Raw genomic sequence first — 121,111 nt, 5'->3', positions numbered from 1 at the left:
TTCATATAATCTAAAAGTACTTCAAGGTCAGAAAACAAACTAAAATATCATGACAGTTCAGTCAGCCAAGTCTTTGAATGCTGCGTCCTCCGAAGATGGAGGGAATCAGTTAATGGCTTGTGCAAAGAGGTGGGTCAGACATATATGGAGATTGAGTCTATTGGTGATTTTGTAGGAGGGCATCTCCTATTCCTCTCTTGTTTCAGGCTACTCCTCAAAACATTTTCGAAAATGTTCTGGAAATGTCAACCGAGAAACAGAAAGCTAGTACTGTGTTTATTTTTTCAAAAAACACAATAGCATGCTAGCTTTAACTAGCCATGCCAAAAGGTGTTTACCTACCAGTCATTATACAAACCTGTGGCTCTAAAACTCCAGAATATGCAATACAGCTCAATGTTATTAGAAACATTTTACACCTGGAATGGCATGATTTTGACATAAGGGCATTAGTAGGCACAATCGTGCCACAAGGTGGTGCAATCTGATTACATTTATTAGTGACATGGGTAACTAAATACTGAACTTATTAATATAGATTTCAGTTACATTTCTTTAAAAAGTAAAGCCTGCAAGGATATTCAGATCTCTATTGTGTGTCATGTTATTTCAACATGACACACAATAGAGTTGCACGTGTACTGATGTTGCTTTGGTTCGTATCTGTAATACAGTAGTTTCGATGTTCATATCCAACTACACCATGCCATTCATTGGCGTTCTTTGGGAGTTATGGGAGGATTTGTTTTTGGTTTCATGTTAGTTGATGGAATGAAAACAAACAGTTCCTGATGGCTGACATTGAATTAATAAAACATGACATTTTTAGATGACATGAAGATTCTGAGAATGTTTTACTGTGTTTCACTCGTTTTCGGTTTAAGTCATTCTTGCTTAAAGGACACTTCATTCTAATGGCATTCAGTTTTATCTCAATTCCCATTCTTCCTTTCAGGATGAGGTCACATGTATTCCAGAATTTCCTTAGGGGTGGAGATCATAGAAATGGAAGTGGTCGGATTGTATTCTGACATTTACTTAATTACAACATATAAAAATACAAAGGAATTTCCAACATTGAGACAAACTCTATATTTATGAGGCAGCATATTGTTAAGCATATGTTTATCTCCAGCCAGGAGTGGAGGATTTGTCAGGATAAAAAAAGATATGAAAGGAACAAAGCCCAGCCTAAATGTAATCATTTTTGCTTCAATGGAGCAATTCCACAAATCATAATTGTAAGAAAACACAGTGGAATGGCTTTCCAAGCAAGAGGTGTTAAGAGTCCTTGAGTGGTCTCAGCACAGACATTTGCTAGGAAATTGTTTAGAGAAGGTTTCCTTTAGATTCCTTATTAAATGTAAATTTAAGGCAGTGAAATTTGAAGATTTTTCCAGAGGTGTGAAGGCCTTCAATAACAACTCTATCTAGGACTTATATTGTTTATCATTATTGGAAGACTCCAGTGAAATGTCTGACTGTGAACCAATACATAGTTTGCTTCATTGAATGCCTACTGCAGGGGTGGGAAAGCTCAATCTATGTAGAAAAGACTAAGGTTTTCCAAAAGCCAGTTTGTCCTCGAACAACCACACCTGACACACTTCATCTAGATAACATTTCTTTAGAATAAAAATATTTAAGCTAAAAAATATAGCTCTGAGGGGTTGTTAATAAATACTACTTTAAGGCAGCTACATAGACTATAATAATAATCATATTAACTTGAGAAAGAATACTGCCTTTTCTTCCTGTCTTGGGTTTGCCAAGGCCATAGAGATGGGTAGAAAACTCAACTTGCACGTAACACATTTTATGGTTGTGAAATGGGTCAGACTTCCAATGGGCTAGGTCTCTACCAATTTAGCATGTTAAACTAATCTTCATTTTCAAATCCTGGAATGAAGATGCAATGGCAATTTAAAGGCTTTGAAGACAAAGGTTGGTGATCTTCACAGAAGTGAAGTGGTCTTCAACAGGAATTAATGAATTTCTTTGTTATTTAAATGTACCAAGGACAACTATATGTAAATTATACTTTAATACAAATCTGTTTATTATTGTTTATTTCACATACTATTATTTAAAAGTATGCATTATGTGGGTCGGAGTGTGCCCAAAAAGAATGCAAACAATATTTCCCAGAATATAATTTGTAAGGTGGCTGTGCAGTGGTTTTAATACAAAACCTCCATCATCTAGGATTGGACTTAATAAAGATCAACCAATGAATTAATCTAATGAACAAAAAAGTGTCAACTTCAAGAAGATGCCAATGCCAGGCCCTGACCATGCTCTTTGTTGTTGAGGTCAGATGTGTCAAAAGAAATTCATTTTTGATTAGATCATTTAGGCATAATGTTGTGCATGTCTATTACCTAGTCCAAGCCATCCATTTTGTGCCTTTATTTGTAGTGATTTTCTTATTTTATGAATTAAATGTAAGCACTTTAAGTAGGCACATGAGGCAACTAGAGAGATATGTTGTCCATCCAAGTCCATGGTTAAGAGCGATCGTTTCACCAAACAACCGTTTGGTATTCTAGCCACTCCTCAGAAACCCCCACTCCATGACAGCTGCTGAACACTCGCTCGGGCCTCTCAGCCACGAGGTGTCCACGCGCCGTTCCCGGGCGATGATTGGTTAAAGACCGCACAAACATCCTTTCTTAACCAATGAGAGCGATGTACATGCGCTGAGCAACGCTTTGCATTCTGCATCCACATGCCGAAGTGAATAACAACGCTGGTGAATCACAGGCTAGAAGTATAAAAGGCAGGTTCCTCCTTTGTTTATATCTTATCAAGTTAGCATGAGAGTCGGTCAAGTTTAACGATCTGATACCAAAGCAAAGAGTTTACGCGGCTTCATCGTCGTAGTCTTAGCTTCTTCGCTCAATTACAGTTACATTTCCATTTACTGTAACATTATAGTTCAGACTCAACAACATACATTTATTGTTGGAATAGCTCTTCGACTTGGATACAGAATTAATAGCAAATATGGTTGCACCGAAGAGAATGAAGACCTTTGAGGTTGTTTTCAGTGATCCTAGCAAGACTTTCTACTGCAGTGGTGACAAAGTAGCTGGTACAATCGTGGTGGAAGTATCCGAAGTGACCAGGGTCTCTGCCATGCGAGTGCTTGGAATAGGATGCGCCAAGGTGGAATATGCCAAAGGAAAGCAGAAATGCAGAGAAGAGAATGAGTACTTGAGATACGAAGAGGTCGTTCATCTTGATGACCACCCAGCTGGTAAGATCAATATTGAAGGACTCCACGCGATCTTGGTGCTTAGCTTAAAAACTGTATTGTAGGTAACTTCTAGTTAAATAAATTGGTTATTTAGTGGTTAAGTGGTTATTAACCAGACACGCTGATGCCAAAATTTGTTTCAAGAAGCCTGTAAAATCATTTTGTGTATTGATACGATATTGTCACTTGGGAGTTCGAACTCAGTTAACACAGTCGGAGTCGAGGAAATTGGCAATTTGTTAGGGTCCGTTAAGGTTAGCCAGCAATATGCTGTTGAGTAATTTCATTAATCCTCATTCATGACTGTCATAAGTATTAAGTTACTGGCGCTTGTGGCTGAGCAGTCTATGGACAGGCAATGAAATCCAATGGTGAGGATTCAACATCTACGTAGTTATGTACGTTGCTTGCTGTACTTGGCAAACCTCCCAAACCAGCTTTGTCAGGAAGTCAATGTCAATATTAGCCTAAAGCGAAATTTACGTTTTCCCCCGATTTGTGGAAATCCCCAGGAATGCATCGTTTTATTTTCTCTTTCAGATCATGACGGATCAGTTATTCTGAGACCTGGCAACAAGTACGAGTACATGTTTGGATTTGAGCTTCCTCAACAAGGGTATGTCTCTTTATAATGGTCTGCATTAGGAGAGATCTTCTGTGTTTTTGTTTTGTTTTATCGTAGTCTTACCCTCTTTCATTTGTTTCCCCACAGGCAGATTGTGTCTTCTTACAAGGGGAAATTTGGCTATGTCCAGTACTATGTCAAGGCCTTGATGGAGAGGCCTGGTCAACTTGCACTAGAGTGCAAGAAGCACTTTGAGGTGGAGGAGCCCCTGGATGTGAACACCCCAGATCTTCTGGTGAGTTCATCTCCAACTTAATCACAAAGCATTAAATAGCTGAAGTTGCAGTCCAACTAACTGGAAGTCTGAAAGGACCCTCCTCTTACTCTCTGACTATTTGCATGGCTAATGCACACAGATGACACTCTGAATGCCTTACGATGGAGCAGTCTCTATCACAGACTTTGCCCTTAGGCTATAAATTCAACCAGCCTTTGTTGGGATTAAAGTCGTGTGACCTTACCCAATGTGTAGCTTCGAGTCTGGCAACTGTGTCACGTCCTGCTCAGCTGCCTACCTTTTAAAGCCCCAAGCATAGATGTGGATAGATTTATTGAGGTCATAGGCCGTAGAAGTCCTTTAGTTGACTTGGCATCTAAATATGCAGACAAAGCCCCAGATGTAGAATGGGATATCTCAAACATGGATGAATGTCTGGTTTAGTGAGACCACTTGACAATCTTCTCTCCTTCTCTTCAGTCTCCTACAGGCGGCATGAAGGAGAAAAAGGTCACCTGCATGTTCATTCCTGACGGCCAGGTTTCCCTGAATGCCAAGATTGACCGCAAGGGTTTCTGTGAGGGCGAAGACATATGCATCAGTGCCAAGTTTGAGAACACCTGCTCACGCATTGTGGTGCCCAAGGCAGCCATCATCTCCAAGCACACCTACCAGGCCAACGGCAGGACCAAGGTCTTCAGACAGAAGCTCTCCTCAGTGCGTGGCAACCACATCATCTCCGGCATGTGCGACGCCTGGCAGGGCAAGACCATCCGCGTGCCCAAAATCAAGCCCTCCATGCTGGCCTGCAACATCATCCGAGTGGAGTACGCCCTCATGGTGAGCATTCTGATGCCTTACAACGAGCATAGAAGCTTCTCGCTACTACTACCAGTGGTTTTGATTCAAATAGTTCCTCATTGCAAAGGAACTTTCTCTGTGTATTTTTAAACCTTAAAGTAACATTGCTGTAATCACAGACACTCAGGTACCCACATTACTCCAAATCCTCCGTTCGCTTTGTTAGATAAGAGGCTTAGTCAGGTGACCGCTAATTAGACTCTCAGGCCTTTGGGAATGACCGCTCACAAGTCCGGTTTTCCCCTTCCCTCTCTGTCAGATCTATGTGCACATTCCGGGCAGTGACAAGCTGATCCTGGAGCTGCCGCTGGTCATCGGGACGGCCGGCCTGGGCAGTCGCAACAACAGCGTCAGCAGCACCGAGGGCTCGTCCAGCAACGCCTCGGCCAGCTGGGTGTCCCTGCGCATGCCCTCCGCTCCCCCGAGCTACTGCGACGTCACCCGCGACTGCCGCCTCGACCAGCCCCTCACGCCTCTGCTGGATGACTACGACGGCGACGACAGCCCCATCTTCATGCACCCCGCGGCCTTCCAGTTCCCTCCCCCGCCCGCCTACACTGAGGTGAGTGTCTTGAAAAATACGAGCGTTTAGGGCGGTATCTCTGTTCTCTTGAGTGGGATCCAACTGATGAGCGTGCGATCTAACCACGCCGTCTCTCGGTTGTCTGTTTCAGGTCGACGAGGAGTATAATGGCAACGCACGCATGCTTCAGGTTTGCTGAACTGTTTCAGCACTTTCAGAGCTCTGGTCCACCCTAGGGCCGCTCTCTGCTCCAGGCACTTGGCTTGCTTTAAAAGGAGCGGACTGCTATTCGAGAAGCTTTGGTGGGACTCGGAAGTGACGTGGCGGCAGCTATTGGAGCTGGCCCTGTGCTGAGAGAAGACGGGAAGGAAAGAAGGCGAAGTCGTCTGTTTGTGCTGTCAGCCGTATTTGCTGTATCATGCTGCACCACCTAAGCTGATCTCATTTCCTCCTGGACTGATAACTGTTTAAGTTTCTGCACCGGAATGTGAATATGCAGTCTTTCTCGTTTGCAATGTTTTGTGAATAAGCTGCTCCTTCCAGTAACCTCAATATTCAGTAATCGAAGAGATTACTGATAAGAAATCAGGAGTGATCCAATAGCCTTATATAAACCATGTGGTCACTGAGTTTCCCCTCTGGGGCCAGGCACTTGTTGATTTGCCCACGGCTAATTATGAATAGGCTCTTAAGTTTTGGTTGTCTTGTGTAATCATTCCAAAGTCAATTAATCCTGTATTTCATGAACATTTGGGATTTAATCTGCAGAACCAATATTTTGTAATTGTTTTTCTAAAATGAAACAAGGCAATTTTTGTGTTTTCATTTAAAGAACTGTTTGAGAATAATTGCATCATGAATATTATCTTCTCTTGGCATCAAGGGACAATCATGCAGTTAGTATATTCTTTACCAGTGTTTATGAAAATGTGTTCTGTGTTTTTCTGTTTGATATTGCACTTTTTGTATGGATACTCATTGATCTACAACTGCCTACAGGAGATATCCTTGTTTTGTTCAGTTTTGGATAGTGTTTCTGTTAGAGTATGTCTCCAAATCTAACCCTAATATATTGTTTTCACAGTGTATTAGCATGGGCTCAAATTGATTCATTTTCTAAATGAGGGCTGAATCACTAAGTCATAATGTATTCGGGTTTAACAATATTGTCTATATTAGGATTTCTCCACAATCGCATTTCACTGTGCCTATCGGGTGCTTGTTCTTCCAAAAGTGGATGACTGTTGTAAAACTGATCCGTTGGATCCCATGTAATGCATCCTTTATACTTTTGTATATATCATAAATGTGAAGTATTTTTGTATCAGACCCTATGGGTTGGTTTTCTAAAAATAAAAGGTTTAAGTAAATAATTTTGTTTCTTGTTTGTACAAATAAGGATCAGTCAATCCAAACCTAAAATCATTACATATATTCATACATGTACATAAACTGAGAAATCTAACCAGATTTGATTTAATAACGCTGTACATTGAGAAAAACAACTGACTGGCAAGCACAACTTTCAGCACATTATTAAACACCAAATACTTTGCAAACATGATAAAGATCTACTAATCCTTATTTATCGCTTACCTCCATGTCCAGTGAACCAATATGTTTTGCAAATAGAAGCAGTAAAAAGAACACCTGGCTCCAGGTTCTCACCCTGTCACCTCTGAAATGATGTTCCAAATAAGTTGGTTTATCTGTGTTTTGTCTTCAGATTGGCAATCCTGTTATGTCATTTTACATTATTCATTTAGAAGACACAAATCCAGACTGTTTTACAGTGCATTCATCTTGCATTAATACTTTAGGTAACTGGGACAGCCAGGGGCGCTTTAATGCACATGCTTACACCATCTTCAGCACAGGGGCCCGAAGATGAAGGGGCCTCTCATTGGCAAATTGGCAAAGTTAAAGCATGTATTTAATTTAAAATGTCTATCGATGTTTTTTGGTAATGCTTTTTTGACCTTATGAACCATTCATAGTCAATGCATGACTTAAGCAGGAGTTGTCTAGAGGGCTTTTCATGTACTTTTTTCAATATTCACTGAACAAAATTATAAACACAATACTTATACTAATATTTTGCCCCCATTTATCATGAGCTGAACTCAAAGATCTAAGACTTTCTCTATGTACACAAAAGGCCTATTTCCCTCAAATATTGTTCACAAATCTGTCTGAATCTGTGTTAGTGAGCACTTCTCCTTTGCTGAGATAATCCATCCACCTCACAGGTGTGGCATATCAAGATGCAGATTAGACAGCATGATTATTGCACAGGTGTGACTTGGCCACAATAAAAGGCCACTCTAAAATGTGCAGTTTCACTGTATCTGGTGTGACCACCATTTGCCTCACGCAGTGCAGCACATCTCCTTCGCATAGAGTTGATCAGGTTGTTGATTGTGGCCTGTGGAATGTTGGTCCACTCCTCTTCAATGGTTGTGCAAAGTTGCTGGATATTGGCAGGAGCTGGAACACGCTGTCATATATGCCGATCCAGAGCATGCCAAACATGCTCAATGGGTGACATGTCCGATGAGTATGCTGGCCATGAAAGAACTGTGATGTTTTCAGCTTCCAGGAATTTTGTACAGATCCTTGCAACATAGGGCCGTGCATTATCATGCTGCAACATGAGGTGATGGTCATGGATGAATGGCACAACAAAGAGCCTCAGGATCTCGTCATGGTATCTCTGTGCATTCAAAATGCCATCAATAAAATGCGCATGTGTTCGTTGTCCATAACACACACCTGCCCATACCATAACTCCACCGCCACCATGGGCCATTCGATCCACAACGTTGACATCAGCAAACCGCTCACCCACACAACGCCATGTGTGGGCCTTTTGTGTACATAGAGAAAGTCTTAGATCTTTGAGTTCAGCTCATAATAAATGGGGGCAAAAACAAAAGTGTTGCGTTTATAATTTTGTTCAGTGTAGCAATGTAAAGTATGCATTCATGTCGTGAATCTTATTTCCTCTGCCCTAGTTAATGATTCCTGAAAAGCCCTTGGTAGACTATAAGTTAGTAGACTATAAATCCATTAGCATGATGGATGCACTGTTCCTTGTTGAAAATTTGAATATCTCTCTGTTTCCCACACCTCAAAAAAAACTATCAGACTAGAAGGCCAGTGGCGCTTCCCCAACTCTGACCCTCTTTTGGTTCTGAGACCCTGTGTGTGCGTGCAAATCCACCTGTTAACAACTTGCTTGTATGGTAAGTTGTCATTTTTTATGTTTTCACTTGCCTCAGATAAGCATTGATGTCATAGCCGGTCACATTTTCACCAAAACATATTCTAAGAGTGGAGTTATTAGAACTCCAACTCCATTATAACCCAATTTCAGCCTAAACATCGAAGCAAAATACCTTGACAAGCTTAGGTAGATTCAGTCTTGGATCAACCTACATAGGACTTCAAAAGTGCTGTAGCCTAGGGGCATTGAGGCAGGTGAAATCACCCTTGGGGACAACCAGATACGTTTGCACTAGGGCTGTCACAATATCAAATTTTCACTACACAATTATCGTGGGGAAAATAATTCAAGATAACGATGATCACGGTTATCGTCAATACTGTTATATCGCAACACCCCTAACTACAGAAAGTACATTCTACAATGGTCATCTTTAAAGCCTGTGGAGTTTGGAGCAGACAACTTTTTTGCCTGTATCTGGTCTGTGACGCACACAGTAAAGACCCAGGGCCAATCTTGAAAAGGGGAGTGTCTCCGTTGGGTCGAATGATAAGGGTTGTTGTTTATCTTTAGCCGCAGCTGAGAAGATGCAGTACAGCATGCTCCACCCATTCTCTTTGACTAAGTTCTCAGTTAAATCAAACCTGCATTGCAGTCTTCACAGAGTAGCTTTTTCCCATGGTCAAATTTACCCACAGACTTACGTATGTATAAAAATCTAAAACTATTTCCGAGGCAATCCCCGTGATAAATATACTTTCTGAAATATGCTTTTTGAATATAATTCATGGAAATTAATTTGTCTGAACACTTACTCTATTTTGGCTTGCCTGACCAGATCTTAGGCAACACCATTGTAGTACTGAAAGGGTGTAGATAAAACCTGTCTGACTCAGACTAACACTTCAGATTGATAACCTTCAGATCTTGGGAGTGGATACATGAAGGCCTTTCCTTTTTACGTGGTTTAACAGGTAGTGCTTTAAATGAAAAATACCCTAAAAATAAACAGAATTAAATAATGATTTTCTTTGCTATGGCTTCACATGACACATTTGGGGAATAAGGGAGTGTATATAGTACGATATGTACGGTCCCAGTTAGGTTTGGTCACAACTGACTGGTACTGTATATACAATTTAAGTTCAGTACTTAGATACTAGTTCATATTTCTCTAGAAATATGCCCTCTACACACAGATGACAATACCTTTGATATATCATTGCAATTCTGAACGTATAAATGTTGTTCCTAACTTTAGATCTGCCAGATCTGAATCAACACACCATAAACTATTGACACATTGATAAGACTTTCTGGATGCGTTGCTAGAGCCAGGCCACACAGACCAGATATGTTGGTATTAGTCCAGAATATTCCATTCTCATGCCTTTTTCATTTCCTTGTCTGCCTTGTGTAATTTCCAGGGACAAATCTATTTGGTTTGGCCGTATGTCATGGGTGGGTGGTTATATATTCAGCTAATGTTACTGTGGTCAACGAGTATGGATGGCACATCGCTGGTGTAGAAACCCATTGGTGTTCACCGTCTTGTGGAAACATTGACAAAGTTAATGATTGATAGAAGAAGTAGATGGTGAATTGAAATGTTGAAACCTGCCCTTGCAAATCAGTTAATGACTGTTTCCCCCCCATTGAGTCACCATTACTAGCCCATTTTGTACTGGATGAGTAGATATGTCTAATGTGGTTGCTAGGTAAGAGATATCAACATCAGATAACGGAGCTATGATTTGCAAAAGGCCCACCTGATCTGATTAGATTTAACAAACTATAGAAAACGAAAAACATCAGAATCACATATTTTCCTTATTTAAAATGTTGGATAGTGTTTCTGTTTCAGCGATGTTGAATAATGGCTGTACTGAAAATGAAAATGTTATTTAAGTTGTAGATTTGTGGGATGTAATTATGTAGATTATTAGGTTGTGGAGCCACTTACTAAAAAGAATCAAGCAATTTTATCTTGTTTTAGGACACACTGGGGCTTTTATGTGATGAAGTATAGTTGGCCTTCAGACTCCCTTATTTTTATAAATAACCCTAAATAACACACAACAAATTGAGGTATTAGGTAATCAGGTAAACAAACTTAAACTCTGATGGATTCATGTGTATGGTTTGTAGTAACTGGAACTTCACAAAAACAAAACACTATCCACGTAGATTTAAGCATCTAACTTATTTACTTTCAATGCTTTGCAGCATTTTTGAGAATGATCTTGAAATAAAGCCTCTCAAAGTTTTATATAAGATGGTTTGTGAACCTACAAGGAACTATCAATTTAGGATTTAACTCCTGCCCAGATACAAACCAGTTACGGGGTGCTCCCTCTCCAGAGCAATTAAAAATAGACCTGGGGTGTTCAACAGCTGTTGTACTGGCCTGTTGTTTATGCCAGCAGAAGTATTGCTTTCCACCTACCATGTTGACACAGAGACCCTTAACCCAATTGGAAATAGGCCCTCAGTCCCAGGAAATACAGCTCTGGAAAAAATGAAGAGACCAATTACCTTTAGAGTTCCCGGACATGTAAACAACTGTGGTTTTTGGGAGAATCTATTGGCAGTTTATGTATAGCAGTAGGCCCTTACGACAGCCTGCTTTATAGTATTTGGCATCCCTTTAATATCTATTTATATCTATCTTTGTCAGCATCCTCTGTTTACCTCACAATTGATTGGCTAACCAGTGGGCCAGGGTTAGGTAATGGGTACATGCCACCCCAGTGTATTTTAGACACATATGCCAAGGACCATTTCCTAGAAACATTACTGGATAGCTCACTATGTTCCCTTGGTATAGGATGGAAACTATTTCTCAGCTGAGTGTTAGAAAATCTCATTGGTACAGTGCGGTGGTCTTTTCACATGATCATTCCAGGTTATGAGAAGGACAAAATAATGTCCAAAGTTCACATGCTATGGCTATTGTTAACCTTCTCTTTTCAGTAATTACCTGGGAGGTTTTCAGTAATTGCCTCGGACTACAATCCGGAGAATTGTTAAATTTTTATATTAAGAGATTGGCTTTCAAGGAATGTCACTCTTAGCTTTCAAATCAGTTACAAAAAATGTATGTTCATGGATTGATAGTTTCTGGGTACCTCCAGAGGAACTACATTTCTTCCCTAATTAGCGCAGGTAGCGCAGGTGGTCGTCCCTGTATTTCATCTGCAACATAAATGGGCTCAGTAACATGGATGCATGCATGAACTTTAAAAAAGTGTCCTGATGAATGTCAGTTACATTAATTCTATATCATTTCATTCAGTCTTTTCATTATTAATTACATTGGTTAGTTTAAGCCTCTGCAACATTTCTGTTTAATAATGTTGGCTGTTATAGAAAAGGTTGTATATATCAATTTAGGCCAGGTTTAAGCAGTTTGCCGTATGAGATGGGAAATTCAGGGTTTGGTTTCCCCAAAAAAATCTCAAGGCTGAGTACATTGTTAGAATCAAAAGATACTCTCCAATATCATTCATCACTTTCCTGTCTCATACAATTCTACACAGTATAACGTCTGAAAAAATAAAACTACAATATATTGTATTTTGTTGATGAAGAATAACCATGCTAATATTTTAGGAAATGTAGTAGGCATAGCAGTTGATAGTTTCTGATTAAAATATATAGTCTTATTTCATCCTTTTTACCACGCTAATATATTGGACAGTGACTTCATGTTCACTGTGGTTGTCCATATGGTATGCTATAAAGTTGTCAGCTGGCAGTGTCAAATTGTTTTTTTAGTCATTTATTTTTAATTTTTATAATTTGCAACAATGTCAATGAGTGTCATCACTATCATTCTTCGAGGGACCTCAAACTGCCATGATTACTGGATAAACCTTTATGAGAATGTTATGTTGATGTAACTCCTGGTTCACAGTTTGTTTGGACAATGTCTTAATCTCATTTTAAAACCTACTCTGAACAGGGATTATATTGTTGTTTTAGAACAGGTTTTAACAGGATTCCTATGACATTAGCGGCACTGTTAGGTATAGTCAAATTACCTTAGCTTTGTGGATCAGGTTTTGACTGTTCTGGTTCTTTAGCCCCAGACTGCTTACCTTTCACCCATTTGGCAAGACAAAGTTCCTAAAGAACAATGTGTATAATATTTCGGAGACAGTTATGAAGTTGCAATGATATTGTTTGTTGTCAGTAAAAATGCCTGTTGACTGGGCACACTAGAGGTCGAAGCCTGTTGAAAGTAAGTTTTAAATATGCAATTACTTTTTCTAAAAGTGAAAAATGTACAACAAGTCAAATAACATTAAAAAAGATAAGTGAAAGTTAATTGATCAATTCCATTTTGTCAAGTACAAACCCGATTCCCAAAAAATTGGGACACTGTACAATTGTGAATAAAAACAGAATGCAATGATGTGGAAGTTTCAAATTTCAATATTTTATTCAGAATAAAACATAGATGACATATCAAATGTTTAAACTGAGAAAATGTATCACTGTAAGGCCATGTTTACCACTGTGTGGCATCCCCTCTTCTTTTTATAACAGACGGCAAATGTCTGGGGACTGAGGAGTCAAGTGCCTCAAGTTTATGAATAGGAATGTTGTCCCATTCTTGTCTAATAAAGGCTTCTAGTTGCTCAACTGTCTTAGGTCTTCTTTGTCGCACCTTCCTCCTTATGATGCGCCAAATGTTTGGGTGAAAGATCTGGACTGCAGGCTGGCCATTTCAGTACCCGGATCCTTCTTCTATGCAGCCATGACATTGTAATTGATGCAGTATGTGGTCTGGCATTGTCATGTTGGAAAATGCAAGGTCTTCCCTGAAAGAGACGACGTCTGGATGGGAGCATATGTTGTTCTAGAACTTGGATATAACTGTCAGCATTGATGGTGCCTTTCCAGATGTGTAGGCTGCCCATGCCACACGCACTCATGCAACCCCATACCATCAGAGATGCAGGCTTCTGAACTGAGCGCTGATAACAACTTGGGTTGTCCTTGTCCTCTTTAGTCTGGATGACAGGGCATCCCAGTTTTCCAAAATGAACTTCAAATTATGATGCGTCTGACCACAGAACACTTTTCCACTTTGCCACAGTCCATTTTGAATGATCCTTGGCCCAGAGAAAACGCCTGCGCTTTTGGATCCTGTTAAGATACGGCTTCTTTTTGACCTATAGAGTTTTAGCCCGGCAACAACAAATGGCACGGTGGATTGTGTTCACCGACAATGTTTTCTGGAAGTATTCCTGAGCCCATGTTGTGATTTCCATTACAGTATCATTCCTGTATGTGATGCAGTACTGTCTGAGGGCCCGAAGATCACAGGCTTCCAGTATGGTTTTCCGGCCTTGACCCTTACGCACAGAGATTTTTCCAGATTCTCTGAAACTTTGGATGATTTTATGCACTGTAGATGATGATAACTTCAAACTCTTTGCAATTTTTCTCTGAGAAACTCCTTTCTGATATTGCTCCACTATTTTTTGCCACAGCATTGGGGGAATTGGTGATCCTCTGCCCATCTTGACTTCTGAGAGACACTGCCACTCTGAGAGGCTCTTTTTATAACCAATCATGTTGCCAATTGACATAATAAGTTGGAAATTGGTCCTCCAGCTGTTCCTTATCTGTACATTTAACTTTTCTGGCCTCTTATTGCTACCTGTCCCAACTTTTTTGGAATGTGTAGCTCTCATGAAATCCAAAATGAGCCAATATTTGGCATGACATTACAAAATGTCTCACTTTCAACATTCGATATGTTATCTATATTTTATTGTGAATTAAAGTTTATGAGATTTGTAAATTATTCCATTCCTTTTTTACTCACAATTTGTACAGTGTCCCAACTTTTTTGGAATCGGGTTTGTAGAATAAAAACAAGATAAAAACATAGGAAGCTATAAAAGCTGTAAGGCTAAACAGTGCGGTTAAGTTTATGTGCTCAGTCACAGGTGCGTGAAAAAAGAACTGTTTTTAACCTGGATTTAAAAATGGGTATGTTTGGAGCATGTCTAATATCTTCTGGTAGTTTATTCCAGTTGTGTGCAGCATAACACAGCTTGACTATATTTAGTTTGGACTCTGGGCTGACCTGTGTTCATGGATCTAAGAGCCCTGCTCGGTTCATATTCTTCAAACATATCAGAAATGTATTCGGGGCCTAAACCATTCAGTGATTTATAAACTAAAAGCACCACTTTAAAATCTATTCTGTAACAGTGCAAAGATTTAAGAATCAGAGTGATGTGTTCTGTCCTCTTGGTCCTGGTTAACATTCTAGCAGCAGCATTCTGAATGAGCTGCAGCTGTTTTACAGTCTTTTGGGGAGTCTAGTTAAGAGGCCATTACAGTAGTCAAATCTACATGGATAAAAGCATGGATGAGCTTCTCTTGGTCTTTTTGGGACACAAAGCCCTTAATTCTGGCTTTATTTTTAAGATGATAGAATGCTGTTTTGGTGACCGCTTTCATATGACTGTTAAATGTGGGAACACCAAATCAGAACACCAACGCACTTGGCCACTGGTTTTTAGGGCCCGAAAATCCAGCTCTTTACTAATAATAGTTATTTTATTTTTGTTGCCAAACACAATAATCTATGTTTCATCTTGGTTAAATTGTAGACAATTTTGGTTCATCCAGGTATTTATGTGCTCTATACAGTGACACAGTGAGTCTGTTGAGCTGTTGTCATACGGTTCGAGAGCCATATATATTTGAGTATCATCTGCATAGCTGTGGCAGTTAATGTTGTTTTTCTGTAGAATTTGGCCCAGAGGTAGCATATAGAGATTGAACAGAAGTGGTCCGAGAGCTGATCCCTGTGGAAATCCGCATGAACTCCGCCACCCATCAGGTTCATGATTACCAATCGTGACAAAGTAACTCCAGCCATCTAGATCTGAGCCAATTAGGGACTGTCCCGGAGAGTCCTACCCAATTTTCCAGCCTATCTAGAAGTGTTAAAAATAATCTTCATACAATTTGAGAGTTAGAAATGTATTGTTAAAAATAATTGTTTAAATGTATTTATTTTTCCTATCTTTACTTTATTTTATAGTGCGTCCCTTGGAGTGTTTTGGTGTAACTGCATGGGAAATGAAATCCTTATCTCAATTAACATTTTACATGCTCTTTATCATAGCACTGATTGGTTAAGAAGAGTTTTTCATGCCTTCTCCAGTTCTTAGTCCTGACCAATTGGAGCATGTATTGAGTTTCAAAGATGTCTGGTACCCCAGGCTGAAGAGATTTAGACACCCAGTAAATACACACATTGTTCTACTGTATCAGTTTTGTCTTTGCAGATTGTATAATTTACTTTCAGGCTAGGCATTGCCTATTGAGATTAACAGAACAGTATGGTCTTTGAGAAATAAAAAATGTGTCTTGGACACCCAAACACACTTGAACAAAACAACCACATGTGCCATTATTTTGGCTCTTGGCCACAGGACAAAACAACTTCAGGTCAGCTAAGAATGAACAATCTGTAACTAACAATGTCACATTACTACTATACCTAACAGTGCCACATTACCTCCATACCTAACAGTGCCGCATTACCGCTATACCTAACAGTGCCACATTACCTCAATACCTAACAGTGCCACATTACCTCCATACCTAACAGTGCCACATTACCACTATACCTAACAGTACCACATTACCTCTATAGCTAACAGTACCACATTACCTCTATACCTAACAGTGACACATTACCTCCATACCTAACAGTGCCACATTACCACTATACCTAACAGTACCACATTACCGCTATACCTAACAGTGTCACATTACCTCTATACCTAACAGTGCCACATTACCACTGTACCTAACAGTGCCACATCACTGTTTTGTCCGTCTGGTTGGAGGCCACTCTTTCTGAGAACTATTTCTGAAAAAGGGTGGTAATTACGGGGAAGGTTTTTTCTCATTGTTTTACTTTTGGTATTTCATGTGAAAATATTTATTTTTCCATCACCACCTCTCTCAAAACCCTTTATCGTTACTGTAAGAAAAACAAAATTCTGAATGTACTATAGATTAAATTATGCCTTACAAATAACACTTTAACTCTTAGATAAAGGAAAAAGGAGAACTGAACTGGGCACCATTTTATTTGAAGATAAGGCTGTTTTGTTGAAAATGTAACCTTTTCTGTGTTTGCTCAACAATGATTCCTACATTGGTGAAATCCCGTAAATGATGCCGTGCTAGTACATGTTTATCAGTCAGTCTTTTGAATCCAGCATGAGCCAGGGCTCTGGGAGATGCTCTGTATGTTGATTGCACATGGCATATGTGTGAATAATAGCCACCACCAATAGTGCTGTGAGTGATTTTTTTCTCTGGCCAACCAGAACTGATTTAAGATCGCTGAATTATAATTACGTCGTGGTGATAAATATCAGAAATCCAGGTACTTCAGGGAACTGTTAATGTTAAGTACAAGGAAAATTTATTAATTATCCCACCATTTGCAACAGTACAGACAGTTGATGGTTTCGCAATTGAACAGTGGTTGATTTAACTTGGACTAAACTGGCTTTTTGTCAACAAATGAAGTAATCGTTACTGTATCATACTGTATCATACTGTATCATACAATTTCTTTGTTGGTTTCATTTTCAGAGAGTAAATCTAACAATAAAAAGTCATTATTTGTCTATCTTAGCTGTGGATAAATCCATTCAGACAGTTAAAAGCATTATCCCTGGAGCAGTTGAAGGGAGATTGTGGATCTAGTTAAACTACCTTATATAAAGCTGGCTGACAATGGGCCAGTTTCACAGACACAGATTAAGCCTAACCAAGGACTAAAACAACAAGCTCAATGGAGTTTTCTATAGAACAAAATTTTTTGGTCCTAGATTTGTCTTAATCCATGTGTGCAAAACCAGTCCATAATGTTTTATAAATTCTTATAAACATGCAATATATGATCCTTTATAATGTATTAGTTAATGACGTTCCTCTATGTTGGCAATTAGTCTACAGACTGTTTTTCAGTCAGGAGGTCTTGTATGGTTTTAAAAAGTCTAACAATGCATCAAAATGCGTTATTCAGTGTTGAGCATTATGTTGCTACTGAAAGCTTGGCCAGCATTGGGAAGCTAAAAAAGGAGCCTTCTGTGAAAGCAGCCATTCACTCGGACCAAACAAGGTTAGTTGGTCTTCTGCAGTGCTGTCCTCGGCTCACTACTGGTATGCCTTTACTCCAAGGGCCATGTGCTCCTTTAAGACCGCCCGACACATACACAGGTCTCTGTCTTTTAGGAGAAAAATCTTATCTCTTCCAGTTTCCACGGTTGACCAGGCTTGTGGAACCAAGGACGCTGAAGTTGCTGTAGAAATTGTTCATTTTGTAGCTTTTAGTCACCAACACTCACACAGTGTTCCCATTCGGCGGTCACCTCTTTATCTGGTTCTCTTCAGTGATCATCCTACATTCTGTCAAATGCGGGTCACATACAATGAACGGCCGAGGACATTTTGTAGGACGATACAATAGAAAGACAGCCACTTAACAAGCATTACCATGAGGATAATATGTAACCATTCCCTTTTAGAATACTTTTGAATATAAGCCTCAGTTTAACTTATTTCCAACCATGTGGGAAATAAACAATCTTACCATACCCTGGAAGATTTATTCTAAGTATTCTTTCTATAGCATGTACATCGTTGCAACACACTATGCTGCCCTTGTGTTAAATTTGAATATTGTCTCATCGCACAAAAGCCTCTGATGGTGTGAAAACATGATACACGTTTCAACTCGGCAGCTACATTCTCTGGTTTCTCTTTAGGGCATTTCATTGGCTCAGGCCCTCTATCCTCGCGTTGCAATTGGCCAAACGGGTTGTTCACGAGGTCAGCCATTCATTCAGTGCGTGTTCTCTGCACTCTGTTCCAGATATCACCCCTGCCTTACCACTTGCGAATTTCCTGTTTCTTTTCTAGGATCTTGAGTATTTTCCTCCCTCCTCCTACTCCTCCAAGTTCTGCTTTCATTACAGTCTCTTAAGATAATTCAGTCCCCAAAGTGCTTGCTAACTGCTATGGGAAACCATCAATGACATCTCAGACATGCTTTTATAAATATTAGCGTTATGCATCTTGAAAAAATCCCCATAAAAGACAGGGCACAATATGGAGTTGAATAAAAAAAGTTATACTTTACTTGCAGACTATATGGAATATGTGAATTATGTCTGTATTATAACAAATATCAAACATTTATTAACTGTACAAACGGATCGAGCACACGATGTATATAACAATACTGAGGCCTCTGAAGACTTTTGAACATTCTAAATACAGCCTTAAGACTACCCTTCAGGTTGATCAAAATGTGTAGTAATTTGTCATTAAAAATGTATAATAAAGCTCTGATATAATTTATGTTAAGTTAAATTACACTCAGGATATGCTAATAATAAAACATAACATGGTTGAAAAAAATATTTAAAATATTTTTTAATATATAAATATAAAAATATTTTAAAAGGAGCCTTGCTATATTGTACACACTTTACTCAATAAACTAAAAACTAAAATGTGTTTCTATATATCTCATGTTGAAAGAAGAAACAGTATGAGTGGAGGTAATGTCGTTTTAGTAGAATCTAATAGTGTATTGACATTTTCCTCTGCTTACCCTCAGCAGCAGGAATGCCAATTCATCCATCACACTGTGACATCTTAGTCATCACACATTTCCCTCTTTCTTACTGAACATCCTGTCTCATTAGCGTGGGCCCTCATTGGCAGACAGGCGCCATCACACACTCTCTGATTGGCTAAAAGACTTGTGCATGCAGTGGTCATGCATTCAGTGCATGTAAGCATCCCCTGTGGGCGGATCAGTTCAGGCTCTTGTTTTAGGAAGTGCCTTGTTATAGAGAACAGACTTTCTCCAGGGCTTTGTTTTCAGAGGGAGCTCACCATGCCCATGTTGTTGGCTAACTTTAAAAAGACTGGACAAGAAGAGAGAAGATGTCCTACATATGACAGCTACTTAGTGTCTCTTATTACCCCATTACAAGTCTACTTATTACATGTTTCTAAGCACTGACCAATTTATTTATGCTTGTGAAACTCTAGTCTGTATGTTTCCCATTGAATGTTGTTATGTCACAGATGGGGAACATTTGATTGTGAGGAATGGACATAGACAGGGCTTGAAGCTTTGAACATCATGATGTGAACTGAAATGTGTTTAAAGGGTTTCTGAAGCTAACGTGCATCAATTACATGTTGGTGTTTTGGGGTTTTAGCCTAAGTATCTTTATAAGCAATTTGTGACATCTGCTGATGTAAAAATGGCTTTAAAACATACACTGCTCAAAAAAACGGGGACACTCAAAATCTTTACTGTACATTGTGTAATTCGTTGAGAACAAAATGACGTAACAACAGTCAATGGAAACCAAAATCACCAACCAATTGTGGGTTGGAATCAAACTCACACCAAAAATCTAAGTAAACAATTGAAATCACAGGCTGTTCCAACTGAATTTCATCAACTCGTAATGTAACTCAGTAGTGTGTATGGCCCCCATGTGCTTGTATGGACTCCTGACAACATCTGGGCATGCTATTGATTTTATAAACAATAAAACATGAACATATGTATTTTCTATTTTATATATTTTCTATTTATAGAAAATGAATAATGGCGAATTCAGAGGTTATGTTGTGGGTCTGCTTAGGTGGATATTTGGCGTGGCAGTACTGAAAGAGATGCGCGCACGTGTGCACTGGAAACATTGTGATTATGTGTGTGTTTACGTACGTGCATGTGTACAGGAAGTGTGAGTTCAGCACAAATTGTACACTTTCAGTCACGTGAAGACGCTGTACCACGTATACAGTGCTTCCCTGGGGGGTTTGTTCTAATGCAAGCAAAAAAGGGAAGTATGAAAGATAATTTAATATGCATTTTAGTCAAAGACCAGGCTGGACTAGGCTTAATCGATATCTGGCAAACTGGAATAAACCTTTTTATGTATGGAATACAGTAATTAATGTAAACTTTTGACTGTCCTGTTAAGGAATGTACACAGTGGTTACGCCGTGTACGTGTGTGCATGAGTGTAGACACGCACAGTCCTGCAGAGCGAATAACAGCACTCCCACACTTTGCGAGGGAACGGAATGTGCTGTTTACATTAAGCCACAGTTCACCAGGCGAACAAGAAACAGTAAACCCAGGGCCATTGCAAAGAATCCCGGGCTCCCTAAAGACATGTATGTCTCCCCTCTCAAAGTCCAGCTCCATACGAGCTGTCTGATAGTTAACAGGCTGGGATTTTGTTTTTGCAATGTGCCTGCTTTTCAGTCTACCCCATTATTTTAAGATTTATAATCATGTAGTATGCCTTTTTACATCTTTGTCCACACAAGCTTCTAATAGATAGACTATGGTTCAAGGGACAATTCCTTAATGAATGTAAAAATAATTGAATCAACAAACATTGTAATTTATTTTCACAACTGCCACTGGTCTGATGCCAAAATATTGACTGCTAAAACCCTCTGGGCTATAAACTGCATTGCATGTGCCAGGGTTTTGTTACTTCTAAATTTGCACCGTAACAACCCCTTGCCGTTTACCAAGCCTTGCAGGGAGATGCCTTCTCACAATACTGTAATAAGGTCCCTGTGCCCAGGGCTAATCATAGCTTCAGCATGAATCATTACTTGCTGAGCTCTGCTGGTTGTGGCAGTCGAGTACGTTTGTGTCTCATCTCACCATGGTTGGGGTTTGAGCTGTCTCGGTGTCAACTTGTTGGCATGGGCTTGGCAAAGCGACAGAATGACATTGTATCCCTGATGTTAGAGAGAAGCTTTGATGAAGAAAATAAATATGGAGGACTTCGGCAGGACGTCATTGTAACAAGCCAGGGACTACAATGCTACAGGTTGTTGATATTAGTTGATAGTCCTGCAGATATCACTGATTTCCTTTATATCCAGCCACTTCCGTTTAAAGATGACACGTCACTTTGGATCCTATGTTCAAAATATAACATTCATAAACTGGTATCCAGTAACAAACATTTCCCAATGAGGCAGAAATATGAAATAAAGTTAAATTCAATGTCCCAATGAGTTCCATATATATTAGTTGACTATATATTACACGCAGCACTTTTATAGCTAGTTTAGCTAGTTGCTTTACCGGTCAAAGGAGCTTCAGCATTGCCTTCCTAATTCATTTGAGTTTAAGGAGAATGATCTGGTGCTTAAGTGGAGGTTCACTGCCATCAACGCAAGTGATATCGAGGCAAACACAGGTGTTGTTGACAGCTAAAGTGGTTTCAACAAAGTGGCTCTTTGTTATCTCCATCGTTCTTTTTAGAAGTTTGACAGCACAATAAAAGTCATTGGTTGCAAGGTTAACAGTCATCATTAAAACTGTGGTCAAGGGCTTCATAGCATTAGCGATTCCTCTGTAAAGAACATAAAATCCATTTAGTGAAACTAGATTTGTAAATTATAGTAATTCAATAGCAAATGAAATAGAGCTGTGAGCAGCAATTATCAATAACGATTCATTAATAACTCAGCCATATTTAATCTAAAGCTTATTTTTTCCCTTTATTTGGTATTATCGAATTCTTGATTAGGGCTAGTTTGCTCACAGCAGCTCACAGGGGAGTTGATGTTGAGATATGTGTCACTTGAATCACATCTGATTATTTTCTGGTTGTTATCATGCTGCTCGCTCAACCAGAAGGTCTATACCGGAATCCTTACATGAGGAAGAAACACCCTCTACGGCCTTCCCAAGCAGGCCACCAGAAGATGCTGAAACATAATGAGGAAAATCAAACACATTAGATGACTAACCCCTCAAACTGGGAATGTGCTAGCCAATTGCACTGCCTTCCCTTTTGTCATAAGTTCTGAGTTAAGCCATGAACCAACATCATACAGGGGTTATAAAAAGTCTACACTTTCCCTGTTCAAATGCCAGGTTCTTGTGATGTAAAAGAATGAGACAAAGATAAATCATCTCAGAACTTTTTCCACCTTTGTGACCTATAACCTGAACAATTCAATTGCAAAACAAACTGAAATCTTTGAGAAGGGAAAAAAAACTAACAATAACCTGGTTGCATAAGTGTGCACACCCTTAAACTAATACTTTGTTGAAGCCCCTTTTGATTTTATAACAGCACTCAGTCTTTTTGGGTAGGAGTCTATCAGCATCGCACATCTTGACATGGCAATATTTGCCCACTCTTCTTTGAAAAGCACTCTTCAGATCACCCCACAGATGTTCAATTAGGTTCAGGTCTGGGCTCTGGCTGGGCAATTTCAAAACATTAATCTTCTTCTGGTGAAACCATGCTTTTGTGGATTTGGATGTGTGCTTTGGGTCATTGTCGTGCTGAAAGGTGTACTTTCTCTTCATCTTCAGCTTTCTAACAGATGCCTTAAGTGCTAAAATTGCCTGGTATTTGGAACTGTTCATAATTCTTTGGGTGATGTGCAGTGTTGTTTTTGCGCCAAACATACCTTTTGGAATTATGCCCAACCTTGGTTTCATCAGACCATAGTACATTTTTCCCACGTGCTTTTTGGGGGACTTCGTGTTTGTTTTTGCAAACTACAGCTGGGCTTGGATGTTTTTCTTTGTAAGAAAAGGCTTCCGTCTTGCCACCCTACCCCATAGCCCATTCATATGAAGAATACAGGAAATTGTTGTCACAGGTAGCGCACAGCCAGTACTTGCCAGAAATTCCTGTAGTACCTTTAATGTTGCTGTAGGCCTCTTGGAAGCCTCCCTGACCAGTTATCTTCTCGTCTTTTCATCAATTTTGGATGGACATCCAGTTCTTGGTAATGTCTCTGTTGTGCCATATTTTCTCCACTTGATGATGACTGTCTTCACTGGGTTCCATGGTATATCTAATGCTTTGGAAATTCTCTTGTACCCTTCTCCTGACTGATATTTTTCAACAATGAGATCCTTCCGATGCTTTGGAAGCTCTCTGCAGACCATGGCTTTTGCTCTGAGATGCAACTAAGAAAATGTCAGGAAACCAGGTTATTGTAATGTTTTTATTTTTCCGCCTAGAAGATTTCTGTTTGTTTTTCAATTGAATTGTTCACATTATAGGTCATTATAGGTCAAAGTTCTGAAATGATTTATCTTTGTTTAATTTTTTTACATCACAAAAACCTGGCATTTTAACAGGGGTGTGTAAACTTTTTATATCCACTGTATATAATATCTAACTTTTTAATATGGTACATGAAAATACACTTTTCAATGTCCAAGATGGTAACAAACCTATTTGAGTTATTGGAACATGTAGACCATGTTGTGAACCCATAATAAATATTTTTTGTTATCAGATAACAAAAGAGAAGAGACACAAGAAACAAAAGTTAAACATTTTTTATTGACTTTACATCATATTAAAAATGTTTCTACTAGTATTAGAAATGTAAGTGTGAAATGCTGATATTTTCATTATTTGTTGAAATAATAAGACTGTTGTCTCAGGGTTGTGAGCTCATGCCAAATAATTCATTGAGAGGAAGCGATACCTGTGAAAAGGAACAAACAGAGGATGTCGAACATCAACATTTCCACATTCAGGGACCACCCACAGGAAACTAAATTGAACAACTTGTTCTGAGCTGTGGGTGAAACAGGAAGTGCTCTATAGGCATCTAGTCTTGTGGCAGTCTCGAGACTCCCAGCAAGAGAAGACTAGGCACAAACTGAATACAGGTCAAACATTATACTGTGGCTTGTTGGCTTTCCAGTGAACTTCAGAAACCTTGTTTACTTATTACTTTACTGCACAGATTGGTTTATTGCACAGCAGAAGGAGAGGCTGAAGGAAATTTAAAATGCCCGGGTGCATAAAACAGCAAGGGTCATGCTTTTCCTTTTCATTTAAAACAAGTCACAAGACTAGACTCAATTAGATTTAAAATATATTAGCCACATACCGTACACATATGAGACACTGTACTTTATTAGCTACACAGAACGTTCAGATTGAACTCTTGGAAGGGAAAAAAAAATTCACATTATAATTCATAAAATATGTCCTTCCATATGAGAAGTTCCACTGCAAAACAATCAATGGTTAGGAAAACAAAATAAGAGTGACGTTTAATTCTATCCTATTGAAAGACTGTAAAGAACACCTCCTTCCCCAAATGACCTGCTGCACACCTAAACCCTTTTTGGATTGCATTGGTGCTGAAGTCTGGTGAATTTTTGTATTTTCGGAGGTGCTTGGCCATTTGAATGGGGGATCATGTTAACGTGGTTTTCTTAAAGCCATGACACAATGAGATAAAGTAAACCCTGAAGTTGACTTTGAAATGGTGATAAGGCACTTATTGCTTCACTGACGTTTTCTGGGTCATTTAGACCTGCTGCTCTGGTGCCATACGGGGATCCACTTTCTGTTGCCAAAGTGGGGGACCTCATATTTCAAATGCTGTGCTAGACATCTGAGTCAGACAGAGGTGTAGAATGTGGAGCACATTACTAAGAGGTCAGTAGATCCCTTCTATAGGCATGGCTAGTCAAAGCTTAAGTCAAAGAGCTGGAAAAGTTGGCTAGTTCACAAGCACATAGATTAGAGCCATGTTGAAAAAGGCTCCCAGACATTTAGTCCTGCAGAAAATAGCAATTGTTTCAAGCTTTTCTCTCCATTCTTGTCACTAGATTACAGAAAGCACTTCCTCTTCTCTTTTTTGGGATAAGTACATCAGGTTATTCGCTCGTGATACCATTTCCGATTTAGCCTTCCAATGGTGGAAGGAAGCATCCATTTGGGCCACTGCCAACACTGGGCTAGTAACAAGGGCCCTGATTGGATGACCAGCGATGATAATGCTAAAAGAGGGTGGTTTTACTGGAGAGCCAAAGGATCAGCTTTCTGAGCTCTGCGTACCTGGCTCAGAAATCTTGGAAAGTACACGCACTGGGAAATATACAACACTAGTCTTAACAGTTGACTCAGTTAAGGTTAATCAAGGCAAACCTCTTGTTAATTAGTGGTGAGCTCCTTTAAATGACAGGTACATGGGAACCTAGACCATTTAGCAGCAGAATGTATAGCCTCCAACAACTAAATCTTCAGTAAAACATCCAAACAAATGCTTTTACCTTTGGCAGGGAGGCCATTTCCATTTCAAACAGTAAATGTAAAGATATTCCTACTCTGCTAATGCTTTACAATCAGCTAATTCCCCAGTAACAATGTAACATTTAAGTTAGGGTTTCTCAAAATCCAGAAGCTGCTGCACATGTATTATCTGCTTAACCTCCCTTTACTTTTACATTCCACATTTAACTCTTATGATGAACAGCAAAAATAAAAACATTTTTACAAACATTCCAAAAGCCTTGCCTGATGACTTAAATGTGATTATTTTGCTAATTTATCATATGCTAGATAATCAAGACAGATACTGACTCCATTAAGGTTGATTGACATCAAAGTGATTTGGTATTTGTACAAAAAGTAATCAGTGATTGGATTGTCCCTGACCAATCGCGGTACCTAAGCCAATGACCCATTTTCCAAAACCGGCCTGCGTTTGACCAGGGCAATGAGTTTGGCGAGCCAGGCAATCGCTAGTAATCACGGTTACTGGGCGAGTTTATTTTTTGTGTGGCCCGCTCTCTCTGCCTCCTTAGCCAATGTTTACATCAGTAATGAATAAGGAACATAGATTAAATCAAAATGGAATTATTATTAACACATGCACTGCTTTGCATGTGTTTCATATGCCGCCTGAGTAGATTGCCAGAACAGCCAGGTGGTGTCGTGCTAAATACGTTTGCAACAGCCTACTGTCATAGTGACAGCTGACATGGCTGTTATACAAAATGTACATGTGTTTTGTCTTCAGACTACCACAGACAATGAGCTCTGATCATTGTCACAGCGTCTGCCGAATGAGTGGTATCAAAGTGAGAAGCACCCAGGTGAAAATGAACCACTGCTTGGAACTGCCCATGGCTTCGGTGGTCCTTGAGGAACTTTTTGTCCTTTCTATGGCACCATGTGTTAGACTCAACACTCTGTCATGAGTCTAACCTCCTGCCTGTGGGTTTTCCAATCATTATTGGAATCAAAATCTGCACTGAAAAGACAACAACCTACCATCGTTGTGTCATCAGCATACTTGATGATTGCCCCGTTGGCGTAATCAGTTGCTCTTTTGATGTAGGACGCAATTTGGTCCTCAGTGGCAGGTACGACGGGGATAACATGCTCTTTTACCAGCCAATCACGGCACCCCATAATGGCTGATGCGAATGCAATTGGGCGTAGTCATTTAGCCTGGTCGCCTCTGCATTGTTTGGGCTCCAGAAAAATGGTGGACATTTCAAGAGATCAGCACAACCAACCGGGAAAGTGGCACAACTCCTGCGAGTTGATCTGGGCTTGCTCTGAGGATAAGTGTGACCTTGGGTGCTGTCTGGGCCAGCAGCCCTGTGAGGGCTGGAAAGTCCTACTCTCTGTTCGGGGAGGGCAAGAGCCAATGGCTCACAATAGCCGCGGGGCTCTCGCTGGTGTTGTTTTCCCCTGAACAAGCAATGGTGTTTACCTTGTCAGGGAGTGAGGCATCAGTATGCAGCGGGATGTCCCCTTGTGGTCTGTTGTGTCCCTCACACATTGTTTGAGTGTCTGACCCATTGAGTTGTGACTTTAATTAGTCCCTATACTGACCCTTTGCCTCGTATCATATTGCAAAGGTCATAGTTGTCCGGTTTGTCCTTCGCCATGCCTTTTGTTGCCTCCCAGCATTTATTCGTTAGACAAACTAGCAAGCGAACAAACACACAGAAAAGGTATTTCCAGGTGAACCAGATAGGGGAAATAGCACACCCCAGACTGCCCTTGACAGCCTCATTATCAATGTATGCGCGCACTGTTTAATTAATCACCACAAACTCCAGGAATTCCAGTTCCTCCACTTTAATGTTGTTGCTTACACACAGCGGAGAGCCCTGCTGAATGAACAGATGGGACAAACCCAATTATTGAAAAAAACTTCCTCACTGGGTGAACTCAGTGGGTGAATTCGCCATTCTGGTGATCCTAAGTTGCATGCTGTTCATTTATAAATGCCTTTTCTTTAGATTACATGCAACGGTTATTACTTCAAGCATATGCAGAGCAACATGTGTTGCATATCTCAGAGTTGTTTCTGCAGTGTGTAGCTTGAAGGGAGACCAACAAGTTCCCATCCTATAATTGGTTTTAAATGTGTTGCTCATTCTTCAGTAGAGTACATTGCCACTGTGAGGATTATAATGGAATTGCACCGACAGATACAGATTTTTGTCTCTCCCACGTGGAGTCGGGGGACTAGAGTATTGGCACCGTTGCACTTTACCGAAATGATGCAATATTTATTCTAGGAAACAGTTGAGATGTTAAAATGTTTTGGTATCCACATATATGCGTTTCATTGGTTTTACAGTTGGACAAAATCTACATATCTGAATAATTTACTAAACTTTCCACTAAGTAATCCTAAAATGGCCCAGACAATATTTTTTACAGCATCTAGAAGTGTTTAGAAATGATTAGAAATGATCGTTACAACCAGTTTGAATAGAGAAAATGACTCATTCTCCTGTTTTTGCAATGGGCCTGGAGAAAAAGAAGACCATAGAGCTGTCTGAGTAGATCAGATGCATGATTGTAGCCAAGCGTGGACAATCTCAAGGCTCCAAGTCCATCTCCACAGAGCTTGATGTTCCTATGTTCACTCTGTAACGTTATCAAAAAGGTTAAGACCCATGCCATGGTAGAAAACCTCCCTAGACGTGTCCGCAAGAGACAACTTGGTGGAGAAATGTAGCAAAGGATTGTTTAAATGGTTGAGAAATCACCTCAATTAACTGCCACACAGATTCAAGTTGACCTTCAGACAAAATGTATGACAGTTTCAACTTGCGCCATCCTTCACCAACTCAATGAAAAGGTGTTATGTGGTAAGGGACCTACTGAAGAGCGAGAGACAGAAGAAAGTCTCACATTTTTTGGAAAGCACACCATCCTTGTTTACAGAAAACTAAATTATCCAAAAAGATCTACTGTAAATCCCATTGAAAACCACAGCTGCAAGCCACCCTTCAACTCTGGGAGAACTGGAGCCATTTGCACAAGAGCGGGTCTAACCTCCAGTACAGAATTTAAAGCTCATCCATGGCTATAAGAAGCCCTTCATATTTAGTATTTTTTTAAGTGGTAAGTTTCAAATGTATAGGAAGCACTTTTTAGCAATTATTTTGTCAATGACATTTTATTTTTAATGTAATATTAAAGAGGAATGGTCCAGAATCCTGCCTCTAACACCTAGGAGACTGAATTTAAACATGGCCAGTATTAGTCTCCTTGTCTTCGCTTATCAAACGAGACCAGAATAGTATTAACTAATACAGTATTCCAGGGTGCTTGAGGGAGGGAAGGCTAGTACTGAGTGTCTGAAGTGCACATGATGACATTTCAAGTCAATAAAGTGACAGACGGCCCGGCAAGGAAGTTTAAATGGGAAATATTTCCAACACCCTGAACAATTTTGTGGAAAAATATTTGAAACATGAGCTTCAGATGTCTACTGGGTGTTTTTCCCTGTATTTGTGATAGTAGTGCAGTAAAAATGTTACATACAGCCTTTTTAATTCTGAATTGAAAAAAAAAAGGTCCTGTAATATTAACAGTGAAATAAAGAATTCCAGAGACAAAATATTTAATTAATTTCATCATTGTTTTTGAGACAATTGTGAGTTAACTGAAGGAAGGGCAAGAGTGCCAATGCTGATTATACCATGTTCTTGCTATGTTCTGGTTTAGTTTTGATGTTTATTCTCTCAGGATACATCCACCAATTGAAGGTAGAGAACACCATGTTCCGGCTATGTTCTGTTTTGATTGTAAACAAAAAGCAAGCTACAATATCACTTCCTCCCTGACCGAGGAAATTAAACACGTTTCAATGCACTGCTAACCTGCAATAACCACACATTATTTCACTAATTTCTTGCGATAGCAAACACTGACAAAAAACGAACAGCATGCTAGAGGACAATACAGGTAAAACTGATCGTGGACAAATACATGTGCGCCATCATTGTTAAAAAAAAACTAAACACTTGTTCGGTTTGTAAAAAGGACTTTCTTTAGGTTACTACTTCACAAGGCTGACATTCTTCCAGGCATTTTAAGTAGGGACTGCTTGACCGGCCCTGGCCAGAGGCAGAATGTTCTCTGGTTGTGTTCCATGGCAATAATTCAACTGGCATGGCTTGATTCCAGGAAGTGGTATACCCCTGTGGAACGTAACCGTGGGACATTTAGTGAACCTGTGCATGGTAATGTCATTGGAGAACTAAAAATGTGTTTGGTTAAATCTGCATAGTCCCTCCCTAGTTTTGAACTCTTACTAGTGTTTGGTGCAAAGTGAACACAACCTTGTTGTTGACCAACTCAGAATCAGTCGCAAGTTTGTTTTTAGAGAATGTCCTTGTCTACATAAGTCAAATTGACATTCAGCTGTAAAAAGGATACAGGAAGTTAATATTTTCTGAAATAAAATGCACAATAAAGTGATGTAATGATGACATGTAATGACATGTAATGATAGTTTCACACCGCTGATGAAAATGATTAAATTCTGAGCAGCATTTTAACCACGGTACATCAACTCAGCAGAGGTCACACTTTTCACAGACATGACAGTTTTTCCATTTCACGCGCAGAGGCCTGAGTAAATGGATGTTTTGTCCTTAGAAGTGTCCCAGTGAAAGATAATTGGGCAACACCTTCATGTTGGCGCTGCACGTAGGCCCTGTGCAGACAAAAACACATTGCGCAATAAAGAGTCATTGTGACGGTAAGGGCAGGCGAGGAATGCGGGTGGTGTAAAGAAAACTTATAGTTAGGGTTCCGACATAGGGTGACCATTAATCAGGGCACCACCAGGAATATGAGCTCCAATGACAAAGACTGCCCAACTAGCAGTGTGACATCAACTCATACACATACATAAGCACATATTGCCTTGTATTTCTGTCCTTGTGGGAAATTAATAAAAAAAAAATGTTGTACGTTTGACCTTAAACCAGATTTAGATGTTGTCCTCATGGGGCCAGGGAAAATGCCAGAATAAGGGCAAATGTTTCATGTTTTATTATCCTTGTTAGGACTTCTGGCCTTAATTCAACCTGTGAAACAAAAATATATGCACGCACAAATAGCTGTCTCAGTCATCAGATCAAATGTCCATTAAAACTTATACTCTGAAGTCATGTCTGACAGTGTTTCACACTACCTTTCAAAATATAAAATGACACTATCTATTGCAGTAGAGAAGAAAGACTTATAGGAGTAGCATCTATGCTACGGTACAATAGTATTCTGGGTTTGTTTCCTTTATTTTGGCAGTTATCTGTAGAATGCAAAGCAAACAAAGTGGAGTTGGAAGTTTAACTTAGCTAAACATACCCTAACCCTAATTTGAAGGGAAAAAGTAACGTGAATGGTTGTCTCAATAAAGAGATTTGGCACTGAAGTCACAAATCTGAAGTCACTAAAATTTTGTTTAAAACATATATGTAAAGGGTTAGTTAGGGTTAGGTTTGCGTTAAACACTAACACTGATCAAATGTCCTCTCTGCAATCAGCATGTTTGAAATGCAAGCTCTACCTTCTCTGAGTCAGTGATATAAGCATCATAACATTTAAACTTTGCAGAGTGAGCATGCACTCACATGATATCCTGTGCCGTTTGTGATGACTCCACAGTCTTGCGTTCCTAAAAAGGAACTAACCCTAAGACAAGGGGCTTAATTCAGTCAAAGCTATGCCTTTTTCAACCATGGTTAAATTACCTCACTGACTGATCAACTAGGGTGGTCTACTATTAACTTAGTAGACCACCCTGCTGGACCTACTTGCTCAGCCTGCTCTGCTACAACTCGTCTGAGTACTTTCACAAGAAGCGTGGGATACATATTGGAAATGAATACACTGTACATTATGTCAGTGTGCTGTTTTTTTTAACCCCAACCTGGTTAATAAAGTGACACCACTGCCATTGCGACATGGTGGCAGTGGTGTCACATCTCTTAGCAACCCTATGACAACATATGAACCCATTTTTAACATGCCTTTGGAAAGGAGAAGCCCCGGATTTACTGAGTGACCCCCGGTCACCCCAACAGACTGGTTTAGCTGTGCTCTAATGAGTGAACTCCAGTAGGAATGCTTAAAACGCAGATACCACCATGTCAACAAACATGTAAAGCAACGCTTTTTTTAATTCACAGGTTGCATATTCGACAATTGCTATATCTTAGACCTCCTTGATTTTTAACTCTGACCTCAATCTGCAGGTACAGGCCAGGACTTCTGAGGTCTAACAACAAATGAGATGGAGTAGAGCTGCAGTAGACCAGTCTTGATCAGGTCTAGTAAGCTGAGCGAGGAGGATTATAAATCACACAGGGTCTTAACCCACTTGTCTGTCTGCTGAGGATAAACTCAGCATCAAACAGATGGAGCCCAAAGACTTGCAGACTGAACTTGGGAATAGAACACAAACCATGCTGCAGTTCTATCCCTGGTTTAAAGATAAGGCTTGGATTTTTGTGGTAGTATTTCCTTATCGCCGTATATGGCAGGATGTTAAACCCAATTTAGTGAAAGATACTCACTCCTTGTTAGGGCTTCAGCAGTTCACTGGTGAAACCCTAGTGTTTGTTCTGGTTCATTATTATTGCAAATTCCTGTGAGATAAAATGGCGTAAAAGGTGCCCACATTTTTCTGTTATTAAAGGGCCAAGGGCCTCAACTTCTGGTGCAGTGGCATGCATGTCGGCCTCATGGTGGCGCTGCCAAGCCTACAAAGTCGCACTTTTTACAAGCTCACCACACCCACCCCTTGTGACCTAGCCTTGAAAATTGGTATATAGATGTACCTCCTCATGATGATCATTTTTGCCACAGGGACCCATAAAGTCCGCCATGATGAATTTTAACTCCTCTTGCACCAAATGTCCGATCTTCACATACTTTGATATTTGGCATCTAGGGACCAAGGTCCTCAAAATATATAGCGGGCAGTATGTTAAAAAACATGGATGCTATAGACCAATGAACATGTCCGGGGGCGTAGTTTTGCACATTTATAGACTTCTCCTACACGGATAATGGTATAATAATTATACTTGGTATGTATGTTGACAAGGACCATAAGGAAAAAAAAATTTCCAGGTTTTTCACATTAGCAAGGTCACCATACTCACCCTGTTTGAGATACTGTCTTGAAAAGAGGTAGATAAGTCTAGCTCCTCCCAAGGAACATATTTGGAATTGGGATCCATTTAGTCAGGCGTTTTTTCTGCAATTCTGAATTTGTGAAAAATGCTTCAAAAGACAGATGTTAGGCATGATTACATTTGGTGCACCTGATCAGGGTTGTGAGTTTAGTTTATATGAAAGATGTTTCCATTTGACCACATGGGGATACTAGTGAAAAGGAAAAACCATACATGTAATATTTTTACAGCTATGGACATGAGTTGGATGTGTCCTATTGGAAAAACTGCAATCTGGCTACTAATAGCTTAATGCTGAAACCCACTAAAAGCTGCTTGCAGCTTTAATTTGGAGTTACTTTTTTTTGTGATTCCAGGAGTTGAATATTTTAAATTAGAAGGAATTCAGCTAACACAAATGTCAAGATTTGTTTCACTATAATAACCTACTTCCTTTCTACCTTTTTATCAGCATAATCTACCAACTACACACAGTTGAACATACACTATTTAAATTACAAAGGAGTCGGCTAACATGCCACCTGCTGGTTGTTATAAAATGCACACCAGAATTAGATAGGATTCTTTAAAATATTTTCTTTTAAGATAATATTTTAACACTTTTAAACAGTAATTTGAATAAATGTTTTTCACATTAAAGAATTCAAATATTTAAAAAGAACAGATTGTGGCACAGACTTCAAAAAGATTTGTTACACCAATGAATTGCAAAAGCTAAAATACCTTTCTTTAAAACACTTAAAACCTTAAAAATTACAGCAATTGCACAAGATTTGTTGATTTAAACCCTTCCAATTAAGCATTAGGTTCTAAAAGGCATCTATGGCCTAAAAATCTGATACAATTACATAGCTGATGAAAGGTTCAGTCTGACTGTTTACCATCATGGGCACTGCAGACCACTAAAGGAAAAATCTCTGAGGATTTTCACACGATTGTACATTGAGCCACTGTTTTCACCAGCCATCACAGCCTTCATTGTTTTGGACCTAAGTTATCAGATAAGTTCCTGGTAAATAGCAGCAGTTCTTTGCATGTTCTAAACTAGACATGCCACGGCAGAGTAGCAACTAGACCTCAGTGTCTTTGTTTTCTTACTTAACGATTTCTCAGGAAATTACAAGACTGCTACTGCCAGAGGATAACTCCAGGGCCTTCTATTTTTTTCAGGGCTCTCACTGTCTCAGTAAGTGGCTTCATCCATGTTCTCATCACTGTCCCCTCCAAACTCCTCTCCGTTGTCAAAGTAAGACATTATGTAGTCGGTATCCTGGAAAAGAGAACCAGCATTCGTTAACACCTTTGAATAATTACATACTACAACCTTGCTTCTGTATATTACCGGAAACTATATCAAGATGCACATAGATTCATTTTGAAAGGGAAAGTTGAACCTAATAAACATCCACATACTTTTAATGAATTATGTGGGTCTATAGCAACTTATCATACACTGTCAAAAAATATCCTTATGCCCTTGTTTAGTTGTCATGTTCAGAAGTTATTATTGCTGAAACCCACAAAGGAGATTTCCCTGAAGAAATAAATGTTTCGTGAGTTACTCAACACACTGTTAGTTATTAAATGTGAGCCATTACATTTTCCCCCCATCAGCAAACAACAGCTATCTCTTACCTCTTCAAAGTCTTCCTCGTAGTCCTCTTCCTCTGCCTGTTCTTCTTCCTGGTTAGTCTTCTTTTTCTCATCATCTTCCTCTTCCTCAGAGTTTACTGCCTCTTCTTTCTTTTCAAGAGTCTAAGGTGTGGGAAAGAAAAATGTAAACCAGAGCAGAACATGTGTGATTGGACAGAATTAGGAGTATGTGAAACGCATGCACAGCAGTTACAAAAAGAAATCCTTTCACTGAAATTGAAAGTGTACTTCTAACCTCTTCTTTCAAGGGACAAAAGCAATGCTTTCAGACAAAGACGAATCAGCTCAAGTCCTTTTCAATAGTGTTAATTAATTCTGTGACTGTAAAGACAGTATATATTTACAATGCCAGACTTTGGCTCAATTTTTATGAGAATGTCCTTTTTGCTTGCTAGCAAATAGACATTTGATGGATATTGTATGCCATTCATGCGAACACCTGATGGAAGTCAATTGAACTACTACTTAGGAATGGAACCAATTAGCCACTATTACTTTCACTTGTCATTCTCACTAAAGTATAGCCTCTGTAGCAAAGACACTGATCCTGGTGAACTGTGGACAACTTCAGCTCGACAATTGTACAGCCATGTAAACTGGTTAAAAACAAGTAAAACCCAAGTTGGAGTGCATAGCAGCACAAACTTTAGAATGGACTGAGATGGAGTTGCCTTTTGCTCTCTTTTTAGGGATTCCCTCGTGTGAATATCTTCTTATGTTCACACTGGCAATTAGAATTCAACTAATGACTGACCAAAATGACCTCTATAAAATGTCTGACTAGCACAACAAGCATTATCTACTCCATCAGTATGCATTCATGACAAAACTGAGTATCTGTAACATTGCTTTATACTCAATGTTTATTCTTAGACCTTAATGTGTTGCTTGGACTCCATTATCATTAAAGCCCCTCCATCAAGCAAATCATTGCATACCGGTAATCGACTGTAAAACACAATGTATATGATTATTTTATGCTAACTAGTCTCTGACCAACTGATAGCAAACCCATTCATGTTAACAATCCCCCAAGTATTTCATATTATACACTTATGCTTATGTACCTTATGTATGCATTTGATGTAGCTAAGAGGCCTTTGGTGATCATTTTAAGTGCAGTCAAAGTCTAAAAACCAATTTACATCATAAAACCCACATTGCTTTGATTGCTAGTGCCACGCTCATACCAACTGAGATAAATGAGGATACAAAAAATTAATAAAAAAAGTTTATTAAGGTCTTGCCCACCACATTCAACTAGAGCCAAACTGGCCCGTTAACATCCAGTCCCCCAGCCTGTAGCATCGGTACACCATAAACTCTTCTTAATGATCTTACAGGCCACATCAGTATGTTTCTTATAAAGAAACCCCCAATTTATAGATTTCTGATATCCTATGCAGTAGTATCCTACCTCAAGCTTCATGAGAATTTCCTCTTTTCCCACAAGTGGTTTCTTTAGTCTTTTAACTTGGGGTATTGGTTCTACAAAAAAATTGAAAATGAAGGTTAACCCAAATAAATGGAGTATTGCAGAAAATATAGAAACATGTCTGGTTGAGTGTCTAAAAACAATAGTCAACAAAAGTTCAACTAAAAACAATACACGTCATACATAATCTGAATTCCACGCACAAATCTCCAAAACTCACTTTTACCCTGAGGCTTCCTCACTTTGATGCAGAGCTCTTTAGGCAATCGGCTCCAGTCTGAAAATGAGAAACACTTAAACAGAGAAAGATACCTACCATAAAATACACCAGAAATGCATTATTTACAGTTACAAGTCTAGTTACAACATGACACTATAGTGTAAGTATATTTGATATAATATGACCTGTATAAAACTATGGAAATTAAATGTTTTTAAATCAGACTTCAAGGAGAACATGACATAGAAATATGCAAGCAATATTAATCAGTGACTTGACTGCAAGAATGGGTCTGAAAATTAAATTATAGGCAGGTAGACTTATTTGATATTGGAAGACAAATGATTATATACAAGGTTTAATGATATTTATAACCCAGATGCAAAGCCCACAAATACAGAATATGGAAGTGATTAGATAAGACCAGTTCTAGGAGCTGACGTTACCCAGCACAAACTAACTGGAGTAGTAATGCTTAGCTCAATGAGTTTACAGTGTTGACAATAATTATTATTATGGGTAGTTTTGAATATATACAAAAAGATTTGTAACTATTTCAACACCCCAATACAGAAATGTAGTGAGTTACAACTCACTGTTACCTACACTTTAAAGAAAATGGACTGACTAACCCAGGCTAGCTATAGGGGTTGGAATGTGGTAGGAGGAACTAAATATTTAATGATCTCTGATCAGATCTGTTAACAGCTTGGTGCAGATTTGATTCTGCTCCAGCCATGCACTGTCTACCTGGGCTCCACTCAATGGTGCTGTCCTTGGGCTCTCCACTCTGGTACTTATCAGAGTAGCGATCAACATCTACAAGGGAAAGAGCAGCATGGTTATATCTAGAAATGTCATATAACAACAACCAGGGAAAATAGTAGACTACTTAGTTATAAAACCCAATAACACACAATACTCTATAACACGATTAAAAGTGGAGAAAGTTAATATTTTCCTAAAGCACTTTATGGGACAGATCCCTTGCCCGACGTTCTCTTAATCTTTTGTTGTTAGCAACGTTCATCTTTATTTTTTTATTAAGGTGAAGCACACCGTATCTGTGTGAGGACATGCCTAAATGGTTATTGTAGAAATCGTTCCAAAGCTGCAATATACTTACCTCGTTTGTTAGCGGCCCGTCTGATGTAGAAGGGCAGGTTCTTGGTGGCGGCCCGCAGCTCCTGTTTTAGAGCCAGCATGTACTCAACCTCTTCCCCTGTCTGCAAGGGTACTGGCTGCACGGACATGGCCTGGGATTTCAGAGGGGAGACAATAGGTTAACACAAAGTTAAAGGGGCAGAAAACTTTGGGTTTGGGGATTTTTTATTTAAATTTTCTAACTAACCAAGCAATTCTTCTAACCTCATTTTAACATGTTTAGCTAACATGGGCTAACTGAATGACTGTAACTTAGTGTTGATTGACAACCAAATCCAGGGTATTATATCATTTAAACTATAATACCAATCATATTGTAGATGTAGCTTAAACAGAAAATGTATAGAGAAAACAAATCCATTACATAACCATTTTTGGATTAGGAATACTTTCTATCATTCTAAAACAAATGTAGCTGGTGAAGAGCACTAATTATTAGTGGCACGCTGAGTCTAGACTGTTGAAAGCCCTTTCTTCATGTGCACTCACAGGGAAAAGGGGTGAGGGCTTGAAGGTGGTGGGGGGCAGGCTGTCCCCTCGTCCTATGCCGACATCCTCCAGGTTGAAGGTCATCTGACCCCTTCCACGACCCCTTCCTCTTCCAGCCATTGCAGCTAACTGCAGAAAATTATGAAAGAAAACAGGCAGTATGTGCAGGCTAAGGAACAAAAAACATATACAGTAGCAGCTAGCTAGCGGAGTAATGTGGATATCTAACTAGCACGTGTTCACATTGCAGAGGCAGAAATTCAATCTCAGATAATACAGAATTATATTATTGGGGGCAACACTAACAGCAAAAGGGTTATAAAATATAATCTCTTTAAGTTACTGTGGTTAAGAGTGTCTGCAAAATGTCTAAAAGGTAAATAAATGATAATGCAGTAATATTTACATTTCGCTACCACCTCAAAAGAACATACCTGGTGAGTCATCTGAGAACCAATTCTAATTTACAATGATGCCGGTGCCAAAAATTGCAGTTATACATAAATACAATCAAAACACTATGTACAAGGAAATAGAAAATGATAACCCAGAGACCCAGTAAGTAGTCTTGCCAGACCAACATTTTCAAAATATTACATGTGGACTAGGCTGCTGTATATGGCAAGATCAAACCAACAGAGCAGATGGAACTACATGTGGCCTGATTATCTTTGCAGGTTTCAATAAACATATTTTATATGGCATACACACACATTTATTTCCAAATATTTTGCAGTAGAATGTCTATATCCTTTAAAAAAGTCACCAGACTTCTAGGTCTCCAAGGCAACACATTTCTAGCGGGAAAAACTGGTTTGTTGTGGGGGAACGTGCGTAGTACTGTTGTGACATGAACTATTCCTGGATTATTTATGACTTTTATCCTAATCAGATGGGTAGAACTTGTTCATGGCTTGCTTTAATCTACTGAAGTCACAGCAAGTTTAAGGTCTGCTGACTTGAAAGTTACTATAGGTTACTATAAAAATATGATACTTCTAAACTTACCTACAGTTTTTATCAGTTGACTTTGTGATAAAGGCAACTGTAATTTAGAGTTTAAAAAGCAATCCCTAAAGAATCCTACTCAAGAACTTGAATAGGTGGCTAGCAATGATAACGACTACAGTGCCAAAGGTAAAACGAGCTAGCTAGCTCACTTAATGACTGCGATGTAACGTCGATACACGTATGCTCCTTGAAGCTAACTTAATTAGTTCACAACGCTTCCAGCAGGATGCCATAAACGACAAGCTACAATACACATGCTGCCTTTACTTACATTTTATATGCATACATATACAACCTATTCGTTTTGTTCTAGAGGAGGACTAAGGACAGTAGGAATGAGCTCAGCGTCCTGTGAGCAACATAAAAAAACTTCCGGGTCGCGAAAATGTGGAACATTTCAAAGTAAAAGAGACCAGCGAATTACTTCAATACTGACAAATTGAATGCATCAATTGCTTAAGAAAATGTGCCTCTCAAAACATTGACAAGAATGAATATACATATGCTACATCTAGCAACACAATATTTTCCACACCCTCTTTAGCCCCCTATGCGAAAATATTCTATACACCGCTGTGAATGTATGGTAGGAAATGTTCAGGAAAGTGTGTATAGTCAAAATATGCTGGAAAGTCAAGGGGCACTATGTAATTGCAATTATTGCTGGCGTTTTACTCCACCCATACCATTGGCCACATTGATGTCGTCTCTGTTGGTATACAAAGAATATAAAAATCTACACACCCCTGTTAAAATGCCAGGTTCTTGTGATGTAAAAGAATAAAGATAAATCATGTCAGAACATTTCCACCTTTAATGTGACATATAACATGAGCAATTCAATTGAAAAACAAACTGAAATCTTTGAGGGGAAAAAACTAAACAAATAAATCACAATAACCTGGTTGCATAAGTGTGCATACCCCTGAACTAATACTTTGTTGAAGCACCTTTTGATTTTATTACAGCACTCAGTCTTTTTGGGTAGGAGTCTATTGACGTGGCAATATTTGCCCACATTTCTTTGCAAAAGCGCTCCAAATCTGTTAGATTGTGAGGACATCTGTGCACAGCCCTCTTCAGATCACCCCACATATGTTCAATTGGATACAGGTCTGGGCTCTGGCTGTGCCATTCCAAAACTTTCATTTTCTTCTGGTGAAGCCATGCTTTTGTGGATTTGGATGTGTGCTTTGGGTCGGTGTCGTGTGGAAAGGTGAACTTCATCTTCAACTTTCTAACGGACGCCTGAAGGTTTTGTGCCAAAATTGCCTGGTATTTGGAACGGTTCATAATTCCCTCCACCCTGACTAAGGCCCTAGTTCCAGCTGAAGAAAAACAGCCCTAAACATGATGCTGCCACCACCATGCTTTACTGTGGGTATGGTGTTCTTTGGGTGATGTGCAGTGTTGTTTTTGCGCCAAACATTGTTTTTGGGATTACGGCCAAAAAGTTCAATCTTGGTTTCATCTGACCATAACACATTTTCCCACGTGCTTCTGGGGAACTTGATGTTTGTTTTTACAAACTTCAGCCGGGCTTGGATGTTTTTCTTTGTATGAAAAGGTCTTGCCACCTTACCCCATAGCCCATTCATATGAAAAATACGGGAAATGTTCTTCACATGTAGCACACAGCCAGTACTTGCCAGAAATTCCTGCAGTTCCTTCAATGTCCCATTCTTTGTAATGTCTCTGTTGTGCCATATTTTCTCCACTTGATGATGACTGTCTTCACTGTGTTCCATGGTATATCTAATGCTTTGGAAATTCTTTTGTACCCTTCTCCTGACTGATATCTTTCAACAGTGAGATCCTTCTGATGCTTTGGAAGCTCTCTGCAGAACATGGCTTTTGTTTTGAGATGCAACTAAGAAAATGTCAGGAAAATCCTACTAGAACAGCTAAACTTTATTTGTGATTAATCAGAGTCACTTTAAATGATGGCAGGTGTAATTACTTCTATTTAACATGTGTTTGAATGTGATTGGTTAATTCTGAACACAGCCACGTCCCCAATTATAAGAGGGTATGCATACTTGTGCAACCAGGTTATTGCAAGGTTTTTATTTTTCATTTTCACCCCTTGAAGATTTCAGTTTGTTTTTCAATTGAATTGTTCACATTATAGGTCACATTAAAAGTGGAAAAAGTTCTGACATGATTTATCTTTGTCTTATTCTTTTACATCACAAAAACCTGGCATTTTATATCCACTGTAGATTGCAATTATTTTACCCAAGAAAATGAAAACCATGACTGAGAAAGGTTTGCCTTTTCGAGGGCATATATAGCAAATGGCACCACTTTCAACTTAATGAGAGTTCTTAAAATACAGACATATTTCTGTGGTAGTAAAGAAGGGCCTTCTCTCAACTCAAGACATTGTTTGAAGATCTACACTCTCTACAGGCCCCATTGTGACTGCCTGCATTGTCTATATTTAGGCCTCTGTTTTAATAACCTGTCTTTCTAACCATTATGGTATACTGTGTGTACATTGGTGATGAAAAAACTATTGATACTATGTAATAATAAGTTTGAAATGTGCACAATGTTTCACTTTACTGAATGCAGACAACAACCACTTTCCAATATTATAGTAATGTCTTATGATGTATTATGTTTGTGTGATTAGACATTTCATCACTTTACCTAAAGCAAACAAAGATTTATAGTGGCTTATAAGTATGCTATAACACACCATGAAAAAGATTATGATGTACTAATAGTGATTTTCTGCCCCAACTTTTAAATACATCACAGTGGTAATTATAATGCTCTATGATCCTTGAGGAAATATTTCCCAGTAATTGTGAAGCATTATGTTTCTGTACATTATAGGTAATTATAATTGAACATACAGTATAATGCATCATGAGTATTTGTATACAACATCTATACAATACTTATTCTGCATTATTACTGTATTATATTTCATTATGAGTAGATGTATAATGATTTATGCATAGGGCCTTTAAATAAGGTGATACCAAATCATTTTTGCTATGTGATGCAACATGTACCTCCACTAAAGTACCTTATAGTGTATTGCAATGGGGGCTAAGGAGGTGGAAAATATAGTGTTGCTGGATTTAGCACACAGCTCATATAAAACTAATGAGCATCTGCAAATTAACAAGAATGACAGCATGAGGATTTATCCTTTTATTTGAAAAAAAAAATGTCAACAATAATTTACTTCATCTCCATTTTTCAATATGCTCCACATTTTGATCTTATGTAAAGTATTTTCAAAATAGTAATTTTCTTTAGTTTACATATTTTAATGTGTAGATATTCCTTTAATCGTATATATCTAACGTAAACCAAACAAAGCGGCAATTTCTTTCATTTAATATAATACAATATAAATTGCGTTTTACTGCAGTCTTCTATTTTGAAGGCAAAATCCTCAAACCGGATGTCTAATTGTTGCTACCGAATCGCTAATGTTGCCAGCATGACACTAATGTATTTCTGATATGGCACACGTGCAACGACCTCCGGATGTTTTCAATTGAAGTCCACGTGTTCTCCTTTGGCGTTGCACTTATAGGAAATAATGTTATAGCCATAATTTCAGACATGGGCAGCCCTGTAGTTCATTTCAATATATGTATTGAACAAAAATACAAAGCACTACATTTCTGAGTGAGATCTATGGATTTGTTTACTCTCCCGGTGTAATACTGTCAATGGTTTGATTCATGGACGTCTTTTCAAATGAAGTATGCATGGGTTAATCTAAAGTAAAACAAACAGCTTTTTAGTTTCTAATAGAACATACAACAAACAATGTATACTTTATATTATTCTTGATGCTTGAAACCTTTCTTGTGGGAAATGGTTCCACCAGTTATGCTTTTAGATAACATTTGTTGTATTTTTTTTCGTAAAAACACCTTTTACTTATGAATGCTGGATGTAATATTATTAATGTCCAATCATAAAGATCTGTGTTGATTACACTTTATTTGGCAAAACTCATGTACTTCTGCTAAAACCATCCCAACATGCTACGGTTGGAACCAGTTACGGATAAAGCATCCCATAAAGAACAAAGCCCTTTTCATGTGCATGTATATTTATTTCTAAACATTCTGAAATACTGTAAAAGAAAGGCTATTAGTACTTACTGTAGTTTAATATACATTTATTTAAAGAACACAGTGCCATATTTCTTGTTACGACAGACATTAAGATCCCTACATTATGTAACAGCGTCAAAGTTGAATACTACTAATAACAACAATCTATTACATTTCTAAACTGCTTTCCATACATCTTGTTTTATCTTCAACAGGCCAATCACTGCATACTTTTCCCCACATGGGAAAATGGGTGACACTTTAAATGGTATAAATTTCTTCTACTGGTCGCACAATATTACCATAGTGGAAACTAATTAAGCTACAATGTTAATTGATTTGGAATGAGAAAAAACTTCTTTCAAATGAATTTTCCAAAATGCCATTGGCTTATTAACGACCTATATATGCTACAAATTATTTATTTACGCAGGACATCTCTCTTTTTAGGTGAAGTACCTTCAGAAATAAATGGTTTGTTTCCTGTTTGTTTTTCTCAGTATAAAACAACTCACACAGTCCAGAAGTAAACCGTTCCATCCTTTATTAAACATAGCTTGCAAGATAAATATTACAAAGTTATTTCCTCCAAAATTAGCTTATTTTTTCAGTCAATGCATAATCGTTATTAATCAACTGGCAGTATTCAAACAGCATTAATATTTTTTTCTTTTTCTTTTTTTTTTTTTAAAGACAGTTAAATATCAAGTATGTGCAAAAGGTCAAGATTTATGTTTGAAATAAAAAAAAATGACTTTTCTAGGATTAAAATTATTTTTTTTCACCGTTTCCTCAGATGTCAACTTATCGACTGATACAGATTCATAATAATTCCGTAATTTTTTCTCACAAATTCAATTTACAATATCAACATTATGCAATGTTTAAATTGAGGAATTGCAGTCAATTAAATATATAAAAAGAAAAGCTTCAGCATATTCACTTCAAATTTTGAAAATGATTTGCAATGAATACCCCCTCCCCCCCTTCAAAATGTCCCCTGTATTTGCAACAATAACTATTGTATATGCCAAGAGAAAATTAAATGATACCAGTAAAAGAACATAATACATTTGTACAGCCAGAAAATGTGATCAGTTTTCCAATCCGAATTATATTACGATTAATAAAACCCATAACTACGACACTGCCCTGATGTGTAGCTTGGTCTGCCTGTTTATGATTAAAACAACCACATTCTTGAGCTCACTGACATGGCAGTCAATTCAGACTACTGAACATGAACATTTCCTAGATGTTTCAGAGAACAAAGGCAAGATTTCTCTCATCCCCAGAGTTTTAGCTCAAAAGATTTAAAAATGTAAACAAATTTCAAAGATTGTACTTTTTTTAATACAATTTATATTTTCCAAGGGAAAACATGAAAATTGCAACATGACATTTTCATATTCATAGAAATATGGAAGAAAGAATAGGAAATAATGTTATAGCCATAATTTCAGACATGGGCAGCCCTGTAGTTCATTTCAATATATGTATTGAACAAAAATACAAAGCACTACATTTCTGAGTGAGATCTATGGATTTGTTTACTCTCCCGGTGTAATACTGTCAATGGTTTGATTCATGGACGTCTTTTCAAATGAAGTATGCATGGGTTAATCTAAAGTAAAACAAACAGCTTTTTAGTTTCTAATAGAACATACAACAAACAATGTATACTTTATATTATTCTTGATGCTTGAAACCTATTGGAATGGATCAAACTCCATCAGAAAATGATCACTTTTCTGGCAAACACTACTCACTACAAAAAAGAAAACCATACATCCAGAGAAACAAAATTCTTAAAGAAGAGAATAATAATCCTATACATTTTGCACATTGTTTACACAATAATACACAGTGATCACAAAACGAAATGACAAGCTTCACAATATTCATGGCTTTTTGTTTGCTTTTCTACACAATATACAACCATTTTAATGTCTTTATTTTTAATTGAAGGGAGAGAAAAAAAGCTTATGTACAAGTCATTACTTCTGACTTCCCAAATATTGTGTCATTTTTATCTCAGTCAAGTTCATTGAAAAGTCAGAAATAGAAGAATGACATTTGAAAACCCTAAAAAAAAATACATTTCAAAAACAAAAGTGTGGTTGAAATTACAAAGATGTGTGGATACATCTATTACAGTCTGCAAGAGAGCACGAGAGAGAAAGGAGCTCCATATACAAGTCCAGCTTTGTAGCAAAAGGACATTAAAAAAATTAGACAGCCGAAATCAAACTTATGAGAGGGCGGGAAAGAAAATGTACCCATACATTTAAAAAAAATTTAAATCCAAAAAAATTACATCCTACTCTAACAAACCACAAAATGGGGATTGATTGACAATTGTATAAGCAAAAAAAAAAAAAAGAAATCTCTTCAGAATGTAAACTTCCATTCACATCTACATATTGCACCTGCCAATCAAACCCAAGGTAGTTTTATAATGACTTGGTGTGTTTATTATAAATAACCGAGGAGACTTAAGATTTCATAGACCACTGTATGCACTTATCACAAATCAAATCTGTCTATCAAATGGGCCATGCTGTGCAATCAATTTAACACAAGTCTTCCTTAGAACTAAATGTAAGCCTCACGTTAGACCTGTTAAACCACACGCCTCCATCGACAGCAGAGTGTTAACCATCACAATCCCAATCAGTAGAATTCCCATTGATTGGTTCATGTCTCAGAACAATAACTGAAAGCTCCTGATGGTTTCCTCTATAACAATGTATCTAATGCCATAATCTATCAACCAAACCTTACACGTTGACAGTGTGGAAGCAGGGGACTTACCCTGAACTCCTACAACTCCTTCTTTAAGCCAGTGAACATTACAGGGGATACATTTTTAAGTGCCAATATTATTGCAGTGTTGCCATGGACCATTCCATGCTCCTTTGGTTTTACTTCAGTCTCTACGACCATCTGGATGGTGATGTGCTTTTTACAACCCCTGATTCCACAACCGGTTTGAGTAAATATGGACATAAAACACTGTTGAGACAATGGCCAACGGGAGCAAATTCTTTACATCATTCAACGGTTGACCAAAACTCCAGCTACAGTTAGAGGTGAAATGGAAAGTCTGGGTTATATCAATTGATAGCACAATATAAATAATGCAACAGTCCTCTTGAAGCCTGAAAGAATGAAACATGTGGGGCTGAACCTTGCGCATTCCTGTCTGATCTTCCTAACACTAGCCACCATGCCACATGTAGCTTCTACGCGCATGCGCACGTGAATATGAAGCTTCAGCGGTCTAACCCCTCTGAGTAATACTGCACGTTGAGTGAACACTGCTTAAACCCTATGACCCGTAATGACTTGGGCTCAGCGGGTCTGGGCGACCACGGAAAAAACTAAAACAGAAAATCAAACGAGCACAAAGTGCTGCTGCGCGCTGCAGTGGTAACAGTGTTGACAGGCGTGAGAGGCCGTGCTCGTTTGACTGATGCCTGGAAGGTTAATGGCGAGGGGGTGGTACAAAAATAATGTCACTACTAGTTTCGGCAGAGCTGTCAAATTACTGAAACAGTGAAAGGTTTAACCGATGGTATGTCGCTTGGTGAAGTCCACGTGAACACAGTCTGAACAGTGGTCTCTCTCCTGACTCTCACAGACAATCAGATGACATCTGCACCTTTGGGGGACCTGTGAATTGTAACATTCTTATCCTCTTTTAAACAGTTTTTTCCCCCTCCAATTCATAGTAAGAAAAGTGCTCCTTGAATGAGGCATCTCGTGTGCATTGCCTGAACACGATGATTGATCCATGTAGATAAATCCATATCCATTTCTTTTCTCTCAAGCTAGCCATCCACACATAATCCATATAGATATCTCAATATCTCTTAGCTATTTTTTTTCTTTTATTATCGTCTCCTGGGGCAAGTACCTCTTAGATACACAGCCTTTTCTACAGGAGACGCCGCAAAAAAATGGAAAATAAACAACAATCCAGAAACCCTACAAAAAACAAACAAAAAATGGGTCCCCGGTCCCATGGTTTTTGCGTGACGCAAAACGTGCCACGTGCCGCCTCCAGCTCAAGTCCTCTTTCCATTTCTCTCACAACGCCACAAGGAACAGTTGAGTTTAGAAAGGTTTGAAGTCTCTGCATACTCTGAAAGCGAAGGCATTGAGAGGCAGTGGGGGATACTGGGGGCAGCTTCCATTACCCCATTATTATTTTATTTTTTATCAGTGCCGTGCAGCGAGATGGGACAGTACGCCAAATTGGCCACAGCACTCCTTTTCCAAGGGTTTATCCTATGGCCTGCACTAGTGAACTTTCCCATTCTTAGTTTGTACACTTGTTTTTCTCCATTGGCTCCTTGTTCTCGGCCATTAGCACAGTGTCAAATGCAAATATGAATAGTGCCTCCTGGTTATGATTGATCTTTCGTCTTTGCTGGTCCACTCAAAGCAGGCTTGTCAGTTATTGGACCAGTGTCCAGTTGGACCTGGTTCATTCCAAATCACCTCTGCGGGATCTCCCTCTAAAATAGCCCATCTCTTCTGCTGCATTGACATTTCACAAGAAACCAAGCCATAAGAGAACCATACAAAAGAACCGTACAAACAGAGTGTAGCAAAGGACCATAGCTCAAAGATAAACCCCGATCCTTCCTCCAAAAAAACAAATAAAGGGTATGTCCTGATAGTGAGGCACACTACGAGGCATAACAATAAAAAAAGCGTAATAAGAGTAATAATAAGTGAAACTGTAACAGTAATAATAATAATAAAAGCACTAATAACAATAATAGCAGTAGAAATTGAGTGTTCAAAAGAATTTTGCTATAGTAGGAACGTCAAGAAGATGCGCTGACAGTCTGCTTGTCTCTTGTCTGGCTGATTGTGTCATTTCTCGTGGGTTAGTTTGGGTAGGCACACGGACAGGCACTGCATGCGATTGGATGGGGAGGTGGTCGAGGGTTTGGCAGGTGGTTTTTGTGAGGGAAGGTTGGCAGGGATATGGAGAAGCTGGCCCTTGGGGTGGGGATTGGAGGAAGGGGGTTCATTTCTGTCCGGTGATGGACTGCGATATGGAGCGTGGCGGGATCATGTCCAACAGGTACTCCCTCTGGCGGTCTGCTAAGCTGGAGCTCTTGTGGGCCCCGACCCCTCCTGGATTCAGGTAGGCAATGTTCAACCCTGAGAGAGAAAGACAGAGAGGCAGAGGGAGAATGAAATATTGAAGGGGAGGTAAAGGTACAGAGGGAAAATAGCAAGCAAAAAGATGAAAGAGAAACACACTGATTGATGTCTCCACAGAAAGACGTGTTTACGAATGAACAATGTTTTTCAAACAGCTTTCCCTGGCCTGTCCAGTTCATCAGAGAGGTAAAGGTTTGTTAGACAATCATTAATCACAGATTCAATCATTCTTTTTATTTTTTTACATCTCTATAAGTCTGTCCTAGTAAATGGTTTGTAAAGCCTATAATGTATGTTAATCTTTCTTTGATTGCTACACATTTTGGTAACACCTGTAATGTATCGTTCCCCGTATTAACAACTCAACATCCCATAAAAGGCCTGACTACATTAAAACAACCATTTGAAAACAGTTAAAACCAATGCTAAACAGAGATTTCAGTTATGATTCGGACAATGACACAAAGGCTGGCATGCGCATTCCACGAAATAGCATTCGACGCTGTACATCTGCAGGCATTAGGCCTAAGTGAAGCGTTACCGTAGGGGGTTCTTAAAAACCCACCGGGGATGTTGTAGATCTGGCGTCGGCCGTCGTGCTGGAGCCGACCGCTGCCTCCGCCGCCACCGCCGCTGCCGCCCCCGCCTCCGCAGCGCTGCTTCCCGCTCATCCCCAACAGGCCGCTGGCCACCGAGAGCTGCGAGGCCTGGGCGAAGTTGGAGAGGACGCCCCTCGCCGAGCTGGAGAGACCCCGCTGCATAGAAGCCTGAGGCTGGGGAGCCTGTGAGGTGGGGCGGGGGAAAGGGAGGTCGGGGAGGGAATCAGTGACGACCTTCTCCAGCGTTGTTCCAAATCCATTCAAAACAGACTGGTATCCTAGACGACGCACTCTTTTAAGGCAGAGTCGGACAGGTAGATCGGCACAACTGACCGCGCGTGACGAGGACTCGCCTATGCGTCTCAGAGTTCAACAACTTTTAAGATCGAACAACTGCTGACAAGCGTAGCGCTTCCCGTTGACCTCTCTAGGTGCTAGGGGGTAGGGGTGTAGTTACCTGACGCAGGGCATGATGTCGGATCAGGGTCTCAGCCTTGCTGACATTGTTAACAGTTTGGGCCGTGCTGGGGGAGAGGGCAGCCTGCTGCTGGAGCCTCTGCTCAATCTCCTGGTGAACGTGAAGCAAGCAAGTTTACTTATATAGCACAATTCATACATGGAAGCAATTCAATGTGCTTTACGAAGAGAACATATGAAAATACAATAGCATCAAAACCAATACTCAAACGAAAATATCAAAACAACATCATAATAATAAAACACAGAATGAGTAAATAGAATAAAAACTGAATAGAAACGGGATAAAAACATATAAACTATTAAAGCTGTAAGGCTAAACAGTGTGATTAATTTTAAGTGAGTTTAAGTGCTCAGTCATAAGCACGTGAAAAGTGAAGTGTTTTTAACCTGGATTTAAAAATGTATACATTTGGGGCACGTCTAAGATCTTCTGGTAGTTTATTTTTGTTGTGTGCAGTGTAACTGCTAAACACAGCTTGGCCATGTTTAGTTTGGACTCTGGGCTCTACTAGCTAACCTGAGTTCATGGATCTAACAGCCCTGCACGGTTTCTATTCTTCAAACATATCAGAAATGTATTTGGGGTATGAGGGGTTAAGGGTTAAAACTATATGCAGTGGGAGAAACAATCAAGCACATAGACACACACAGTCACACAGAGAAAGGTACACTGATCAGCCATAACATTATGACTGGGGAATTTGGAGGCCTTGAACTCGGTGTTGTGTCCCTCAAACTATTCCTGAACCATTTTAGCTTTGTGGCAGGGCGCATTCTTTCCTGCTGAAAGAGGCCAATCCCATCAGGGAATACTGTTGCCATGAACAATGCCTAGGTAGGTGGTACGTGTCAAAGTAACATCCACATGAATGGCAAGACCCAAGGTTTCCCAGCAGAACATTGCCCAAAGCATCCCGTTGGCTTGCCTTCTTCCCATAGTGCATCCTGGTGCCATGTGTTGTCCAGGTAAGCAACACACAAGCGGCTACGCAGCCCCATAAGCACCATGCGATGCACTGTGTTTTGACACCTTTCTGTCAGTACCAGCATTAACTTTTTCAGCAATTTGAGCTACAGTAGCTCGTCTGTTGGATCGGACCACACGGGCCAGCCTTCACTCCCCACATTCATCAATGAGCCTTGGCCGCCCATGACAGTCACCAGTTCACCGGTTTTCCTTCCTTGGACCACTTTTGATAGGTACTGACCACTGCAGACCATCACAGTTTGGCTCAGATCCTTACACTTGCCCATTTTTCCTGCTTCTAACACATCAACTTTGAGGACAGAATGTTCACTTCCTGCCTAATATATCCCACCCACTGACAGGTACCATGATAACGAGATTATCGGTGTTATTCACGTCACCTGTCGGTGGTCCTAATGTTATGGCTGATCGGTGTATAAAGAAGCTCGAAACAGTCACTGGACTACTTGAATCCAGACCCATAAGGATCACTTTTGTTCATTTAAACTCAGATTATATTGATGATGTAATCCTAGACTAGCACTCAGACCTATTCTGGCTTTACTAGCTCTGTTTAAAGTGGTTGTGTTCACCTGCTCCTGTTGCAGGGCCTTGACAAACGCATTCTTCAGCCTATTGGTGTGCTCAGCCTTCAAGGCTTTCTTCTGATTGGACGTCATGCACTGCTCGCAGAGGATGCGCCCGCCTTTCTCCTGCTTCCAGTGTGGGGTGAAGTCGGTCCTGCATTGGGCGCAGAAGAAGGGCTCCATGCGCGACAGTGACCCCCGCAGCTTACCTGAGGAGAGACAGGTTTGTGGGGTAATGTGTAGCTCTAGCTATAAAGCATGCAATGGCTGAGAATGGTTGGTTCAATGAAAAAGTATAAATTCCCCACTGAATCATTCTGGAAAAGAGCATTGTCGAAATAATGCATTCCAGGATTTTTAAAGATTCAAAGTTTGGCCACCATTTGTAAAACTGGGACTACTGATCAAAAACATATCCCCGGGAAATTGTGTACGGTCATTCATGTGCCCAGTGTAAAACCACCACTTTCAAACTTGGAATTGAATGGCTAACTGAGACATGATATTGATTCTACTGGTAAGCACATAAACAACATCTTACACCTTCCTAAAAAAGTCCCAGACTGCATATTTTCATGGTGGTTCTTAAAACAGCAATTTTGAAGGGATCAGACTGAAGAAGATGAGGTACAGAATCACTGATCTTGATGATATAAGGAGCGGTTATTCGGGAAGATCTAAGGCCGTGGCTGTCCCTCGACTCACCCTGGCTATCGATGACGCTCTGCACCACCTCCTCCAAGCCCACCATGTAGATGAACTCGCTGTTGGCCGCCGACGGCAGGAAGTGCAGGAGGGGCGCCGGCGGCTTGGGAGGCGGGATCTCCAGCAGGGTCTTCTCAAGCTGTTTGCGTAGGGCCAGCTTGGCTGCCGCCTGGCTACTGGCCTGGTCCGCCAGGGAGCTGACCCCTGAGCCGCCCGTGCTGCTGGGCATGGTGGACGGGCTGACGGCACCCATCCCGCTGCTGCCCATTCCCACGCCGGCCACCCCGCCGGCCGCCGCCGCCTGCATGTGGGCCAAGTTCATGTAAATGGCAGAGGACCCTGAGCGCTGAGACGCTGCCACCTGCTGGCTGGAAGCCTGGGATTGGTTCAACACACAAGGGGAATGGGGAACAGGGTAGAGACCAGGAGTTGAGTTAAGGATTTTAGTCACACGGAATCTGGATTTTAGTCACACGGAATCCGGATTTGGTCACACGGAATCCGGATTTGGTCACACGGAATCCGGATTTGGTCACACGGAATCCGGATTTGGTCACACGGAATCCAGATTTGGTCACACGGAATCCGGATTTGGTCACACGGAATCCGGATTTGGTCACACGGAATCCGGATTTGGTCACACGGAATCCGGATTTGGTCACACGGAATCCGGATTGCGTGGGCATAGTGGTGTGTAAAGGGTAAAACCACAATGCCACCAAGGTTTACTGAAATAACACAGGGAACAAAGGTCAGAGGGCAGCACCAGCATACCTGCTGGTAGCTGATGTTCCCCATGCTGCCGGAGCTGGAGCGGCCAATGCCAGGCTTTGATGGCATCCTCTGGCCCTGGAGTTGGGACGGGTTGGGGGCAATGACCCTCTGAGACAACATCATCGGGGGAAGGGATGCGTTCGCCCCTGATCTGATGACAGTGTGACCCTGTTGAGGGAGGAGAGAAAAGGGGGGAGGAACGAGGAAAGGAGGGATGGCCAACATGGATGAAGGAGGAAAAAAAGTTGAGAGAGAAAAAAGTTAATGACACGGATAACTGTGAGAGGGACAACCTTGACATTTTGATTAATAATTATTCATTCTGCAGTTGTCCTTCCCAGGGATTTGCTATATTGTGTGCCACTGAAAGAGAGAGAGACAGTAAAACAGGAATGTATTGGTTCTATGAATGTGCATTTTGTACTGTTTGTAGTCACTAGGGGGCGATATATTCTTAAATAACAACAGTTCAGATAGTGTCATGTCCTCAAGACAGTCAATGTGAACCCTGTGATAACTACACAAAAAGCTGACCTGATCAACCCATGACCAATATGCTTTATGAAAAGAAAATAATCATCCACAGAGCAGTTAATTAGATTAGCCTAAACATTTGCATAAAAAAGAGCATTAAGAGATTTTTCAACTTGATTCCAATAGTTTCTCATCCCTAAAAGAAGTCTGTGGGCCAAGACAAACTAACACAGGGTTCATTAAACAGCCATTGCAAATGAATGTTAGCCAACACTAGCTACAAAATCTATGGAAGTAATGAAAATAAACTACTTGAAATTTACTCCACATCTGACTTGGTGTTACCTAAAAGGAGACTTGCCATGAAAAATAAAATAAAAACACGCCCCCTGCTCCCCGAAATTACTTTTATTGATTTTTAGCCAGGAGTGGCAAAATGTAGCTGAACATTATAACAGCCAATTAAAGGACCGATTACAAATGATTACTCGCAGACCTGTGCAGTGCGGAGGTTCTGGGGCTCCGGGGTGTGCATGCCAGGGCGCACCGGCAGCTTGCCCATGCCTTGTGAACTGTGAATCGGGGACTGCTGCACCGAAGATGGGGTATTCTGGACAACCGGTACCTGAGTGTGTTAGCACATAATAGTTGGAATAGAAATCAATACAATAGAGAACTGTACATACAGGATATACATACATTCCTAAAACAATGTACAGGAAGTGTTGACTATAAGTAGGCTGGTCCCCTCTAGGAGACTGTGACACACAAGGTCCCCACTGTGACACACAAGGTCAGGCAAGAAGATTACTCCGCCCTCCCAGCCAGACCGACACACTTCCAAACTCAGACACACACAATAACGACACTGATACCCAATCACAGAACACTGCTATGTTTACTCCTGCTCTGTGACATTGAGATGTTTAGTCCGTCAGCGCCATCTCACTCCTTCAAACACAGGCCCTTGAGGAACACAGCTGTTCTCTCAGCAGTGAGTGTTCAATGTAAAGGTATTTGAACATCAATATGAATCTTGTCACATTGGCCACGTGAGTCTTTTTTCCCCCCTTCTCTCTTTTCAATATAACTCCCCTTCGAATTTCTGGAAGTTTTTAAGCTAGCCAAAGCGGTTTGAATGGGTACGCTTGTTCCCAGTGGCAAGACTTTGGACATTCTATTTCAAACACCCACTCCCATTTGTTGGTTATGTTACTGTCACTGTTTCAAACCAGGTAAGAAAAATGTTGCAGAATTTGCAACGCTGAAGAAATGTAATACCTGAGGAGAACCATTAGAGGTCCGGCCAAGTAAGTAATTTCGTTAGTTTTAGTTATGAGAAATTACTGATATTCTACCACAGACTTCCCGTTGATGGTTTTTGATGACGCTACAATTTAGTCAAATCGACAAATTGACCACTGGTGTTGGTGTCCGTTCAGGTACAAACCTTCTGCACGACATTCTCCTTCTGGATCTGGCTCTGCCGAAGCTTCTTGAGCAGTACCAGCCGGGCCTCCTCCAGACGCAGCTCTTCCTTCAGAGCCTTGATCATCTGCTGCCGCTCCTCACCAGTCTTGCCCTAGTACATATAACATACGTTTAAAAATAGGACAGTGAAAGGCTGACAGGATTGACAGCAAAAGTGGGAGGAATGAGACTTCAAGAGAGCGGGTCGGACTCCAACGCAGTGAACACCTCTTCCGGGCGTCAAATCGCCGAGTGATGATGGTGTACCTTGAACAGCTCCAGGTTAGCCTGATGCAGTCTCTCCTCAGGCTGGGGAGTCCCACGGGGACTGGACGCTTCGTTGTCCGACAAAATGATCACGTCCGGGGATGGAGTGTGTCGCTCACAGTCCACATCGCTGGAGGTGGGGGGGAGAAGGGTAACAGCATTGAATAGCGGCCAATGGGAGGAATGACGCACTGTGTTTAAAACTAGGCACAGCTACACTGGAACACTTAACATGTACACTGAATGTGATTAAAGGCAACACAAAGTGAATGTACTGTTTACAGAATGTTGCTATCCACATTGTGTTAAAGGATGTAAGTTTTTTTTTTTTTTTAATAAATAAACTGAAAAGCCTCAACAATGTCGTCAAGCAGCAGACGAATAGGTACACAACTAGGAGGGTGCCTCAATCTGGCCAAGACAAGCTTTTAGTGAAGCAACTCCATTTTTGACAAAGGTGTTTGCCGTTCTAACTGGGAGTTAAAAACTAATATTACTACAGAATGTTTACAAGCTTTTCCACATAAACCTCACTTAAAAAAATTATAATCCATGAAACAGTTAATTAAGCTCGTTTTGACAACTGCATCTTTACATTTTGTTTCTTTACACACCAACTAAATACAATAAAAATGTCACGTCTTCGTTTCAAAATGTCCACCCATCAACGGTCCCTTGAATTGTGATATATATCAGTCCTTACCCTTTCCTGGCACTGAAATCGACTGGCTCATCCGCCATGTTCTCCTTGCCGTTCTTACTGGAGCCTCCGTGGCCACCGAGCCGCCCCAAGCTGCCGTTCATCTTCTCCTCGTAGGCCCCCGCGGCACTTGGCAGCATGCCCTGGAGGTGGTGGGCCCCTCCTTTGCTGCCATCCAGGGACCCAGCAGCCACGACGGCGGCTGCCGCCGCCCCTTCCAGCGCGGCCAGGTCCTTGCGTTTAAGCAGGGCCAGCATCTTGAGACGCTCCATGGCCTCGTGGCCCTCCATCTTGAGGCGCTTGGCCAGGGCCTCCTCTCGCTCCTCGGACGTTTCCAAGCCCCGCTTCAGCAGGTTCAACCGCAACGCCTCCTCAGACATCCGCTCCATCCTGCAGGAGCAGGGAGAGGGAGGCTTTCACAGATCAAATATACCCATGACCGTGGATGAGTGAGCACATCTCAAAAACTAACAGTCTTATATTGAAGCTATGCATTTTGAGGTAAAAATATGGGCTTTATCGCTCTTTAAGTGTCTGTGTGTAATCTGGGTCTCAGATACCACCGAGCTCTAGGGGGGGTGTCTGGTAAGTTGGAAGCACCGGGACATTGACGTCCCCAGGGGGGGGGGACGGGGGGACGCGCGTCGCATTTCCCAACTGTCCTGCTTATCCAAAATTACACTGGGTCCTCAATACACGTGTAAGACATAACATCGGTACATTGTGGACGGCAACCTGTTCCAGGTGGGCGTGTCTGTGTGCGAGTTCTCCGACAGTCCACTGACTCAGCTAGCCAATCGGGTAACACTCTGACAATCCATCTCATTAACTACAAAATAATTAAAATGACATACCTGTCAAACAAGACACAAATCTTTTAAGAGAGATATTTGCAAAATATCAGAAACTATTGTCAACGGGGCCAATAACAAAGATATCACTCGTTCAAATCCCAGAGTCGACAAGGTAAATAATCAGGGTGTCCTCAGGCAAGGCACTTAACCCTAATCACTTTAGGTGTCTGCGAAATTACAAAAACTTAAATGTAAAACAATAAAGACACCTTCAGTGAACAGAGATGTTATTATGACACTGGGTGCAATGTTCTGTGACTAAGGGACAATTACGTTAACAAACATATGACGGTTAGTCTTGTCATGCCATTACATTACAACAAGTTCCCATTCACCATGAGAACGTATACGTGTGGGAAAACACAAAAGTAATGCGTGTTAAACATTGACTTGGCATTTTCAAGTAGCTTACATTCCACGTCAAGAAATGTCTCTGGGTGGATGCGTGATGAATTCCATTGTGCTTGGTTACTATGTGGATAACACCCGTGAGGAAGCCTTCGGTTGGGTGGCAACCAGTGACCTCTCACAAAACACGGCTGTCATGTGACTGGTTGCTATAAGTAGGCTGACTGAGCATTCGGTCCAATCAAAAGGCTTTGTCAGGAATGCAAGCTGGAAGGAAAATGACAGTGCAAAAAGCCTCAAACACTAACACAGTAATTGCACGTATTGTGAATAAGGCAACAATATCAGTTTGGTCGTTCTCCAAAATGTTGGTCAAACTAGCCGTTGTTTGAACAGTTAACCATCGAACCAAGGTCAAGATTGCAAAAGAAGGTCCTATACAATATCTATAAAGGAGGAACCATTTCACTGTGGGCAATATCAGTTGGAATCATACTAGATGTTATATTTTCTCTGTGTGGGAAGCATAAGGGCATTAAGACATAAGTGTTCAAGTGTCCGTGAGAAAAGCTTTAAGCATACATACACATTGCCAGGTCGTCATTGTAAATAAGAACTTGTGTTGTGAATTAATTTGCCTGGTAAAAATAAAGACTTCAGTCTGGTTTCACTGTGTGTCACGTACAGGCAAACTAAATGATTGCGTGTGCATGCTGGTAATATTTGTCTGTGCTATGGATGGCTCGAGGACAGACCAGCACCACACACACGTGCCCGTACACGCACCTGGGAACATCTCAATTGTATAATCCCAGTGCCCTCTCTCCTCATCTCCTTCCCAAAACCCATTGAAAGAGGTCACCAGAGAGGGACCTCCATCTGCCTCATCCAATGTATGTAATTGAGATCTTTCCCCTATCTGCCCAATACATTTGTATTCCAGTCAGAGTAGACAGCAAGCCTGCGATTAAGTGAAATGCTATCAGGTGCTCTGACGTCTGCATCTGTTCCTGGAGATCTGGCTCTGCATAGATAGTAGGTAAAAAGACAGTAAGCAGGGAGTCCTGAAATGAACTTCTAATAAGCGAGGCAGAAACAAATAATGTAGAGAAAATACAACATGAACTCAAACCAAATGCGTTCTCGAACTCCAAACATTCAAGATAAAGGGTCATTGCCATCGTTTTCAATAAGTGAAGTAGTAATCGACTGACCACACTTTGACCTTTATTTCAAGGAAACTGTATAGCTCTGAGCAATGGCATTAGTATAATATAATAAAAAAGGGGAAACATGCCAAGTACATAAACATTGGCAAATGCAGGGCTCTGTTTGTTAGAAATTGAAATTCAAAACATTTAAGGCGTCTCTACAAAAGACAGCTTTTCCCCGGCAGCATATCTTTACGGATTCCCATAGCCGAATCAGACATTATCTTCTGAAAAACCATCCCAATTAAGAAGCTCTCTCGATTCAAATTCAGACAATGCGCAGCCAGAGCCAAGCTCATTCTCACTTAACAGATGACAGATGAGGCCTTCCGTGATGCATGTGAGCGCACTGCACCAACAGTGAAACACCAGCAGTAGCACCGCGGATGATGCCTTGTCCGCAGCCACACGCATCACCTGATGACTCAGGGGTTCTGACGGACGACGCAACCCCTATAGAACATGCCTCCATGTTCTGTTCCCACTGTGGTACCATTCCGGCTGATACTTTAATCCACGAACCAGATCAGCTCTGAACAATAGCGCAGGGGAAGTATTAATCGAAAGACAGTCAGGAAAATAATATGAGCGCTGGGCAGCCTGTTTAAACGAGGCCTATTGTTGCGGTACAGAGTTAGCGCTGACTTTCCGGCCTTATTCGCTTGAGTGACAGGGAGAGAGGCCGATTGACTGGAACTGCTCTGTGTTCTGCCAGGCTGACTGATGGGTTCTGATTCGTAACTGACCTAACAGAGGTGGAGGCATGGCATTTTGATGGCTAACAGGAACTCAGTGGAACACAAGTCACTAGAGAGTGCCCTCACGGTTGACTTTCTCGCCTTCTTTAGAAGGCATGACATGGTCAATGGGGAGAGAACGCCAACTGAATCCCAGGTTCTCAGCGCTCACCAAGGGACTACTATCATACAGAGTATTCAGTTTATCGCCTTGTGCTTTAGCACGAACATATCAGTCCTGGTTGTGTTTTACAAAATGTAGAATGTAAAGACCTTACAGACAAATAGAAGTCAAACACCCCTGATTTCAAAGGGGGACACAATACAATACCTTTATCAAGATGAAACCTTTAATTTAAATCATAGGATTATTTCATCTGCAAACGGCGATTACGAATGTGTGTTCAACAAATCAAACCATATTTAGTCAGACATCAAACACGGTTATAAAGTGATCTGAAACGACTGTCAGACCAGCCGGTCCTTCTTACCAAGTGAAGGGAAACGTGGAGGTCGAGTTCATCAGGAGCCGGTTGATCTCAATGGCTTCTCATATTCAGCATATTCAGTTTTAAGCCAGAGACAAATCATATTTTTTACGCCAGAGTTTCCAAATATCCCTCTGAGTGCTGGCTCACATCTGTAACCACAATGGTACCTGCTATTCCTTGCTGGGAGACCAAAACATTGGCAAATTATATTAGTGATTTTTTTTTGTTTGGGGGGGGGGGGGGTGTAAACACTACAAGTTATCAGAATGCAAGATATTCACTGTTGAGGATTTATAATATTTCCTCAGAATGTTTATTTGGCCCCATCACAAGGCCATATTAGACCAACCCATTCTTCGAACAGAAGGATGCAATCAGCAACAGTGGTGTAGTTTACCAAAGCCATTGTACAGCAAACTTCATCTAAAGAATCCCAAAGGCCCTGAATCAGACAACTACAGCAATGTCATGTAGCAAGAGTCTACTCAATTGGAATTCAAATAGAGATTTAATTGCCCCCTTTATCACTTAATCACTTCCCCATTAGCGGATTATTCCTTGTGGTGTCATTCTATCGTTCCCCCTCATCTCCAGCTTTATCTTATTCTTCTGGCTGGCACCATTAAATCCATTCAGTCTGTCATTCTGTTACATCTCAATATTATCATCCACAGATCTCAAGTAGTGTCTTAGAAAAAAAGATGGAGGACTAGTTCACGATAACATAATATCCCACGCTTAGTAATGGGGACTCTGGGAATGTACCGTTTGCCTTGTTCAATTTTGGATGCGTCAAAGTCGCATTTTGTTCCGTTTTTCCCATAACACCCTTGCAACCTCGATGCCAAGCCACCCACCTCTTATGAGAGACAGAAAAGGGAAAAAAAAGCACAAGATCGTGCATCGCCAACAATGGCACCGGGCGAGCCAATCAGAGGAGCATCTAGGCACCCCCCAGCTCCCCCCCACCCCACCCTTCCTGGTCCGCCTTTACATAATACAGGGGCTGTTTCCGTCAGCTGCTACACACACCAGACTGTTTCTTCGCAACCCCGATCCGCCGTGATTCTCCCTGCTCAAAACCCCCACCCCGGGCCCAACGCCCACCTCTGCCACCCCCACCTGCACCCCCCTCCTACGGAAACCTGCACACGCGCACTCCGCCACGGACTCATGGCTTCGGGCACGCTGCCAGTCGAAGCAGCAGCGCGGCTTAGGGAAACGGAAAAATGGAGAGACTGTGAGAGCGGGAGAGGACAGACGGGAACAACAACTTGCCCCCTTACCCCAAATCGCTATACCCTCGAAATGCCCATCTCTTTCCACCTTGCCTATACTGGCAGAGTCCCTCACCCCAAATGGATATAGGGATTCCACAGCAATGCGTGCAGGCAGACACAGGAACGCACGCACGCACGCACACGCTGAATGTAAAATCGCTAAAATAAGCAACAGTCAGAACCCAACCACAGTCAGAGGACAGAGGGTGAGTAGATGCCAACATAAGGCACCCTTTTGTAAACCCCCAACCCCCCCCCACAACCCCGTCATCCACGCTCCCCTTTCCTTTTCCTCATTCCGGAATTCTGCGAGAGCTGTGCCACGCCACAAAGAAGTGTGCATAAGCGACCCCTCCCTCCTCAGGCACCCCTCCCCCATTCCCCAAAAGTATGTATTTTTTTCCCCACCCCCTCCATAAAAATAAACACACGCTTACTTTCTGGGGGCCTCTCAAAAGGCACTGACAGCTGAGGGATGTATTTTTATTAACACCACCCTTATCCAAACGTGTGTCGGGGTGGGGGGTGGGGGGGTGGGGGGTAAAGTGAGGTTGGGGGGGGGGGGGTTGTGGAGAGTTTGTAAAAAAGAAAAAAAAAGAAAAAAAAAAGACAACGCTCTCCTGACACACTACCCTGTCATAATGCCAACCCTTAATTCCCCACAAAGCCCATCCCCCACCGACACACACCATTTTCTTTATGCACACGCCACTGCTGCCTGTCGATCAGATCACACACACACACACACACCAAAATGTCCGCCTTCTTTTTTCCTTCTTACATTCTTTTTTTACGCACCCCAGAAATCAAGCACCTCCAGATGCGCTAATGCCAATGCTTACGCACCCCCCCCATCCCTCGCACACACAGTCATCCCCCGACACTGCTAGACACAACAGGTTCGGAGAGTTTACAAAACAGGCCGAATGCCAGACGGCGCAGTACAACGGTAATAAGGCCATTTGCAACCACGCGGTGGAATCCGCAGCTCATTTCACGCATCATCTGCATCATGACAATTCATTTGGCTGACGCAACTCCCTCACCCCACCTTCCACAACCCAGTAACGCCGGTGGCACCACATCTTTCACCCGGGGCTGGGGGGAGCAAGAGAGAGCCTCGTTCCGAAAGAGCAGACATAGACCCCTTTCTGACTCCTCTTCATGCCAGACCTACGAGCGTCCTCGTCTTTCTTATAAAATGTTTTCCACGATGGCTGGGGGCGAGGGGTGGGCTCGTGCTGGGGGTTGGCGCTTATCGCAGAGGAGCAGGAGGGAATGTTCACCATCATCAGCCCGCCCACTCATCTCCATCACGAGATCCCGGCCAAACTCCCCACCCGCCCCCCCAAAAAAAATCTCCCTACCCATCCAGCTCGTCTGATCACCCACCAGCTCAATTGGCTCGATTAATCCTGTTCCTAGCCGCCACATCAGATGCTCGCTCGGCGCGCAAAATGGCCGCCGTCAATCCAATGCGGACAGTGCTCCGGGGCTGAAGTCCCAAACAATCCCGCACTTCCTGCCATTATCTTCCAGCTCATCATCTCAGTTACTGGGACTGCCTTACAGGGAGACATGCACGTATGGTGTCACAAGGCTTCAGGTAGTTTGTTGGGAAGGGGTTAGAAAGCCTTCTCTCGTCACTGGGTCACGGGGCCAGACCGAGCCAGGACTGTTAAAGTCCGGGGATGTGAGCTGGTTGGATTGTACATTTCCAAAGAAAGTTTCCTGAACACGGCAGCGTTATTATTCTCGTTGGCGTTGTTTGGTTTTGGAGGGATGTCGCCCCAGACTACATGCGTTTCCTGAAATTGAAGTGGGAATGATTAACTAGCTGTCATAATTAGAGGCAAAATATAAACTTTGCATTACAGCGTTTCGTGGAATTTTATCAGAAGAATAAGTTAACAAGGTTAAAGAATGGGTGGCTTTTTGTTTGAATTATGTTGAGTAAAGTGAAAAGGTACAATCTATCTCCAATGAGGCAATAGGGCGGACATATTTACTTTGAGCTCTGCGTCCATGGCCACTGATGGCTGACCAATCTCCAGTTTCACATTCCCAGCTCAAATGCATGATTGGGCAGTCATAGGTTGTACCCCAAATATTGTCTACTGTTGTTCACAATAAAGAAAAAGACACAGGGAGTGGTAGAGTTCCAACATGCACACGGAAAGATACGTAGCAACAATACAATAATATCGATATTGGAATAATGACACCTGATATTATCAGATCATATTTTTTTTTACAGGTGCTGAAAATAGCTCCCCACATGTGACGGGTGAGTTTAAATGGGCTGGGACTCCGGAGCATCCCACACGTATCCTCAGATTGAGTTACTAGGAATTCCATATACCGTTTGGGACTAGGATAAAGGGATCCGATGAGGGCCTGTTTTCATTAGCATGGCGGTACACTCCCAACTCCTGAGGGATATTGAGGATTTGCAAATCAGCTGTAGACCAGCATTTCAGCACAATGGGAGAAAAAGTCTAGATTTAAAGCATTTTAACTGCCTTGCTCAAAGGGTTAAAGGTCGCCACAACAAATAGGCCAATTCTTTGTGATCGGGAGAGCTGTCCGGAGAGACTCGGCAGAGCAAGGCAGGGACACGGTTAGCTCGCTTTCACAGGCGACAACACACCAGGCGGGAGTGCGACATCCCCAAGGGCAAATAAAACAGAAATATGACTTCAGCAGCAGACACCGACTTGATGATCTCATGCTGCAGCCATTCTTGTGCCTCGTTACTCCACGGCGGCAGACCTATCGCAGGTGACAAAACACCATATGGGCGAGAGACGCTGGGATTGCGGAGAGTTCTCATTTTCGACTATAGTATCTCGTTGGTTGAATAGCATCGCAGATAATGCATCCATTTGTTTGTCTTCTGTGGTGCTTAAAGTGAAGGTGACTGCTTTATTTATTGGGAAACATAAGCTTACCAAAAGGTGAGCAGCTCCTAAAATGCTAGAGAAATGGTGTTCCAGCACTTCAATATACGTCGCAGAGATTTCCTATGGGTTTATTTGAGGCCAAGGCTTGGTGTCTACACAGCTGGTCTAAAAGAACTCAATGCCCATTGCATGTTAGTCATTATCTAACTTTGTATTGGTTTCCGTGCTTGACTCAAAAACCGACACTGATTAATGAGTTCATGAAATAAAACCGTAAAGTAGTTGATAGAAATCCATACTCTGATTGGTATTGGAATGAATCTCTAGCAGCAGTTCTATGGAATGGGAAAAGGTTGGAAAACTACAGGATTACCAAATTTTGTCAGCAGAAAAAAAGAACACAAATATTTGGTAAGATTATAACATATTTGCAAATGTATTACAAACCTTTTGTTCAGAACCGTCTTATTTCTGTGAAAACACATTGATGTGTATAATGCCGACAATATGGGATTTGATCACATGCAAAAACATGCCTTTAAAGAGTTATTCCCATGTAGCCTTGTCATGAAAACTTTAATAATACTGGCACCCTACCCTTGTTTAAGGCTGAGGCACACTGCAGCAACTGTAGACCTTGTGACCACTTGGCGCCCCCACTTCCAATCGCTAACTCACCTCGTGCTGTGTTTCGATGTCCACTGATTATTGAATCATTACTTGCTAGAAGCCAGCTCAGAAATGGGAGAAAATAAATTGCTAACAAAACTCTACGAGATCAAGAACAGGGTATTTCTCACATGTGAGCAAAACTGATCTACATAGAGTTCTCTGTTAAGTAGCTGGTGTGAATTCTACAACTGCTAATTTGGACAAGGTGCAAATTGCTCTCGCGTCTGAGTGCAAACCAAGCGCCTGTGTGTGCCACAAGCCATTACAATGACATGCAGAACAGAAGTGAACTGTGCTACCTAAATTGGACCAATTTTAATAAATGCTATTAGCGTACATTAAGTCTAAAATGTTTGATTGGCAGATGCTGGATTGGTCCAAATAACTCATTTCTGCTAAATCTTTTAGTATAAGGTTATATGTGACAGGTCAGCCTATTTAAGACAACTTGTACTTCTGAAACACACAAATCAATATTCCAAAATCTGGATAAGGAAGCAGAAAGTCCAGCTCATGCACTGGCAGTCCAGATCATGGGAAACCGTACAAGGCTATGGTGTGTCTGTGCACATTTTAATAATGTGCTGTCTAACAAATTGGGTGGTACTTGTATAAATTATTGCAGACATTGGCAAAGCAGGGAACCGACAAGTAATTAAACTAGTGTTCTTTTTCAGCAACCTTTTCAATTAGAGCCACAAATATAGCTATATGCTAGATTGTTTTGCCCCAATGCAAATTGTAAGTTTGGGTGCTGTCAAAAAATGATTGACTTCAAATGGTTTTACCCCTTCAAGAGTTGCTGGGAAGTATACCATTACCTTTGTGTGTCTGTTGTTCTAACACTGTGCAACTACATACAAAAACAAACGTGTGATGATAAGTGGGTCTAATGATTGCGAGTTACAACTCACATTTCAGCTATTTGACAACATTTTGAATTCTAATGAATAAGAAATACACAAAAACACCCATCTGCCCAAGAAAATGTAATGAAAAAAAGATATTAAAAAATAACATTTGAGGTAAAATGTCAGTGCTTAGGGGTTTGGTACATGCAGATCAAAGGTAAAAGGTCACATTAGTCAGACAAAGTGGCAGTTCACAGCTCACATTCACTGTGCTCATTTTATACAAACTCAGATAAAATAACCTTGGAATAGCCTAGGACAGTATCATGAGCCCATGTCTAAATAAAATGCAGGAATTTGAGATGAACCGTGTGACCATTGTTATACAGGTTCTGGTGAAGATATGTCTCAAAAAAAGTAAATAAAAAAAAAAGACTGGATTGCTATTTTGAAAAAGCCAATAGGAGGTCAGGGCAGGGGACCGCGGCTAAGCTCATTGGTTAATGTACTAATTGGACCTGCATCCAGCAACCCACATGCTGGCAGCCCTGCCATACATTACTCCAATAGGGGGCTTCTGGGAATATGACCAGAATTTGCATACGGTTAGTTTTTGACACTAATGAGGCCAATTAGGAGGATGGCGCCCATGGCAACAGAGTTGTAATTGGTTGGCTTGAACTTCTCCAGAGTTCTGGGTAACAGGATGTGGTTTCAGAGCCAATAGTAAGCCCTGGAGCTGTGAGCTGTTGACAGACTTATTTAGAATCATATTTCATATTGGTGGTTCTTGTTTATATACCCTCAGGTTGAGTAAGCCCATCAAGGGTTAGACTGTGACAGACTAAATCAGTCTCACATCTAAGCAGCAACAACATCCACATATGGAAATGGAGTTGTTGGGGATTGAGTGGGGTCTTGTTAACCCCCCTCAAAAAAACAACACAAACTCAATTAGCTACACACAAACATAAAATACAAACCATGATCGACCACACCTGCCTCCCCCCTCCCAAAAGAAAAGCTAGAAAACAACCATCAAAGGTACTCGACACCAAATGTTCGTTTCTCCCCCAGGCTACCGGCACACCCGTATCGATACACACCTAGACGTGAGCACCTCCATCTCCTCTCACCAACCCCGTTCAGCCGCAACACTTAAATACACCCCTGGTCTTCATTAAACAAGACAACAGCTCATTGTGGCCGTTGCCACGACAACTGACCCCCTTCTATTTTTAAGCTGTGCCACTAATCAATTCCTGCTCTGCTGTCGCCTGAGGGAGGGAGGGAGGGACGGGCGGGGCGGCGGGAGAAGAGGAGGGTAGAGGTGGTGAAGATGGAGGGGGTGGGCAGTGAAAGGGGGCAAAGGGGAGGAAGTGTGTGTGTGTGTGTGTGTGTGTGTGTGTGTGGGGGGGGGGGGGGGGGGGGGGGGTTGGGAGACAAAGAGCTGAGTGCAGACAAACGCGAGGCCCGGGGTAGCAGGCTGACATGGCACAGCTCGACAGTGGCCTTGAGGGACTGTCCGAGGTGAGCAGCATGCTGCGAGAGCATCATCCAGGAGAGGATGAAATTGTCAGCCAGGGCTGTGCGGAACAGAAAATGAGCGGTTTCTTGCCAAAGAAGACCAGGTAAAGAAACACAGAGAGAAGAAAAAAAGGTATCCTAACCTCCTGTATACCATAGCATAGCATGTAACACCAGCAGGAAATGTCTTTTTACAATTCTAAAATAAGGTAAAGATATATTGTAACTTAGGAGGGTCAAGACATCCATAAATATATTAGAAACTTGGTCTGGATTGGTCTTAACCATATGGGTGGGCACTAACACTCAAATGACCTATCCAAGGCCCTACGAAAAAAGATGGATGCCTTTAAGTCTGGGACATTGCTCCCCTGTTCCGCGGTTCATCTACAAATGTAGAAAATGCCAGAACCCTGGTAATCTACATTGGACAGGTTGTCCCACCAAAATTCAGCCAAAGATCGGATTGAATGATGCTCACGGACGTCTCCATCACAGGATCTACAGGCCTCTTTCGCCTCAATCAATGTCAAAGGGCATGAGTCAACTGTCAGAAAGAGACTGCAAAAACCTGGCCTACAAAGGCATAACAGACATTTGCCAGAAAACACGTGGCTCAACCAAAAGTACTGGAGCAATGTTCTCTGGACAAAGGAGTCAAAGGTGTAGTTGCTTGGCCACAATGCCAGACAGTGTGTTTGGTGAAAACAAAACACTTGATTTAAAGAACCTGAAACTGTAAAGCATGAAGGCAGTAGTATTATGGTTTGGGGCTGCTCTGCTGTCTAAGGGCCTGGTCAACATGCCATAATTGAGTCAATCAAGAATTCAATACTGTACCAGATGATTATTTTGAACAGTGTTGTGAGGCCATCTGTCAAAAAGCTGAAGCAGAACTGAATCCTGCAACAGAACAATGAACCAAAACGCACAAGCAGAGCAACAACAGAATGTCTCAAAAATAAGAAATGGAGGGAATTCATGGAATTGCATTAAATCAAAATGCGGGGGGAACATGAGGCAGGCCGTGCATGCAAGAAAGCCCTCGAACATGACATATCTGAAGAAATACTATTAAAAAAAATAGTGGGCAAAAATCCCTCTCAGTCGATATAAGACACTGATAGACAGTTACACAAAAAAATACAACATAGATCAACAAAAATGAAATTGCTATCATCAAGAACTTCGATAAATAAAATGCAATGCATTCAGATTAGATGGCTCCATTCTTGAGTCTGTCTTGTATTGTATGATGTGTGCTCAATTAGAAGATGATATTGTCTCCATCTTATAACACCATGCTCTGAACCCTTTCACTTTGAGTAGGCCAAACACACGCATACAGACATACACGACTGTGCCTTATATACAGTACAGACTGCATACAGATTATCTACTTTAATTTTCAACTGACCCCAGATTTTCTGTGTTCCACGTTACAGCTACATAATTGCATAACAATTATGGACACTGCCTTTCCAGGTACTCTGCCTGCTCAGATGAACAAGAGACCAAGAGACCAAGAGTAAATTACTGTTAGAATGACATTTTCAAGGCAGAATCCATCAAGAGTCCTCGGTTTAGCAAGAAAACAAGTAATCACCAATCTGGTTATTGTAATGAATTGAACATAGTTCATTGAAAGTGTGTAACTCAGTGATTAGCATATTTTGCGATGAAGCTGTGTAGCCTACTCTAGTCATCATTTGTATTTGTGGAAGTGGTGTTTTTCAGACAGTGCCAGACGATAAATTTGGCATAAATTAGTCCCATGTTCCTTTAAAAAGCAGTTACAATTCTGTTTGCTTTTCAGTTTTTTTTCTTTTTATTACCCAGGGTGCCCAGCGCAGTCAAAATGCAAGAGCCAGTCTAAGCCGGTTTGTAACCTCAGGGTATGGAATTATCTCTTAATATGTAGCCGTTAGTGGTCAGGACGTCACACGAAGACAGGGAGAAAGAAGGAGTCAGAAAAGGAGAGAGAGAAAGACAGAGAGGGAAATGTGTGGGGGAGGGGCAATGACGCCTCTGTGCTTTCGGGGCAGAAAGAGGAAAATCTACTTCTTGCGAGACGCTGATTCTAAAACCTGGCACCTTGACAAAAAGGGCTCATTGCGGAACTTCAGACCACAGGGTGGGGCATACGTTGTTTAAACCAAACAAAAAAAAAAGGAAAAGAAATGCTGGAACCGGAGCCATCTGGAAAGACTGAGGTAGCCGGGAGATTTTTTTTCAGGGTATCAATGTCTTCCATGAAATGAGAAGACATCAGAGAATAGTGAGAGTGAGGTCATGAGCGCATGGCTACAGATGTACACCAAAAGGCAGAAGAAACACATCTTAACCCAACATCCGACAGAAGCTGATTGCTACATTAAACTCATAGTATCACACCCACTGCTACTCTTACAGGATGCTTCAAGCGGAGATGGCATCAGCAGAGATGCCAATCTCAGCCTACGAGTAACATATACTTACAAAGGACAGCAAAAGATTCCACTGTACAAAGCCAGGTGAAAATAAGTTACAGGAAGAGGAAGGAGGTCAGAGTGGAGCTACAAAGTTGGAGGGTCTGAAAAACATTTTCGGATATCTTCCGTTGGCTGGTGCCGCTGACTTTACAAATGAAATACATTTGTGATATGGACATAGCCAAGCCAAGGTGCAGAGAAAGCAAATTGTACTTCTCTCATCATGGCCGGCTCACGCTGCCTTAAAGGACACGGATGAAGAAATATCTCAAGGGGCAAAATAGCAATCTGTTCCAGTGCATAAACACGCTCATATGAGAGGGAGGGTGAGGACGGTGGATGACGACAACGACAGCCCTATATATGGTTAGCATTAGCAGGAGCAAGGATGAAGAGCAGTCTCATCTAAAGACAGTGTTTCCAAACCTGGTCCTCAAGGACCACCCAACCATTACACAGACTGTACATTTTCCACTTTAGATTAATCAGGTAGGTCAGTGCTAGAATGGGGGCACATATGGTGAGAAAGGCTGTCCAGAAGGACAGTCTGAGATGGAAGCCATAGACAGTACAGTTAGACAGAAAAATACCTGCCCTTAGAGCCTATTAAGGCTATAGTCATGAACATAATTTCAATTTGTTTGTTTTCTACACTGCAAGTTTTATTTAGATGAACGGTTTCGCTTAAACCGGTGAAAATGGCAATTGTCGCAGGTCATCTTCTGAGGCAACGTGGGTCACTCTTACAACTGATAATCCCTTGTTTACGTTACGCTACATTTTCCAAGACACATCAAACAAGACTCAAGACGCTAGATTATTTGGTTGTGTGAACTTGTTTTGTAGCCACTGTGAGATGTTTAGTTTCTTCTCCCCAACAATTTGTTTTTTCTGATTGTCTATAAGGACTTTAAAGGCCCTCCAGAACTGAACTTCCCATGTCATCGCTGGTTCCACTCCAATACACGTTAAGCGAGACGTCGTCTTTAGACCCCAGTAACCGTGTGGAGTATTGATCGGAAAAGGATCCCACGCCACCCCCTAACCTAACCTCGGAGGTTGACATTTTCACCTGTTTACCCAAATATGTGTAAACGGGTATATATACACACCCCTTTTGTGGGTGCGCACGCACGCATGCACACAATGGATAAATATATCAAAGCCATGAATCTGCCATGAAGTCCAGTAATCTAAATAAAAGTATTGTAGAGTAAAAACTAAATTAGGTTCTCTTTACTAGATCAGTGGTTCCCAAACAGGGGACTAGGACCTTCAGGGGATACTTGACCTATCCACAGGGGTTACATGAAAAGACTCATGAGACCATAGGCTTATTTGTAAAATGCATGTGGGGCGGTACTTCAGGGGTACACTAGACAGAGCAGAATTAAAGTATGTGGCACAGTAACCAAACAAGGTCGAAAACCACTGCAATAGGACACAGGCAGTGCAACCAAAAAAACATACTAACCTGTGCCAGGATTCAGTGTTCACCAACCAGATCCATGACCACTACTTTACATCTCCGGCTAACAGCAACAGATATGACTAGTGGAAGGGAAAATGTTGGGTGACAGGCAGGGATAAACATGACAGCCAGGACATGTCCCCCTGGGAACACGGGACCCAGGTGGTTTGAAACAGAGCTGAGGAAACGGAGTTCAATGTGGGGAACAAAAGGTCAAACGGGAGAGAGATGGGCCAAGTACTGCCGGGATACACGTTCTACGAAAGGTCACAAGCTCAAAGTGGTGCGGTTCCTTTGAATGGTATATTTTAATGGACAAAAACATGTCACTTCAGTCTATGATTCCAATACAGTAGTTCCTGTATACAAAAGCTGAAAACATATCAGCACATTTCTTCCTGTACCAAGGCCTAAGGCAAGGTTTTTCTTAATGTACGACGTGTTAAAATACAGTGCACTAGAAAAGAGCAGTTATTAAAACTATGTTAATGTATAGATCCATTATTGTTTCTACACACTGTGAATCTTACATGGGCTGTTTTTTTAAACACCAAAATAGTTTTTATTTTTTACTCAAAAACCTACAACAGGCCTGATTATATCACCTCATGGGCCACATTTTGCCTCAGGGCCTTGGTTTGCCCACCCCTGGTCTAAGGGTTTCCAGATGTTCTTCACCCCTCACCTCCTTGGAATGAACAAGTCTATAAAGCAGTATTTTAATCAAACCTAGTGTAATTGTTAAAATGTCTTTGTAACCCTGTTTTCAATCCATTTTCCTCCCACTGTCAATCACTCTTTACGCGATTGTTCAGCAGACGACTACTGGACCAAGCAGTCTTTTCTTTCTTCCATTTACCAACACATACCCTTCATACCAACCTCTCAAAATACATTTTCTGTGCTTTCATTTCTTTAAAGCCCACTTTAACAAACTACAAACTAAACACACAAAAAAAACACAATTAAACCAATAACAGAACACTCAGGTGGGGAGGTGAAACTAGTCATCCAGAAAAATTGTGCCAATTAGCTACACATTCAACACAATGGCAGAGGTCAAACACAAAAGAACGTAATGGCATTAGGACCCCCAAAGACCTTAAAATGATGTACGAAAGGAGAAACTCCAGTAGTGTAAAGAAAGTAGAGAGAGATTCCATTGGAACGCCAACCTGAGCATACTGAAACAAAGTTAGCAATTTCCAAATTGAAAACTTGTTAGTAAACATCATTAGAAAGGGTAAGTAGAAAATTGCTTGATTTTATGAGTCTATTTCTCTAATATAGTCTCTAAAAACTAATGCACTTGAAAGCCAACTAGAGTTAACGGAAGAGAAACAGCTATATCTACCCATATAGAAACTGAAACGTAAATCGAACTAAAGCTAGCCAATAAAACAATGCCTGGGTACATCTAGCTTGATATTTAATACACCATACAGATTCACTCAGTAAAACACAAATCCTTACATTATACTGTGTCTATGTGTGTCCAGGGCTGCCCATACAGGTAAAAAAACCAATATGGCGCTGTCTGGTTTGCTTAATATGAAGAATTTGATGCAGGTCATTTAAATGACAATTAAGTACGTTGGCCACCGCTGCACTCATGTACATTTCAAACCAGATAGTTTCCGACTTTTACTTAAGTATTATTTTACTGGTTGGCTTAACACGTTTTTCTATTAGCCCATCTTTACATTCACTCAAGCATGAAAATTAAGTAAATGTCTTTGCTCATGAGAAATGTATAATATCTCCCAGGGTCTTATCAAACCAATTATATCCTGTTCACATTACTGATCTGAGCTTAGTCGAGACATACTGGGCTGGCCTGGTGAGGCGTCCATCAAATTGTCTGGAACTGCGCTGGTAAGGACAGTGGGAAGAAGAAAATAAATCCCGTCCCAATAAGGTTTGGTTGGTATGGAAGTGAGAAAGGGTACGCTCAGTGACCATGAGTTCCAGATGAGCTCCGCAGACATGCTCCGTCGTCAGCTGAATGTTGTGGTGTTTCCTGCTGTGTCTTATCGAGCCGAAACATTGGGGAGGCCCGCTAATTAAGCATCGCAGGGAGCCATTCATCTGGGCTGATTGTTTTTGTGCAAGGTTTAATAAGGCTCACGTGAAGCCAACTGAACATAGCTACCCCCATTCGGGTGTTAACAAGGCGACAACGCCAAACACAGATGCACACTTAGCATGCAAAACCAAGGATTCCTCAGTCCGATTCATGAACCAATTACACCCCATACTGGTAATGTATTTCATGTATTTGCACGTTGAAATAAGGCACATTCTGAGTGGTAAAGGCACTTCTATGAGTGACATAAAATAGGCCAATGTACTACCTAGGCGTACATCTGTGAGAAGGTCTAGCAAAATATCTTCTCATTTTCAGGCTGAAATAATGGTTTTCGATATACCAGTGGAGCTGTAAGCATAAAGAGCCTGCAGCTGTCTGAGATTTAATTTAGCCAATCCGTTTTTGATTCAGGACTTGCACAGAACAGAGCCCTATAGAAAAGGGACAACCCAATCCCCAATGCATGCCTTGACACTCATCTTTGGGAATGCATTGGCTCTTATGATACAGAATAAAGACATGTAAACCTCCCACTTTGGGCTAGATGTGTTAATCATATAGAAGCAAAATTACAGTTTTAGCTCAATTAGCCACAAAATGTCTAGTTAGAAAACAACCATTTCCTGGAAGATAGGCAGCAACATTGTCCCAATTCAGGGAATCAACACATGGGGAAGATCTAATTTGCATACTACTTGCATTCTCTCTCCATGTATCCATCTGAAGAACCTATTGGAGGAGAACAGGGAGGGACCTGATTCCAATGTTTTGAGAATGAGAGAACGTGAGGAGGTGCAATAAGCATATCTTGCTTCAGAAGCTGTCTTTTTGATACATTTCCTGTATTTCAAGATGCAGTCTGCGATTTTTGGCCACTCTTGGTAAAATTGGTGCTGTGAAGCCAAAATGGGTTGGCAAAAATGTTGTATTCCGTCCCTTTTGTGTCAATTTGGGCCCCATCAAAAATGACTACCTTACAAACTTGGAATTGCATGGCTAACTAAGGCATAATTATGACTTTATGTATTATATCTTACAGAGAAGTATAAACAACATAACACATCTAGACAAAAATGGGAGATGTAAAAAAACATTGTTAAATCGCAGACTGCATCTAAAAAGGGTTATAAAATCCACTAGCCTCTTACATCTCTGTGGACTGATTGGACATTTTTCTACTTCTGAACTGTTTGTTTTTCTACTTTAAAAATGTGCCTGTAATTTTTCCTTTTAAAAAGTTACAACCATCGAAAAGTTTGGAATCACAAATGAAACAAACAACAAGTAAAACAATGGAGCGCAAAATGGCTTCCAGCGGACACAACTCGTCCGTCCTCACCACGGATGGGCCACTTCAGTAGACCCATACAAGGGGTCCAATCCAATCAAATAGAAAAAGGAACAAGCGGCTCTAGTGGGCATTCAATCACCAACACTAGGCACTTGAGGAGCGGAAAAACATAGCCTGGTCCGATAAATCCTGGTTCCTATCGGGCCTTGCTGAAGGCAGAGTTGGGATTTGCCATAAGTAGTAAGAGTCCGTGGACCCATGCTACCGGGTTAAAAGTACAGCCTGGTGCTGGTGGTACAGCGGTCCAGGGGGATGATTTCACAGTGACATTTGGACACCACAGGATATCTGGACATTGTTACTGACCGGGTGCTTCTCCTAATGGCTACAGTTTACCCTTTGTCACACAGAAGTGTTCAGTTTACTTGAATGCCAGTGCAGTGCACAGATCTCATGGATGTAACACTGTCCAGTCTGCAGCAAACACGCAATGTCATTCCATTAGCATGGTTCAACAGCACTTTGGAATGAACAATCAAAGAACTGCCTTTGGAGGGGGTGGGGTCCAACCTGGTAATAGAAGGGTGTACTTGAGAAGCTGGTTACGGAGTGTAGATGCGTTCATGTATGCAAATAGAGAGAATGTACAGTATTTTGGCAAAATAGACTCATCCTCTACTAGTAATCAGATCTTTTGCAAAGAGGGTAAAAAAAAAATATAAATATATATACACATCTTACAATAAATGTAGTTGTTACAATAAATAATGGATTCTAACAATTCGGAAAGCTAAGAACATCTCCATCCATTGTCCAACACTTTAAGGAAGTTAATTTAGATTACGGTTTCTATAAGTATGGAAAAGAGATCATTCCATGGGGACAATGGGCCAGTCCCCTAGCAATGGTAGATCCAGCCAATAAGCTTCAGTGCCTGCTATTTGACTGACAGCTGGCAAGAGGAACACACAGCAGAGACAACAAGCTGTAGTTTAACAACATCAACTACATGAGGTGAGCTGGTCTGATGCTAAAAGTGCAGACAAAGAATAGGTTTGTATCATATGGTCTTCATGTATGCAGCAGATGTTTCAGGATCAGGTAGAAATGATAGCCACTCTGCACCGCTTTTAAAAGGCAAGTGCTCATTGCCAACTGGGTACCTGGTTCTTCCTACAGAAATTGTAACATTCTCCTGAATTAATCCATAGACATATACCCAGCAGCCACTAAAAAAGCCCTGAAAAATTCAAATGACCACTAAATACATAACGATGTAAATATGAAATAAAGGGTGGCCAATTAAAATATGATATCCCCCAACTGGTGTCACTTTCAGTCTGGAAGGACTGTTCCAACCACTGACATCAACAAAAGGTTCAATGAGTTAAGTGTGAATCAAACAGGTGTCTTTTGTGAACAATCATTTTTTTTATTTAGGTGTAAAAATATTCTGCTGATCAGCAACGTATCAACAGGTCAACTAAATGTGGTCGGCCCTATAAATGTGTAATCACATTATGAAACACCTTCCCAAAATTTGTTTGCAAAATGTTGAAATTGTGAAGATACATATTTTCACACTCTCCTTTCGTGTTTATATATATATATATATATATAAATAATTTTTTTACAGGCGTTGTTGCTATGCAAAAATAATTCCATGCTTATCGCTACACTTCACATGCATTCATTAACATCACACATATCAATTAGCGCCACATGCCAGCTACCGACAAGGCTTCTACCCCTCAAAGGATTTTCGTTTGGGCGGATTCTTAAATAAACTTCATTTTCCTGATTAAGAGCTAATTATACAGATTTCGCTCCCCTCAAACAGAGCGTTTATCTCTTAATTTCAAGTAAGTATGGACCACTAAATGAGCACTGATTTCAATGAGGTGCTAAGGATCCCTCTTCCCACGACAAGGAAGGAGTTTCATTGGATAAAAGGTGTTACAACCACAGAGCATGACTGAATGTGCTGATGTATTGGTCCAATCTACTTTAAAAAGAAATGCAGGTGTTTTCGAGTTTGAACTGCAATCTTGTATAGCCTAAAAAGCAACAAGTTTACAACAGGGCAAACTTGGAAAACAACACTTGGTGTTGATAAATGCATGGAGGCAGCAATATCTTTATGCAAATCCTCAATTGGGAAACTTCATGGATAGAGAAAGCTTTCCTGTACACTTCTGGTCTCTTGGTTACACCAGCTATACTAGAGGACAGCCCAGTCAAAGCTCTTCTCTGCCCTGACACCCCAGTGGTGGAATCCACTTCCAGAAGAAGCTAGGACAGTAGTCCCTGCCAGTCATTTTCCAAAAGCCTCTGAAACCAAAACTATCAAAAACAAGGGGCTCTTGAAAACCAAGAATGGTCTAAACCAATGGGTATTTGAGGCATTACATTTTTTTTGTTCACCATGTGAGAATAATCACTTCCCTCTGAAGGTCATGAGATCAATATTAGTGTAGTAAACGACCACCAACTCCATCAACACATGCTCCTTTCATCGGGGGTTGTTGGACTTCATCCTTTGCACATCAGTAGAGGACACCTCGTTTTACATCCAACTGCAGGTGCACTGGCCATTCATTTAGACCCTGACACTTTGTTGTGTCTGTGACAAAAGGCCATTTAAAGGGTAGAACGTCTGTTTTCAAAACTTTTTTCTTTTGACTAAGGTCAGTGATCCGGAAGCGGAGCGGAGGCCACCTCTTCCCCTCCCAAAATTATAAAGATCTCATTCATAAGCCATGTTTGTTTGGAACAGATTGGCTCCCAGGAGAGAACCCAGTTGCTTATCAGAAATGAGAAAGCGATGCAGATTCTGATTGTTTAAGCCCTATGATGAAAAAAAAATAAATCTGAACGTTTTATTGAGCAAAGGGACTGGCTGAGGCCTTAATCTGTGATCTAGGATTCATGGCGCGCACATAGATGAACCATAGAGGAACGGTTACCAAAGCCATAGCAGGACCCCCTTTTTTGTGGAACCGATCTCCCATCGATCTCGCGCATCGATGGGAACTTGTCAGGGTTAAATCTCGACACGCCGTCGCCTCAGAAATGCAGCGAGACAGGAGACACGGGCCTCATGGGATTTGCTATGCCAAGCAGTCAGTGGAGATCAGGTGACCCCGGGACAACAGAAATTAAAGTGTTCGCACTGCGTGAAATCCCTTCATGGGCCTCGCCAGTGTGCTGGAGCACAACGACTGTGTTAAAGAAACACAAAGAAATCAAATAGCACTGTGTCACACAGGCCCGCGCCTCCACCGAGCAGACCCCCCCCCTTTATGACGAAATACTGACGCTCTGTACCTCAGGGAGAGCATCCGCGAATACGATACAGCCACCCAAAAATGCACGAGCCACTTGTAATGGATTACTCGTCTATTCTATGTAGCGAAGTGCCGAGTGGGAGGGAACAGCTGGATGGCAGAGCAGGTCATATAGGAGAATATGGCAATGGCTGGTCAATCATTGAAAAAGCAGTACCGTTCATTCATATATGCACGGTGCGACAGCAGAGGACTCCCATTCACAGACCGCAAAGTTTCATTCATAGAAAAGAGGTCAGGGGGGCTACTGTACTTTAAATTTCACTGGTAGAATATAGTGCATTTGTTGGCTGGCAAAGCACAAATTGAAGTAAAATCAGCCAACAAGACTCAGGTCGAAAGAGACATATTTAGAGGTGTTTCTTTCATTCTTGCACATGTAAATATACACTTGCATATAACTAGAGTGCCTTACTACCGTAATGCTCAATCAGATAATACTTCAGTTTAGCAGCAGAGATTTAACTCCAAAAGGAACTTCATTAAGCCTCAGTCGGCCTACCCATGCATCCTTCTAATGTTAGGACTCTAAAATAGAACACACACACACACACAGTTATACACACACCGCTCTGTAAACGGATTCACTGAAAGAAATAGAAAGGCTGAACTCCAATTGTAAGATTGATTCTTAGACAATAATTTAATAAGGGAAGAGTAGAATTTAAATTGAGTTCGATCAAGGTATTTCAGCTAATCTAGTTGATTTATACTCATTGGCGGAAAATGCATATATGCTATTTAGTGTCTTACAACAGCTGCCTCCCAGGAGACCGCCCAAAATGTTGCAGATGCCACATAAGGATCAAACAGTACAGTTTGGCCTAGTTCAGTAGGCTAGTATAGCCAGTCCAACTGTAGCCTATCAATTAAAGACAAAACATTTGTTTGAGTGAGTATACAACAATCTGAAGCCACAAGAGATCCACAATGCCTACTTCACCCATACTCTACCACGATATTCCAGCACATAGCTTTGACTTACTACAGCAGCCATGTTGGTGTATTGTGCTTCAAACAACATAACATCAAGATGATTAGGATTAAAACCACCTCCAAAGCCAATTTCAGTGAATTTCATCATGGAGGTTCTCCCACAACAATGTAATTTACCACATTGATTACAAAATATGATATACTTTCCACCACTTACTAACAGCAGATATCATAAGGTCTACTTTTTCATACATTTTAACATGACAGTGGTTAATTGAAACAAGAAAGCATACTCCTTCCATTGTTGGATTTTACAGGTAAGGAATAGGGGCTGGAGAATAAGAAGCCTTCCACTCAAGTTCATAGTCAAGAGCAATGAATGGACTGTCCATTTCATCAACATCAATGTTAACCATAGTATTTCTTTACTGTTAAACAACAATTGATTAAAACTTTTCTAAATTCTGATGGCATAGGACAGCTAAATTCATGAATCAATGGGTTGATCAATAATTCAAAATGTATAGGCCTAACATTTGCCACTTCAAATTATTTGAGAAAGAAAAGAAACTGAAGAACAGGCTTGATTGATTGGGATATTTTAATATTGCAGAAATTTGCCTGGTAGGCCAAACTGTCAGTTCTATGTTGTTTAATGTGAACATTAAAACATTAAAGATTTAAAAATGGAGATTAGCGCGCTGACTCGACATTGACATGTCTGCCGCACCGACAATAATAGCTGGCACATATGCAATTGATCTGAGTTTCTTTTCTGATGGCAACTGGACATTCACCACCTTTAATCAATGGCTGCCCGTTTGTTACTATAAATTCGAATTCACGTTTTGAATTGAATGTCAGTCTTGCGACAAGTCAAGCGTCAAGAAGCCATTTGCAAGCATATGGAGCAAGTTGAGAAAACGTCCTCACTTACGTAAATGGCTGATGCATTTGCTGATTTTTTTTTTTTTGTAATTGTAGGCTACAGCCATCAGCTCCACTACAGTACACACACTGAATGTGCGCCCTGTTACACAGAGCTGTGAGGCTCCCGCTTCGTCTTGTATCTACAACCACATTGATCTTAATGAACACATGGATATTCCTTACACAATAGGGTTTAAAGCGAAACATTTTGGAATATTTAGAAGACTTCATCGTGTGCACATGCTGCTACAGTAGCCAGCCGGGCGCACGCAGGGCTTTCTTTGCCAATCTGAGTTAACCCCTAGAGACGCGAGATGAGACAATGAAACGGATTTCGCTACAGACATTTGCTACAATGTTGCAACTGTCTCGCATCTTTTATATTTTTCTAAACTTTCGTTTCTCACATGCAACCTTTGTGACAAAGCGCGACAGGTATCCAAAAGTGCCAAATTATTCCAGGCATTTTAAATGTGATTAGTCACTTACACCGTTGGTTGTTGATCGCTTGCAAATAAGCTTGCATCAATATGAACCATGCTATTGTCTATCTTGCACCACATTTCCCCCAATCACCCCCATTAACCTTGAATGCGATTATTACTTCCCAAGGAGAGTCCACTCTTCTATCAGAACGAATACAAATCCTGCCGCCGTAATTTCAAAAATAATATTCCATGTCAGTTAGGCCTCATACACATCCTCGGACTCACCTGACTCGCCTTTACCCTCAGGTTCCACAAGCTCTGGGTTCTCTTTCGGATCCTGAAGCGCTGCAGTAGGCTACCTCCTCACGACCAGTCCCCGGCACCGGTAGGCAACACAAAAGCGCTGATTGGGCCTCGACTAGCGCTCGTCCCCTTGGTCTCAGCCCAGACAGGAGGGTTATTGGTCGGCGGCTGTGTCGGAGACGCGCCCCTATTAAGGTGTGTGTTGTTGTCTGTGTCTAGAGGGGAGGGGACAAGACGCACTGAAATGATGTGAACTAAATGGGTTGTTATGCGTGCAGTGTCGGCAGCACAAGGCTACTACTACACTGACAGATGAATAGTGGACAGCCATATTAACTCCCTTCTTTAATCAGCGTTGGCCATCGACTGGTTCTACGAGGAACAATGCCATTTCAACGACTCTTGAACATATATTTGATACTGTATAACTTATGACAGACAGCCTTTTGCTTTTATACCAAAACGAACACCCGATAACAGCTTGATATAGGCTACTATATGTCCTACGGCAATAAATTATAGGCGTAAAAGCGTAATAATAAATCATGTCACTAAATTACTTTGCATTTGCCTTTTGCATAGACAATATCTTTAATTTATTTCAAACTATATGTAAAGTCTACGCTACACATATAATTTAACATTTTAACAGAATCTTGTATTTTTTTAAATACCGATGAGTGTAATGCAACGTACACATTTTAATAATATTTATGTAATAGCAGTAACCACTACGATACAATTGTCGATTAAATATCAAAATAACCTCGATTTTGATGGTGAATGGATGAACGACTCGATCAATAATGTATAGCCTCATCTCTGCATTGAAGCACGAACAATAAGATGCCTTCCACTCGCTGACCTACTTACCAAACTACAGCCCAATCAAATGAACATCTTTCAATTTGCATCTTTGGAACAAAATACCATTGTCAATGCAGGGATTTTACTTAGACTAACTCAAGTGTGTTGAATTTGACTTAAGGTTGCATACTATCATACTTACATTATTCTTTATAAGATAAGTGTATTTATGTAAAGACGACATGAGTTATGCAGGTGTAATATCCCTTATGTGTAGGGTTGTAAAAGTTGCAGACTTCAGTCATAATCTCATCGATGGTTTTATACTGTAATAACACTACGTTTGAGCCATACCACAGAGAAAAAACATGAAAAACGTTGTGCACACATTTATGAACATGTCCATGTGGCGTATTTCAATTCCCATTCACTGTAGCCCACATACATTGTACTGTTGTGCTATTGTCTTGAAATTGTTTATTTAATTATAATAGTGTTATACTTCTAGAGCAGGAGTTCCCAAAAATGTTGTCAATAATAAATTATTCCAAACTTGTCTTTTATTCCCTCATGGTTCATGCGTTTCTTGGGGACTCTAGGGTTTTTGATGTCAGTGATCTAACCAGGTATTGTAATTCTAACATTACAAAGGTAAATTTTCTCATGGCATTGTAAAGACTATAAATATGCGGCCATTTTATTAACATTATGATCCCCTCAGATGGAATAAAAACCAGTAGGTGTTTTGACATTACGTCAAAATAACAGCTTCGGCTTTGTATGACATTGGAATAGTTAATGGTTGGAGTAATGTTGGTGTTGGATATACTACATGCCAATCAAATTTGATTTGTTGAGCATCAGCTGTTATCGCCATTGTATTGATAATGCTTGACAACTGTGGTAGCTGAACCATTAAAGCATAGAAAAAAAACCCATGACTGGTAATTGGCCAAAATCTGTAACTATACCTACGATTGGAATATGCCTCAGTATCAGATCTTATAGTGGATGTTTTGGCAGGATATTCAAAACAAATCTGAATCCTCTAAAATAAATGTACAACCAGCACTAGGAAGGTTATACTGTGGGGAGAACAATTATTTGATACACTGCTGATTTTGCAGGTTTTCCTACATACAAAGCATGTAGAGGTCTGTACCATAGGTACACTTCAACTTTGAGAGATGGAATCTAAAACAAAAATCCAGAAAAGCACATTGTATGATTTTTAAATAATTAATTAGCATTTTATTGCATGACATAAGTATTTGATCACCTACCAACCAGTAAGAATTCCGGCTCTCACAGACCTGTTAGTTTTTCTTTAAGAAGCCCTCCTGTTCTTCACTCATTACCTGTATTAACTGCACCTGTTTAAACTCGTTACCTGTATAAAAGACACCTGTCCACACACCCAATCAAACAGACTCCAACCTCTCCACAATGGCCAAGACCAGAGAGCTGTGTAAGGACATCAGGGATAAAATAGACCTGCACACGGCTGGGATGGGTTACAGAACAATAGGCAAGCAGTTTGGTGAGAAGGCAACAACTGTTGGCGCAATTATTAGAAAATAGAAAAAGTTCAAGATGATGGTCAATCTCCCTCAGTCTGGGGCTCCATGCAAGATCTCACCTCGTGGGGCGTCAATGATCATGAGGTAGGTGAGGGATCATCCCAGAACTACACGGCAGGACCTGGTCAATGACCTGAAGAGAGCTGGGATCACAGTCTCAAAGAAAACCATTAGTAACACACTACGCCGTAATGGATTAAAATCCTGCAGCGCATGCAAGGTCCCCCTGCTCAAGCCAGCGCATGTCCAGGCCCATCTTAAGTTTGCCAATGACCATCTAGATGATCCAGAGGAGGAATGGGAGAAGGTCATGTGGTCTGATGAGACAAAAATTTTGCTTTTTGGTCTAAACTCCTCTCGCCGTGTTTGGAGGAAGAAGAAGGATGAGTACAACCCCAAGAACACCATCCCAACCGTGAAGCATGGAGGTGGAAATATCATTCTTTGGGGATGCTTTTCTGCAAAGGGGACAGGACGACTGCACCATATTGAGGAGAGGATGGATGGGGCCATGTATCGCGAGATCTTGGCCAACAACCCCCTTCCCTCAGTAAGAGCATTGAAGATGGGTTGTGGCTGGGTCTTCCAGCATGACAACGATCCGAAACACACAGCCAGGGCAACTAAGGCGTGGCTCCGTAAGAAGCATCTCAAGGTCCTGGAGTGGCCTAGCCAGTCTCCAGACCTGAACCCAATAGAAAATCTTTGGAGGGAGCTGAAAGTCCGTATTGCCCAGCGACAGCCCCGAAACTTGAAGGATCTGGAGAAGGTCTGTATGTGTGCAAACCTGGTCAAGGACTACAGGAAACGTATGATCTCTGTAATTGCAAAGAAAGGTTTCTATACCAAATATTAAGTTCTTCTTTTCTGATGTATCAAATACTTTGTCATGCGATATAAGGCAAATTAATTACTTAAAAATCATACAATGTGATTTTCTGGATTTTTGTTTTAGATTCCATCACTCACAGTTGAAGAGTACCTATGATAAAAATTACAGACCTCTACATGCTTTGTAAGTAGGAAAACATGCAAAATCGGCAGTGTATCAAATACTTGTTCTCCCCAATGTTTATCAAAATACATACTCACAAAAAAAAATATACAACTATTGACATTACTACTGACTTATATACTTCCATGTATGGTCTTTAAAATATTTGGTATACAATTATCAATATACTGTTCTGCACCGTGTGTGGAAATAATACATTATTTAACTGGATTGTTGTATTAAGCTATGAACAATACAAAATTTTTATTTAGTGTTAATAAGGATTTCTTTTAAATTTGTTTGACTTTTTACCTAGTTTTTCTCCTCAATTTGAGACATCCAATTCGTGAATGGATAGGCCGTGCTTCATTGCGATAACTCCCAGTGGACTTAAACAGTCAATGTGGATATTTCTGTTTCCTGAAGCACATGTCATTCTAGTTCTGATCATGCTGCTCTCTCAACTGCAATTCTTAACCAGAATTCTCAAGTGCCAGAAGGTACATAGGCTGCTCTCCTTGTTTAAGCTAACAAGCACCTAGAGACGAGGCAAAGCGACCATATTCAACCGTTATACTAATGCGTCAACACAGGATGGTTCATGCCATTTGCACCGCCCTCAGCAGGACCCCTGTGTTGTACTGCGAGTGGGATTCAAACCTTATTCTCACAATTATGCAGCTAATTGTGAGGCTGTGACTTCACCAATGAACCATTCAAAGTTACGTATTACGCTACCAGGTAGAGTGCTGCAGCTCACTCTACCAGTTTGTATTTGCCGGCACATATGTGCTGAAGGAGAACATGTTTCCTGACCAACAACCAAGACGGAGCATGCAGGTGCCAGAGCATGATGAAACGAGGCAACTCTTTCCGCCATCCATCTGTTCATCCGGGACTGTGTTATCTGTGATGCCCTTTCTGGGACTTTTGGATACTGTCTGTATGCCTCAATCAGGATTCAAACTCCTTGAAAATGACCTTGCTGTACTGCTTGGTACTGATGTAAACCATTGCAACACTCAGTTTTCTCTTTAACATTTTTATGTTGATCAAAAAGACCCCACAAAGAGCAGCTGAGAAACCGTGACTTGTTGACTGTTGAAATGAAAGAATACCAAAAACAAAATTCTCTCCCCTGTGTTTTATATAGGGAAAACACAAATGTTGCCTTCTTTATGGATACAATATGATGACTCCTTTTCTTTTGAAAACTATATGTCTGGTTGTGTGTTTGTGTTTCTGTGTGTGTGTACTTGCAGGTGTGTGTGTCTAGTTAAACCCAGATGTTGATACCAAATATGATAAATTAACCTGTGACCCAGTGAGAATTATTTGATTGATATTGTGGTCTAGTACTTCTCTTTGGACTTATTATTGGCTAAAAATGTATGGCATACATTTCTACTTACTGTAGAAAATCTTCACAAAATATCCCTCATCTGTAGTTTGTCAGGGTCAAGTGGACCTTGATTGAAGTCGATTACTAATTATGTTTCCCACTCTAGATTTAGACACTGCTGTTCCCTAGATTTCATTATCCACATTTCCTATAGCCATAAGGTAATCCCTCCAACTGCTCAAATGTGCTGCACGTTTTAAATATATTCAGAGCATTTCCCAGAATTTACCTACCACTGCTGCCCAAAAATTACCCACAAAGACACGTAGTCAACCCTGTTTTTCAGGGTAATATTTCCCCTCACAGACCAAAGAGGCTGCGGAAGAGTGGCAGGCCTGCTTTGTCATCAAGAATGGTGATTCTCCCCTACACCCCCTACACCCCCTACACCCCCCCCCCCCACCAACCTTTACTTAAAAACTCAGATTATGCGCGTGGGTTGTGCAATATTTGGTACATGCAACACATCAGTTGGAATTCAGGTCTAGTCCCCTGCGCCAAACGTCTTGTAAACCTCCTCAGAGTCGCTCCAGCTACTGTCAGAGGACCATGTGGGGCATAATGCATGTGTGCTGGAGGCCTGCTCTAAATCATTTATGGGAAGGTGGGCTATGCAACTGAGCAAGAGATCAACAGAAAATGGAGAAGGCATCTGGGGGGTTGCATCATTGCAATACTGCAGCAGTCCATCACGGCATGAGCCCAAAGCTGGAGAATAAGACAAAACAGTGAAAGCAAGATTGGTCGATGTAAGATTTTCCATTGGTGTGATTTGTACGTTAAAATATCTAAACATCAGGGCATTTGATGTCTTAATCCGATCCTGTTCACTGGATTTAGGTATTAAATAGATACTTTTCACTTGCAATGTCCACCGTAACCAAACACTATGTTCTAAGGTTTGGCCTTTCTGCCTTATACTGGATTGGAAAGGATGAGAGGCTACAAATGTAAAAAAATCAAAACACTGCTGAAATAGGGAGACAGATGCTCAGATACAGAAGTGAAACCTGGGCCATGTTCATTAGTGGAAATGAAAATTTGCCATTATTATTGGATGTCCCTCCCTTATTGAGTCCGTTTTTCTTCTGTCTTTAGGCAGTTTGCCTGACGTTTGCAGAGATTGCATTTACAAATTGGTAGCATGCTTGGTGATCTCAAATCTATACCAAAAACCGTAATGCTTGATTGATGGTTGATGTGAAGTGAAGTCAGTACATACAGTTGTCTGGCAGATGCTTTATACTGTGTAGGTAAATTGTATACTTACACTGGTCAACACAAAATGTCAAATCATTCAGCCCACTACATTTTAGAGAGAGACAGTCTAAAATAATGTGTTTAAAGACATCTGCTTTCTCATCCTTTCCTAGGCATTTTCTCACATCAAATTGACTGACAGATTTTTTTGGCAGTGGCTGCAGTGACTGTTTTGACAAGGCCCTCTGTAGATCCAAGCTAGGTTTTGTCATTGCTCAAAAACACATTTGACAATATGTTGCCAACAGCGTTAAATCCTCGCATCGCCAGGCTGCCACAGAGATATGTTTTTACAACACAATTAGAAATTATGTTTGGCCTAATCTGACATTATCCTCTCGTTGACCTACAGTAGGGTAGATGGCGGTAGGTTTCAACTGGCTCTGGTTCAGTCTTTGCCATAAAAACACTTCATTACGGTTGTCTACATTTTATCTATAATCCTGCCCCCACTAAGATGGGTGTGTCAAAGTGGGGCCCACAATAAATACTGACTGTAAGTAGATTACAAGGTTTAACTCCTGATTAAAAACCACACTACAAAATACAGATGGAGCAGTATACACATTGATAAAACTGTCAGATGTTGGAGAAAGGAAGTAGTGTTCCAGAAAAGTAGATACGCACACACTCCCCATGCTAGTACACATATTAAATAGTAAATAAATTGTATAACTGAGGAGAAGAATTCATACACAGACATATACTGTACACAAACACACTGTAGATTTTATTGTATTTTTTGGGATCCAAAATAGTATTCGCCATTTGAAATCCTGTTTTCCCTAACCCCTGAGCCTAACCCTAACCTTCAACCTTACTGCCTTTTGAATCATAACGCCAATTATAACTTATGCCTTAAACTTAACTCCTAAGCCAAAAAAGTATTTTTTTCCTTCACGTGGAATGTAGATGTGTCCTGACAAGGTTTAAATAATCCTTGTTTAGCTATTCTTGCAGGGATTTTTGCTACTCAATTACAGTAAACACACACACACACACACCGTGAGACACACATACCATCACACACACAAATACCATGTAAGGGCATAAAAAGAGAATTAAGGATATTGCTTAACACTGACGCACTTTTACAGCCTTTTTCGATTGACCCTACAAGTGTTCTCCTGATAGTTAAGGGATGAAAATAAGGTCTATTTATCTCTGGATTGCCGACTTCCAAATCAACTATTTTCTTAATCCTAAACACTCTTGTAGATTGTCTTTGGATCTCAAACCATTGAACACATCTTTGTACTCAGCTGAAAATCCACCAAGGTAAATCAATAACATATTACCTCAAAGTTATCTGATCCTTTCAGATCTACAAGATTTGAAAGTTGAGCGTTCGATTCGGGGATTCAAATTGGTATTCATTAAATCATGAAGTCATGGAAGTCCTCCATCTAGTGGCTATGTTTTAGCATTGCACTCCTTTACATAAATTCCCTCGATCAGGGATGATACTTAGGTTTGGGTTACGCAACCTGCATTCAGTCTGGGTGTGGACGGTCCTGTCCTCCATATTGTAGATGTGTTTGTTCAAATGGTTCACAGGGAGATTTTCACAAGATGTCTGCTTCCGGAACTCCGGTGACGATGGAATGTCTATGTTCACTGGTGTAGCAGCCTACTCATCCTTACCAATGTGACTCATTAATACTGTATAATGTTTGGATGTGAAAATGTTTGAATATGGATTTTTTTAGACTGTTATGCAACACATCTTAAGTTGAAAAGGGAACACTGAATCACACTTTGTTCCACATAGAAATTAACCTAGATAGAAACCTGTATTGTTTCACTGCATGTCAGATAAATCGGAATGAATCCTAATTAGGTAATTTGTTATTTGTTAACATTATTACATGTGTTAAGTTAACTATTTGGTAAAAATTGGGTTATACAAAACACGCACATACATGTACAGTATAGTTACACAACATGTGCTTTAGACAGAATTTTATACAATAATATTTTTTATCCTGATGTTCAATAGTAAATACACGTATGCAAGGGAGTTCAAGGAAGATCAAAATATACTGTCCACCCTGTATAACTGATAAAAATGAGGACAATTTTGTAAACTGAGCTATATTGTATGCTCAAAACATTCGAGAAATATCAGGGTATTGGAAGAGGTAAAGCAGATTTTCTGTCCAAAATGTCCTGTTACTGGATTAAGTTCATGATGCTTTCCAAGGGCCCCAGGAAACTGTACCATCTTCATAACAGCCTTATAACAACAAATATTTTCTACTGACTGTGGCACAACATTATTACATTAGCCCTTGTATTAGATATGGCATTGAAAAACTGAGGCATACGCAGAAAAATGCAGGTCCTGTGATCATTGAATTAATGGCATTATGAACTTAAAACAATGGCATCATGAACTTTACCGAATACCATAACATTTTTGCAAAAAATTTAATAACCTCTGTCAGGAGAAAAAAAGGTGTCCACAAGTGAATTTGAATTTGTCTGCAAGACAATAAGACAGCACACCCCAAAATTCACAACAATGGTACATTTACCAGAAAATTTATATTTTGCACTGGGCATCTCTGTCTCTGGATCTGAACCCTACTAAAAACCTGTGGTTTGGAAGCGAAAACCCCAGGTACTTGAACGGACCCGGGCTTTAGTGGGTTAGCCCTGAAGGACTTTGTCTTGTTTCAAATGGGTTAGTATAAAACTAAGGTGACATCCTTGGAACTCCATAAGCTCAGAGGAAAGATATAAAGGAGGTCATCTTACATGGGGTCATCTTAAAACTTGCTCTGTACAGCCAACCTTCATCAAATATATTTAATTTCGTTCTCTGGTTTAATATCAGCTTCTCTTTTTTTGCGATATGATATATGTAACATCCGTAACAGTTGTGGATGTGATGGATAATAGTGTATCATGGGTTATCTTCAGAAGATTGTAAATTACCCTTAAATGAAGTGTTAGATTAATATTTGGGGTATGTTTGCTTTCATTTATTGTTTGGGGTTTGTTTTGCCTTCATTGCACATCTATACATTCTATACATTGTGTACATCTATACATTCCACTTCTAATCTACATATATATATATATATATATTCTATTTGCACTTCTGGATGGTAGCAGCATTTCGTTGTACTGTACTTGTATTTGTTCAATGGCAATAAAGCTGAATCTAATCTAAAATCTAATGTTTGGACCTTTAGACCTTTAAGTTGACCTTGACTTTGATTTTGACTTTTATTTTGAAAGACGTTGTTTTTTCTGACGCAATGGTTCATGGGCTTTCCCACACAGGACAAGATAATCATTGTTTGGCCCAGTTTGGCCTGGCTGAAAAAGAAATAGTTACTGATTGAAAGGACGTCATGCTTTCCGTGAGTGAAGAGAAAAAATATGAAACTTATCAAACTTGAAACTTGAAAGTGAACAAGGTATTTCAGTTAACGTAGATTTTTTTCAAGAATGTTCTCGATTTATTGAACATGCATTTGAACAAACATAATTTCACTATATCAATATAGTGTGAATTGCAGCCTCATTGTTTGCACAGAGTGATTAATCTCTCAATTAGCAAGTGTTTTTTGGTCTTAAATGTATATAATTAGATACACTGATACATTATATTCCATTGTACACATAAAGCACAGTATTTACTCAATTGTATTTTTGTGTGTTTCTACAGCTGAGGTTTTTATTCACCTCATATGTATTTGTATAATTTGTAAAAGTATTTACTTTTGGTAGTGTGAAATGATTTTGATCATTGTAAGAATTATTTTCTTCATCAGCTCTTACGATATGTTTGTAAATGAAGTAATACACTTTCATTACCATAAATCAGTTTTCATTCAGCTGGGAATTCTAAATATCACTTTCTGTGTGCTTTTTCTGGGTTGTATTATATAGACTTTAACATAATTGAAAATTATATCCTTTAGTCTAAGAAAATATATGCAGAAAGAGATATATCTCAGCAATATTTTTAAGTAGATGAGAAATGTATTTAATTATATTTATCACATTAATTCATAATCTGTGAACATGTTTTTTTATTCAATTTAAAGCATGTGTCAACATATTGACATAATCCACTGTCCAAATAATAACAGAATTATGTCTAAATGTATATCATATACACTATATTCTGTACATACAGTGACCTAAAAAAGTTCACATTTTACTGAAATATGAAGGGTAAATTTAAACTTTGTTCTGTGCATTATTTTATTTTAAAATATGTATACAAAAAATATTAATCAAAATATATACAATGTACCACACCCACTCTTGACCCATTGCTACCACATACCACAGCTTTCTACATTCAAACTACCCAGTTTATTTACAGCGGTCTTCATGATTATTGGCACCCTAGGTAAACATGAACAAAAATGGCTGTACGTTTAATTTTTTGTTCATCAGCTTGATTTTAAACTAAAAAAATCAGATGGATCTAACTTCAAAAAGAAATTGCCAACAATATTTTATATTTTATTAAAAATGTGCATACCACAATTATTGGCACACTGAAACTCTTAAGACCTGGAATTAAGGTCAGGTCACAGTTTGATGTGGATTTAGAGGAATGCTCTGTATTGTTGTCCTGATGGAAGATCCAACAATGCCTCCAGGCAGAGGCAGACCTTTTTTGGCCTAAATGGTCTTGTACTTGATGGATTCCATGTTGCCATGTATCCTAACAAAATACACATGCGTCCTCTTCCAGGCTGGTTCATGAATGCTCCAGATGTAATAATAGTGGAGATGGGTTTTGTCAGGCATCCTTTAATAGCCATTGTTAGAATAGTGAAGGTCAATAGCCCTTTGTCTTATTTGATTTGTGTGTTCTATGGCCTCTGCATTGTTGATGAATGACTAAGGGAGTTTAGCCTGTGTGTCAGCTCATATTTATACCCCAGGATGTCATGGATGAACACTAAAGACTTCCCTAAAATCTATATATATAATCTTAATCAGAATAAACATAAATTATAGTTTGTTCATAACACTTTATAGGGGTGCCAATAAAAGAGAGAATTATTTGAAAATGTAATATTATAACAATATTTTCATGTTGTATTTGTTGTGTACAGTAAATTTTTTTTAAGGCACGGCAAGTTTATTTGTATAGTACATTACATACACAGGGCAATTCAGAGTGTCCTACATAAGAAAAAATTACAGAAATAATAGAAATACATATAGCATAAAGGACAAAGCAAACAAATAAAAACATCACAGATAAGATGACTAAAGGGTTAATGAAACATTAATTAAAGACAGAAGGAAACATGAAGGTTTTTAGCCTAGATTTATAAGTGTCTAAGTCTAAGATGTTTTAGACAATATTCATGTTTTATCAAAGATAAACAGATTCACAGACGTTTGCTAATATATTCAGTCTTCCAAAAACCTTGTCCATTTCCTGTAACATCCATAACAGTTATCATTACCAACATTTCAGGCTTTGTATGTATGGGCCCAGTTGCCCAAAAAATAAAAAATAAAAAGAGCATTCACCCAGAAGCACCTTTAGCTGCACCTCATGAATATGATCAGCAGGGGTCAGAATGATCCTTTGGCTTCAAGCCGTGTTGTCAAACCGATGCTTGGCTTCCCAAACTCCTTACTCTGGCTCGGATTTACTGCCATGGATGTTAGCTTCAATAGCCACAGTTTGGATCTCACCACCTATCCATGGACATCAAATTGCAAAAACTCTCAAAACGGTCTGATTTTTCTTAGAAATTAATGGATTGGGCCAGAGCTAGAACACTGATGAGCAAAACAAATTTTTTGAAATGCTTGGAGAATGTTAACAACAATCCAGTCTAACTTTTTTGTAAATCACTTAAGACTTTCACCACAAACAACTACAATTAACTCTGTTTCAGACTGATGTACAGTAAATGTAGATTAGATTAGATTCATTGAACAGTGCAAGTACGGTACAATGAAATGCAGTTTGCATTTAACCACAAGTGCAAATAGAAGAATGCAAAAAAATTTACAAGTATTAAGCTGATGTATGTACAAGTGAAATGTATAGGTGTGCAATGAATGCAAATGTATTACATATGGCAATTCTAAATGTGCAGTGAAAAATATAAACATTTACAGAAAATGTTACAGATATTAAGTATAATGTATGTATAAGTGAGATAAACAGTTGTGGCAATTCTCAGTGGCATTCTGAATTTGCAATTGAGGCAAATTGAAGGAGTAGGGTAGCATGTGCAACTGAAATGCAGGGATAGCAGCAATGAGGTTCCAGAGGTAGACATGTGTATGTAACAATTGAAAATGCAAGTACAGTGGCAGTTCTAAATGTGGAATGTGCAATGAGGGCAAGTTTAAGGTACAAGTTTAAGGCATGTGCAAATGAAATACAGGAATAGCAGCAATGACACGTAAACTGAAAAACCTTATCAGACTTGTAAGGCAGTGACAGAGTCAAGTAGTACCAAGGGTGGGTATGGTTAGTTATGGATCAAAGTGTTAAGCAGGGTTACAGCAGATGGAAAGAAACTGTTCCTGAGCCTGCTGGTGCGAGAACGGAGAGACCTGTACCACCTGCCTGATGGTAGGAGGGCAAAAAGTTTGTGGCGTGGGGGTGAAGGATCCCCGATGATGCTGAACGCCCTACGCAGACACCGCTTGCCCTGGAGGTCTACGATGGCTGGGAGCTGGGTACAATAGAGATGCAGAAAAATTCTGTTTGAGTCTTCAGGCAAGTCAAAACTCTTTGGGTTAATCTCATTCTAATAATCCATTACAGTGAAGACCCCTAGGCTTCTGCCATGCTTCACTAATTTGTTCTGTATATTTAAAGGAGTGAAGGCCTGCATTACATCAACAGCTCAGTGTTTGAATGAATGTTCAATTAATAAACTTTAATTAAATATAACAGCAATTGAGGGCTCCCAGGTGGCACAGCAGTCTAAGGCAGTCTTTAGTAGTGCTAAGCTGTCCACAGACCTTTGGCCCATTCGGAGTATTAAATGATTTTGATCAAACTGTCCAGCTGTTTTCAAAGGGAACTTGGTAAACTGGAAGTGGTGAACTTTGATCTTTTGTTAATTTTTACAATTTACATTTAGTAGATGTTCTTGTCCAAAACACTTCTAAACCAGTGACCTTGTGGCTTCTGAGTCCTATCCACCAGGCTATCCCTAACCATGGGAACTCTGAAATTATTTGTTTTTTCTCAAAATATTTTCATGTAGGAACACTTTGGAACTTTGCCACAGTGACACTGCTGTCCTGCGAGGCAATGACATGGAGCAATGCGTCTGTCTTGTCTGCTGTAGCCATTTTGTTAATCACCTCAAAGCAGCTAAACTAGCTTGACCTGTAGGGCAGATTTTAAATGAGAGACAGTTCTTTAAGGGATTCACTTTTTAATCAGGAACATTGAATCTGGGCCACACATAACAAGTGTGGGTGTATCCATTGCATGTCTCCCCATCTATTTAAATACATTTCCCTAATGATTATACCACTAATAAACACTGCTCAAAAGAATTCATGGAACACTTAAATCACACATCTGGGTCTCGATGAACAAAATATATTAAAGATCAAAATCTTTATGGTACATTGTGTAATTCGTTGAGAACAAAATGACGTAACAACAGTAATTGGAAACCAAAATCACCAACCGATTGAGGGCTGGATTCAAATTCACACTGAAAATCTAAATAAACAATTGATATCACAGGCTGTTCCAACTTGTGTGAATTTCATCACGGCCACTCCTAATGTGACTCAGTAGTGTGTATGGCCCCCACATGCCTGAATGCACTCTCAACAACGTCTGGGCATGCTCCTGATGAGACGGCGGATGGTGTCCTGGGGGAACTCCTTCCAGACCTGGATCAGGGCATCAGTGAGCTCCTGGACAGTCCGTGATGCTCCTTGGCGGTGTCGGATGCACCGATACCAGGAACTGCCTACACACCTGGGACCCATGAGGCCGGGCATTGTCCTGCCCCAGGAGGAACCCAGGGCACATTGCATTGCACCAGCGTAAGGTCTGACGATGGGTCAGACCTTACGCTGGTCTGACCCATCGTCAGACCTTAAAACATTTAGACTCCACTAATGGAGTGTGAGGGATTGAGAATGTATATGTCCTAAATTTGTTTTGCATTTTGTTATAGCCTACAACTCTATGTATTCAATGTCCTTAAAACGATGCATTTGTATGACAGGTTTAGCACAACATGGGGGAACAGTAGAGTGAAAGTAGTCTTTAGGACAATTTCTTTTTCATTTGACGGTTGTCAAAGTTATAAGCTTTACAGGTTGTCCCTCCTGTCGAATACCATGGCATACCATTATTCTCTACATAAGTGTAGCCTGGAGATTGATCAATAGACATTTTTGTGTTCTTCCTTGTAGGAATTGGAATTTGGAAAAATTAAATAGAGCTGATCCTATTTTTTGCCAAAAGGCATATCTGCGCTTTATTCATGCATTTTTTAGATTTAAAAATTATGTTTACTTTAAATTGTGTATAATAACAAATTCTACACCAAACATTAAACCTAATTTAGAGAAAATACATAGTTTTTGTTAATTTTGTTAAACAGTGTTAGGGTTATGGTCTCCAAGATGCCCTATTTTCCTAAATTTAGTTATTTTCACTATATTTTTCACAATATAACAAAGATCTACAGTTGTTTGTAATGAATATGGATTGTATCTATTCATTTCCTATAATAAGTTAATCAATTCCCACAATAGATGAAGTGTTATAATAAAATTATCTGTATGTCTGGTCCATTTGATAGGGCCTCTGTGCTACCTACAATTTATAGCTTGAAATGATCATAAATCCCAAAATACATGACATAACATTGTAAAACTGCATGCAACTAACAGGAGAATTCTAAGGAACATCCTGGCAAAGTAAGAAATGTCTGACAGCATCAGGTCATGAACATTTCTTATCCACCTTTGCAAATTGTCTTCGAACATCAGATGGATGTACAATCATGCAATCTACCAAGATTATTTCCCCCAGTTTGAGACAAAATTAACAAATTACCATGGAGAGAATGAGAGAGAACAATCTTATTACTAGCTACCTAGTTATGATCCCTCAAAGACCGAAAAAAAACCTATAAATCTCTCTTTTAGGTATCTTATAGGTATTGCTATAAGATAGGGCCTCTAGGCTACCTGTCTCCAGTGTTTTCGGGATTAAATTTAACATTTTACAGATTACAACAAAAATTACTCTTTGTAGCATTGAAAATGGAAGAGGACAGTGATAGCCATGTGTTAATTTATGAAAAAAATATAAAATATAAATATTTATTCAAGAAGAGAGAGATGGTAACCTAGAGGCCCTACAATACTTCTAAAGAGAGAGAGAGAGAGAGATTCTTGTGTAATTGCTCTCCTTCTCTCTCACATACATGTAAAATTACCACTGTCACATTTACAAACCTAAATTAGGAATGCAACCAAGCTCAGAACCAATGTGCCTACAGGGCCATACGCGAACAGCAATGAGCTCAACACCACTGAAGGCCACATTGAAGCGGAAAGACAACATTTTAGGGAAACCGATCCATTCTATGACAACAAACTTAATAGATAAGCATGGACACTGTGGGAAGAGCGAGCTGTCAACCAGCTTGGCAGCGATCAGGTGGTCTCTTTGTAAAAACCTCAGCTCTACCTTGGAGATGACTATGTCACATGCCTCCTTCATCACCGGCACTGTGTTGGTTACTCGTCGGCCTGGCTCGTTTGTTCCATCATGAACGGTGGCAGCCCATTCATCAGTTTTGCTTCCGCATATTCTGGACATTTTCCTTGAAACAGGTGAGCACACTGTTAATCCCAGATGCATCGATGCTCCGTTTTTGCAGAGTGTTGAATAAAACATCAACCTCTGGCACAAGGAAGAAAAAAAAATCCAGCAGCTGCAGAAAGGCTCTGTCCCAGAGTTTTTTTGACAGGCCAAATGCCTCACTTATGGTGGCCTCATCCATCCTGGTTGTGTGCGTATGTCCTCCACACACAGGAGCAGCGCAGCGTGGTTTTCCCAAACTGCATTGACAGTTCTACTTTTAAAGTTCCATTGCACAGCGAGTGGCCTTGGAATGCGTCTCTGTGTTGACTCAGCAAGTGCCGCAACACGTTTTGGAGTGCCAGAGAAAAAGGTGGCAAAAGCAGTTAAATCTGAAAAAAACCCCTTCAGGATGCTCATCCTTGTTGAACAAAGTTGCTGCTAGGTCAGGTTCTGATGAGCATAACAGTGAACAAACTGGGCATGTGGGTATGTCTCTTTCATTAGCGTCTGTACCCCTCTGAGGTTTCCACTCATTACAGCCACACCATCATAAGTCTGAGCGATCAGCTTTTCTCCCAGCCTCAGTGGTTCCAGCACACCCTTGATGCTATTTGAGAGGCCGAGTCCTGTTTTATCTTTGACTTCCACAAACTCCAAAAACCTCTCTGTCACTGTATTGTTAGGCAACATGTATCGCAACACAACCACCATTTGTGATTTACAGGAGACATCAATTGTCTCATCTGCCTGTATGGCAACAAATTATGTCTCGTCCACTTGCTTGGCTATCTCCTCCCTGTACACTTCATTCATACAGTCTAACAGTTCATTTTCTACAGTGCTAGATATCCCTTTGAAGATGGGCTGAGCGTCATAGTGCCTCTGAAGTCTCTAATTGCCCTCACACAAACAGTGGGGAGTATTTGATACACTGCCAATTTTGTAGGTTTTCCTACTTACAAAGCATGTAATTTTTATCATAGGTACACTTCAACTGTGAGAGACGGAATCTAAAACAAAAATCCAGAAAATCACATTGTATGATTTTTAAATAATTAATTTGCATTTTATTGCATGACTTAGGTATTTGATCACCGACCAACCAGTAAAAATTCCGTCTCTCACAGACCTGTTAGTTTTTCTAGGAAGCCCTCCTGTTCTCCACTCATTACCTGTATTTACTGCACCTGTTTGAACTCGTTGCCTGTATAAAAGACACCTGTCTACACACTTAATCAAACAGACATCAACCTCTCCACAATGGCCAAGACCAGAGAGCTGTGTAAGGACATCAGGGATAAAATTGTAGACCTGCACAAGGCTGGGTTGGGCTACAGGACTATAGGCAAACAGCTTGGTGAGAAGGCAACAACTGTTGGCGCAATTATTAGAAAATGGAAGAAGTTCAAGAAAAAACCATTAGTAACACACTACGCCGTCATGGATTAAAATCCTGCAGCGCAAGGTCCCCCTGCTCAAGCCAGCGCATGTCCAGGCCCATCTAAAGTTTGCCAATGACCATCTGGATGATCCAGAGGAGGAATGGGAGAAGGTCATGTGGTCTGATGAGACAGAAATTTTGCTTTTTGGTCTAAACTCCACTCGCTGTGTTTGGAGGAAAAACAAGGATGAGTACAACCCCAAGAACACCATCCCAACCGTGAAGCATGGAGGTGGAAACATCTTTCTTTGGGGATGCTTTTCTGCAGAGGGGACAGGACGACTGCACCGTATTGAGGGGAGGATGGATGGGGCCATGTATCGCGAGATCTTGGCCAACAACCCCCTTCCCTCAGTAAGAGCATTGAAGATGGGTCGTGGCTGGGTCTTCCAGCATGACAACGACCCGAAACACACAGCCAGGGCAACTAAGGAGTGGCTCCGTAAGAAGCATCTCAAGGTCCTGGAGTGGCCTAGCCAGTCTCCAGACCTGAACCCAATAGAAAATCTTTGGAGGGAGCTGAAAGTCCGTAATGCCCAGTGACAGGCCTGAAACCTGAAGGATCTGGAGAAGGTCTGTAGGGAGGAATGGGCCAAAATCCCTGTTGCAGAACTACAGCAAACGTATGATCTTGTTAATTGCAAACAAAGGTTTCTGTACCAAATATTAAGTTCTGCTTTCCTGATGTATCAAATACTTATGTCATGCAATACAATGCAAATTAATTACTTAAAAATCATACAATGTGATTTTCTGGATTTTTGTTTTAGATTCCGTCACTTACAATTGAAGAGTACCTATGATAAAAATTATAGACTTCTACATGCTTTGTAAGTGGGAAAACCTGCAAGATCGCCAGTGTATCAAATACTTGTTCTCCCCACTGTAGTCTCAAAAATGCATCAGAAAATTCCAGGATTCAGGGAGTCCACTGACTTGTCATGCCCCTGCAGTGCGGTTTCACATTTGTGAAGCTAACAAGCTAGCTAAGAAAATCTACCCTCCTCGCTCTCCTTACCAACTAATGTTGGCGCCAGACAGACAGACAGCCAATCAGGTCTGAAATACGAAATGACGCTGTAGTGGAGCTACCGGCTGTCAGCTCCACTTGGCATCAAATTCGTTTTATCTATATTGATCACACAAACATTCTGAGCATGCATATTCATATTTTCACACGTACAATGTACATTGCATTGTGAGGGAGGGAGGGGCTAGCCCCACATTCACGCTTAGCCTGTGGCCTACTGATGCGAACTTGAATTGGCAGAACGCAGTCTGAAGCAGCAAGGCAGGGACCAATGAACATGAAATAAAATCCTAACAAAAATGATATATAAATTAGGAAGATGTTATATTCATAGATAATTAATTATAAGAAGTAATGTTTGAGAAATACAAATAATATAATTTTGTTGCAGTTCTTTCTGTTGACAACAGGTGGGGCTGTGCCCCACCTGCCCATAATGACCAGTCGCCCCTGAACAGATGTCATTGGCGAATGACGATGGTAGTGTTAAGGGTGAGGGAAAGCATACGGAGAGGGTAGACGTGTGGGTGAGATAAGACTGAAATAGTTCCCTCAAATATCGGACTGTAGGCTGTAGAGGTATTTGGCAATATATTTCACAATTTCTTACTGGAAGAATAAACTACCAGTATGCATGTCGTTTTTCTCTACTCCTGATAAATTGAACTGGGATTGAATTGTAATCCCTTATTAATTCTATATTTTACAGGGAGCTTTTAAATATTTTTTTTTACATGAAACTTCAATGTTGATGGATTTTAAGATGGACGTGATAAAACCCGTTTGCGCGACATGATTGAAAAGTAACGCTTCAGCATTTGATTTCTGGACAGCTCCTCTCCATGCTGACAGGTTGGTATTTGTCGCAGGGCTATGCGCGTCCTTCTTTCGGCGCACATTTTAGTCCATGTATGAACTCATTCCTTCTGAATTGTTTCTAGATAAGTAAGTTTGGACAGGTGTGGAATACTGTGACAGACTTATTAGGGCAAGGTATTCAGCACCGTGTGACCACGAGCATTGCTGATTGAACCATAGGATCTGCAGAATCCTATCTGAAAAAGATTGTCTCACGATTTTATTTTAGAGTAGGCCAACTTGGAAGAGGAGTGATTTGGTGAATTAGAGGAGACCCATCGGACTTTCAATTTTGTCATCTAAAAATTGACCGGGTAAGAATGCATCTTTCTGTTAAGAGAATGCTTGTGTTATTTGTCACTTGGGTTGCATTTTCTAACTATAGACTACTGTAAATCTATATTTTGGGGTTTGACATTAAACTATTGGAAAGGACAAATACAGGTTCACTAACATCTGTCACATAACCTATGTTATTGTCTGCTACATAGACTCATTGACTATCAGGTCTTTAGGACGTTGTGCATGCTTGTAGGAGAGGTTGAGTATGGGACACATGCAGCGGACAGCGGCAACATAATGATAAATACGATCGACTAACTTAATCTACATAAATTACAAAGCATGTTGACTCGTCTAAGTTATTTGTAAAACACATTTGAGTAAGGTAAACAACTTTTTAGCAGTTGCACAACGCTTTTCTCGCACTCTCAAGTCTTTTTGAGGTATTAGATAACATTTCAATTTTAACCAATCCTGCAAGCTCAACATCGGGTGAGTCTCTGATGGTAGGTATCCTGTTGCCCGGGGATACTTTTCTGTATCCTTCCCATAGTGATGATAAGTTGCTGGTTTTAGTGTGCCCAGCCAATTATGTTACAGTGGGAAGGATTACGGCATAGACGAGGCACACGGTCCGTAACGGAAGATCTAATTTAGCCTATCGAAATGTATAATTATTTTATTGAACTTCGGACCGTTAATGCTTGATTGAAGAATATAGTATGGGTACAACAATGGTCCGTTAGCTTTACTAGAGGACCAAATGTTACAGGCTGAATTTCTTCTAAGAACACCCAAAACGCTCTCAGTTCACACAGATTGTCTTCCATTTGTTCTATTCTAATTTTCTATTGCCACGGGAAATAGAGGATGTCTTTAAACTCAAATATAGTTAAATAATTGCAATTGAGTTCCTGCTCTGAAATTATTGAGCCTACATTGAGAAAAAAAATTGCCAGTCAAAATTTAGGACACATCTACTCATTCAAGGGTATTTCTTTAGTTTCACTATTTCCCGTTTAGAATAATCATGAAGACATCAAAACTATAAAATAACACATATGGAATCACGTAGCAACCAAAAAAAGGTGTTAAACAGATCACAATATATTTGATATTGTAGATTATTCAAAGCACCCGCCATTTGCCTTAATGACAGTTTTGCACACTTTTGGCCTTCTCTTAATCAGCGTCATAAGGTAGTCTCCTGGAATGTGAAGCATTTATGGTACTGTACATTTTAAATCATGCTGTTAGGGAACATGGGTCCACACTGTTGTAACCAATTGAATGCAGTAATTGAATAGTAAAGAGAAACCAGGAATCCATCATAAATTCTGTTGGCCTGCTTGAGATTGCAGTCCTCATCAATCCACATTCATTTTCCATGAGAAAGTAACACCTCTGAGGATTTAAGTCAGTAGCCAAATCTGTGGTGGTCTGAAAATGAATGGTGCACAATACCTCTGTGAGTGAATGGGAGATACAGAAGATAACGGGTTCTCTTGTATAAGGCTATGCCTAACATGTTTCTTCTAAAACAGACGTCCGCAAATATAGTTAATCTGTAATTTTCCATCTCAGAATAAATTTATGGAGATATTATAACAATCATATCCAAATCAATAACAAATATCAGAATTTTGATTTACTTGGAATTGTAATGTGTCAAAGAATAATATGAAAAGAGTGATGACCATTATCAAAAGGTCCATCTATAATAATCTTCATCAATATACTATCCTGGAACTATATTATAGTAACTCCTTTGGTTTGGTAAATGAACTTCCAATTACTGTTGATTATTTTATTTTTTACAAATTGGTATTAAATGGCCCCTGATCCCAAATGAGACCAACCTTCGCCTTCAGAACGGCTCCAATCCTTCACAGAATGCTGTCATACAAGTCCTGAACTGTTAGTGGGATATTGCACCATTCCTCAAGAAATAAAGCCTCCAGTTCTTTAAGGGATGGGGGCGGGGGCTCCCAGGTGGCAGAGCACTTTGTACAGTGTGCTCCAGAACTTTCCATAACGGTTCAGTGTTGTTCATATTTGGTGGTTGGTGAGGCCATGGATGCATTTGACGTCATCCTGATGTTTATAAAACCACTGTTGATTTGTTTAGCCTGAGGGAACAGTGTTCGAAGCATAGGGTGCATCTGGTCCTGTAAAAAAGCCTCATCATCTTTGGCTGTTATACAAGACTATATTATTATTGCTTAGGGGTCCAGGTTTTCCTTACACCAAATTATTTATCTTTGTAAGTTGGCTTTAGAAACAAGCAGTTCCTGAACGGAAGCCCTGCCATAATAGCTTCGTGAAACTCAGATGCAGTTTTTCTTTAGACTGGTGACAGAGGTGCTGATTCAATTTTGTTGTATTTTTTTAGGCTTGACTTTAGGGGCATTGAGCAACTATCCTGATAAGTGTCAGCCTATCCTATGGCTAGCGCTTAGACTTTAGCGATTAGCCTTGCTCAATCGCTAGACCTCTGAACCAATCAGAAAACTGAAGAAGAAACCACAAATACATTTCAAGGCAAGTCAACCAGGGAGGGGGACTTTGTATTTCATGCACTTGCGCAAAATGTGTATCTTCTATATAGCTTTATTTACTAATCAGGACTCTTGTGACAGAGGTGCTAAATGCTGCAGAGTCTGAGTGCAAACCAAGTGATCATTGTCATGTTGACTGAAATTTCAAGAAAATGTTCTCTTCCTCACCACAGATAGTATTATTCCCATCTTAGAAACAATTACATCTGTATGTTAGCCTGCAATGTAGGGTAATAACCAACAGTCTAGTTTCATCCACATGCTCGATAACCGCTAAACAGATATAGATAAGGCTAAGAGTAGATGGAGGGATTTGTCCCAAGTACAATGCTTGTTGTTTTATTGTTGATTCTAGAACTGAATGGAGCTCTTTTACAATATTCATTAACTGTTTTAATGTTCTTGCTAATGTGTATAATATTGAGTCCTCTGCATACAAAGACACACATGCTCTGTTCAAGGATAGTGTATGGTAAATATTCAAAACAATAAAGGCATCTGACCTGCAGTACTCAACACACAACTGGATTTGCATTAGAATTGCATTGCTTCCAGTACTTTTAGGGTGACAGAAATGTTTCTCTTTTTTGCGATGACTGAATTTATCAATCTAGCAAAAGGGTAATCTTTTGAGTAATGTTGTAGCATTTCCCCCAATAGGTATCAGTTTTATGAACCCCTTCCCCAAACATTTAATGTTCTGCATTTCTTTACCAAGCATATCATGTCAATAACGTGAGACTTGCTCTAAAAAGTGCTATTTTCTCCAATCTGAGAGTATGTCATTTGTCTCACTACCAAAATAAAACAACACAAACATCCTTAGAAAAAGGTCTGTTTACTCGCAAAAACTAACCCAACCATACAATACAAATACCAGGGAAATGCTTTTTACTTTTGGGTTGGCAATGGAACAACTTCATGGAAGCCACGTAAGCATTAGCTAGCTACCTAAAACTGATTTTCACCTTTAATTTGACTACTAAAAAGCACCAGATCTCACTGTCTGAAGAAGAAGCATGTTCCACCTTCTGGAAATCCATATTTTCAATGGCCTGAAAATATGTATTTTGGTGTCTATAAAGTATAATACATATTTTTATGTTTTATTCTAAATGTGTCCACCGAAAGTACTTGAAGTACTAAGGGTGTGTTTTAACTGCTATTGTTGAAAGTATGTAAATATCCGAGACCTAGCCATCGGCCTCACAGCATGGCTGGGTCAGTGATTACAGTTCTCCTTCCAGTCCACAAGGGAAAATCTTCAAAAGAATCTGTCAGCACAGATATGTTAAAGAAGCTAATGTAATTATACTGTGCCACTTATGAAATTACAGGCACGCATACCCTCCCTGAAATGTTGACATATTTTACTTGTTGGACTTGAGTGTCCGAGACAATTTCATATGAGAGTAAGGAAAAGCTTTCAAAGTCACCTAAAAGGTGATACAATACATTTTACACTGCATTTTTCTAATATAGTAGATTCTCATCAATATTTAATGGATAGTGGCCTGGTGTGGTACAGCCATGTACGTTTCTGCTTCCATAGTGGTATCTAACAACTAAATATGTCTATTTACAATTATCCATTCTGCGGAAAGCTTGAAGTGAATGCCCTCTCTCATTTGCTTTGATCAACATTGTCTTTGCTGCTGTGTTTGAGAACAATTGAAGGCATGCTAAACCACTCCAGAGAACTCAGGCACAAGTCAAGCACTTCTTCAACCATAATAAACGTGTTGGGCCATGCAAATTTCATTTGAGAGAAAGGAGAAAAAGAGAGGCTTTGGGCATAGTTTCAGGACAGTACAGCCTGTGAGGTTCAAGTTCCTGGGATGCTAGTGAACCGGAACAGCTCAATATATCGATCATTGATGATGTAAGTCCTCCAAGATCAGTGAACCTGCAAACCCACAGGGTCCAGTTTTAATTAAAGAGCTGAGAATATCCACAAGATGTTATAAAGCAAGTCAATTGCAGAAATCTAATAATATCGCATTAAAGTCTAAGCCAATCATTGTTTGCTAAGTTAACATATGGAATTTTTTAAAGATGGCCATACTAGGAATCATACAGCAGTTATATTTAAAATGTAATGACCTATGTTAGAAATTGTGTGGTACATAGAAACACAATGGGGAATACACATACTGTCTCTCATTATAGTAAATTGTTACAGCTAGCTACTGTTCATAAGTGTTTTTGACCAATTATTGTATGATTTGTTTCCCATAATGCACTTGTCACAGAAAAAAAAACTTGATTCTGAAGTTATCCTGCATTGCAGACCCATGTTCTAGTTTTCTCTGGACACTTTTCTGTATTCTAAAAGCCCCTTTGCCATTTCATGTTATATGCTTACAGTGGATATAAAAAGACTACACACCCCTGTGAAAATGCCAGGATTTTGTGATGTAAAAGAATGAGACAAAGATGAATCATGTCAGAACTTTTTAATGTGACCTATAATGTGAATATTTCAATTGAAAAACAAACGAGGGGGGGAAATGAAAAATATAAACCTTACAATAACCTGGTTGCATAAGTGTGATAAGTCTAAATGTTGCAAGTTGCAAAGTGATATGTCTAAAGGATATACAGTGGATATAAAAAGTCTACACACCAATGTAAATGCCAGGTTTTTGTGATGTAAAAGAATGAGACCACTTTTAATGTGACCTATAATGTGAACAATTCTATTGAAAAACAAACTGAAATCTTCGAGGTGGAAAAATGAAAAATAAAAACCTTATAATAACCTGGTTGCATAAGTGTGCATACCCTCTTATAACTGGGGATGTGGCTGTGTTCTGAATTAACCAATCACATTCAAACTCATGTTAAATAGAAGTCATTACACACCTGCAATCATTTAAAGTGACACTGATTAATCACAAATAAAGTTCAACTGTTCTAGTAGGATTTCCCTTACATTTTCTTAGTTGCATCTCAGAGCAAAAGCCATGGTCCGCAGAGAGCTTCCAAAGCATCAGAGGGATCAAATTGTTGAAAGATATCAGTCAGGAGAAGGGTACAAAAGAATTTCCAAAGTATTAGATATACCATGGAACACAGTGAAGACAGTCATCATCAAGTGGAGAAAATATGGCACAACAGACATTACAAAGAATTGGACGTCCCTCCAAAATTGATGAAAAGACAAGAAGAAAACTGGTCAGGGAGGCTTCCAAGACGCCTACAGCAACGTTTAAGGAACTGCAGGAATTTCTGGCATGTACTGGCCGTGTGACAATAATCTCCCATATTCTTCATATGAATGGGCTATGGGGTAGGTGGCAAGACGGAAGCCTTTTCTTACGAAGAAAAACATTTTGCAAAAACAAACATCAAGTCTCCCAAAATCACGTGGTAAAATGTATTATGGTCTGATGAAACCAAGGTTGAACTTTTTGGCCATAATTCCAAAAGTTATTTTTGGCGCAAAAACACCACTGCACATCACCCAAAGAACACCCACGTGAAGCATGGTGGTGGCAACATCATGCTTTGGGGTTGTTTTTCTTAAGGCTAACAGAGTCCTAACCAAAAAGACTGAGTGCTGTAATAAAATCAAAAGGTGCTTCAACTAAGTATTAGTTTAACCTTTTCACGCGTGAGTTTCAAATATTCCTTACCGACCCCCCAGCGTGAGTTTTTTTGCACGTGACTTCAGTACTCTGCAGCATTTGAACTCACGCCAGCATTTGAACAGTCACCTTGCTAGGTAAGGAACACTACATGCATTGCTTTGCAAGCTTCTCTCGTTGACTCGAATTCTAAGAGCTGCAAAAGTTGGTTGATTTATTACTGTAGCTAGCTAAAAAACGTCAGCTAACCGCTAGCAAACGTCAGCTGCCCATTAGCTAACAAATCGTGACCAGTTATTCAGTGCAGTGAAAATGAATAAACTATATAAAATGCATACAACGGGGAACGTAACTTCTAGAAAGTTTTTGCAATGGTTTTGATCGGTAGTGGTCGCTAATATAATTTGTTTTTGTGCATTAGTGTTGGCTGTCTGTTGGTACGTAAGTAACACTTCTTGTCCCGATTTGAATGCTTTCTACCTTGTTAATATCATAGTATGGTCTTGAAACAATTACAATCAGGAAATAAAGTTATAAACACTGTTTGAGCTAAATGTGAGTAAATAATAGCGCGGTTTTACCAGCCTTTGTTACGTTACTTGTAGCTAGGTATGCTAATGATGCGTTCTAAACATGACGTTCTAATCACACCGGTATGATCGTACGCTCCAGGGACCACTCTAGATTGATCACACTGGTGTGATCGTACGCGCCAAAGGGTTAAGGGTGTGCACACTTATGCAACCCGGTTATTGTGAGATTTTTTATTTTTTGTTTTTCAATTGAATTGTTCACGTTATAGGTCACATTAAAGGTGGAAAATGTTCTGAAATGATTTATCTTTGTCTCATTCTTTTACATCACAAGAACCTGGCAGTTTAACAGGGGTGTGTAGACTTTTTATATTCACTGTATCACTGATGTTAGGTACAGAAGGAGGATTTGTAAAAGGATTCAATTAAAGAAAACAGCATTTGTCAACATACTTGACATCCGAGAGCCAACCAACATTCTGATAGAGAACACAATAATGAGTTCTAAAACTGTTGCCTATAATGAAGTGCTGAAGTTATGAACTGGATCTAACGGCTTTAAGCGTGGTTTTAACAAAACAAGAAGAGAGACCGTGGCTGAGATGAGCAGTCATTGGTTACACAGCTATATTTACGGTTGCACAACAAGAAAATTGGAAGTCTTGAGAGGTAACAATTTTAGCTGCGATCACCATTCATCCCTGAACCCAAGAGATTCGGTTCAGATGAGATTGGGATAATAGAAAGATCTAATTTTCTCTCTTCCTTATTTCTTTTGCCCTTTTCTTACTCTTTCTCTGGGCGTCTCCCTCTCTCTTCCTCCTTCCATTGGTCTCCCTTTCGCACTTGCCTCCTCCATCATGATCTCAGTCTCTAACTCCCTCTTCATTTCTTTCTCTGCCTATTCCTTGCTGTATCCCCCCCACCATATATTTTCAATCCCTCCATTTCATTCCCTCTCCTTACACCCCTCGATACAACTCTCTTGTTGCTCCCTCCTCCCACTCTCTTTCCTGTGGGGCTGATCATTGAAATGTTCGTGCAAACTGACAAAATGGCAACAAGATAGCCTAGGGGTTTATTGTATTGTTCTGTATATAAGGATACATGGTTAAGTAATTATTTTAACCGGATTGAGTAACGTAATTCACCTGTGACTTGCAACAGATGTACATGTAAATGTAATCCCTTAAACAATGTTGCAAAAACCTTAGTGACTGAGAAGCCCATGGGAAATAGACGATCTTCAGCCAGGGAGCGCTGCATTCACCTGCAAAGCTAACAAAGGTTGTCAGGTGATTGCACATGCCGTCAGGTACATTGATCTATGTGACTTCCTGGTTGGCTGGAAACCTGGGAGGAGAATGTCTTGGTGATGACATGATGATCATAAACTCTCTCCAATCTGTTGAAGAGTTGTTGATATGTGACAGGATTTTAGATGTAGCTGATTGGGAAAGGGAGAAAAACTGATGTGACAAAGATTGTTCTAAAAAAAACAGAGTTAATTGAGCAGTGGAGGTCTTGCACTATGTTAGCAAAAAGCGTTGGCCCTAAGAATATTCAGGGAGGTTGCAACCACAGTCAAAAACAAGGTTAAAGTATCTGATATGACGACACATCCGTAAGATAGAAAGCAAGCACTCATTTGCTCTTATTTACTCTCTTTATCATCTCAAGACTGAACTTAGGAGCTGCTGTTATAAAGTAAATGTAGCTAAGGATAGGCGAAGGGGCTATGGTTATGGAAAGAGAAGAAATAGGAGATCAGTCCCAATGCTCCAGGGTGGGGAACAGGACATTGCCTTGCATAGGGTCTTTCAGATGGGAAATATAATTGGTTTCCAGGCTGAATGTCCCACGGCACTTATCGTAACAGTAAAGGAGTGTTAACTTCAGTGTCCTGGTTAAAATTCCAATCTGAACCATCAGAGCTGTCTAATCATCCCCAGCTTTCAATAGGTATATTGATCTTCCATCCTTCCCATTTTGAAAAAACACAGCTCAAACAAAATAAGGGAAGACATAATCATCACAGTGTAACACCAAGTCAACTAAACATCAGGGATATAGATCTGTCCAGTTAGGAAGCACGAGTGATTGTGAATCATTGTCTCCTGTTTTGATGCAAATAAAAGTGACAACAGGTGCACTGTGTAACGGTCACAGCCTGATGGGACCGTTCCGCTTCGTGTCTTCTGTTTGTCCTTGACTTGACTTGACTTGTCTTGTCCTTGTATGGTCCTTCCTGTTCTTGTTTAAGTTTATCATATTCCTTTCACCTGTGTTTAGCCCCCACCTGTTTCTGTTCTCCTCGTTAGCCTGTGTATTTAGTTCAGCCATGTGCTCTTAGTACTAGTTGGTCATTGTTCCATGTCCGTCAATGTATGTGGTGAGTGGTTCGTTTTGGTTTATACCTTTTGTGTAACATTTTCAAGTGCTGTGTTATTTTCAATTAAAAACCCACAACATCGACTGCCACTCTGCTTGCACCTGGTTCCTTCAATCTCCACCATTTCACCAACCGTGACACACTGGAGAGGCAACAGCAAGGGAATGGTTTTGCAGGTGGTGGCCACAGACAATTGCTCTCTACTTATCCATCCTGACTGATTCTTCTCCAGCGGGCTACTGGTGTGCCGACTCCATGAGGGTGACATGAGGGCCCGATGTCCTCTAGTGGGACCTGAGCTCTCAGCCCAGCACCATGCAGCTTAATTGGCATTTGACGGAGAACACCAGAATTGGCAGGTCTGTTATTTGGCGCCTGGTCTCTTCAAATGTGACAAACATGAAAGAGTCTGGAGATGCCGTGGTGAACATTATGCAGCCTACAACTAAATCCAGCATGACCGGTTTGGTGGTGGGTCAGTGATGACCTGGGGAGGCATATCCTTGGAGGGTCAGACCTCCACGTGCTAGCCAACGGTATCCTGACTGCTGTTAGATGAATTATTGCCTGTCCTAAATGTACAGTTCTGGAAAAAATTGAGACCACTGCCCCTTTTTCCTTTCCAAAAAAGTGGGAAAGGAACGTTTTGAGTGAGGAACAGAGGTTCAATTTGCAGTGGTCTCTTCATTTTAACCCTTCTGTTCTTCACTAAAAACCTTCCTCTTTGACTTTTTTGGAAAGGAAAAAGCTGCAGTGGTCTAAATTCTTTCCAGAGCTGTATTTATACTGTATATTAATGTAAGTTGCTCTAGATAGGAAAATGTGTGCAATTATTCCGATGCGCAAGAGACTAAATCAGAGTAAGATGGGTAAGAGATGTTTATAGAGAGCATTGAAGGGATTATCAAGATTGACTATCTAGTCAGTCTGTTGTCTACCATTGTTTTATTGGCTAGGTGATTAAAAACCTGCTGAAATCATGTTTTCTCTCTCCACTGTCCCTTTTATACACTGCCATGTTTTCAATGCCTAACATTTTTCATATGTAATGTTATGCCCTTTTAATTTTGCCTCTGCCCTTTTGGTAGCCTCATGACGTGGCTTGAAGTGAAACCAAGCTGTGACGTGGGGGCATTCAATACATTGTAAGGTAATTAGAGCCACAGTGATTCATCTACAGCAGAAAGTCTATAAGAAGAAACTGAAAACACAGGAGGGAGCGACAAGATGCACAATGTGCTGTCCCTTATCCAAGGATAAAAGATCAATCAAGATAGTTAGAGTCAAATTAGAATGAACTAAATGAATTAATACAAATCTCCAGATCCTTCTGATACATTCTCCATGACAAAATGAAATAAACCTAAATGTTCTTTTGAATGGCTGACTGGGTTTCAATTGCATGTTTCCTGCATGATATCAAATCATTAGTCTCAGTAAAAAAAACATAATTAACCTTATTTTAACAGATTGTGAATGTGACTCTGAACACATTCTCTCTCACTGGGAGCAATTAGGTTTAAGTGCCTTGTTCAGGGACAGTATGATAGATTTCTAATGCTCTAACCATGTTAGGGTTAAGTACATCCAGGTGTCTTACTCATCGGTCATCGGGTTCTATTAAATCTCTCATACTATATTTTTACCTTGCTGTGAGATACTGAATCTGTTGATGTACCCTAATGACTGCTCATCTCAGCCACGGTCTCTCCTCTTGTTTTGTTGAAACCACACTTAAAGCCGTTAGATCCAGTTCAACATTACGCCCGGCACTTCATTATAGGCAACAGTTTTAGAACTCATTAGTGTTCTCTATCAAAGTTGGTTGGCTCTCGGATGTCAAGTACGTTGACAAATGCTGTTTTGTTTTATTCAGTCCCCTACTGCACCTAACATCAGTGCTACAGTGGAAATAAAGTATACACACCCCTGTTAAAATGCCATGTTCTTGTGATTAGTGTGGCCTATAATGTGAACAATTTAATTGAAAAACAAATCTTTGAGGAAAAAAACAACTCACTAACCTGGTCGCATAAGTGTGCACCCCCTTAAACCCTTAATACTTAGTTGAAGCACCTTTTGATTTTATTACAGTACTGTCTTTTTGGGTAGGAGTCTATTAGCATGGCACAACTTGACGTGACAATATTTGCCCACTCTTCGCAAAAGTGCTCCAAATCTGTCAGATTGCGAGGACATCTCCTGTGCACAGCCCTCTTCAGATCACCCCACAAATGTTCAATTGGATTCAGGTCTGGGCTCTGGCTGGGCCCTTCCAAAACTTTCATCTTCTGGTGAAGCCAATGCTTTTGTGGATTTGGATGTGTGCTTTGGGTTGTTGTCATGCTGAAAGGTGAACCTTCTCTTCAGCTTTCTAATGGACGCATGAAGGTTTTGTGCCAAAATTGCCTGGTATTTGGAACTGTTCATAATTCCCTCCACCCTGACTAGGGCCCCGGTTCCAGCTGAAGAAAAACAGCCCCAAAGCATGATGCTGCTACCACCATGCATCATTATGGGTAGGGTGTTCTTTGGGTGATGTGTAGTGCTTTTGCGCCAAACATACCTTTTGGAAATATGGCCAAACAGTTCAACCTTGGTTTCATCCGATCATAAAACTTTTTCCCACGTGCTTTTGGGGGACTTGATGTTTGTTTTTTGCAAACCTTTTTTCTTTGTAAGAAAAGGCTTCCGTCTTGCCACCCTAACCCATAGCCCATTCATATGAAGAATACAGGAGATTGTTGTCACATGTAGCACATGACCCGTACTTGCCAAAATTCCTGCAGTTCCTTTAATGTTTCTGTAGGCCTCTGGAAGCCTCCCTGACCAGTTTTCTTCTCGTTTTTTCATCAATTTTGTAGGTACGTCCAATTCTTTGTAATGTCTGTTGTGCCATATTTTCTCCACTTGATGATGACTGTCTTCACTGTGTTCCATGGTATATCTAATACTTTGGAAATTCTTTTGTACCCTTCTCCTGACTGATGTCTTTCAACAATTTGATCCCTCTGATGCTTTGGAAGCTCTCTGCGGACCATGGCTTTTGCTCTGAGATGCAACTTAGAAAATGGAAGTTAAAGGGAAATCCTACTAGAACAGTTTAACGATTTGTGATTAATCAGTGTCACTTTAAATGATGGCAGGTGTGTAATCACTTCTATTTAACATGAGTTTGAATGTGATTGGTTAATTCAGAACACAGTCACATCCCCGGTTATAAGAGGGTATGCACACTAATAACCAGGTTATTATAAGGTTTTTATTTTTCATTTCATCTCGAAGATTTTAGTTTGTTTTTCAATTGAATTGATCACATTATAGGTGACATTAAAAGTGAATTAATTTTGTCTCGTTCTTTTACATCACAAAAACCTGGCATTTACACAGGTGTGTAGACTTTTTATATCCACTGTATATCCTTTAGACATCAGGGACGGATAACACTGGAAATTCCTTTGTACACTTCCAAAGTATTTAAAAGTACTGACATTTTATGTTTTGGAGTATTTAGGAAATTCAGAAAGCTGTTGAACCATATTTCCGATTAAGGTGTTTGATGTTTAGAAAGAAAATGTGCTTATGTAATACTTGTGTAATTCTGTAATTCAAATCTCAACTGTAAAAGTATGTATGGTCTCAGTAGAACTCCCATATAAATTAAACGTTAAATGAATAATCCTTTGTGAATCCTTATCTATGGTCTGTTAATCTGTTGGAGGCTTTGTTTTGAAACACTCACAATTTTGAATTTGCTGATGATCATCGTAGTAGTCCAGATCTAGGCATACCTTTGTTATGGTGCTCTCCCTGAATAGTTCACCAGTCATGATCAATTAAAAAGATGTACTTGCCCTTTTTCTCTTTCTAGTTTTTTTCTGCTCTGGTAACCTTCTGAAATGCTAATTTACCTCCCATGGGAATGGGTAATTGACCAGAGGTGGGTAGAGTACTGAAAGTTTATACTTACATAAAAGTAGTTTTACTGAGGATGTAATTAATTCAAACAATAGTAAAAAGCCTGGACATTCAAATACTCTAAAGTTATCAAATAAGATTTGACAGTAACCCAATATATGCAGTTAAAAATAAACATCAAGATGCTGTTTAGTGCTATCAAACAATATTAGTCATTTGGAAACCTAATTTAAGGATGCAGAAATCTTAACACATGGATATACTGTAATTTGTTTAGAAAGCATATCTAATAGAAATGGGGCTAGGATTGCCATTTATTTGAGTCATATTCCAGCTAAACTTTGCAATAATGCAAAATGAAATAGAACTGTTGTCAGATGCTATTGCTGATGTGATACATCTGGAAGGAATTCGTGGAGGGGTTGATATTTGACTGGTTTACCATCAACTGTCCTGTGGCCAATGTATGTAACCTGACTGAAGTTACAAATGTTTGCCATTAGGTCACTATTACTGTTATAAGGGTTATTTAGTAAGGGTTAAGGTCATTGCCATAGATATTTGGCATGCCAAACTGGTTCACATCGTAATAGAATTGCTGCATGTTTGGGAGTGTCCTAACTGGCTGCATCTCAACTTGCAGCATTATTAAGTACCCCTCACATCCCTGCCAGATGTTCCCTCGGCCAGATGGGACCTTTACCGGAGCCCCTGCAGACATTCCCTACCCACAAGCCATCAGACCGCTGAATATCTCTATTTGACACACATAAACACTCACCCACCTAGGCATAGACACACAAACACCTGCCATACACACACACACACCTAAGCAAACAGACACACAAACACAGTAAGTGTAAATACGTATATAAATACCAAGATTGCTGCTGATATCTGTATTCTGTGACAAATGTTTGTGGAAACACTGATTAAGAAATGATGGGAATGATGACTGACTTCCTTTCTACCTCCAGGATGTCAGATGACAGGGCGTCGGGCAATTTGTCTCTTTGGCCATCTTCGCCAATGTTCTCACCGGGGAACTCCTCCTTTAACTCCTCCCTTGCAACATCATCCAACGACTGGGAAGCTCCCGCGTTCACGGCCGCGGCCCGCGTCCGCGTGGCCGCCACATTGGTACTCTTTGTATTCGCTGCCTTCTCCAACCTTTCCGTGCTGATCAGCGTGGCGCGGGGCCGCGGCCGCCGACTGGCCGCTCACCTCCGGCCCCTCATCGCCAGCCTGGCCTCCGCTGACCTAGTGATGACGTTTGTGGTGATGCCGCTGGACGCGGCGTGGAACATCACCGTGCAGTGGTACGCCGGTGACACCATGTGCAAGCTGCTGTGCTTCCTCAAGCTGTTTGCCATGCATTCGTCCGCCTTCATCCTGGTGGTGGTCAGCCTGGACCGCCACCACGCCATCCTGCACCCATTGGATGCACTGGACGCGGAGCGCAGGAACAAGGGGATGCTGCTGGTGGCCTGGGTCCTCAGCCTGCTCCTGGCCTCGCCACAGGTGGGCGTACGGGAGAACCTACTGCGTTATGTATCTGTTACGTGTGGAAGGCAGTTCACTCACATTAGATTTAATTGCAAATCCACTATCTTAATAACATGTCCTCCACACTTGATATACATTTAATTCAGCGTAGTTTCACTTTACCCGAATCACTCTTGCAGATATGTCTGGAATGGTTCTGCGCAGGAAATCTTACATTTTAATGTTAGTCATTTAGCAGAAAGATATCCAGTGACCGACATGAGCAATCTTTTATTGTACCTGTCTCAAAAGCACAAGAATGGATATATGTAGCATGTCAGATCTGGGGGTTTGAGTAGCATTTCATAATCATAAATGGCACTCGACTCTAAATATTAGGCCAGATGTTCTTAACTCTGACATTATGAGGACTGGATCCCAATGTTTTTCTGTTCTATTTCAGCATTAATTGCACCCACCTGGTGTCCCAGGTCAAAATAAGTACCTGATTTGAGGGTTGCATTAAAAAAAAATGGAGGGTAACTGGCTTTGAGTTCCAGAGTTGAGTTTGACGGTATTTGGGTATCTTGGTCCCAAATCTAAAATTGGCCTCTAACACGTCCTCACAAAAGGGCCCAGTAGGGGTCAGTAATCTGCCATTAAAATTAATACCTAAATTCTATCCAGACCTTAGAAGATCTGTGTCATAGTGCAATTGACATTTAACAGTCATTTGAAAAAGAGGAAATGGATTTAATCAAGCACTAAGTTTGACAAAAATGGGAAGTTGGTGCATTGTGAAGAAAATGTGTCTCAGCAAAAGCTGTCTATTGATTGTGAGGTTAGTGGCTCAGAAGTGGATGCTGATGAAGCAGTTTTCAGCTTAGTAACAACATTTTGCTATTGCCAAATTCTTACATTGTCTGAGGAGGTCACTTGTATATTGAGCAGCAACTCAATTCAAAAGGTATTGCAATGATTACTTATCATGACAAGTAGGGAGAGAAGCCAGGGAGAGAGATTGTTTTCACAAGTAAATATTTATTTGAAATGTATTTGAAATTTACTGACAGTTGGTCTGGAATTTCACTCTCATACTGAAAGTACTTTGCTTTGGTAATATATTTTTTAATATTTTCCTGTATTTCCTGCCAACAATTTACAATCTGTTGCAAAAAAAAAGACCAACCTTGGATGCTCCATCAATTGCACTAGGTTTGCTCTTGTGACCCCTTGTGGCAAGTCGGGCACCTGCAAGCTCAAATGTAGTTGTTGGTATCAAAACGCCAAATGAAAATGGGCCTGTCTCTAGGTTTCTATAAGTTTCTTCTGTAAAAGCAGCATTTCTTGCCACTGTGTAACTGCATGGGCGTTTTGACACCTTTGTGAAAACTACGAACATGTGCACTTAACAAATTCATTTATGTAAATACCTAACCTTTCTAAAGACTTATCACTTCCATCTTGTTTCTCTTTGTCTAATAGTTGTTCATCTTTCGAGCAATTAAAGCCGAGGGAGTGGAATTCACTCAGTGTGTGACGCATGGAAGCTTCCACCAACGCTGGCAGGAGACAGTCTACAACATGTTTCACTTTGTCACTCTTTACGTGGTCCCCCTGCTAGTAATGAGCTTCTGCTACACTCGTATCCTAGTTGAGATCAGCCGTCAGATGCCCAAAGACAAAGGTGTGTTATACATATACTACTGTGCCTGATCTACTGAACACAGAACAGTAATAATTAAATGCCGGCCTTACCTTATTAAGTATTTGTGTTCCTTTGATTGGTCTATTTGTCATGTAAACAAACAGTTGTTCATTGCATTTAGTTACTACAAAAAGCAGAAGCCAACCACCCATACTTTGTTTACTTTCACCTTTTGAGGGTAACAGCAAAGCATTGTTCTATAATATTTTTGGAATGTTAAAAACACATTTAAAGGGATCTCAGAGACTTCCGTCATACTGGATAATTCCAGATTGTCAATATCCTTGAATCTGCATTCGTAGATGCTCTTTCCTGCATATTCATAGATCTTAATTTCATTATCCAGTCATTCGGAGAATTATCAGATGCACTCTGGTCACATAACTATGTTAATAAAATTGCCAAGCGCCTCCAAAAACACACTGTGTCCAAAAAGGGATTTCGCATCTTTCTTAAAGTGATCTCACCCTGTCTCAATTTTAGATTAGCATCTGTACGAATTGCCCTTTTTGATTCAACAGAGATTAAAGCAGTAACGCGTTTAGCTCACCTGGGAATGAATCATCAGCAGGCGACTACATTTGCTGCTGTGGTCAGTGATGACGGCTAGTCCTTGCCACACGCGTCATGGGTTTGTGATTAGACAAACCTGGCCTAGACTCGCTTCTTGTACATTCAACGCAAATTAATCAATCAGTCAGGTACTCTTCAGGTCACATGGTCAGATCGCTCACAGGACCGTTATGTATGTACGTTATCACCACAGGTGGAGAACCATGCCTGAGGCGAAGCGGCACCGACATCATCCCAAAGGCACGCATGAAGACCCTGAAGATGACCATTGTGATAGTGGCGTCTTTCGTTATCTGCTGGACTCCGTACTACATTCTGGGCATCTGGTACTGGTTCCAGCCGGCCATGCTCCAGGAGACGCCCGAGTACGTCCACCATGCCCTCTTTGTCTTTGGCAACCTGAACACATGCTGTGACCCGTTGATCTACGGCTTCTACACGCCGTCCTTCCGGGCAGACCTGGCTGATGTGGTCGCCTGCTGCTGCAGATCGCAGAACATCTCCCCGAGGTCCCTGGACCACTTCGTATGTCAGAGAGGCAGGGCAAGCGGAGAGGCAGAGTCAGACAACCCCAGCGGTGACCAACCGAGTTAACCTGAGCCTGAGTGGAACTGCGGGATACAGACTCATTTACTCCATGACCTCTCTAGGGCCCGTTACCCACAACCATGTTAAAACTACTCCACCAAAAAGGTGGTCGATGGAGACAAGATTGAAAGAGCTTGATTTAGGCTTTGTCTGGATCAAGAACACTGGCCCTTTGACAATTTCAGGTGTCACATCCAGCTATGCAAATCACAGATAATGAAAGAAAAGATTCCAGCGCCCATTATACCTGTATTTCCAATAGGGTCTGGCCAGCTGTAAAAGGTAAAGACCTCCAGTGTCTAAGACTGGGGCAACAAGAAGCAGTTTTCACTCTATTTTGTTTACAGTTCTCGGTTGCAAGTAGCAGCATTTCAACTAAACCAAAGTTACAGCTTGGAGGGAGTTCTGAAAGAATCATGTATCAGAAACCTTTGTTTTGGCTGTTGCTTTTAAGTAGTTGTACAAAGTTGGAAAGTCGCAACTAGTTGCAACCAACTTGCAGATGATCGTTAGGGTTAGGGTTACATTAAAGATGCAGTCTGTGATTTTTTGGCGCTGGTTGTTGAAGTGGTGCTATTGAGCAAAACAAGGTAACTGAAATTGTGTACTAGGTCCTGTGTGCTTATTTGTGCCCCAGGTCATAAAAAAAAACAATTGGAAACAAACTTGGAATTTCATGGCTAACCTAGGTATAATAGTGATTTGTGCACATGTCAACAACATATTACACCATAATACAACAACATTCTACAAAAAATATTTTGTCAATAGCCAAAGTCCCAGACTGCATCTTTAAGCAATCAAGTACCATCTCAGATGCACAAATCAAAGTTAAATCCAAGCTGCTGTGTGTAACGACAGCCTGTAACAGAAGACACAACAAATTAATTTGAACCAGACTCAATGGGAAAATATCTAGCTAACTAGTGTTTTTCTTTTTATATTTCACCGCATTGCTTTGCACAATGGCTTTTCACTATGGGATTGCATTGAAGACCCTGATCGCAGTCACCCTATTATAAAATGACAGAGTTTTATCCCATTTGGGTTCCATTTTGTCTTCAGGTAACTTTTAGTTAGTAGCCAAACAATGAACCGAATTATCCGTGATTATTCAACAGTAGAAATAGGAATGGCGAATGGGATTCTTTAAGGAAGTGTTCGTCGTGTTTAAATGGGAGTAGGGAGTGAGCAGCAAAAGGCTATGTTCTGCTGTCTGAAGTGCACAAAGGTAAAAATGACAGGCATTCTGGTTATCTTACATTAGGAAGTGTTACTGGCAATGATGTAATACTGACATTGTGTATTTAGGGAGTATGCAAGTACTGCACGTTTACTTCGCCTAGCTGAGATCTTAGAGCAAATCAAATATAGTATGCAGGCTCCTTTAGTCAAGGGGAATGCAATATGGGTGTCTGTGATGTTATCAGCTAACCTTGGTACAAGTCTCTTTGGCTTAAATTCCCCTCCCTTTAGTCACTGTCACTAAGGGATTGGAAATCTAAACAAAAAGACACCAGTACTGAGACTACTTATCAGCTAGATGCACAAAACATGCCAGTGATTAGGAAACTGGTCATAGTTTAATGAGGAACAGATTAATGTAAAAGATTGGTGTTTTATGAATGTCTTGTGTTCTCCTGTACTCCTGATGGTCTCTATATTTAACTGTTGTCATTACGTCATTCATGGCTTACATAGTCCCCAGGATTTCATTGGTCCAGATATGGTTGTCTGGATCCCGGATGATAGTCTGACAATCCTCTAATTGGTCTGTATGAAGACGAATCAACCCTATCAGATCTTCAGCATTAAAGTTTGGCGAGTCAGCTTCTTTGATTTTGCCAAAATAAATTACTCAAATAACTACTTGGTGCTATCTTAAAGAGGTATTTGGTTTTTTAGCATGTTAGACTTAATTTCCCACTTACTTTTAAAGCATCATCCAGACAGTTTTGGTCACATTAAAATGTGTGCCTGCCCTAATAATGGAAAAACAGCATTTCGCAGTATTACTTACCCACCAGTGAAGAAATTCATGTGGAAATCTCCGTAATGTTATGGAGCAAGAGAGGGGGCGATTTTTTTGTTAGATGTCAGGATTGTCAAGTCTGTGTTCTTTTGGAAGTCTGTGGAATCTGAGCATCATTAAACCGTATGAATGGCTACGGTGCTATCCCTGAAGGAGGCACAGACAGTCCAGTGGTGAACAACAGCACCACATCCAATGGATCTTCTCCTGGGCCTTCATTTAGAAACTGCACACATGTACAAAATACACCCCAGGATGTTGGTGTCCAAGCAAATGCTGACAAATGTTTTAAACCTTTTAGTCATGGAACAGGCACTTATACAGAGCACTTATCTCTAGATAGCTTGGTGGGACAATCACACACCCGAGGGGGAATTTTCAGTGTCAATGATAAAATGAAAAAGTATTAGGCTAAGACCTGCCAAACTTAAGACCAGGCATGCACAAATCCACTAGTGACTGAAATGAGGGATTGGATAACAGTGTATTCATTTTGTCCAAATTGCTTGTGGCTTGACCATTAGAAAAATATATATATATATTTTTAAATTATTTTAGGCAAATAATACTTTTGGTATTTATGGAACATTCAACCATCGGGTAGAGCAGCCTGAAGATGGACAGACATAAAAACCAGCATAGCTAGCTAATGTCAGCTGAGATATATGAAACAGGGACACTGCTAACCGGTGCAGCACATTCAAATGAATGTCTGAGTTTTCACAAAGATGTATCCAGCATGATTTCCGATAGAGCTAGCTAACGTCAGCTAAGCAATTACTTTCTTTTAGAAACTATCTTGGACAAATTCCAGTCTCAAATTATACACCAAATAAAAGCCAGTATGATAAATGGGAACAGGTCTGATTTGATCAGAAACATTATGTATGGTTTGCAATCAAGTTTATTAACCCATAAGGTAATGACCTCACCCTCCCAATGCTTCCAGTTCCAGTGTCAATTAATGGACATCATTTTGACCAAGTGACCATATAGACCCTGTTAAAAGAGCATATAGTTCCATACTGCACTCACGTGTCTAGGTGGGCATTAAATTACATCTATAAAACCTGACAATGGCTGCCTGGATATTCACTATGAATGCCAGTCTGATACAACCTTGTCTTTGCTCTTTATTTTCTGTGGGTAACTACTACTCTGTGTTTATCCAAAATGTTATTGAAGCACGTATTCAAAATGCCCTAGTGTGCTTGAAGTCTTAAGTATACTAAAGAATAAAGTACTTGATTTATTCCCAGCATATCTGTTTTATGCTATTACTTGTAGAATGTCCTTACAAATGTGAAGTGACCAAAAATGCAAATGCAAGGCAGACAATGGAAACACTTAACTGTGTGCCGTAATATTAATTTAAACTTTTTCAATATGGAATGTTGCAAATTATTATTAACTAAACCTCGCTGTCTATACAGTTCCTATATAGTTAAAGTCCAATGTCTACTGAAGCATGTTTACAGTGGTGAATGAATGTTTTTCCAGAAGATCTAAAGCCTTGCAGATCTTTCAGTTTTCTGAGGGTAGTAAATGCTGTTTTCATCCAGGCCTTTTTGGGGCACTACTGAAAACTTTGCTTCCCTTCCTGGCCTGCTATTGACTACCCGCTTTTTGTTAATGTCACTTATCTGCAAATGCCACTATTAAGAAACAAGCAAAAACATAACACAGATTCAATAGTCCTTATTGTATCAGATTCTATTTATCATTGTAATGTTGCTGGGTTGTTTCTTTTTTTCCCAAATTAAACAATACCTTAAAAGATGTCCAAATCAGCAAATTTTTCTGATTGATTGATAGTAATCGATGGTGATGCTTGATTCTACCAACCAGCAGATGTTATAAGTCCCATATAATGTGAAAGCCATTTCATGATCTGACAACATTCTATTAAATGTGGTCTATTTTACAATCAATACAACATGCAGACATAATAATATTGTTTTGCATTCTGTTTGTTGTGACCCTCATTTAGTATATGGTCAAATTGTGTTAATTTTGATTGAAAATAAAATTCAGTGCTCCATCACCTGAGAACTACGCACTCTGTTTCAACTGTTCAACCATATAATGTTTTTTCCAGGTTGGAAGCACAGGAGAAACACTGCTGAAAACCATTAAAAAAAAACATAAAATCAATAAAGGACATTAAAAATGTTTAATGAATATACTATATATGCCACCCATATATAGTATATGGGTGGCATATGCGCATATGGGTGGCATATATAGTATATGTTAGCCTCTGGGGTTACACTTTCCGATAAGGGTACATGCATTAACTAGCATTAACGAATACCAGAAGGTAACATGAACGAATGATGAACAAAGAACAAACAAACATAAACAAACAGTTAATATTGATAACCTTTACTTTATTAATGCTTTACAAATGCACTAACAGAGTGTACTCTAATTTGTTAACGTTGATACACGACATGTATTCATGTATACAGTTGTTTGCATGAACAAAGGCTAAGTATTCTAAACTATTCCTAAGAGAGTCCAATTTCTTTATATGATTACAGTGGGGAAGCCCTTATTATTTGTTACCTCTCTGTAATCCAATCCAAGACCCAATTGTTGGTTGATTTAGCTTTGTGTCTTTTTTTTGCTAGTTTTGGGACCTGGACAAACTGGTAGTGTGCAGAGCAGGCAAAACAAATTCACTTTCAGGATCTACATCCTGTGGCTTTTAGGTAACAGCCAGAGGATCATCCATTTATATAGATCCAGGAGCAACTAGGATTAATGGTCTTGCGCAGGGAAGACACGTTT

At 40.3% G+C, this 121,111-nt stretch overlaps 4 protein-coding genes across 10 annotated transcripts; 2 read left to right on the top strand and 2 right to left on the bottom strand.

The window, feature by feature from the left end:
- The first annotated feature begins 2,789 nt into the window (after positions 1-2,789).
- LOC105012721 (thioredoxin-interacting protein) lies at positions 2,790-6,858 on the top strand. The gene is made up of 6 exons (XM_010873745.5): positions 2,790-3,259; positions 3,800-3,875; positions 3,972-4,119; positions 4,582-4,941; positions 5,222-5,524; positions 5,637-6,858. The coding sequence occupies exons 1-6, from the start codon at positions 3,007-3,009 to the stop codon at positions 5,682-5,684; spliced, it is 1,188 nt and encodes a 395-aa protein (XP_010872047.1). The 5' UTR covers positions 2,790-3,006; the 3' UTR covers positions 5,685-6,858.
- Positions 6,859-32,035: 25,177 nt separating this feature from the next.
- On the bottom strand, positions 32,036-39,414 carry LOC105012722 (DNA-directed RNA polymerase III subunit RPC7-like). Of its 2 annotated transcripts, none has more exons than XM_010873746.5 (8): positions 39,316-39,414; positions 38,034-38,162; positions 37,507-37,636; positions 37,131-37,199; positions 36,381-36,437; positions 36,143-36,213; positions 34,708-34,827; positions 32,036-34,342 (listed from the first exon to the last, which is right to left on the bottom strand). In XM_010873746.5, exons 2-8 carry the CDS (start codon positions 38,151-38,153, stop codon positions 34,256-34,258), a joined length of 654 nt encoding a protein of 217 aa, XP_010872048.1. In that variant the 5' UTR covers positions 38,154-38,162; positions 39,316-39,414; the 3' UTR covers positions 32,036-34,255. The 2 variants fall into 2 exon arrangements, with proteins under 2 accessions (XP_010872048.1, XP_010872049.1); XM_010873747.5 differs by lacking the exon at positions 39,316-39,414 and adding an exon at positions 39,042-39,285.
- A 3,191-nt stretch (positions 39,415-42,605) lies between these two features.
- Positions 42,606-79,715, bottom strand: gatad2b (GATA zinc finger domain containing 2B). Of its 3 annotated transcripts, XR_004576270.1 has the most exons (12): positions 79,465-79,715; positions 55,346-55,732; positions 54,643-54,772; positions 54,356-54,487; positions 53,402-53,530; positions 52,432-52,599; positions 51,658-52,033; positions 50,959-51,161; positions 49,376-49,486; positions 48,861-49,101; positions 44,845-48,316; positions 42,606-42,876 (listed from the first exon to the last, which is right to left on the bottom strand). XR_004576270.1 is itself a non-coding variant. In XM_010873748.5 (11 exons), exons 2-11 carry the CDS (start codon positions 55,729-55,731, stop codon positions 48,180-48,182), a joined length of 2,013 nt encoding a protein of 670 aa, XP_010872050.1. In that variant the 5' UTR covers position 55,732; positions 79,465-79,715; the 3' UTR covers positions 43,665-48,179. The 3 variants fall into 3 exon arrangements, 2 of the variants coding, with proteins under 2 accessions (XP_010872050.1, XP_010872051.1); XM_010873748.5 differs by lacking the exon at positions 42,606-42,876 and having other exon boundaries at positions 43,665-48,316; XM_010873749.4 differs by lacking the exon at positions 42,606-42,876 and having other exon boundaries at positions 43,665-48,316; positions 48,885-49,101.
- An 18,589-nt stretch (positions 79,716-98,304) lies between these two features.
- LOC105012724 (gonadotropin-releasing hormone II receptor) lies at positions 98,305-120,291 on the top strand. Of its 4 annotated transcripts, XM_034294611.1 has the most exons (8): positions 98,305-98,380; positions 98,511-98,653; positions 98,889-98,973; positions 112,576-112,671; positions 112,747-112,785; positions 112,910-113,453; positions 114,903-115,104; positions 115,892-120,291. In XM_034294611.1, exons 4-8 carry the CDS (start codon positions 112,607-112,609, stop codon positions 116,290-116,292), a joined length of 1,251 nt encoding a protein of 416 aa, XP_034150502.1. In that variant the 5' UTR covers positions 98,305-98,380; positions 98,511-98,653; positions 98,889-98,973; positions 112,576-112,606; the 3' UTR covers positions 116,293-120,291. The 4 variants fall into 4 exon arrangements, with proteins under 4 accessions (XP_034150502.1, XP_019905587.1, XP_034150503.1 ...); XM_034294612.1 differs by lacking the exons at positions 98,305-98,380; positions 98,511-98,653; positions 98,889-98,973 and adding exons at positions 108,328-108,373; positions 109,103-109,164 and having other exon boundaries at positions 112,607-112,666; positions 112,742-112,785; XM_034294610.1 differs by lacking the exons at positions 98,305-98,380; positions 98,511-98,653; positions 98,889-98,973 and adding exons at positions 108,328-108,373; positions 109,103-109,164 and having other exon boundaries at positions 112,576-112,666; positions 112,742-112,785.
- Positions 120,292-121,111: the final 820 nt, after the last annotated feature.

Source organism: Esox lucius, chromosome 10 (genome assembly GCF_011004845.1).
Source record: "Esox lucius isolate fEsoLuc1 chromosome 10, fEsoLuc1.pri, whole genome shotgun sequence".
Taxonomy (NCBI): Eukaryota; Metazoa; Chordata; class Actinopteri; order Esociformes; family Esocidae; genus Esox; species Esox lucius.
The sequence above is the reverse complement of the archived record's forward strand: the minus strand, read 5'-3'. Positions and strand labels throughout refer to the sequence as shown.

What these genes read in the sequence shown, in the direction of transcription:
- LOC105012721 (XM_010873745.5), top strand. Translation starts at nt 3,007, where the DNA reads ATGGTTGCACCGAAGAGAATGAAGACCTTTGAGGTTGTTTTCAGTGAT. An exon ending in GAGTGGAGTACGCCCTCATG is followed by an intron (nt 4,942 to 5,221) that starts GTGAGCATTCTG and finishes CCTCTCTGTCAG; the next exon opens with ATCTATGTGCACATTCCGGG. An exon ending in CCCCGCCCGCCTACACTGAG is followed by an intron (nt 5,525 to 5,636) that starts GTGAGTGTCTTG and finishes TGTCTGTTTCAG; the next exon opens with GTCGACGAGGAGTATAATGG.
- LOC105012722 (XM_010873746.5), bottom strand. Translation starts at nt 38,153, where the DNA reads ATGGCTGGAAGAGGAAGGGGTCGTGGAAGGGGTCAGATGACCTTCAAC. An exon ending in CACCATTGAGTGGAGCCCAG is followed by an intron (nt 36,438 to 37,130) that starts GTAGACAGTGCA and finishes TCTCATTTTCAG; the next exon opens with ACTGGAGCCGATTGCCTAAA. An exon ending in AAATTCTCATGAAGCTTGAG is followed by an intron (nt 34,828 to 36,142) that starts GTAGGATACTAC and finishes CCCACACCTTAG; the next exon opens with ACTCTTGAAAAGAAAGAAGA.
- gatad2b (XM_010873748.5), bottom strand. Translation starts at nt 55,731, where the DNA reads ATGGAGCGGATGTCTGAGGAGGCGTTGCGGTTGAACCTGCTGAAGCGG. An exon ending in CTAACCTGGAGCTGTTCAAG is followed by an intron (nt 54,488 to 54,642) that starts GTACACCATCAT and finishes TATATGTACTAG; the next exon opens with GGCAAGACTGGTGAGGAGCG. An exon ending in GACATCATGCCCTGCGTCAG is followed by an intron (nt 49,102 to 49,375) that starts GTAACTACACCC and finishes CCCACCTCACAG; the next exon opens with GCTCCCCAGCCTCAGGCTTC.
- LOC105012724 (XM_034294611.1), top strand. Translation starts at nt 112,607, where the DNA reads ATGTTCCCTCGGCCAGATGGGACCTTTACCGGAGCCCCTGCAGACATT. An exon ending in ATTCCCTACCCACAAGCCAT is followed by an intron (nt 112,672 to 112,746) that starts CAGACCGCTGAA and finishes AACACCTGCCAT; the next exon opens with ACACACACACACACCTAAGC. An exon ending in CAAACAGACACACAAACACA is followed by an intron (nt 112,786 to 112,909) that starts GTAAGTGTAAAT and finishes TTCTACCTCCAG; the next exon opens with GATGTCAGATGACAGGGCGT.